The sequence below is a fragment of the Arachis ipaensis genome, chromosome B8 (genome assembly GCF_059453495.1).
Source record: "Arachis ipaensis isolate K30076 ecotype BB chromosome B8, ASM5945349v1, whole genome shotgun sequence".
Lineage (NCBI taxonomy): Eukaryota > Viridiplantae > Streptophyta > Magnoliopsida > Fabales > Fabaceae > Arachis > Arachis ipaensis.
The window spans coordinates 7,240,372-7,384,550 of NC_142443.1; the positions used below are offsets into that span (position 1 = coordinate 7,240,372).

General features: G+C 35.2%; 10 protein-coding genes across 10 annotated transcripts in view; 5 read left to right on the forward strand and 5 right to left on the reverse strand.

The window, feature by feature from the left end:
• Positions 1-10,041: 10,041 nt before the first annotated feature.
• On the forward strand, positions 10,042-13,383 carry HPL1 (hydroperoxide lyase 1). Its single transcript, XM_016315127.3, has 3 exons — positions 10,042-10,561; positions 12,115-12,496; positions 12,579-13,383. Exons 1-3 carry the CDS (start codon positions 10,145-10,147, stop codon positions 13,220-13,222), a joined length of 1,443 nt encoding a protein of 480 aa, XP_016170613.1. The 5' UTR covers positions 10,042-10,144; the 3' UTR covers positions 13,223-13,383.
• A 625-nt stretch (positions 13,384-14,008) lies between these two features.
• Positions 14,009-18,193, reverse strand: LOC107613226 (cellulose synthase-like protein B4). The gene is made up of 8 exons (XM_016315126.3): positions 17,522-18,193; positions 17,314-17,439; positions 16,607-16,723; positions 16,302-16,514; positions 16,031-16,169; positions 15,754-15,938; positions 14,888-15,241; positions 14,009-14,625 (listed from the first exon to the last, which is right to left on the reverse strand). Exons 1-8 carry the CDS (start codon positions 18,110-18,112, stop codon positions 14,098-14,100), a joined length of 2,253 nt encoding a protein of 750 aa, XP_016170612.1. The 5' UTR covers positions 18,113-18,193; the 3' UTR covers positions 14,009-14,097.
• An 11,425-nt stretch (positions 18,194-29,618) lies between these two features.
• Positions 29,619-30,622, forward strand: LOC107612102 (constitutive photomorphogenesis protein 10-like). Its single transcript, XM_088497339.1, has 4 exons — positions 29,619-29,871; positions 29,982-30,058; positions 30,186-30,336; positions 30,414-30,622. Exons 1-4 carry the CDS (start codon positions 29,670-29,672, stop codon positions 30,509-30,511), a joined length of 528 nt encoding a protein of 175 aa, XP_088353465.1. The 5' UTR covers positions 29,619-29,669; the 3' UTR covers positions 30,512-30,622.
• Positions 30,623-32,504: 1,882 nt separating this feature from the next.
• LOC148547097 (uncharacterized) lies at positions 32,505-34,319 on the forward strand. Its single transcript, XM_088496021.1, has one exon. It carries the CDS (start codon positions 32,505-32,507, stop codon positions 34,317-34,319), a length of 1,815 nt encoding a protein of 604 aa, XP_088352147.1.
• A 602-nt stretch (positions 34,320-34,921) lies between these two features.
• LOC110265643 (uncharacterized) lies at positions 34,922-35,933 on the forward strand. Its single transcript, XM_021108736.2, has 2 exons — positions 34,922-35,527; positions 35,613-35,933. Exons 1-2 carry the CDS (start codon positions 34,922-34,924, stop codon positions 35,931-35,933), a joined length of 927 nt encoding a protein of 308 aa, XP_020964395.2.
• Positions 35,934-37,527: 1,594 nt separating this feature from the next.
• On the reverse strand, positions 37,528-39,396 carry LOC107613280 (uncharacterized). Its single transcript, XM_016315208.3, has 3 exons — positions 39,070-39,396; positions 38,649-38,672; positions 37,528-38,142 (listed from the first exon to the last, which is right to left on the reverse strand). The coding sequence occupies exons 1-3, from the start codon at positions 39,266-39,268 to the stop codon at positions 37,790-37,792; spliced, it is 576 nt and encodes a 191-aa protein (XP_016170694.1). The 5' UTR covers positions 39,269-39,396; the 3' UTR covers positions 37,528-37,789.
• Positions 39,397-55,201: 15,805 nt separating this feature from the next.
• LOC107610362 (cellulose synthase-like protein B4) lies at positions 55,202-61,697 on the reverse strand. Its single transcript, XM_088497209.1, has 9 exons — positions 61,211-61,697; positions 60,776-61,106; positions 60,570-60,689; positions 59,062-59,178; positions 57,894-58,106; positions 57,678-57,804; positions 57,414-57,592; positions 56,456-56,806; positions 55,202-55,880 (listed from the first exon to the last, which is right to left on the reverse strand). The coding sequence occupies exons 1-9, from the start codon at positions 61,483-61,485 to the stop codon at positions 55,329-55,331; spliced, it is 2,265 nt and encodes a 754-aa protein (XP_088353335.1). The 5' UTR covers positions 61,486-61,697; the 3' UTR covers positions 55,202-55,328.
• Positions 61,698-66,051: 4,354 nt separating this feature from the next.
• Positions 66,052-69,494, reverse strand: LOC107613582 (cellulose synthase-like protein B4). Its single transcript, XM_016315651.3, has 9 exons — positions 69,128-69,494; positions 68,726-69,059; positions 68,502-68,627; positions 68,308-68,424; positions 68,003-68,215; positions 67,794-67,914; positions 67,512-67,699; positions 66,958-67,308; positions 66,052-66,744 (listed from the first exon to the last, which is right to left on the reverse strand). Exons 1-9 carry the CDS (start codon positions 69,388-69,390, stop codon positions 66,163-66,165), a joined length of 2,295 nt encoding a protein of 764 aa, XP_016171137.1. The 5' UTR covers positions 69,391-69,494; the 3' UTR covers positions 66,052-66,162.
• A 51,022-nt stretch (positions 69,495-120,516) lies between these two features.
• LOC148547098 (uncharacterized) lies at positions 120,517-121,791 on the reverse strand. Its single transcript, XM_088495296.1, has one exon. The coding sequence runs from the start codon at positions 121,789-121,791 to the stop codon at positions 120,517-120,519; it is 1,275 nt and encodes a 424-aa protein (XP_088351422.1).
• A 21,561-nt stretch (positions 121,792-143,352) lies between these two features.
• The window catches only part of LOC107613963 (WRKY transcription factor 6), a 2,278-nt gene continuing 1,451 nt past the window's right edge, over positions 143,353-144,179 (forward strand). Inside the window, exons 1-2 of the mRNA XM_016316165.3 lie at positions 143,353-143,745; positions 143,828-144,179. The exon at positions 143,828-144,179 is cut by the window's right edge and continues 152 nt beyond it. Of these exons, the coding sequence (XP_016171651.2) occupies positions 143,533-143,745; positions 143,828-144,179 (565 nt within the window). The 5' untranslated portion in view covers positions 143,353-143,532. The remainder of the gene's footprint in view (positions 143,746-143,827) is intronic.

Genomic DNA, 144,179 nt, shown 5'->3' on the forward strand with positions numbered 1-144,179 from the left:
ACCCCTTTCATTGGGTTAGGGAGCTCTGTTGTAATTTGATGGATCAATACTAGTTTTCATTATTCTTCTTCTATCTTTTCTCTTCGATTTTACTTGAAAGCTTTCGATCTTCATCCAATTGGGTAGTTATCTTGGAAAAGAAGCTATTCAAACTTGGATCTCTTCTGAACCTTGAAAGAGGAATGAAGAGATCATGCTAGAAATGCTTTCTCATGCTGGACCAAATTGGGTTTGGATGGATATGTGACTATAATCCTCTCAACACTTGATTTGGGAAATGCATGTGGTATAATCAGTGACCATACTTCATCTCTTCTCATGAGCAATTGACCAAGGAATTGGCTATTGATCAAGATTTGAGAGATTGAATTACAAGGAATTGTAATTCGATCACTTAAGATTGCCAAGGAGATCAATGAGTGCATTGATTGAGGAAGAGATGAAAATGAAATTGATCCGGAGAATGCAACATCTCCTGAGCCCAATGAACTCCCCATTTCTGATCTTACCCATTCTCTTTAATTTCTGTCATTTACTTTTATGAGCAATTACCCCATTCCCATTTAAGATTCTGCAATTTACTTTCCGTCATCTACATTCAGCTCTTTATTTCTAGCATTTACTTTTCTGTTATTTACTTTCCCGCCATTTAATTTTCTGCAATTCTCAACTCAAATTCTGATTCGCTCAACTAGAACATTCCTCTAATTAAAGTTTCTTGATCAATCAATCCCTGTGGGATTCAACCTCACTCTATTGTGAGTTTTTACTTGACGACAAATTCGGTACACTTGCCGAAGGAAATTTGTTATGAGACAAGTTTTCCGTGCATCAGTTAGTGGTTTTGCATGCGGTTTTAGTGGCGGTTTATGTTAGCGGTTTATCCTAGTGGAATTGCAAGTGGTTTATTTTAGAGGTTTTGCATGCGGTTTAGTTGGTGGTTTATGTTAGTGGTTTTTATTAGTGGTTTTTGTTAGTGGTTTTGTATGCGGTTTTGTTGATGGTTTATGTTGGCGGTTTATTTTGGTGGTATTGGAAGTGGTTTATTATGTGATTTTGTGTGCGGTTTATGATAGTGGTTTTGCATGTGGTTTTCGTAAGTGGATTTGTATGCGGTTTATGTTAGCGGTTTAAGCATGTGATTTTGTTGGCGGTTTAGGTTAGGAGTTTTTAGTAGTGGTTTTTGTTAGTACTTTTGTATGCGATTTTGTTGTTGATTTATTTTGGCGATTTATTTTGGTGGTATTGTAAGTGGTTTACTATGTGGTTTTGTAACCAGGCTCGCTCGCTCCAATATCATCGCCACTGTCATCAGCAATCATGTCCGACTCGACATCATCGTCCTCTGGATCATCCAACACTCCATCTCGAACCCCAGGCGGTGCAGCACACTGTAAAGAGGTCGGCAGAAATTCTCTTGTTCCGACCTCGTCGCCCACACTGCCGTTGAGATCAACAGCAAACGAAGGGGAGGCGACAGGCTGGACGGGTGGCTGGTACGCAGGGACGGAGGAAGAAGTAACGGCAGGTCTGGAGCTAGAACCGGCTACCGTGGCTAAAGTGGTGGTATTCCGGTTCGAACCCCCCGAGCTGGATACCACATCAACCAACTTTGCCAGCAGTTCTGGTGTCCTCACTTCTGGAAACTACCGGCGATAATGAAACATGACCTGCAAGTCTTCATCACTCCCAATCGTGAAACAATCATACTTCACGGTTTCCTGGAGCACCGTGATTGGAATGCGATAGAAAAACTTCTTAACCCGTTTCACACCTTCCAGACCAAGTTTCAGCAGTACAGAGCTAACAAGGTCATCATAGCTCGTTGTAGGCCTCACGATAACACAGAGAGGATCCTTATCAGTGAACTTCACACCGGAACGAGTTTTCCTCTTAATCGATCCTCTGTGGTGAATCATCACTATGAAACTCTCCTCACTAGCCATCTTACCCCCTCTAATGAGAGTAACTCACGTTTACACCATATATATACAGGTCTGGTCCTCACTAATTCGAACTAACTCGGTTCGAATTACATTGCATTGCGTGCATGAGGGTAATTCGAGTCTGCTTGGTTCGAATTACTTGAGGAAGCTTGCACCTAAGTAATTCGAACTCACCTAGTTCGAATTATGTATCATTTGTATCGAACTCACCTAGTTCAAATTAGTGTGAATTTCGTTCTTGTACAATTCGAGTTGAGTAGGTTCGAATTATGTAGAACTGTAATTCGAACTAGGTTGGCTCGAATTACATAGAGATGTCGTTTGGTTGATTGATGAAGCAATTTTCAACTTGGCTGATTCACGTAAATTATGGCTTCCCTTAGCTTATTTATGTTTTTTGCCCAAAAAATTACATTATTTTAAGTGTAAAATTATAAAAAAATAATTTATTTAGAATGAAAGTGTAAAATTATAAAAAAAAATTTATAAGTAATGTGATTAAGTAACGAAAGTTTCAGAATGAAAGTGTAAAATTTATTTATTTATAAAAAATTACATTATTTTAAGAGTAAAATTATAAAAAAATAGATTTATTTAGAATGAAAGTAACGTGATTAACTGTAATTTACTTATATATGATTAAAAAATAATTGAATATTATGTATAGTAAAAAATTGATATTATTGAAGGATAAAATTAAAATTTATTTCTATGTATCGTTTTTGTCCCCAACGTTTTCGTCCTATTTAAGTCCCTAACGTTTCAAAATCGTCTCAATTTTGTCCCACTGCCAATTCTGTTAACGGATCCGTAACGGCAGGATAACATTGAGTTAATTTTGAAACGATAGGGACTTAAATAGGACGATTGAAACGTTAAGGACAACTTTAGAACTTACCCCAAATGTTAGAAACAAAAACGATACTTGACTCTTCTAGAATTTAATCTTTAATATTTAGAGTTAGTCAAATATAATATTAATCAAAAATAAAAAAAATTTATTGGTCATATAACATTATTTATATTTAGCTGCTATATTGTCTTCTAACATAATAGTTGAGTCCATAATTATTTAAAAAAAAATAACAACTGTTACCTAGATTATTTCTTTATCAATAATAGGTTTACCATTGTAATTATTTTTTAGTGAGAGTACATAAAAAGTACATAGTATATAAGGTGTAATAACTCAACAAATATTTTCTAAGGGAATTTTTCATTCTCTCCAACAATGAGAAGAACTTATTTCTCTCCCTCTCTTAATCCCTTCTGGTTCATCAAACCATCAATATCACAGTTTAGGGCATGAGATTTTCTTCATGGTGCGGTGAGCGTAGAGAGCAATCAAGCTGTGAATCAAATTATTAAAAAAAAAAGTTGTGAATTGAGATCAATCAAATTTTGCCATTTTCTTTCTATCCCTAATTCTTCTTTCGACATTTTCTTTCCCCATTCTTACCTCTTCCTTCAAACTCATCCAATAGAGTTTGATGAGAGGCTATTTCGCAAGATTCTTTCTTGGTGAACATAGCTGTTCCGATCAACGAGTTGGAAGGAAGAAGATCTGAATCCCTATTACTCTATGATTCATTGATTTCTCAAAATGGCAAACATGGTAAACAGATCCTCCCATTGCAGAGGTCGTGGAGCTACATTGGCTTGCTCTCATTGCAACAAGCAAGGCCACACAGAAGATGTATGCTATGAGAAGCATGGGTACTCCTCCCATTTCTATCAATGGCAGCAACATAACACCACCATCAATCACGTGATCACTGAGGGGCATGATGATATACTCGGTGACAAACAATTCCAGCTCAATTGTCTCCAAGAGAACACTAGAATATCAAGATCTGGATTCACTCCAGAGTAAAGATTTGCCTTGTTAGAGTTGATCAAAGACAAAAGTGTGCAACAACAACCTCATAATGCAAATCAAATTTTGACTAATTCCATTCAAACTTTCACTCCAGGTAAAACCATTGCATTATATTTTAATGCGAGAATTATGAGCATTATCACTCCAAAATCTGCACTATGGGTTATTGATTCCGATGCAACATATTATGTGACTTTCTACTTAAAAGATTTTGCAAGTTTTCAAAATATTGATCCAATCAATGTGATATTGCCAAATGAGACCAAAACTGTTAGCACCATCATTGACACAATCACATTCTCTAAAAATTTTTTTCTCAAAAATATTTTATACATTCCTTCTTTTGATTTTAAACTGATATCTGTGTCAAAGTTAACCTCAAACTTACATTGTCAACTGTTAATCAATGATAAGTATTGTGAGATACAAGATAGATCCACATCAAAAATGATTGGCATTGCTGAGTGTATAGAAGGGTTATATACAATGAGTAGAGAACCAGAATTCTCTCACTTTCCCCCTCTTCCAACAAAGCAAGCTTCATTGGCGGCAACTACGACTACTACTCATCCCACCACACCTTCACACAGTGAGCACAACAACATTTGGCATCTTAGATTAGGACACATACCAAAAGACTTAGTTCATATGGATATCTGGGGTCCTATTTCTGTCCCTTCCAATGAAGGACATAGGTATTTTTTGACTGTGGTGGATGGCAAGAGCAAATTCACTTGGATTTTTTTTATGAAAACCAAATCTGAAGCATCACAATTGGTTATTAATTTTGTGAATTTTGTTAGAGTACAATTTGAAAAACAAGTTAAGTGTATAAGGACCGACAATGGGCTAGAGTTCACTGTAAAATCTTTTTTTGCATCAACTGAAATTTTACACCAAACTTCTTGTGTAGAAACACCAGAGCAAAACGGAATTGTAGAGAGAAAACACCAGCATATTTTAGGTGTTCCTAGAGCACTGCTATTTCAATCAGGAATTCCACATTGTTTTTGGCAATACGCAGTTGCTCACGCCATTCACCTAATTAATAGGCTGCCCAGCACTAACCTGGATAATGCTAGTCCTTATAAGCTTTTGTATGGTAACTTACCTGACCTTTCATATTTAAGAGTATTTGGTTCTCTTGCATATGCCTCCACATTAACAAATTCAAGAACAAAATTAGACCTAAGAGCCAGAAAAACAGCTTTTCTTTATTTTAAATTAGGAACAAAGGTTTTCGACTTATTAATTTAAAATCAAAGGAAATTTTCATATCCAGAAATGTAATTTTTTATGAAACTCATTTACCATTTTTACATTCCACTAGCACTGACATTTCTGTGGTACCCATTCGTACTCCACAATGCATTGATCTTTTTCAATATGATACAGTATCCACACATCATTTGCAATCACCCACACATACCACACTCATAAATTCAAATGAACATTTCTCAAGCTCAATGCACTCACCAATTTTCTCACACACCATTGCACCCATTACCACACCACACACTAACAATGCACCTGCATCACAACACTCTGACATCACACATGACTGCATTACTAGAAAGTCTGAAAGAGTCAAGAAACCGCCTGCTTATTTGAAGGACTATCATTGTATGACAACCCACACAGTTCACTCTAGCAACGTTGCCAACTCTAACTCTTTATATCCTATCTCACAACACTTGTCATATGATAAACTAACCCTAAAATATAAGTCACTTTCTCTAGCCATCACCTCAAATCAAGAACCTAGCACTTGTGAGAAAGTGGCTGCACATGAATGTTGGAGAAAGGCAATACAAGATGAATTGACAGCTCTAGATCAGAACAGAACTTGGTGTCTCACTGAACTCCCAAAAGACAAGAAGGCTGTGGGTTGCAAATGGGTTTTTCGGGTAAAATTCAATCTCGATGGCACCATAGAGAGGCACAAAGCGAGGCTAGTTGCAAAAGGATTCACTCAAGTGCAAGGAGTAGATTATGGTGATACTTTTAGTCCAGTTGTCAAAATGACTACCCTACGAGTAATGTTAGCATTAGCAGCGGCAAAGAAATGGCATTTGAAACAGCTAGACGTCAACACTGCCTTCCTTCATGGAGATTTGGACAAGGAAGTTTATATGAAGACACCACCCGGTTTGGCTGTGTTACAACCAGGTTTGGTTTGTAAATTGCAAAAATCTCTATATGGGCTTAAGCAAGCAAGCAGGCAATGGAACATTAAGCTCACTCAGACTCTTGTGGATGCTGGTTATAAGCAGTTTTTTGATGATCATTCACTCTTCATCAAGAAACAATCTGAAAGCTTCACTGCCATTCTAGTATATGTTGATGACTTGGTTTTAACCAGGAATGACATTAGTGAAATTAATTCCATCAAGCAAGATTTGGATGACAAATTCAAAATAAAGGATCTTGGTGATCTCAAATACTTCTTGGGAATGGAAGTAGCACGCTCTAACTCTGGAATTCACATTTATTAGCGGAAGTACACCATGGACCTTCTCAGAGATTTTGGTTATCTAGATTGCAAGCCTCTCTCTACTCCATTTGAGTATAGTCAGAAACTCTCAAAGGAATCAGGTACCATTTTAACAGACAACACTATTTACAGACAGCTCATCGGCCGACTCCTTTACCTCACAAATACTAGACCCGATATCTCTTATGCTGTGGGACGTTTGAGCCAATTTTTGGACTGTACAACCACTTCTCACCTACAGGCTGCTTTTCGTGTACTCCAATATTTAAAAGGCCGACCTGCAACTGGTCTCTTCTTCTCCTCTACTTCTAATCTACATCTAACGCATTAGCAGCGGCAAAGAAATGGCATTTGAAACAGCTAGACGTCAACACTGCCTTCCTTCATGGAGATTTGGACAAGGAAGTTTATATGAAGACACCACCCGGTTTGGCTGTGTTACAACCAGGTTTGGTTTGTAAATTGCAAAAATCTCTATATGGGCTTAAGCAAGCAAGCAGGCAATGGAACATTAAGCTCACTCAGACTCTTGTGGATGCTGGTTATAAGCAGTTTTTTGATGATCATTCACTCTTCATCAAGAAACAATCTGAAAGCTTCACTGCCATTCTAGTATATGTTGATGACTTGGTTTTAACCAGGAATGACATTAGTGAAATTAATTCCATCAAGCAAGATTTGGATGACAAATTCAAAATAAAGGATCTTGGTGATCTCAAATACTTCTTGGGAATGGAAGTAGCACGCTCTAACTCTGGAATTCACATTTATTAGCGGAAGTACACCATGGACCTTCTCAGAGATTTTGGTTATCTAGATTGCAAGCCTCTCTCTACTCCATTTGAGTATAGTCAGAAACTCTCAAAGGAATCAGGTACCATTTTAACAGACAACACTATTTACAGACAGCTCATCGGCCGACTCCTTTACCTCACAAATACTAGACCCGATATCTCTTATGCTGTGGGACGTTTGAGCCAATTTTTGGACTGTGCAACCACTTCTCACCTACAGGCTGCTTTTCGTGTACTCCAATATTTAAAAGGCCGACCTGCAACTGGTCTCTTCTTCTCCTCTACTTCTAATCTGCATCTAACTGGATTTGCATCTAACTGGATTTGCCGACGCTGACTGGGCTACCTGTGCCGATACTCGTCGCTCCGTTTCTGGTTATTGCTTCATGCTTGGGAACTCGCTCATTAGCTGGAAGAGTAAGAAGCAAACCACAGTTGCCAAGTCCTTTGCAGAAGCTGAATATAGGTCTCTTGCTGTTGCCACTTGTGAAGCTAGTTGGTTATCTTTCTTAATGGATTTCATTGGCTTGCCGCTTCAAAAGTCTATCACTCTATTCTGTGATAACCAGTCAGCCATTCATATTGCCAATAATCCCATCTTTCATGAAAGAACTAAACACATTGAAGTGGACTGCCACATTGTTCATGAAAAGTATTTGTCTGGTCTCATTCATCTTATGCCAGTTCGTTCCAAGGATCAACTTGCTGATTTTCTTACCAAAGTTCTGCCACCGGCTCCTTTTCTTGCTAATGTTTTCAAGCTAGGATTGTTAGATTTACACAATTCTAGCTTGCGGGAGAGTGTTACCTAGATTATTTCTTTATCAATAATAGGTTTACCATTGTAACTATTTTTTAGTGAGGGTACATAAAAAGTAGATAGTATATAAGGTGTAATAACTCAACAAATATTTTCTAAGGGAATTTTTCATTCTCTCCAACAATGAGAAGAACTTATTTCTCTCCCCCTCTTAATCCCTTCTGGTTCATCAAACCATCAACATCACAGCTTGAACAGTTTAAGGCATAAGATTTTCTTCAACAACCTAAAGTGTAGATTAATAGACTTAACTTAAAACCTTTTTCATTAGGAAAATTGAAGTAAAAACTTACTACGAAAAAAATGTCTATAATCATGGTAAAAAATTGTAATCATAGCTAGTGAAAAGGATGACCATAAATTTATGGTCACGATTTTTGACGTATGATTACGATTTTTTTACTGTGGTCTATTCTACTGTAGCCATAAATTTATGGACACAGATTTTTATCTATGGTTATGATTTTTATGGTAATGGTTGCAGTGATCAAATTCTAACACTTTAAGCCACGTTTTTTACCATGATCATAGATTACAACCTTATTTATGGTCACAATTTTTAACGTGATCATTACTTATCTATGGTCACCCTTCTTTAAGACCGTGACTATAATCTTATTTACGGTCAAGATTTTTATAATGACTACAACTTATCTAATAAAAATTTAAATTTTGTTATTTTATGTAATATTTTTTTACTTTTATCATTAAAACTTCATAAAGTAAACGCATTCTAATTAATTAAAATTAATTACTTTCAACAAGACAATATAGTATATTTTCTAAGAATAATCGACTATGAATGTGATGCCATGCATGTGATGTATCCAAATTTTCCTGGAAGAATATCTTCTGCTCAGAAAGGAAAAGACTAATAGTAAATACATTTACGTTAGCATAGTGCCACTTGCCAAGGGCATTTAACGTGTCTTTCCCACTTTTGCATGTTGACGGTTGACCCCATATAAACACATTGATCTAACTTCTAATTTCACCGTTCAAAAAATCACTTTTAGAAATTATTTTTTTATTTTTAATAATAATAAAAATAATTATTAATATATATATGTAATTAGATATTAGTTTTTTTTATATTTTATTTTAAAAATTTTAATAATAATTATATAATTATCAATAAAAAAATTTAATAACAGTAAAAAATATATAATTATCATTAAAATATATGATAATAAAACAAATATATAATTGTCTTTAAAATATAAGTTAAATAAGATATATAATAATTATTATATTTTTGTTATTAAAAATAATTTTTATTTTAGTGCTTATAAAGCACTTATTAATTTTAAATTTTTATTATGCATTGGATATGTAAAATACAAATATATATTTACATAAATTATATAAATATTTTATTAACAATAAAATTTAAATGAATTATTTTTAATTATAAAATATTTAAATATTTTATATTATATTAATTAATAATATGCATGTCGTGATTGTATTTAGATATATTTAAATGTATTTAAACAAAAAATTTGTTTTTTTACTGAAGAGTAAATTCCAAATTAATCTTGACTAAATTTCAAATTATACATTATTTTTGTTTTTAATAAATTTTTATTGTTTAAAAAGTTATTCTTTTTAAACGGTTTTCTAATTTCATCGTTGTTAATCAAAATTTTAATATATATATTAGATAAATAAATTTTTGATAAATTTATTATGAGATTATTAAATTTTTTAAAAATATCATTATAAAATAAATTAATTCTTTTTAAAATTATGAAAAAATCATGATGAATATAAAAATGTCTAAATTAAAATTATTTGAGAATTAATTTAAATATTTATTCTTTAATTTACTAAGACATTGCTAAAATGAACGATAATTATATTGAACGAATATATATTGGCATATTTAAAATATATTTTTAAAATGGACACGATAATATTGAGTTGCCCTTTACCGATATTTTTTTTTTTACTAAAGATGGGAGACTCGAACTCGCAAATTTGGAGACTATGCCCTTTACCGACATTGTTTCCCTCACCATCATCCATTTTATTTTTTGGTGATAATTTATATAATAAGATAACATAATTACATTGCAAATAAATACACAAAAGTATTTTTCAAAAACAATATATAACTTGTTAATATCTTGGTGGAAAGCTAATAGCTATCACACAAGTTCCATCGCCATATAAAACCCTCTCAATTTCCTTCTTATCCTTTTATATCCTATGTCATTTTCACCTCCACCACCACCACCATCACTGGCCACTCCGTCATCAGCGCCGCCGGTGGATCTCCCAGTACGGCAGATCCCGGGGAGCTACGGATGGCCGTTGGTGGGTTCAATATCCGACAGGCTCGACTACTTCTGGTTCCAGAAGCCCGAGAGCTTCTTCAGGAAAAGAATTGAAAAGCACAAGAGCACAGTTTTCCGTACCAACGTTCCTCCCTCGTTCCCATTCTTCTTGAACGTTAACCCTAATGTCATCGCCGTCGTTGACGTTAAGTCATTCTCCCACCTCTTCGACATGGATCTCGTCGAGAAAAAGGATATTCTTCTCGGAGACTTTGCCCCCAGCCTCGCCTACACGGGAAACATGAGAGTCGGCGTTTACCAAGACCCTTCCGAACCTCAACATGGCATGGTAAAGGGCTTCAACTTATTCTTATTAATAATATCATTATATGAATCAACTTAGGTGTTACAAGAAAAAAAAAAGTGAAGACATCGTCTTCCTGTAAACTTAATAGTTAAAAACCGTTAGATAATAATTTAGTCATGTCAACTTATCTAACAGTTCTCGATTAGTAATTTCAATATGTGAGTTTTTGCCTTAAAAAATTGCATGATTCTTGTTAATATGTATGTTGAAGTTTTGTTTGTTCTACACTGATTCTTTTGTTAAAGTTTATTAACGGCTCCATATTTATTTAGAATTTGAAATTAAAGAGAAAATAATATAAAATATCGGTTTTGTTAATGTGATATGCAGCGAAATTTGGTTTTAGTTTTGTACCTAATTGTGGTGTACTGGTGTGGCGTGTGTTGAAGAAAAGCAAAGAAGTTTGTAATAAGATGGAAACAAAATCGATATATACATGTTAAGTAGTTTTCAAGTTGATTATGATGCTACAGGATTGTGATGAGACAAACGTGCTGTTTAGAAAGAATAATGTTAAGGATAGAATAATTTAAAATTGTTTTATTTAATTTTATATTTATAATTTTATGTATATATAATATATTTAAATTGTATATTTAATATATTTAATATTATGTATTTATTTTAAAAATAATTAATGAATATAAAATAAAATAATTTAAATTAATTTCAGTTGATTTTTATTATCTTTTAAATATTTTCGATATATAAATGTGTCAAGTAATCACGTATTCAACATAATGAGATTAGTTTTCATAGAGGAACATGTTGATAATAAATCTAAAAAATAAAACAGAGTAATGTGTGTATTGAATAATGAATGAATTCGGGATGTGTATTAAATATTCAACTTTGATTTATGAATTATGAGCGAGCATTGGCTTTAAATGTGATAAATCTGTATATGAATTCCAACGTTTATAAATTAAAAATAACCATATCAAGAATGTTAAAAGATTATTAAAATTTATTAATTTTAATTATTAATATTTAAAATATAAAATAAAATATATTATTAAATTATTATTTTTATTTTTTAAAAATAAAAAAATTTAAATTTATAATTTTTACGTGAATATGAAAAAATTGTACTATTTAAATTATAATTCATTGATATTAAAAAAATTAAATTAATAATTAAATGATAATAAAAAAAGATAAATTATGATAAGCTTAGCATTTTTCTAACCATATATATGGAGTTGTGGACCAGCTATGCATGCTAATGTGGGGGACCATCCTAATTATTAGACATTAGCGATTGGTGATTGGTCCCAGGATTCGGATTCTTCATGCCTCCTTAACCTAACGAACGTCGTGAAGTGACTAACTAACATGATGCTTACACGTGGTACTATTTATCTTTTGTTCCCATTAGGTGAAGAGTGAAGACTCATTTGCATGTATATTTATTGTAAAATTAATAATTAAAAATACTAGATGATTTAATATGTTTTTGATAAACATTTACTAACTTAAACATTCAGTCCTTTCAACAATTTAATTTGAATGATTGAATAATCCAACTAGAACAGGTGAAGAATTTCACAATGGACATCCTTAAACGGAGCTCAGGAATATGGGCATCTGAACTAGTATCAAACCTAGACAAAATGTGTGACAACCTCGAATCCACACTCTCCAATTCCTCTTCCGCAAGCTACCTTTTCCCTTTACAGCAGTTCCTCTTCACCTTCCTCACCAAGACCCTCTCCGGAGCCGACCCCTCCGTTGACGCCAAGATCGCCGACGGCGGCTACCTCATGTTTGACCGCTGGCTGGCCCTTCAGCTCCTGCCCACAGTCCCCATAGGCATTCTCCAGCCGTTAGAGGAGATCTTCCTCCACTCATACGCATACCCTTTCTTCCTTGTCAGTGGTGACTACAACAACCTCTACAACTTCATCAAACAACATGGTACACACCATTATTATTCCTATCTTTGCATGTCATTTTCATAATTAATTGATATTTTTTCATGCAAATCAAACAAAACCAGGGAAGGAGGTTGTAAACAGAGGCAAGCTCGAGTTTGGGTTGACCGAAGAAGAAGCCATTCACAACCTTCTCTTCGTGCTTGGATTCAACGCATTCGGAGGCTTCTCCGTATTCCTCCCAAGCCTGATTGACGCCATAGCCACCGACACCACAGGCTTACAACGCAAACTGGCAAAGGAAGCAAGGGAAAATGGCGGGTCAACCCTCACCCTCAACTCGGTCAAAGACATGCCACTCATCAACTCCGTCGTCTACGAGGTGCTCCGCCTCAACCCACCGGTTCCCCTCCAGTACGCCCGCGCAAGAAAGGATTTCACACTGAGTTCACACGACTCGGCCTTCCGAGTCACCAAGGGCGAGTTACTCTGCGGCTACCAGAAACTTGTTATGCGGGACCCACTTGTGTTTCAAGAACCGGAGAGTTTTAAGCCGGACCGGTTCGCTAACGGTGGGGCCCAATTGTTGGACTACTTATTTTGGTCCAATGGGCCTCAGAGTGGGTCCGCCACTTCGTCCAATAAGCAGTGCGCTGGAAAAGACATTGTGCCCCTTACTGCTGCTTTGATTGTAGCCCACTTGTTTCGTAGGTATGATTCTATTGAGGGGAATTCTAGTTCCATCACTGCCCTTCAGAGGGCCAAATGAATTCCCTTTCCATGTGTTTTCTTTGAGGTGGATGTGTTTAATCCAAGTTAAGTATACATGCATACATATTATTAGAATAGGGAAATTGTAATTATAAGTAAACTACAGCAGTCGGCATCATTTAAATTTTTTCAATAAAATGTTTTTATTATTTTGAGATATTTTAGAATATTACTAAAGTTATGTGATGAGCATGCAATTAATCACATTCAATCTTGTTAGTAAAAGGAAAATAAATTTATAATAGATATGTTTGCATTATCCTTTGGGTGGACCAATATATATCCTTGTCTACTCCCTCACGAGTTGTCATTACCTCAGCTTCATTTCTAGAACAGCACAGGAATTTACCTACTTTTAGCTGTTCGTCCAATTTCTTTTATTTAATAATTTATAATATATTTTTAGTCTATATTTTTAAATATAAATAATTAACTGTTACCTAAAAATAATGAATTCTACTTATTTTTTAGTATTTCTCTTTACAAAAAATACTCCAGTGCAATGCATAACTCAATATTAATTTCAAACAATATTTATAATAGTGTTTGGACTTAAAAAAACATATTTATATCTTTGTTCTTTGTAGTTATATTTCATTCTTTTTATAATCAATTTATAACTCATATTTATTAGAAAAGTCAATTTACATTTATAATGATGAAGACCATCGTTATTTCATTTTATTCATTCGTTGTTAAGATTGAATTATTATCGACAGATCAAAATATAAAATCGAAATCTTACATAAAATTAGAGAAACAAATAAAAATATAAAATATAAAATAATGGCAAGATTTAAATCCTAAAATTGTAGGATTTAATCGTAATTATTAGAAATAATTGACTTCTCTAAATTGTAATGTTTGAAAAATTTAACTGCTTTGGCTTCTACACAATTGAACAAACAGGAAAGCCAGCAGAGTTGACTTGCATATTGTGGAGAATGGAATCCCATATTTTCCTCTCCCAAACAAGCCTTTCAAGAATGGCAAGTAACATAGAACCACATAGGCACTGCAAAACACTTCACCAAAACCATAATGTGTGTTGCTCCCTCTTCTGATTGAGAAGTTGATAACCAAAGCAGTGAGTTGAACAAGCAAAATAGTTATCCCTGGTAGAAAGATGGGAGACTCATTGAAGGTGAACCTTCCAGAATTCCCATCGTCACTACAAGAAGGTTCCTCTTTCTTTGTTATTTCGAAGACTGTGTCTGATATTCTCAGTTGCTTGAGTATTATAGCCAAGAATCCAAAAAAGCAGGAATTCATGGTTGTTATTCTTGCCATCCTCTGGTTGTTCCACCATGTCCGAATTGACAACCCGCTTAACACTTGCTCTAACAATGTAGATACGTTGTAGATCAATACCAGTGTAGCTGGTATCCATAAACCTGCTCCCTACATAACCATAATTGTGCATGAAATTAAAACATTGTCCAAATTCACAAATGCTACATGAACCACTAATTTGTGTGTAACTCTTGTACAGCTACTATAAATAGGTATATGTAAGGATAAATTTTGAAATATACTAGAATTAAATTATCTTACAATACATTTATTTGTATCAGTTGCACAAGAATTATATACAAATTAATATCACATGTATAAAACATTATTATTGTTAATACCAATTGTATGTAGTAAGTTTTGTGGTGACCTGATTTGGCAAGAAGGTGGAATTGGTGATGATACAATAGGCAGGTAGAAGAGCATAGCAGATTTCAGGGACAGATCTTAAGGCCCAAGTAGTGATCCAAATATATGCCAAACATTCTCTCAATTGTAGCTTACCAAAAACGGTCCCAAAGATAGGACAGTGCTTGCTTAGGAAAATTTCAAGCAAGCCAGAGGACCATCTCTTATGTTGGGCCATCTGGCCTATACTATCTTGAGGTGAGCATCCCCTAAATGCTATTGGATCTGTTGTGCAAAATTCAGATTTCCAACCTTTTGTGTGAAATCTCAGCCCAGTCAACACATCCTCTGATGTTGACCCATATATCCACCCCACCTAAATATTCTCAAAACATACATAAAACAACAACAAATTAGCGTTTTACCACAAATACCCAAGAAAATATAGGGAAAAAAAGGGAATCTGCTTCTAAATTTACATTAAAAATCAATGTATCTAAATAATCCATTGTTCAAATTTAAAAGGGTAGCTTTGATTCTTTTAAATGTGATTTTACTTATTTCATATATTATATAACAATTTTGTACTGTCACACTATTTAATAAGCTCTAGATATCTCATCCTGTATGATCCCAATATTGTATTAAAATATTCCCCAATTCTATAATGAAAAATGAAAAATTATAGCTGCTACATTTTTTGATATTACACATTCTTTTATGGTATAAAAAAATAATTTTTTTTATATTTTTTCTCATATTTTACGATCATTTTTAATATATAAATGAAATATGTAAGGCAAGGTGTTATAAAAACTGGATGTAAATAGTAAAAAAAAAAAAAAATTTGATGTTATATAATTTTTCATATCCTATTGGCATACTCACCTGTTTACCCCAGGCGGTGTTGTATTCATATTCACAACTAGAAACCTTGTTCACTTCCTCATGATCAAGGTGTATGGAATTATCATTGGAAATGAATGTCTTTTGCTCCAAAGCACTAGCAGCTGATTTGACGAACCCCTTTGAATTGCCAAATGTTTTTGTTTTTTCCTTTTCTGATAATATTCCTGCCAAAGAGAGCAAGATATTATGAAATTGAGAATTAGTTATACCATATAGTAATATAATTTTGAATATAGCTAATTTTAATTATTAGTACCATTGATGAAAACATGATCCTTGTTCCCATTTTGAATGTCAAGATCGGGAGATTTGCCGTAAATAACTTTTCTCCTGTGGAAACAATTTGTTCCTGCATATATGATCCCTTGTAGTCCTGCAAATCCACTTCCTATATACTGCATTTTTTTTTATAACAAGTGAACATTAATTTCTTAATACACCTTATTATTGCTTCTCATCATAGTTCATAGATAAGAAATGACTACGAATAATAAATTTCTTGTGTGATATGATAAGAAACGACTCACCAAAGGCAAAGCCACTTGCTGATTTCCAAAAGCGTCATCCTTTACTGCATCATAGAATCGCTGTGGACATTGAACGAATGCAACTTCTTTTTCACCCTTTGAGTCCAACAAAATGCAGAGTGCGTGTAGAACAACCTCAGGATTGTTCACATACATGTCACAATCCACATTCAGCATAAACGGAGCATTTGTCAACAATCCAGAGACTCTAGTCTGTTCATAATTTTAAATCAACAGACTCAATAATAAGTTTTCATTCATGTCATATTGGAGTTCTAATTATGAAGAATGATTAATTTAATTACCAACACATTCATAGCACCAGCTTTGTAATGATGTGGATGTTCTGGTCTCTTCTCTCTGGATATGTAGATCAAGTGGGGCACCCCATTTGAGACCCCTTCTCTGTTCTCCCATATCACCTATTAACAAAGTATTATTAACTAATTTAAGAACCAGCTTTAAGAAAATACAAAATAAATAATACATCATAAAATTGGTTACATTTCTAGGCTATAAATGGATGTAACATTGTAACTGATTATAGGTTGACATAATTATACATACCCTTAAGAAAAGTAGTCTTTATTCTATAGGTAAGAAAATTTTATTAGATTCTATTAATTATATTGTAAGTCTTTTTAGGCTTGTGAGATCTAATATAGTGTATTCAAGTGGTAAAAAACTGGCAAATAAATGAGATCTCACTTTCCCACTTTATTTCTTTGTCCGATTCAGCATTATGCGCATATTTTGGGATTCATCACTTCAGTCTTGCAACTTGCAAATTTTTTAATTCATGGGTAGGTTGGAATTATCTAAAATAGCATGTGTGATTATTATTATTACATAAAAAAGAGGACATGGTGGCATATTCGGTCAACTATAAAGACAAGAAATTATTATTAATTGCAACCATTATGATTTGTATGTAGTGCTAAATGTTAGAAACCAATAAATTCAGTAAAACAATTAAGAAAGAATTGAAACTTTGTATACACATTTTCTATACCTTAACTATGGTGGCATGATTTCTCTGCTGAGTTTCTGAGAAGTCTGCAAATTCTTCAACAAGCTCACATGGAACAGATTTTTTATCTGCATTTTGAATCTTCTGGCAAAGTAGCTCATACTCCTCCTGCATAAAAAAATAGTATTATATCATAACTATTTCAAGAAAATACTACATACTATTCATTCAAATCAATATATATTATTACCTTCATTTTCAACCTTTGTTGTTTAAATCCAGGGATGTCACTGTTATAGGCTTTTGAATCACCTGAGAAGTATCTAAACGGTGCTCTAACTTGCACATTGAACTTCTTGCAGAAAGGAACCCAAAGCTTTGCAAACTTTGAAGCCTCCACAAGAGCATAGAAGGTATGAGGAGAGCAACCGTCATCGGAGACATAGCAAGAAAGCTTGTTGGAAGGGTAATCAAGCGCCAACAGTGAGAGAACAGTGTTGACCGTTATGATTGGTGGTTCAAGAACTGGATCTGCCGTTGTAACAAACAGGTCGACAGGTGGAAGATGAGGAACCCGAAGGAAGAGGCGGTTGAGGTAGGTTCTTGTGTGTGAAGGAGTCCATTTGGTGGAAATGGTGGTGAGGAAAGTGAAGGTGAACCATGACTCGCAGAGGAGAGCAAGGAAGGAAGGGAGAGTGAAGAGGTTGTAAAGAGAGAAGAGACGGTAAGAAAGAAGCATCAGAAGGAGGAGAAGAGTGATGGAATCCATGAATTTTGAGAACTTGTGCTTCTCCCATATTTTCTCATAGAGAGGGAGAAGTGTGATCTTCGTGGTCGCCATTAGCAAAACTGTAACTGTAAGTCTGTAACTGTTTCTGTTTGTGTGTGCAGAGTCACACTTTTCGGAAATCAACGTGCCTTTATTTATAATGCCGCCCCGCCCTTGTGACTCAATTTATTCTGCATTTTGTATCAATTTTGTATTTAGTTTTGCATATGTTAAATTATTATTAATAAAAAAATATAAATTTTGTCAATAAAATACATAATAAATATATTAAAAATTTAAACTTCATAATTTTTTTTAGTTATATTGAATGCATATAAGGCTTTATAGTGTTTTTTGTTGTCTGTATGAGGCTTTATAGTTAACAAAATACATTTCCTTTTGAAGTTAAATTGTAGATGTGAAACAAAGACACTGGGGGCCACGCTTAGTAGACGAGGAGAGTGAAAATACGATTATATATAATTTTCAGTATACTTTATTTATGAGAGAGCCACCAACTGATTCAACTAATTAAGTTTAACTACTAATGTAATCGGATGAATAAGTTTGGTTGAACAAGTAACTGTCTATTGAACAAGCAACTGTCTAACTGCAAACTTGTTAGTTGTTATGTGGTGTGACTTGTGAGTTGTGAGGTCCTTTTTCTCCTAACCAGTTATAATTAGGGGTGTTCAAATCCAAACCGATCCAAATTAAATCGTCCATCTAATTCGATTCAAACCGAAAACCGATTAAAACCGCACTAATTTGGATTTGATTGGATTTTTTTTTGTAAATCGCTGGATTGGATCGGATTTCGGATCTACTTTTCATAACCGATCCAATCCAATTCAAATCGCACAATGTGCTATAATATTATTATTTTATTATTATATTTACAATTATACTTATAACATGTTCAATTTGTTATACATTTTTCTATTATTCATGTATTATTATTATTTAATAAATATTTTATGTTTAAAATGTTATTTATTTATTTATTTTAACTAACCTATAATTTTATTTCTATTGTTATGTTATGGTTGGCTTTTTAAGATATTGTTAAGACTTGTTATGTCATTGTTGATTATTTAAAATTTGATATTGAGACTTGTTATATGTATTTAATTTTTTTATTTAAAAAAACCGCAAATTCAAATCGATCCAAACCGCTTGTAATCGGATCGAATCGGATCGGATTTCCAAAAAAATTTCATCCAATTCAAACCGCACCGCACATAGATTAAGCGTTCGAATCAGATAACTTATTCCCTTAAAACCGAACCAAACCGCATCGCAAACACCCCTAGTTATAAACTTATAATCTCCTGTCTCTATTCTTCTTTGACTGGCTAGTTTCTCATTTCTCTACAAAAATCCTTCAATAGATTTATAATAACCAGATAACTACGGAGAAGCGAAAATGTAATTTATCTTATGTGTTAAATAGTTCGGACATAGTAGTGCCCTTTATCTATACAAATTTTTATATTCATGATTATTTTATGATAATATTATATTTCAATATAATTAATCTTGCGTGTGTGGATCTAGTCCATGCAAGTGATACAACTCGCGGTTTGAAAGACCCTAAAAATTTTAATATAATTAAAGATCTTGCTAATTGGGTATTCTCTTGGACGTTGGAAACATTGGTTAAGATTTTAAAATAAAAAATACATTAAAAATAAATATTTTAAATTTATTAATTAGTTGATCCTAATAATTAGTACATAAAATACTTAAAATATTAATTATTACGATGAGTAACCGGAGATTGTTGGGCTGGACTCACTGGGTTGGTCCGATCGTCTGAGGAAGGAAGCCTTCGAGCGGGTCTGCGTCTTGGGGGCCTCCGTCCGACTTGTGAGTATGAACGAATGGGGGTGGTACCTGCAAAGACACTCCGATGCCTAAGTCAGCAGGGGGTTAAGCAGGTTTAGAATATATATTGGAAGTTTCAGATACATGAGAGGTGTCAGTGTATTTATAGTGGTGAACCAATAACCACCGTTGAAGTAGTGCCACTTTTTAAGGGGAATAACCGTCCCTTTATCTTAGGGTGGTTGAGATATGGCTCTTGGAAGTGGTTAGAGAGATTCTAGGGGCAGTTATCCTCTTGAGGGAGGGTTTATCTACCAGCTGATCCTCGTACCGACTTCTTTAGAGTAAGTCGTGAAGATAGCCGACTTCGTGGCATCTGGTTTGTGCAGTGTGAGGCTCAACTCCTTTGGGTTGGGCCTTTTTACTTGGATCCTGGGCCTTAGCATTGGGCCAGGGTATGAACAGTGCCCCTACTCGAGCCCAATTTCTTTTAAGATTTTGGGTTCGAGTATTCTACCAGGGGATGTAGCCGACTTGGGAGGGAACCGACGTGTTTGTTTGGAACCGACGTGACTTTCGTGACTTTTGATTTTTCACAGTTACGTCTAATCAAACGTCGCGTCTGTTAGAGGTTCGCGTAGGTATTGATTACCTTGGTAACGGTGCACCCATTAATGACTGCCTCGTTTTTACCATTATGCCCCTAACGTGTTTATAAATACTTTCCCTCTCTTTCATTGTTTCGTTTCTGCGATTTTTCGAATTTCCTCTCCACCTGTTCGTGAAGCATTCTTGCGTTTGAAGGCTTTCATTTCCTCCAACCTTTTTCAGATAAATGTTAGATTTTTCTTCTTCTTCTTTTGCAACCTGCTTACTGTTTGCATGCTTTTATTTTGCGGATGGATAGGTTAATTCGTAGGTTTCTGTTTGATTCCGTACTTCCCCTTAGAGACCATGTTTTTTTATTTTCTTTTCTTTTTCCTTTGTAGGTTTTACCAAAACCCTTTTGAAAAGAAAGAAAATGTCTTCTGTTGAAAGTCTTGCTCAGTGGGTCGATGTTACGGTCCTGGGGGAGGAACCTTTGGTTGACACTGATTTTCTTACTGATCTTCGCACTCGCCACCGGCTCTGCACCTCTGATGAGGATGAGCCGAAGTATGAACTACTTGCCCCGGGTCCAAAAGACCGGGTCTGCTTTGGGAGGGCTTCGGAGGCAGCCCCTCATTTCTTTTTTATGTATGAGAGCATGCTTACCCGCCTGGGCGTTTTCCTTCCTTTTTCTGACTTTGAGATGGATGTTTTACGCCACTGCCGTGTTGCACCTACCCAGCTTCATCCTAATTCCTGGGGTTTTCTGAAAATTTATCAATTTGTCAGCCATGCTTTAGACTTTCCGACTTCCTTGAGGATTTTCTTTTTTCTCTTCCACATGACTAAGCCCTTCAGTGGGCAGAATAATAAACAACAATGGGTGTCCTTCCGAGCTATACAAGGTCGGAGGGTCTTCACCCTTTTTGACGAATCTTTTCATGACTTCAAAAATTATTTTTTCAAAGTGCAAGCTGTAGAGGGTCACCACCCCTTTTTCCTGGATGAGAATTCTTCCCCTCGCTTTCCTCTGTATTGGTTGGAGGCCTCCCCCTGTGAGAAATATGGTCTGGACGACCTGGATGAGATGGATGCAGCCATTGTGGGGTTCCTCCGAGAAGTATGGGGGAGGGCCCCATATCTGGATACTAAAAAATTTCTCCAAGGGTCTCCGACCTTTGTCCAAACACAATTAGGTAGCCTTTATTTGTTTTCTTGGATTTCCGATTTGTCTGACTGTCTTTTTCCGACTTGTCTGACCTCTTGGCTACTATTTGTTTTTACAGAGATGGCGAGGAGGAATTCGAATGAATCTTACCAGAGGGTCCAGGAGGCTAGGGCAAGGTCCCGGGCTAGGACTGGTGGTGCCAGGGCAGCTATCCCTCCCCCTCTTCCTCCTCGAAATTTGGGGACTCCTTCTGAACCTATTGTTATCTCTTCTTCTGCTCCTTCTCAGCCGTCCCCTCCCCCCGATCCTCCCCTGAGCCTGAAAGGAAGAAGCGCAAGGCTTTAGAGCCTAGTTCTTCTTTCGAGGGTGAAGCCAAGGTGGATGCCCCTGAATTTATCCGAAAGTACATCTATCCTCATGCCCGTATAGGCTTGGATGATGTTTCTATCCGGAACCACCTCACTATTCTGGCTCAGGAGAGTATCAGGGCGGCGGCGGTGTGCACCAAGTTTCTTGATATTTTCGAGAAGACTCCTCTTAGCTCTCTTGGTTCGTCCTCGAGGGCTAAAGAGTTGGAGGAGAGACTTCTTTTATATCAAGAACATGAGAAGAAGTTGAAGGAGGAGGTCGCCAAACTGGAGGAGGAGAGGAAGGATCTCCAGGAGAGGGAGAGCAAGTTGTAGGCCCAGTGCAACATGGAGGTCGGTTTAAGGCTGAAGGCGCAGGAGAGCTATTCAAGCCTTTTTGAGGACCTTGTGGTTGTGAAAAAAGATCTGCTGAATGCTCGGACTGCCTACACCGAGTTGGAGGACTCTATTGCCGAGGGATCTGAAGAGGCCTGGAGGATTTTTAAGGAGCAAGTCGGAGTCATTGCTCCTGGCTTGGATCTTTCTCCTTTAGATCCCGATAAGGTCGTCATTGATGGTGCTATAGTGACTCCTCCTGCTCCCCAAGTTGTTTCTGAGTCCGACTTGAAGACTCGGGGGCAGAGGATTATTGAGTCCCCTCCTCGCTCAAAGGATGCTCCGAGCTCTTCCAAGGTTCCTCCGACTTCCTCTCCGTCTCCTATGGATGCCTCTCTCCCTGGTCCTGACGCTGCTCCGACTATTCTTCCTGGTTCTGGTGGTGATCCGTCTACTCCTCTGAAAAAATAACTTTATTGGCTATATGGGGGTCCGGCCTGTGGGTCCCCCTTTTTTAAACTCTTTTATGTTTGTTTGTTGGTGGTGGTGGTGACTGAACAATTTTTTCTGGCCTTTTAAAGCCGTAAACAAAAAATATTTATAAATACCCTTTTTTGGATAAAGGTTTTAGTTTTTTAAAGAAATACCCTTTTTGGATAAGGGTTTTAAAGAAATACCCTTTTTGGATAAGGGTTTTTAGTTACCTTTTGCGTGTGCATGCTTTTCTGTTTGTAGTTTTTGAGAAACCCTCTTTTTTATCTTTTTAGTTTTGGAAAACTTTTTCCTGGCTGTCTGTCCTTTTGAGTTCCTCTTCGCTTTAAGGACAGCTTTTAAGATTTTTCCTAGGTTTTTCGATCTCTTTTTGATTATTCCTTATACTCAACTTTGTTTTATTGAGCTTCTATGACTTAGGTTATTTTTGCGACACGTTTTCTTTTTTACTCGGTTTTGTATTTCGACTTATAAGTCGGCATATCCCCGAGTTTCTCACGATCAACTTTTATAACCTCTTTACACCGACTTGTATATCGTCGTTTTATCCTGACGACCATCTAGGTCGGTTCATGGGATTTTCACGTTTTGTCGAGCTTAAGTCGGCGCGTTTCGTAGGAAAAAATAAACGAGAAGGAATTTATAAGAGATATTGTAAAAGATCTTTATTTATTGGGGAGGTACCTTACTGCTACTAAGGGCTTTTGACAGCCTATTTTCCCTTAGCCTCTACTATGATGCCTCGTTAAAAACCCTTCTCCAGAAAAAACCCTTTAACTTTCGGGAAAAAATCGTGAAGTTGGGAAAAGAGTACATCAGGGAGTAGAGTTCGCTTTTAACTGTAGTACATTTTCATATTACAAGCATGCCACGATCTTGGTAACTCGGCGCCGCTTAGGTCGGTCACTCTATAATAACCTTTTCCTAAGACCTCGCTGACTTTGTAGGGTCCTTTCCAGTTGGCAGCGAGTTTTCCTTCCTCCGACTTGTTGACTCCTATGTCGTTTCTGATTAAGACCAGATCGCTTAGTGCGAAACTTCTTTGAATGACTTTCTTGTTGTATCTGGTAGCCATCCTTTGCTTCAGCGCTGCTTCTCTTATCTGGGCTTGTTCTCGGACTTCGAGGAGCAATTCTAGCTCCTCTTTGTGCCCCTATATGTTTCCGATTTCATCATGGAGAATCACCCTTGGGCTTTGCTCGCTGATTTCTACTGGTATCATAGCTTCTATCCCATAGACAAGTCGGAAGGGCGTTTCTCCAGTGGCAGATTGGGGCGTTGTCCTGTAAGCCCATAACACTTGTGGGAGCTCCTCCGCCCAGGCTCCTTTTGCATCTTGTAGCCTTTTCTTTAATCCTGCTAGTATGACTTTGTTGGCTGCCTCGGCTTGTCCATTTGCTTGCGGGTGCTCCACCGAGGTGAACTGGTGTTTAATCTTCATACTGGCCACCAGACTTTTGAAGGTAGAGTCGGTGAACTGGGTTCCATTATCTGTAGTGATGGAATATGGTATCCCATATCTTGTGATGATATTCTTGTAGAGGAACCTCCGACTTCTTTGGGCTGTGATGGTAGCCAATGGCTCTACTTCTATCCACTTTGTGAAATAGTCTATTCCCACGATCAAGTATTTAACTTGTCCTGGCGCTTGGGAAAAGGGACCTAACAAATCCATTCCCCATTTTGCGAAGGGCCACGGAGAAGTTATATTGATGAGTTCCTCGGGGGGAGCCATGTGGAAGTTTGCATGCATTTGGCATGGTTGACATTTTTTCACAAATTCTGTGGCATCTTTCTGCAAGGTCGGCCAATAGAATCCAGCTCGGATTACTTTCCTGGCAAGCGACCTGGCTCCGAGATGATTTCCGCAAATCCCGCTGTGGACCTCCTCTAATACCTCGGTGGTTCTCGAGGTCGGTACGCACTTTAACAATGGTGTTGATATTCCTCTTCTATAGAGAATATTTTTCACCAGAGTGTAGTGTTGTGCTTCCCTCCGGATTCTCTTAGCCTCTTTTTCCTCTTTGGGGATGATGTCGAATTTCATGTATTCGACCAAGGGGTTCATCCATCCGAGGTTTAGTCCGGTTACCTCAAGGACCACTTGCGTTCCTCCGTTTTTACCACAGAGGGTTCTGGAGAGTTTCCTGGATCAGGCTTCTGTTATTCCCTCCTGGCTTGGTACTTGCTAACTTGGATAGGGCGTCTGCTCTGCTATTTAGATCCCGAGTTATATGTTTGATCTCGGTTTTCGCAAAGCGCCCAAGATGCTCCAGAGTTTTTTCCAAGTACCTCTTCATATTTGGATCTTTTGCCTGATACTCTCCACTTATCTGGGAGGCCACTACTTGGGAGTCGCTATATACCATCACTTTTGTAGCACCGACTTCTTCTGCCAGCTTTAACCCGGTAATTAGGGCTTCATATTCTGCCTGGTTATTTGAGGCTGGGAATTCAAATTTGAGGGAAACCTCTATTTGTGTTCCCCTTTCGTCCACTAATATTATGCCTGCACCGCTCCCTGTCTTATTTGAGGATCCATCTACATAGAGTTCCCATGTCGTTGGTTTTTCCTCTTGATCTCCTGCGTATTCTGCTACGAAGTCGGTAAGGCATTGGGCTTTAATTGCCGTCCGAGTTTCATACCTCAAGTTGAACTCGGAGAGCTCTATTGCCCATTGAACCATTCTCCCTGCAACATCCGTCTTTTGGAGGATTTGCTTCATGGGTTGGTTCGTGCGGACTCTTATTGTATGAGCTTGAAAGTAAGGTCGTAGCCTTCGTGAGGCTACCACTAAGGAGTAGGCAAACTTCTCTAGTTTGTGGTACCTTAGCTCGGGGCCTTGTAGAACTTTGCTGATGAAATACACTGGATGCTGACCGACCTCGTCTTCTCTTATTAGGGCTGACGCGACAGCCTTGTTTGCTACAGATAAGTATAGGACGAGGTCTTCTCCAACTATAGGTCGGGTCAGAATCGGGGGTTGACTCAAGAATCTTTTGAACTCCTGGAACGCCTCTTCGCATTCAGGAGTCCATTCGAACTGACATCCCTTTCTCAGTAAGGAGAACAATGGAAGGAATTTTAGTGCTGACCCTGCCAAGAATCTGGAGAGGGCTGCAAGTCGGCCGTTTAGCTGCTGGACCTCTCTTAAGCAAGTCGGGCTTTTCATTTCCAGGATGGCTCTACACTTATCGGGATTTGCTTCGATCCCCCTCTGTGTCAGCATGAACCCTAAAAATTTTCCAGCTTCCACCGCGAAGGTACACTTTGTGGGATTTAGTCTCATCCCGTGTGACCTTATGGTGTCAAATACTTGCGAGAGGTCTGAAAAGAGGTTGACTTCTTCCTTGATTTTTACTAGCATGTCATCGACGTAGACCTCCATTAAGCTTCCAAGGTGGGGAGCGAACACCTTATTCATCAGCCTCTGATATGTGGCCCCTGCATTTTTCAATCCAAATGGCATGACCACATAGCAAAATTTGGCTCTGGGTGTGATGAATGATGTCTTCTCCTGGTCTGGCTCGTACATCGGGATTTGGTTATACCCCGAGTAGGCATCCATGAACGATAAGTATTGATATCCCGAGCTGGAGTCTACTAGGGTATCGATACTTGGTAGTGGATAAGGGTCCTTGGGACATGCCTTATTTAAATCGGTATAGTCGACACACATTCTCCATTTGCCATTTTGTTTTTTGACTAGCACTACGTTAGCTAGCCATGTTGGGTATTTGACTTCTCTGATGAAGCCGGCTTCTAGGAGCGCTTGTACTTGTTCTTCTATTACTAGGGCTCGTTCTGGGCCGAGCTTGCGTCTTCTCTGTTGTACAGGTCGGGACCCTGGGTATACCGAGAGCTTGTGGGACATAAGCTCGGGGTCTATCCCGGGCATGTCGGAGGCTTTCCAGGCAAAGAGGTCGGAATTGTCTCTTAGGAGCTTAATCAACCCTTGCTTTAGGGCTTCCCCTAGGTTGGCTCCTATGTTGGTGTTTTTTCCTTCCTCTTTGCCGACCTGTATTTCCTCAGTTTTTCCTCCCGGCTGTGGACGCAGCTCTTCTCGGGCCCTTGCACCGCCGAGCTCTATGGTGTGGACTTCTCTGCTTTTTCCTCTCAGATTCAGGCTTTCATTGTAGCATTTCCTTGCCAATTTCTGATCTTCTCTCACCGTTGCTATTCCTGCTGAGGTTGGGAATTTCATGCAAAGGTGGGGAGTGGATACCACTGCTCTGAGTCGATTAAGGGTAGCTCTGCCAATTAAAGCATTATATGCTGACCCTACGTCGATGACTATGAAGTCTACACTCAGAGCCTTGGATTTTTCCCCCTTTACAAAAGTGGTGTGGAGGGGCAAAAATCCCAGTGGTTTTATCGGCGTGTCACCTAGTCCGTACAAGGTGTCGGGGTAGGCTCTTAATTCTTTCTCATCCAACCCTAGTTTGTCAAAAGCGGGCTTGAAAAGGATGTCCGCTGAGCTTCCTTGGTCTACTAGGGTTCTATGGAGATGGGCATTGGCTAGGATCATAGTAATTACCACTGGGTCATCGTGCCCAGGGATTATTCCTTACCCATCTTCTCTTGTGAATGAAATGGTGGGAAGGTCGGATGACTCTCCTCCGACCTGGTAGACTCGCTTGAGATGTCTTTTGTGAGAGGACTTGGTGAGTCCCCCTCCCGCGAATCCTCCTGAGATCATATGGATATGTCTCTCCGGGGTCTGCGGTGGTGGGTCTCTTCTATCCATATCGTCTCGCTTTCTCTTCCCATGACCGTCCGACCTTTCTATGAGATATCTGTCGAGCCGACCTTCTCTAGCCAGCTTTTCTATCACATTTTTATGGTCGTAACAGTCATTTGTCGAGTGACCATATATTTTATGGTACTCACAGTAGTCGCTGCGACTCCATCCTTTTTTATTTTTAATAGGTCTGGGAGGAGGCAGTCTTTCGGTATTGCAAATCTCTCTGTATACATCCACTATGGAAACCTTTAGAGGAGTATAAGAGTGATATTTTCTTGGTCTATCGAGACCGAGTTCTTCCTTCTTTTTGGGTTCCCTCTCCCTCTCTTTTGTTGAAGGGAGATGCCCAGGTCGCCAACTCGAATCTCTCAGCCTAGCATTCTCCTCCATGTTGATGTACTTTTCAGCTCTTTCCTGTACATCACTTAAGGAGGTGGGGTGTCTTTTTGATATGGACTGTGAGAAGGGACCTTCTCTAAGCCCATTGACTAACCCCATGATGACTGCCTCGGTGGGCAGGTCTTGGATTTCTAAACATGCTTTGTTGAACCTTTCCAATAGGCTCGTAAGGATTCTCCGACCTCCTGCTTTATCCCCAGGAGGCTTGGCGCATGTTTTACTTTGTCTTTCTGGATGAAGAACCTCATCAAGAACTTCCTTGAGAGGTCTTCAAAACTGGTGACCGACCTCGGGGGGAGGCTGTCGAACCACTTCATCGCCGCTTTCGACAAGGTTGTCGGGAAAGCTTTGCATCGCATAGCATCAGAAGCATCAGCCAGGTACATCCGACTTTTAAAGTTGCTTAAATGATGCTTCGGATTTGTGGTTCCGTCATAGAGGTCCATATCGGGGCTTTTAAAGTTTCTTGGAACTTTTGCCCTCATTATGTCCTCACTAAAAAGATCCTCCCCTCATGGGGGCGACTCTTCTCTATCGTCATGGGAGTTCCGACCTTTGAGGGAGGATTCTAACTTTAAGAGTTTCTTCTCTAACTCTTTTCGTCGATCCATCTCCTCTTTTAGGTGCTTTTCTATCTCCCTTTGTCGCTCCCGTTCTTGTTCTAGCTGTTCCAAGCGACTTTGGTGGACATGGACTAATCCATAAGTTCAGTTGCGTGGGACTGTCCGTCCTTCTCCGAATCGCGCCCTTCTTAGGAATTCACCTTTGGAGTTTTAACTCCGGAGGTACCCTCTCTGTGTTGATCGTTGGTTCCCTAGTGGAGGGTTAGGTCCACATCATTATTTCCGGTGTCCAGATTCTCTTGTTCAGAATCTGTCTCCACATGACCCTCCTCAGGGATCTGTCCGCCATCAATGGTTGATCTCTCGGGTCCCCGGCAACGGCGCCAATGTTACGATGGGTAACCGGAGATTGTTGGGCTGGACTCACTGGGTTGGCCCGATCGTCTGAGGAAGGAAGCCTTCGAGCGGGTCTGCGTCTTAGGGGCCTCCGTCCGACTTGTGAGTATGAACGAATGGGGGGTGGTACCTGCAAAGACACTCCGATGCCTAAGTCAGCAGGGGGTTAAGCAGGTTTAGAATATATATTGGAACTTCTAGATACCTGAGAGGTGTCAGTGTATTTATAGTGGTGAACCAATAACCACCGTTGAAGTAGTGCCACTTTTTAAGGGGAATAACCGTCCCTTTATCTTAGGGTGGTTGAGATATGGCTCTTGGAAGTGGTTAGAGAGATTTTAGGGGCAGTTATTCTCTTGAGGGAGTGTTTATCTGCCAGCTGATCCTCGTACCGACTTCTTTAGAGCAAGTCGTGAAGATAGCCGACTTCGTGGCATCTGGTTTGTGCAGTGTGAGGCTCAACTCCTTTGGGTTGGGCCTTTTTACTTGAATCCTGGGTCTTAGCATTAGGGTAGGGTATGAACATTAATGTTTCTAATAAAACCTTTTCTGTAATTATTTCTTAAAAATGACTTTTAAATAAGAATAAAAAAACTATACTATTTAAGTTATAGTTAGTTAGCAATACCAATTTACTTTTTTATCAAAATTAAATTTATAAATTCAATTTAATAAAAGCATGTTATCCAACCATATTTTGGTAATGCATACCGCCAAGAAGCTATTGAATCTGCAGAATGTGCAGCTGTGTGTGACTCTGACTGAGTGATGATGACATCAGCAAGAGGAGGAAGACCCTCTTCGAGTTCAGCACCAACCTATTCATGGGCGCCGACAACGTTTGTGTCAGCATCGGGCAAGAGGATACATAGGGAGATGGTGGAGCTCAACAACGACCCTCCTCCACACTGCTCTGCCGGCCCCAAGGACGATAACCTCTATCACGGGATCGCCACCATCATTGGCCCCCTGGTCTGCTCTGCTATGCTATGCTATTTCAATTCAATATCTTTCATTTCAATAACCATTCAAATCTTAAATCCATATCTGCTCCCTCTCTCTCTCTCTTTCACTTGTCTACAGGAACTGCATACCAAGGTGGCATATTTTTCCTTGACATCATATTTCTTTCTGATTATCCCTTCAACCCTCCCCAGGTACTCCTAATTGATTATCTTCACCATGTTTTGTTTGCTAGAATTAGATTACATAATCCCGTAAACTGATTTTATTCTGAGTAATTTAATATGTAAGTCCTGCCTTGAATTCTTTTAACTGTTTTAGGTAGTATTCAAAACTCGCATTTACCACTGCAATGTTGACACTGATGGCCATGTTAGTCTCGGAATGTTGAAGGATGGTTGGAGTCCAGCACTAACCATTACCAAAGTGCTAACTGCAATTAGATCACTTTTGACAAATAATCCTGACCCTTGTAAGTTCTTCCGCTCTCTTCTCAACCTCACAATGTGGAATGGATTCACTTAAGAGTTATGATGATGGTTGTTCCAGATAAAGCTGTTGTCCCTGGCATTGCTCACTTGTATTTAGAAAACAAAGCAAAACATGATATTGTTGCTGGAGAGTGGACTGCTCGATTTGCCAAGTGAATTGTTCAAGCCTTTTAACTCCTTCTTTTGTATCATGTTCTTTAATGATGTCTATATGTGAATACTAGTTCATACTTGTATCTCCTTCTCACTAGCTTCAGTAATAACATAAGCAAGATGATGTTATTCTCGAACTTAATCTATGTTTTCAATTTGTGATTAGCAATCAATCTACTACTTGTCAACCTCAATCATCATATGGAATGTTATGTATTCACATAGTGTCTAGTATATTGAGCCAACTCATACTATTGCACTGTTAGATTAGGTTTGGGACTTAAGACGGGATTTGTCATAATACTTAGTGTATCATAGTTGCTCAGTCCATTGGGCAAAAAGAAAAGTTAACAAGTAATGGATTTAGTTAAAGAGTTCCTTGATGATTAGTTAAGAGAATGAAAGTGGAAAGTTTTGGTTTTCTAATGCATTTAATGCATCAAAAACTTAAAAACTTTACATTTGGTTTATATTTTTTTATTTAATTTTTCTATTTTAGTATCTTTGAAGAGTTTCTTTAGAGTATTTGTTAGCATAATTGTTCCTTCAATGTATTTTCTTTTCACTGATTAGAATATTCATTTTTGAAAAACAAAAAAGTTATGGCAATTAAAATGCCTGTGCATTTTGAGAATTTTACAGCATGTCCCTTTCCTTCAGCCCCCAAATGACCACATCCTCAAGCCACCGCCACTATACAATCATCAGAGTTCTTGAATTTTTCTAAAAATTTTCAATCACCATTTGTGTTGAGAAGTCTACAAAATGGAATAGAATTTGTCCATAGATCGGGGGCCTTTAGCATCTCCATGAAATAACTTTTTCCATATTGGAAAGAACTCGCATATTCTTCAAGGAAGGAATATTTCTTTCTCCAAGTAAATTATAGCAATTAGATACTACTACAATATAAGAACAATTTTCTATGAAATGAGGAATTTTTTAAAAAGAAAACGGAAAGGAAAGAAAATTCTTCTCTCAATGGGAATAAAGTAACCCAAAAAAAAGGAAAAAGGTAGAAATTTCCACCTTTTTTTTTAGTATAGGGCTATGGGCCATGAAGTTGGGATCACGAGGTATATGAGGACAAATTACATTGCCCCCATTGCCGTATTTGATAAATGCAGTCTTGCAGACACAGGCATTGCTATGATTGACTACTTACTTGGCAAGGCATGTGGTATTCAGATTTGAGAACAACAAATTGTATTATCTTTTGTTGCATATATCAATTAGAGTTTTTTTTTTTTTTTTAAATTTCTTTTTATCTTTTATCTTGAGTAAGATACTAATAGCATCCATAAAAAATGGTTGTTTCTTTATAGAGTAAAGTATCATTTATGTCCCTAACGTTTGGGGTAAGTCTCAAACATATCCCTAACGTTTTAAACGTCCTATTTGTGTCCCAAACGTTTTTAAATGTAGTCAATGTTATCCTTCCGTCAAAATGAGAAACATTTCGCTAACGCCGTTACCTACGTGGATGCTGAGGTTGTAAGCCCAAAGCGTTAGGGAGACACGTCTGCCTCTTCGCGCCCATTATACCATTCACTGAAGGAAATACGAAACGTTGAAGAAACAGAGCACCTCAACGCTAGTGTGTTCCTTCTGGTTCTCCTCACCACACACGTCTGACACCTCTTCGAGGGTGATCGCAGGGAGGGGCTACAAGGTTGTTGGCGAGTTGCGGTTGCTTGTGTTGCATGAAAGATCGCACCTTTGGTCTGGCGACAGAGAGGTTTCCTTCGACCAGGTATGTACTAGGAAGAAATTTTGTTTCTTGGGTTTGTATGTAGTAGTTTGATGAAGAACAAAGGTCATATAGGAGATTGTTTACACGTTAGGGTTTATTTGAATTCATGTATTCCCAGAGAAATGTTCGCTGCGTACGTTAGTTAGGGCATGAAATGACTTGTTTTTGGTTTATCAATATGTGCTTATGAATTTACTAGTTTCACTTTGCTGATCTGATGTAACAGGGTCTGTAGTTTTTAGGATGAGTTATTTTAGTGTGACAGTTTACCACCATGGAAGCTTTGGTCTTGAAGGTGGGCTTTTGAAGTATTTGGGTGGGGAGACAACTGTGATAGACTACTGTAATGAAGATGAGTGGAGCCTGATTGAGGTTTATGACATAGTAAGCAGACAAGGGTATCTGAAAAAAGACATTGCAGCAATGTGGTACAAATCACTGAGAGGGAGTACAGAAGAAGGCTTAAGGATGCTGCGAACAGACAAAGATGCAATGGATATGGCTAATATTGGGGTTAGGGAGGATATGGTGGAGCTGTATGTAGTTCATAAACCTAGTGATATCCATGAAGAGGTTGAAGATGTAGACATCTTAGGGAGTACTGAAACTACCATGCAGGAGCAGGCTTGTGGCTCTAATGGGCCAGGCCCAATTGTAACCTTTGAGGCCCATTCAGCAAGACATGTGGAGACAAATTCTGGCCCAACTGTGGAGGAAGTGAATGTGGGTGAGAAAGATGGCAATGATGAATCAGATGAGGAAGAAGAGGGTAGTGATGGCAGCGAGGACGAGGACTATACTCCCAAGGGTGGTGTAGATGACAGTAGTGATTCATGGAGTTCTGATTCCAGAAATGGTTACTGCTCAGAAGATAGTGTAGCTGAGGTTGTGTTTGGGGACAGTGATGATGATAAGGAAGGGGCTGAGGGGTTAGTTGATGTTGACATCAGGGTAGGGGATACAAGAGAGGCTGGCACAACTGAAACCCAAACTGATGCAGCAAAAGAGAGCAGGGGTGACAATGACAGAGGTAAGGAGAAGGTTGCTGCAGGTTTAGGGGATGAGGAAGAAGGATATGAATCTGAAGATTTTCTTGATGTGCCTATTGTTGGTGATGATGAGGATGATAACAATGTTGCCAAGAGGTATCCTTTGCACAAGCAGCTAAAGGACATGAGTGAGTACAAGTGGGAGATTGGGACTCTATATGTATCAAGAGAGGAGTTTAAGGATTGTGCTACTGCCTATGCTGTTCATACTGGGAGGGGTTTGAGGTTTGATAAGGTTGATCTTCGGAGAGTGAAAGTCATTTGCGTAGAGGGTTGTAACTGGTTTGCATACTGTGGGAAGATGAAGAATGAGCAAACATGGCAACTAACCAGCTGCCACAACAAGCATAGCTGTTCTAGGGAGTTGAAAATTGGGATTATGCATGCAAAATGGTTGAGCAAGGTGTTTCTGAACAAAATTGCTGAGAATCCAAAGATAAAGCTGTCCACACTAATGAAGAAGGCATACAGTAAGTGGAATGTAGAGCTGACTAAGTCTAAAGCTGCCCGGGTTAAGCAGTTTGCTCTTGATGAGTTACAAGGAACGTACATAGAGCAGTATCGGAGGCTCTATGACTACTGTCATGAATTGCTGAGGTCTAACCCAGGTTCTACAGTGAAGTTGCAAGTGGAGAGACCACCAGAGTTTGCTTCAGAGAGACCAAAACCTGGTGTGGATTTAAGGCCTAAGTTTCAGAGACTCTATGTGTGCCTTGATGCATGCAAGAAGAGCTTCATGGCTTGCCGTCCAATAATTTGCCTGGACGGGTGCTTCATCAAGACACCATATGGAGGTCAGCTTCTCACTGCTATTGGCTGGGACCCGAACGACCAGATGCTGCCAATAGCCTATGCAGTGGTTGAAGCAGAGACGAAGGACACATGGACCTGGTTCCTTACCAATCTGTGTGATGACTTTGGCTATGACAAGATAAGGAGCTGCACCTTCATGTCTGACCAACAGAAGGTACTTGTTTCTAAACTTAGTTTTAAGGACCTACTTTATTGAACCTACTATTAGTTTTAGTTGTGTGTGCTGCTGTTTGAACTGTAGGGTTAAGGTTTTGTAGTGTATGCTGGTGTTTGAATTGTAGGGTTAAAATATTTGTAGTGTATGCTGGTGTTTGAATTGCATGAGGAAGTGTTTGTAGTGTATGCTTTAGGGTCTGAATTGTAATGAGTTACTGAATTACTGCATTAACTGATTTAATTATGCCTAACAAATAGATTAGCTGATCTAATTACTGCATTAACTAATACTTGTGGGTTTAGGGCTTAGTTCCAACCTTTGATGAGCTCATACCCGGAGTGGATCATAGATTTTGTGTTAGACATCTTTACAGCAATTTCAGAAAGAGATTCCCAGGGCTGCAACTAAAACTGATGATGTGGAATGCTGCAAAGGCTACTTATTTACAAGAGTGGGAGAGGAGAATGGCTGAAATACAAAGTCTAGATAATGGAGCCTACAACCACCTGATGGAGATACCGACAAAATATTGGTGCCGGCACAAGTTTGGGACTTGGTCTAAGTGTGACACCTTGGTAAACAATATGTGTGAGGTATTTAACTCTGTAATTGTGGATGCGAGAGAGAAACCAATAGTCAGCATGCTTGAAGACATCAGAGTATACATAATGAGGCGTTGGGCTGATAATAGGGATCGTATAATTGAATACCCAAGAGAAGTATTGCCCCGAATCAGGATTAAGGTTGAGAAACAGGCTGATGCAAGTGGTAAGTGGGTGAGCACGTATGCTGGTCGTGACAAGTATGAGGTTACAAGTATCCATGGAGGCAAAGAGAAGTTCGTTGTTGATTTGAAGAATCATGAGTGTTCGTGCAGGAAGTTTCAACTCTCTGGGATCCCCTGTGCTCATGCAATGACCTGCATCAGGAAGATGTGTTTCAACGTTGACAACTTTGTTGCGAACTGTTACAAGAAAGCAACCTATACTGAATGCTACCAGCATGTGATATATCCCTTGAATGGCCCCAACCTATGGGAGAAGACGCCCTTTGATGACGTTTTGCCACCCATATACAGGAAACCCATTGGGAGGCCTAAACTGAAACGTAACAAGGCTGCAGATGAGAACCCTACTAAGGGAGGAGTGTCTCGCGAAGGGCAGAATCAGAAGTGCTCCTATTGTTTTGCTAGAGGTCACAACAAACGGACCTGTCCAAAGAAGCGTAAAGTAGCTGCAACTGCATCGGTAAGCACTGTTAGTTATGGCTTCATTTTTTTAATTGCACTTATAGAATATGATATGAGATTCTGGTGTTGTGGCTGTTTTTTAGGCAAATAAAGTAGCTGGATCCACAAGAAGAGCTTCCAGATTCAAGTCTAGCACTACCACTAGCACTATCTCAAGCACTATCTCCAGCCAGGGCTCTAAGCAATCCCAAGCTGCTGCAAAGAAGACCACTGTCACAAGGCCAAAGAGAAAATCTTCTTCTAATCATGTCAGTTCACAACAGTCTCAGGCTACTTCAAAAAAGGCTAAGTTGACTCCATCCACCACAAGTCTGAGGGTGCTGCCAAGCCCATCGAAGCACATCAGCAAATCCCAACTGAAATTCATGGCTAGGACACCTCCCAAAGCATGGAAAAAGATGTGACGACTATAATGTCTGCTGTTTTATGTTTTAAGGCTACTTATTTATGAGTAAAGGAATTCTGTTTAGTATCTTTAGAGTGTATGGAAACTAGTTTTAAGACACTAGTATGTTATTGCAGACCATTACTATGGAGCAAAGTATGCTGCTCTTGTTTTGTTATTTTGCTTTCAATCTTTTGTGCTTGTATCCAATGACAGCTTTATGGTTAATCATTAAGTAATATGTTACAGAAATCCTTGTTCTCATCCTATTGACTAGCTTGATTTAAATATATTGCAAAACCCAAAACTTGATTTCATTCAACTCTTTCACTGAAACAACATTGAATCTGCACAAAACTAGCCTTTCTTCAACCAAAACTTACAAAAACATCATTGCATTACAATATCATTCAGTTCAACAAAATAGCAACTACTTCAACATCACTACTATTTCTAAGCCAACATACAGAACACAATTTAGCCATCTAACAATTTTCTCCTAAAACTCATTATAACCAGCAACATCATTCTAGTGACAGTCTCCCAAATTTGGTTCCTGTTGTTTTCTCAAACACCAGTATTAGTGCAACTGTCCATCCAACCAAAGCAACTCCCACTGCAACCATGAACCTGAACTCCACCATATCCAGTTTGCCCTTCAAATTTCTGACCTTCATTCTTAACCTAGAAACTTGTGACGGATCCTCCTCTGGTTCAGCCCATACGAAGTAGCCACATTCTTCACCAACCTATACAAAACAGGACACGGCCGATTCACTCCCATTGATGGTCAAAACACAAAACTCAACAACAAAAAAGGACATGGCTAAAGCTCACCCCGAAGTTAACGCAACCCCAGAACCTCCGCCCAGGATTTTCTGCCGTCGACGACGTTGCGAGCACAGGCCGTTCTCCACAGTAACATGTTGTCCTCCTTCGACGTGCTAGGTTTCTACTTCGTGTGGCTTGCTTGCTGCCTTGGGTCGCTTCAGATTGGCATGCTTCGTGCTCCATCTTCTCTCATGCAGCCGGAATCGCCCTTCAGAGGCGGCGCATGTGCAACGAGAATCAAGGATTTGGGGATTAGGGTTATGAAGAGGACCCTCTGCTTCTCTGCTTCACATTTATGTTTTTTTTTAATTGAATAACGGTCAGAAAACATGCACTGCCACCGTGTCACATAACGTCCACGTAAGCCACGGCGTTAGCGAAATGTTTCTCATTTTGACGGTAGGATAACATTGACTACATTTAGAAACGTTAGGGACACAAATAGGACGTTTAAAACGTTAGGGATAGGTTTGAGACTTACCCCAAACGTTGGGGACATAAATGATACTTTACTCTTCTTTATATCATTCTTACTTCATATTCATCAAAAGAAACACAATGCAATGTGTTAAATGACTATAAAAGGTTGTAGCCCTGTAGTCATTGAATGATTGAGAAGAAGGGGCAGGAAGAGACAGAAAAACAAAGAGAAATTAAATTTTCTCTCCTTTACCAATTTGGATGGAGAAAAAAAACAAGACTTTGAAGGTATTTCAATCTTTTGAACTCCTTCTTCTCACTTGACACTCCTTTAAACATAGAAAGAGACATAATGAAAGACCTTTGTTTGATTTGTAGGAGAAGTATGAAGGAAATTTCTTAAAAAGAATAATATGAGCTGTAGAAGTTTCCAGCTTTCAACACTCAAAACATGTATAATAAATTCCTAGTTAAAAATACAACAGCATTTGCATTTGCATTTGCATTGAGACTCTACACTTGTGGCTTCTCATGAATACCTTAACTTTCATATGTGACCTATTATGTTGATGATTTGCTATAATGAAACGAAACTAGAGGGCAACAATGGAGGCTAAATCATGTCTAAGCACTCTGTACTTTTGCTTTTGCTTGAGACTTTGAACTGGATTTGGTGACCCCTTCTTTCCACCCTTTCTGGCGAGCTCTCAGCTCCCACAACGCAGTTAGCTTCTTCTGCGCCACTAATGACGCCTCGGACCTTTCCCTGGCCTCCTCACACGTCTCCATCCCTGAATTGCACTTGTCTGATTCCTTCTGATACTGAGATGCAATCTTCTTGGCCTCAAGTAGGGCTATGTCGGCACGGTGCTGGTTTTCCAAGGCTTGAGTTTCCCGCAGCTTTAGTTCTTCCGACAGTAGCTCCACAAAGTTCTTTTCGGTGTCTCCATTCACCTCCGGGTTGTGCTTTGCACAATCTTGACAATTAATCAAGAAAAGAAACATCAGTTAGTAAAATGAGTTAAATCTAAAATCCAGTAATAGAAACAGTATTTTTGGGATCACACAGGTGCAGCTAAAATAAAAAGTTTACTCTTGAGAGCAATTTATGTAATCTTCAAAAGAGTCACATCTTATTAACAGCACGATGTAATCCAAACAAGTCTACATCCAAATTTGTTTAGTATTCATTTCTGTGAAGTGGACACTAAATCTAGATAGATGTAAAAAGAGTCTATATTGCATTCAACAGATCCTTCAATATCTAAACACAAGAAATCTGCCACCGATCATAGAAAGGGGAAACCACACAAAACTATCGGGGAAACAAGCTAGCTTAGTGCTCAAAGTGAAAGTAACTTCTACTTGAGCTTCTACCACCACACAATTGTGCATTACATGGAATCAGAGAGAGGTTATGATAATAACAATAAGCAGTGATGTAAATATGAAGTTGAAGTTCATTTAGGATAAAGAAACCAACCTCCAATTGAAGCGTTGCTAAGACCTGCACAAATAAAGACAAAAAAAACTGAAATAAGCATCTTTTTAGCTTAGATCAAGTGAAAGGAACCATTAAAAAAAAAAAAAAAAAACTATAATTGCTCCCACTGTATGCATTGCATATCACTGAATCCCGAACTAACACAAGTTCCTTATACTTTCTCAATAGTCATTGATTCCGAATACCAATTTTAATAACAATAAAATTAAAATAGAAATCTAAACGAAGATCTCATAAAAGTTCCTGTATTTAGATCCAAAGTAGAAACACAACACCTGATAAAAAACAGTTATAAACAGAGAAAACACAGGAAAAGAAAAAAAAAAAAGAGGAATTGATGGGAAAGTTGTGAACTTTGAGATGAGATCTAAGAACCCAGAAAGGGGGAAGAGAGAAGAACCTTGAGGAAGAGAAATAAGGGGTTGGGAAGAGCAATCGCAGACGCAAGGAGCACAAGAAGAAAGAGAAACAGAAGAAGAAGCAGCAATGGCTTCTCGGAGGTGCCAATAGAGAGGGGGACCCAAAATGTAGCCTCCAATGCAGAGCGCCACCACCGCCAAAGCTACCCTCACCGCCACACCATTCACACTCACACCCATCTGCTGCTTCTTCGCTCTTTCTTTCTTCACCGACTTCCACTACTTTTTTTTCAACTTCAATTCCAGTTTTGAAGCGAGTTTTTGACTAACACTGTTGCTGCCTTCCCCAATTTTCCAACTTCAGTTATAAATGCAACTTAGCATATATTAATTGAATTGCAACTAACTTTGAAAAACGATTCACAAATTCATTTTTTCCCCCTTTAATTTTTAGGATTTTTTTATTTATATAAATTACATTAGAAACAAAATCATCAAATTATCCTAAATAAATTCTTGTGATAATTTTATTTATTTATTTATTTATATCACCATATAATGGTATTTATATTCTAAAATATAAAAAAATTACTAACTGAATATATGAAAATATTCTTCACTTTTTAAAATATGAGATATTTAAGTTCTTATAAAAAAAATATTTATTCTAATATATTTTGAACGGAAAAATTTAAATGTCTTGTATTTTATAAAATATGAAATATTTTTGTGTTTTTAATTAGTCATAGATAGGAGTATACATTGGTCGAGTAAAGCCGGATTCGCTTTGACTCGAATCCGATCCGAAATAATGATCGGATCTATTTTTAAAATTTTTACTCGACTCTAGATCCGGTGAAATTACACTACTTTCGGATCTTAATAAATTTTATGTCAAAAAATTATGATGCACTTATTTATAATGAAGAAAAAAACATACTTGTTATCGAGAAGTTCATATCCATATTTGAATTTAAATTTGTTCATAAATTATAATTTAATGCTTCTTTGATTTATTTTTTAATTCAACAAGTGTGATTAAAAATAAAACAATGAGCTTATAATTTTTTTTTTATAAAACAGGGGCTCCAGGACCCAAAACAAAAACAAATTAAGCTCTTAGAATTCTAGCAAATAGGACTTTTCTTTTATTACTATCCAGCAGAGGGCAAAAAAAGAAGACGGAGTGGTAAAATGATAAACACCCATCGGGAGATTGTGGGCGTGCTTTGCTTGAGCATCTGCACTAAAGTTGGTCTCTCTGAAAATGTGGTTGACACTGAAATCTCCGAAGTTGGCTTGTAGATCTTTAATGGACCAAATAAGGGAGGTGCAACCATGGAAGTGGGGTTGAGCTATTCTGCAGCGGCTTTACTGCACAGGTAGAATCTGTCTCCATCCTTACCTTCTTGAAATCCATTTCAATAGCAATCTTGAAACTTAAGTATATGGCCTATAATTCTGCAGCTGTAATAGTGACTTTTCCACTATTCATCATAAATCATGCCACAACCATGCCGTTAGAATATCTAATTAGCTAACTACATGCACCCGAATTCCTTGCTTGAAGAATTGAGTTGTCAATATTGATCGTGTACCATCTTTCGTCTGGCGTTTTCATCCGATCAGAACAAAACTTATTAATATAACATAATATTAGAATTAATTTAAACATATATATATTTTTTAGTCTCTTTAAGATGCATATGGGGCGATGAAATCGGTTTCGTCTTGATTTGGACTCGATCTTAAATAATGACTAAGTCTATTTTTGAAACATTTATCTGATTCTAGACCAAATATAATCACACTAAATTAATTATTAAAATGTTCAAGACCGAATTATATACACTTTTAGTCAAAAAAATGTATGTGCCTTTGACTTAAAAGGTTAATTTTTTTTTAATTGATGTATATCACTGTATAACAGTATCTATATTTAATTTGTTCATATACCCCATAATCTAAAGTAATTAGTAAGTCTAATCTTTAACGCATTAAGGTGATAAGTCTCTACTCTAAGATTAGACTTACTAATGCATGTCTACTTTTAAGTTAATTATTTATTCTATATTAACTTTAAAATATAAATATCAATAAAAAATATTCTATTTAAATTTAAATAAAATATTAAAAAATTAAAAAAAATAATAATAGAAATTTAATTTTTGTATTTTAGTTCAAATTTCATAAAATTTATATTTTTATAAATTTATGAATATAAAACGGAACATTAAATAATTTTTAAAAATTTATTAAAAATTATTATTTGACTTATTATTATTAGCATCTAAAAAATTATTACCTAAATTTTTTATATAGAAAAATTAATATAAAGTATAACCCTCCATATAAGTTAAAATTTGAATTTTTTTAATATATAGTTATACAATATATAATGACCAATTATATTTATATATATATATAATTTAAGAAATAATTAAAATACTATATCAATTAAATTATTATTTAATTTGTAAAATTAAGTATAGAACTTATTGCTTTGATGACGTTACTTCTAACTTAAACTTAGATTTTTTCATAATATAAAATCATCAAAGTGTAAATTTTATACTTAATTTCACAATTAAATAATAATTTAATTGATATAGTACTTTAATTATTTTTCAAATTACATATTGTATAAATATAATTGGTCATTATATATTGTATAAATATCTGTTACTTCTGACTCTGAAAAAAATTCAAATTTTAATTTTTATGCCATTTTGGAGAGCTATACTTTATATTAATTTTTTTAATATTAAAAGTTCCGGTAATAATTTTTTAGATGCTAATGAATCAAATGATGATTTTTAATAAATTTTTAAAAATCGTTTTATAAAAATATAGATGTTCTAGAATTTGAACTAAAACACAAAAGTTGAATTTCTATTCTTATTTTTTTTTATTTTTCTGATATTTTATTTGAATCTAAACGAGATGTATTTCTTTATTGATATTTATGTTTTAACTTTAAAACATAAATATCAATAATATATATCAGTACTAAGTTGAATCAACTAAATTCGATTTACATACTGCAGAAGTAATAAATCAAATCAACTAGATTCGATTCGATTTACTATTGGATTCAATTTACAATAAAAAAACCTAAATCAAATTTAGTTGATTCAATTTACATAGATTTATTTTAGAACATGCATATAAACTAATTTACTTTAGAATATTAGTATAATTTTGGTCATCAAATAATTTGATTGTGTGAATTACCCTAAAAAATATGCAAATGTGTATCCCAAAAAGCTCGAATTTGGGTTCATTTGTTCAAGAATAACGGTAGCTTATCGGATATTAAATTCCATTATATTCCCTAATAAATCGTTGCATATGCTAAAGTGCTAAGGAGATCCTACTAAATTTCTATAGATTTATGGGATTAGGCATATTCATGCTAAATCTATATAGGATTGTGGATGTCAGTGAGTTAGGTTTTTCATACTAAATCATTATGAGAAAGAGAGTTTTAATAGTAGATCCTAATAGTCTAATACCCACTATCTTGTAGAGATTTAGTAACTTAATCAGTTAAAAATTTGACCTACTGAATAGTTGTCAATAACAGACTATTATGAACTTTGAAGTTTGAGTACAATAAGACAATTTGATTTCCAATTTAATTGATATAGATAAAAATCTCTAATTGAAAACAACAATATATAAATTTAAATTATATAATATTGATACCATTTTAAAAATTTTGGAATAAAAATAGAACGATTAAAATGTTAAAAATTAAAATAGAATTCATTCTAAATGTTGGAGACCAAAACAGTACTTTAATTTACCCTATAATCTATTATTCAAGAAACCGAATGTTTATCAAAATTAGATGTTATATAATTTTGATTATCGTAAATTCAAAAGTAAAAATAAAGAATAAAGTCACAATTAGATTTTTAAAAGTGTTGACTTCGAACTAATTATTTCTTGAAAAAAAATTAATTAAGTCCTCCACGCACGATAGCAAACGATGGATATGTATGTCTTTTCGTTAATAGATAGTGCGAAATAAAATGAAGTAGTCTATATATTTCGTTATCTACAAATGGTATATGAGTATAGAAACTGGTTCGTCCGAACACTAGGGAGGCCGAGCTTAAGCGCTTCCGAGTGAGTTGACACCGGGGTGAAAGAGCTTGGCGTCGGCCGGAAGTTCAAACACCGCGGCGGGAATACCTGCACAAGATACTCCGTCGCTCAAGTCAGTAGTGATTCACAGTAAGTGAGTTAAGAGAAAAGAGTGAGAGAATAAGAGAGTGATAGAACCTGAGACCTAGCCAAGCATATTAGCTAGGTTTTATAGGAGTTGTCATCCTCCCGTTAGTGGATAAGTCCTAGTTTATAGGTTGGTTGAGATATTCTGTTTTGGTGCTATAAACTAGTTGAGCACGTTTCCTATTTTCAGTTGAGTGATGCTGTTTTGGTCCTGATCACGTGCCGAGATTTGCGGACGATTGATACGGGACCGAGCTTTATGATGCACGTGTCTTTTTATTCGGACGGGTAAGGTTGGGCTTATCTGTTCTTGTTCCGAGCTTTTTTAATGTGACGCCAGCCCCCGATATTTACGCGCCGAGTATTTCGGGTGAATGACACGGGACCGAGCTTTATTGGCTCATATGCCGAGCTTTTGTATAACCGAGGATAAGGGTGACGTATCATAGCCCCCAAGCTTGCCTTGGTGTGGACAGGACTAAGGCGAGCTTTTAGTCAAGGAGTGCTGTAATCCTCGGTTTGCCGAATTTGTTTGTCGTATATGTCCCTCGTAGCCCCCAAGCTCGGCTTGGTTCTGCTTAAGAATGTGGAAGGTTTCTGGCCTCCTCGCGTTACGCGCCATTGTGACATGATTGATGTGAAACGTGCCCCGCATCCCCAGGCACCCCTGTCCGTTGGATTTCGTGGTCATTAAATGCCTCTCTTTTTTGACGACGAGGATTTAATGCGGGGGTTTTGTGTAACCGTTTAGGTTACTGGGCTTACTCTTTTATTACTTTTGCTTTTTGTAATTCCTATTTGCTGCTGTTTTCTGGAAAAAAGGAGTTTTGGTTTGGTTTCCTATCTGAGAATGTCTAGCAAAGGTCAGTGCTAAATTCACGTTTTCTTCTACCTTTTTGTGTTTTATTTTTCTTTCTTTGTCTGCAATGGAGGACTGTGATGTGGTTGATCCGTGTGGGTGGGTTGATTCCAGGGTGAGGGAATATGCATCTCAGTTTGATGATGAGGAGTCAGTAAAGTTATTGGGGTCGGATTTGTGGGTTAGAAAAGGTAGTAACATTAGGATAGAGTTGTTGCCGTGTGGTAAAGAGGACCGAGTCTGTGACCAGTTGAGGGATTGGTCTTTCTTTTATATGTATAGCTATTTGTTTACTGAATTGGGGGTCAAACTGCCTTTTACCGAATTTGAATGTGGGGTCTTATACTGGTTGAACTGCGCCCCTACCCAGCTGCACCCGAATTCTTGGGGTTTTGTGCGGGTTTTCGAGGTATTGATGGAGTTATTAGATTACCCCCCTTCTCTGAGGCTTTTCTTCTCGTTGTTTCAGGCTAAGGGGGGTGGGACGTGGGTTGTGGGTAAATCTTAGTAGTTATCCGCGTCGGGCTATCTTTGGTCTGTATAAATCTTCGTTTAAGGATTTTAAGTCAATGTTTGTTAAGGTGAGGAGTGTGCCCGAGGAGTTTCCCTTCTATTTGAATGAGCACTTGGTCGAAAAGTTTCCCTTGTCTTGGTGTCCCGAACCTTATCAGGTATTAGACGTAGATGATAGGCATCCAGATGATGATATTATGATGAGCTTCTTATTTAAATCATTGGGTCCGAAGGGGTTGTTATCGATTGCCGAGATGTTGAAATGGGATACTAATAGACAGGCTATTTATGATCACATAGGTAACTTAATTTGCCATGCTTCTGTCTTTCCTTTATAAGGTGCTCTTTCTGGTTTTTATTTGCTTGTCTTTGTTCTGCAGCCGAGAGGGCTCCTGCAATTACAACCGCGGGCCTGAAATCTTTCTTCAACCAGCGCAAGAAAGGTGAAAAGGAGGTGTCTTCGAATGCTGAAAAAGGTGTAGCTGCCTTGATTCATCATAGGCCGAAACATAAGAGGAAGAGGGGACAAGCCCAGGGCAGCCTTGCCGAGGTCTTGGAGGGTAAGGGGGAATCTTCTATGATTTTGGAGAAGGTTGAGTCTGCATACGAGTCGCAGAAAAGGCTTCACGGTTATGACGAGAATGAGCACGCTAGGTCTCTGTGGGCAAAGTTGTATCCTTTCAGTACTATGGCTGACGAACTGTGTTGCTTTCCGGACGATATGAAAATGATTGAGGAAGTCGGCCGAGCTGGTGTTAGTCGGTTTCTGCAGGTATAGTTTATTTTGTTTGCGGTTGTGGCTTTTTGTTGATGTCTCTTATTACATTATTTTATTTTCGTAGGTGATTGGTGCTCGGATTGTTGCCATTGGCCGAGCACAGGAGCTTGCCCTGGATCGGGAGCAGACTGAAGCTTCCCGTGTAGAAGAGCTGTCTGGGATCATTCAGGAAAAAGATCAGAAAATTGCTGAGCTTGCTGCTTCTATGGAGAAAAAGGAGTTGGAGTTGGCCGATGAGAAAAAACTTCAAAAGTCCTCGTCTGAAAAATTGAAGGTTGTGGAATCTGAGAACGATCAGCTCTCTGCTCGGGTCAAAGAGTTGGAAGGCGGAGTTTTTGAGGCTTTTGCCCAAGGGTTTGACCGTGCTGTCTCCCAGGTCAAGGTGGTGTATCCGGAAGCTGATCCTTCGAAACTTGATGTCATGAAAGTGGTTGTTAATGGTGAACTTGTCGAAGATGAAGGTGCCGGTGAGAGTGAGGGATCTAGCATAGGTGATAAGGCAGACTAGGCTTTTAGTATTTGATCTTGTTTATTTTGTATATTTGTAGCATGCTTGAAACTTGTGGCTGTTTTATCTTGAACTATGTTTTCGAATATTTGGCGATAACATTTTGGGTACCGAGTATGTAATTCGGTTGTGATACTTTTCTTTTCCGAGCATATAGTTCGGCTTAGTTATGACTTTGTAAAAACTGATATTTTGGATGAATTCATGGTTATTGTTGGTGACAGTTGCAACTGTTTCTTGATTGTTGGTAAAGAGGGCAGTAGCTCTAATACAAGGGTTATGGTAGAGTGATCTCTTGGGACTTGTTTAAATAATTTGATGTTTGTTGTATTCATACCGAGTATTATGCTCGGTATGCGTATTTAGAATTCCGAGTATGAAGCTCGGATTAGTTTGTTCATTGGAAACACTTTGACTTGTTTTTGTGATGGTGTTTTTCCGAGGAATAAGATCGGCTTGTGATGTTAGGGTTCCGAGGATTATGCTCGGATAATTTGAAGTGTTTACTAACTGAAATGTATGCTAATTGTCAAAATGAGAGCTGTTTTGGTTGTACATTAAGTTGTACGGGTACAATGATTTGTTGCGTCCGGCCTCATTAAAACCCTTTCCGAGTAAAACCCTTGCGTTTTGGGAAAAAACCTTCGGAGGGAAAAAGTGTACCATCATTCGCTATTATACAGGCTGTGTCATGACTGATATTCCCTTAGAGAGGAGACGTTCCATGTTCCTGGGAGTTGTTCTCCTCTAAGGTTTTCTAATTTGTAAGCCCCCTTTCCGAGGTTTTGGAGGACTCGGAAAGGTCCTTCCCAATTTGCCGCTAATTTGCCATGTGATGACGGTTTTCGAGCATCCTCTGTTTGTCTAAGTACAAGGTCTCCATTGTTGAAAGACCTGTGAACTACTCTTTTGTGGTGTCTTTGCTCTAGGTATCGTTTTCTGGCTCGCTGCTTTATGGCGGAGATGTCTCTGTTTTCTTCTACGAGGTCCAGTTCGGCTGACCGAGCTTGTTGATTGTTTGGTTGATTATAGAGCTTGGTCCTTAACGTTGGGACGCTGACCTCTACTGGAATGAGCGCTTCTGCGCCATATACCAATTTGAAGGGAGTTTCCCCTGTGGCAGATTGAATGTTGGTGTTGTAACTCCATAGAATTTTTGGAATGAGGTCGGCCCACTCCCCTTTAGCTTCGCCGAGCTTTTTCTTTAATCCCTGCAAGATAATTTTGTTAGCTGATTCAACTTGTCCGTTAGTCTGCGGGTGCTCTACTGAGCTGAAGTGATGTTTGATGTTAAAACTTGTCAGGAAGGTGGCGAGCTTATGGTCTGTAAATTGTCTTCCGTTATCCGAGATTATTTCTCTTGGGATACCGAATCTGCATATGATATTTTTCCATAGAAAAGATCGCACTTTTTCTGATGTTATGTGCGCTAGTGGTTGTGCTTCTATCCACTTAGAGAAATAATCAATTGACACTAAGAGGAACTTTACCTGGCCTGGCGCTTTCGGAAAGGGTCCGAGGATATCCAATCCCCACCTATCGAAAGGCCAGCTTACCTCTATGGTATGGAGCTCTTCAGCTGGGGTCTCTGAGAGGGTGGCATGCTTTTGACAATTATCACATGCTTTGACTTTTGTGATGCAGTCCCGTTTTATCGTCGGCCAATAGTATCCTGTTCGCAAGATCTTTGCTGCTAATGCTCGGCCGCCGATATGGTTGCCACAGACTCCTTCATGCGTTTCGGCCATAACCTCCTCGGCTTCCTCGTTGCTGATGCATTTGAGTAATGGTTGTGAGTGTCCTCGCCTGTATAGGGTGTTTCCGAGCACTGTATAGAAGCTTGCTCTTCTTCGGAAGAGCGGCAAGTTCGGCTCATCATTTGGAATGGTGCCTGTATTAATGTAATCGAAAAAAGGTGTTCGCCAATCTGGGACCTGTGTAATACTCAAAATTGTATCTTGCTCAAAACTTGGTTTGTCAAGTGTTAGCTGGGACAGTGCCGATGCGTTTTCGGCTTGCCGTGTTGTGGCTAACTTAGATAACACATCGGCCCTGGTGTTTTGTTCTCGGTTTACATGGATAATATCAAATTCTTTAAATTTTGAAATTAGATCCTTTGTTATGAGCCAATATTTCTCTAACAAAGGATCTTTTACCTGAAATTCGTCCTTTATTTGATGTACCACTAAGGAAGAGTCGCAGTAGGCTGTTATTCGAGGTATTTGTAGTTGTAGGGCGAGCTTTAGTCCAGCAAGTAGGGCCTCATATTCTGCCTGATTGTTGCTTGCGTTGAAGCGGAACTGTAGTGACTGCTCGGCCACCACCTTGTCTCCTTCTTTTAGTAGTATCCCTGCCCCACTGCCTTCTTTGTTTGACGCTCCATCCACATGTATGCTCCAACTGACCTCTGTATTATGTGTGTCATTAGTCATCTCCGATATAAAGTCGGCTAGCACCTGTGACTTCAGTGTTTTCCTTGATTCGTACTGGATGTCGAACTCAGAGAGCTCGACTGACCACTTTATCAATCTGCCGGCGAGCTCGAGTCTGGTTAATATCTGCCTTAGCGGTTAGTCCGTTCGTACTATGATTGTGTGGCTCTGAAAATAGTACCGCAGTCTTCTTGCTGTGGTGATTAGTGCTAGCGCCAGTTGTTCTATCTTCGGGTACCTTGTTTCTGTTGGTTGTAGTACCCTACTGATGAAGTATACTGGGCTTTGCTTTCTTCCTGTTTCTGTTACTAAAACCGAGCTTATAGCATGGTTAGATACTGATAGGTATAGATACAGTGGGTTACCTGTCTCTGGTCTTTGGAGGATTGGTGGTGATGTTAAGTGTTGTTTAAGTTCGGTAAAAGCATTTTCGCATTCGTCTGTCCAGTTGAACTTCCTGCCTTTAGAGAATGTCTGGAAAAAGTGATAAGATCGGTTTGCCACTGCAAGTAGAAAACGTGACAGGGCAGCTATTCGTCCTGCAAGTTGCTGGACTTCCTTTACCATTTTTGGGCTTGTCATGTTCAACACGGCCTTGCACTTTTCTGGGTTGGCCTCGATGCCTCGAGATGTTAACATGAATCCCAGGAACTTCCCTCCTTGTACTCCGAACGCACATTTGTCTGGATTGAGTCTCATATTATATGTTCGGAGTTGTCTGAAGATTTCTACTAGGTCGTCACAGTGTGACCCCTGCATAGGTGTTTTTGCTACCATGTCATTTACGTAGACCTCCATGTTGCGGCCTATCTGTTGTTGGAACACCTTGTCCATTAGCCTTTGATATGTCGCACCTGCATTCTTTAGGCCAAAGTGCATTACCTTGTAACAAAAATTTCCATATTCTGTTATAAAAGCTGTTTTGCTTTGGTCTTCTGGGTGCATTAGAATCTGGTTATAGCCAGAGTATGCATCCATAAAACTCAAAGCTTTGAAACCAGAGGCGTTATCAACTAATTTGTCAATGCAAGGCAGTGGATATGCATCTTTAGGGCAAGCTTTATTTAAGTTTGTAAAGTCGACACACATGCGCCATTTACCTGAGCTCTTCCTTACCATTACCACGTTGGACAACCATGTGGTGAAGCGAATCTCTCTAATGAAGCATGCATTGAGGAGCTTCTGGGTTTCTTCGAGTGCTGCTTGTTTTTTCTCTTCTCCGAGGTTCCTTTTCTTCTGTGCAACTGGTCGGATTGTTTTGTCGATTGCTAGCTTGTGGCAGATGACTTCTGGGTTGATTCCGGGCATGTCATCTGGTGTCCATGCAAAAAGGTCGGCGTTCTGGCACAGTATGTGAATGAGTCTTGCTCGGTCTGCCCCTTCTAATGCCTCTCCGACATATGTGCATTGTTTGTCGTCTGCTGTTAGTGTTATTTGTTGAAGATTGTCCATTGGCCGAGGTCTTTCGCCGAGGTCTTCTCTTGGGTCTAGATCGGCTAGTGTTGCTGAGTTGGCCGTCGTGTGGATTGCTTGAACCTGGGGCCGAGCTTCCTGTTCTGTTTGGACTAGTTTTAGGCCAGCGTTGTAACACTGCCGAGCTTCTTGATGGTCGGCATACACCGTAGCGATCTTGTTTTCCTGCACTGGAAACTTGACACACAGGTGTAATGTGGACACCACTGCCTTGAATATGTTCAGTGCGGGTCTCCCAAGTATAATATTATAAGGACTGTAACAGTTTACTATTAGATATTGAATATCAATTGATTTTGACATAGGGATCTCTCCCATTGTGGTTTTTAGCCATATGTGCCCCATGATGGGGACTCTCTCTCCGGAGAACCCAATTAGCTCTCCAGAGGATGGTTGTATCAATTTCTCTGATAATTTCATTTTTGTAAAAGTAGAGTAAAATAAAACGTCAGCACTACTACCTGGATCTAACAATGTTTTTCTTACCAACAGCTCTCCGACCTGGATGGAAATTACCACGGGGTCGTCAAGGTTAGGGCTTGCCGATTTGAAGTCTGTTTGGTTGAAGGATATTGTGACGTCTGGTTCTTTGTCCTTCCTTGGTTGTATGGTTCCTTCGATTTCCAGCATTGCTCTATAGCTTCGCTTTCTGGCCGAGCTTGTTCCTCCTCCGCCTGCGAATCCTCCCGATATGTGGTTGATGACTCCTCTTGGCGGATCAGGAGTCGTCCTCTCTTTTTTGTCGTCGGCCGTTGCTTGCTTATGCTCTACCCTGTCCGAGTTTCCTCCTCTGCCCTTTCGGGTCTCAATGTATTTGTCCAGGAGCCCTTGGCGTGCTAGTCTTTCCAGGAGGTCTTTTGCAACGATGCAGTCATCTGTGGTATGACCGAACTTCCGGTGGAAGGCACAATGCTTTGTCTTGTCCACGAATCGTTGGTCCTGGTAGTTCCCTGCTCGGGCTGGTGGCTTTATGATTTTGGCATTGAGGATTTCTCTGATGATGTTCTCTCTTCTGGTGTTGAATCTGGTGTATGTATTGTACTTTGATGCGGGCTTAGGAGGTTTCTTGGTGTCCCTGTTGCCTGGCGATCTGAAAGTCCTTTCCTCATCTCTCCGATGTGGTTGTTTGTCTGATTTCTGGGCTTCTCGGAGTTCTTCAATCTCCATTTGCCCAGCCGCCCTTTCTCGAAATTCCTCTAGCGTCTTTGGTTTTGTTATGGCAATGGTCTCCCGAAATTTGCCAGGCCTGAGGCCGGCCTTGAGAGCGTGGAGGTGAACGGCCGGGTCCAAGTCTTGGATCTCCATAGTGGCGTCAGCGAATCTGGTCATGTAGTCTTTCAGACTCTCGTGCTGACCTTGTTTGATGGTGCCGAGATAGTCCGACCCATGTACATAGATTCTTGATGCAGCGAAGTAATCAATGAATGATCTGGCGAGGTCTTCAAAGGAGGAAATCGAACCTGCAGAAAGTTTGGAAAACCAGAGTAACGCAGCACCATCTAGGTACGTGGGGAATGCTCGGCAGAGGACGGGCTCATTGTTAGGGCCGTTGAAAAACATCATTGATTGGAACTTCTTCACATGGGCCCGAGGGTCGCCGAACCCCTTGTATGGTTCTAGCGCGGTGGGCAGCGTGAAGTTTTTCGGCATCTGGTAGTTTGTGATCTCCTCGGAGAAAGGGTTGTCAAGGGTGAGCTTCTCCTTTGGCGGGACGATGTTTAAAGGGTCTGCCGCACTTTGAGCCGAGCCTTTGGAGTTCTCTCCATTGTTCTGTGTTGAGAGCTCGGCTATTCTTCGCACCTCCGCCTGGAGCTCAGCGATTTGAGCCAGGAGGTCGTCCTATGAGAGTTGTGGATTTTCCTTGTCAGCCATGTCCGAGGATCGGGAATCCTGCAAAATAAAGTAGAAGACTAGACGAAGGAAAAAATGGGGTTAGATGTACTCCGGGCCCCACGGTGGGCGCCAAGTGGTTCGTCCGAACACTAGGGAGGCCGAGCTTAAGCGCTTCCGAGTGGGTTGACACCGGGGTGAAAGAGCTTGGCGTCGGCCGGAAGTTCAAACACCGCGGCGGGAATACCTGCACAAGATACTCCGACGCTCAAGTCAGTAGTGATTCACAGTAAGTGAGTTAAGAGAAAAGAGTGAGAGAATAAGAGAGTGATAGAACCTGAGACCTAGCCAAGCATATTAGCTAGGTTTTATAGGAGTTGTCATCCGCCCGTTAGTGGATAAGTCCTAGTTTATAGGTTGGTTGAGATATTCTATTTTGGTGCTATAAACTAGTTGAGCACGTTTCCTATTTTCAGTTGAGTGATGCTGTTTTGGTCCTGATCACGTGCCGAGATTTGCGGACGGCTGATACGGGACCGAGCTTTATGATGCACGTGTCTTTTTATTCGGACGGGTAAGGTTGGGCTTATCTGTTCTTGTTCCGAGCTTGTTTAATGTGACGCCAGCCCCCGATATTTACGCGCCGAGTATTTCGGGTGAATGACACGGGACCGAGCTTTATTGGCTCATATGTCGAGCTTTTGTATAACCGAGGATAAGGGTGACGTATCAGAAACAATGTAATTTTTGACAGTGAAACGTTCATCATCTTTTGAGTTTTCATATAACTTTTATCAACTGGTCTTTGTTTACCACGAATTCTATCAAAACATGTGAAGTTTCACTTTAAAAGTTGTTATCTACGTGATGATCTTTCATATAAATAGACACGTCACACTAGTTATCAGTAAAGTTAAACACCAATGTTAAATTTTATGTGATGAATTGATAGAAAGACATGACGTCTATCGTTTACTATTGTGGAGGACCAAATTAATATTTTTTTCTTTAAAGATTAATTAGTCCAAAATTAATATCTTTAGAGACTCAATTGTCACTTTACTCAAAAATAAATTTTAGATATAATTTTCATATAGAATAAATTGATTTAAATCACATAATCAGGTCATATTAGCTTATAACCATAAAAAAAAGCATCTAGTGTCAAATATATTTAGTAAATCCTCTACACTACACTTCTAAATTCAAATATGGCTGATTCTTTGGTATAGAAGCGTGTCTTATTTCTACACATGTAGAAGTGCTTTGTGGTTATGAGAAGTTGACAGGTGTATGTCGAGAGAACAACTTCTGCTCCATTGCAATGTTGTGCAGAACGTGTACAGCCAGTAGCACATGGTGGAGTGTGCTAATTTTCGTTGGAGGTTAAGTGGGTTAGCAGTAATTAACAATGTAATAATAACAAACCTGGAGCTGGGCTGATTTTTGTTTTTTTAGTAAAATCCTTGTATTATAGTAAATACAAAAAGTATTTTGCTAGGTGGATTAGGCTCATGTAAGCTGGACCCAAAAGAATATTTTATTTTGTCACAGGCAGAGATACATTCCATAGAAGCAACACAAGATAGGCAGGTAGAGAATCAACAACTAGTAAAAAGAAGAGGTAGAACCATTACCTGGAGACCTCCTCCAGAGCCTTGGAAAGCAACAACGAAAACATGAGTCACTACAATGACAATCAGAGATAGCATAGGAAATCTTGTAATTGGGACAACAACGAAAATTATGGCGTGTTCTAGTCTAGAGCAGAAGCTTTAGCAATTAGGCATACCATTATTCTATCAAAAAACATGGAGATGAAGAAGGTGTTAATAGAATCAGATAATGTAATGTTAGTGCAGACGTTAAAATAAAAAAGCAGAATAGGTGAATTTGATCATATTTTATTGGATATTTTTGAACTCACAAGAGAAAGAAATCGATTGGTTTACAAGGTTGCATCATTGGAGGCTATGTGAGCGCTGGAGAGATCGTGGATCATCAGACCGCCTTCAGAGATAATTGAACATATGCACAAAGATACACGCTGCAAGTTGGAACAACATAATTGTAATGGAGGAGTATCGACGAACAGAAGTGTAGCGATGGCAGGGAAAGAGGGAAGACGGCAAAGCGCGGGATCGAAATATCAACACAACAATTTATAAAGCGCGGTATTAATGCAACCTCCGATGGAAGGCGGCAGTGGCAACTGATACCAGGTTGATGAAGGAGAAGATCATTCTGATGAGGAAGACGATGTTGAACTAGCGACCTTCGAGAACGACGATGGCTTTTGGCAAGACCGCAAGAGTTCTAGCATGGAAGGCAATATCGCAAGATGGGAGCGGACGCTTCGATGGGCACCCTGCTCGGTCCAGCGGTGACTCCAGAAAAAGTTCATTCTACACGATGGTGGTGTAGCGGGTGACAACAACATGCAATGTCTACGGCGGATGAAGGTCTACTGCACATGCACAGACTAGAGGAATTGAAGATGAAGCGTGAAAGGCGGGGTGGGTTCCAGGTTGGATAATATTGTGACCTATTACATTAATTGTGAAGGATGATGGAATTATCATGTGGTAGGATTTTAAGATTTAGGGTATAGGCATTTGATAATCCAATCTATGCAATATGGTCGATTGGCTGTTGTTTTGCCGCTGGCGGTTGCTTGGAAGAGTTAAGCATGATGTATTTGTGTTGCGTTATGCCGTTGGCAGAAAATAAGTTTGTTATGATAAGAGTATTATTATTAGATAACTACTCCAATGAAAATGTCAAAAACATCTTTTTATGATGATCTTGGTTTAAAAAATGTGATTTATTTGTTTTGTCACATTTTAAATAAAGATAATCCTTTTATAACATATGAAAATCAAGCCTTAAACTTTATCATCTAATGGTCAAAATAAAATATCTTTATATGAAAACAATTATAAAATTTTCGTTAGAGTATCCACTTTGTTATTTTGTATTTATAGGGTGAATGTAATGTAAGTACTTTGTGTTTGTATCTATTAGTTACATGAGCATAATTTGGTTGTTGTATGTGTTGTGTGTTTTACAGAATGAAAAATGTAATAGTTTAACAAGATTTATAGTCCATGTAAGTCCACTATTATTTTTATTACGGGATCCGTAATTAATGTTAACCTACAATACTAAACCATTTTCATTCTCATACCACGTGTCTCAATAGTGCTAACATTACTATTGTTCTTGCACCTATTATTTACGCTTCTCAGTTCTTGTCCCCTGCTTGCAGACACATAATATTACATCCAATCACCACACCACTTCTACCTTTGTAGAAATAACACTCTCTTCTACACCAAAAACACCGCCTTCAAATATACTACATAGGAGTGTTAGGAGGCCAGCACTTTTGTTAAATTATAGTCAGTACTTAACTATCAAAAGGATATTGAATGATTCTATATCATTAGATGCAATCTTACACCATTAAAAATATCATTAATGACTAAAAATCACAAAATCTACTGGCCTCCTAGACTTTCTTTATACTACAAACTAATAGTTGAAGTTAATAAGCATCCTTTATTTAACCAACAAGGGTGATCAAAACAAAGATACACAATGGTAATAATTAAGGTTAAGGACAACTTATATTTTACTCTTGAAGAAACTCCATAGAGCTGTGGAAGTCAAACAATAAACATTGAAAGGTGCACAAAGAGCAAAGCCAACCCCATTGACTTGCATATTGTGCTTAAGGGTATCCCATATTTTCCTTTCCTAAATAGCCCTTTCAAGAATGGCAAGTAAAACAGAACAACATAAATGCTGCAAATTAATTCTCCAAACCCTGAACCTTGTCCACCACTTCTAGCCTTTGGTTGCCATCCAAAAAAGTTGATAATCAAAGCTGTGAGTTGAAGAAGCAAGATGGTTGTGCCTGGCACAAATACCAACGACTTGTTGAAAATGAATCTACCACCAGCATTTACATTATTCTTATCTAAACCCTCATTAATTGGTAGTTCTTTCTTTGTCACTACAAATGCATAGTCATGTATCCTTAATTTTTTTAGTAGAATTGTCACAAATGAAAAAATCCATGGGTTCATTGCAGTTATTCTTGACATCCTCAGGTTGTTCCACCATGATCTCATTGACAATCCAGTTTTCAAGTACTCTAATAGAGTAGATATGTTGAATGCTACTAAAAGAGCAGCAGGAATCAGCACACCAAGGTCCTGCATGATCATCATTCATCATTTAAAACACAATTATTCAAGTATTGAAAAAACTGGGTAAGATATTTTAATTCCACATTATCCTAATAGATAATCTAGTAGTATTGTTTGACTAAACTATTATTTCTGATTATGAAATATTTGAGTACTAACAATTCTAGTCATTAGAGATGTAAGTTAACTTAATACTCATAAAAAATTAGATTAGTTCGACAAAATTAACTCAAATCATGGATATCAAATTAATTTATATCTTTTATAGGTAAAATTGTCGGCAATTAAATATTTCATAATAAAAAAAGAGTAAAGTATCGTTTTTGTCCCCAACGTTTAGGGTAAGTCCTGTTTGTGTCCCTAACGTTTAAATCGTTCTATTTGTATCCTTAACGTTTATAAAAGTGATTTAATATTAGGGACACAAATAGGATTTACCCCATTAATTTAAATGTTAGGGACACAAATAAGATTTATTCTAAACGTTGAGAATAAAAATGATACTTTACTCTAAAAAAAATGGTAGTTTACTCGTAATTAGGTAACATTAAAGAAAAATGGCGGAAGTAGTAGTGTATCACCTTAGGCAAGAAATAGGAGTTGGTAATGATGCAATAGGCAGGGAGGAGGGCATAGCATGTTTCAGGAACAGATCTTAAGGCCCAAGTAGTGACCCAAATATATGCCAAACACTGTCTGAATTGGAGCTTACCAAATATGGTTCCAAAAATAGGACAGTTTTTGCTAAAGAAAATTTCAAGAAGCCCTGAGCCCCATCTCTGATATTGGGCCATCTGGACTACACTATCTTGGGCCGTGCAGCCCATAAATGCTATTGGATCTGTCACACAGCTTTCAGATCTCCAACCTTTTGTGTGCATTGTCAGCCCAGTAAGTATATCCTCTGCTGATGATCCATACATCCATCCCACCTAATATAAAATTTAAAAAGTTTAAGGATTCTATTAATCTTTATAATTTTATTAAATTTTTAATTAGGTTTTTATATATATTTTTTAATTAGATTTATTGATTTTAATTTTATAATTAAGTCTTTTTATATAAAAAATATTATAATTAACAGAATATTTCTCTTAAAAATATCTAGTTAGGTTCTTAATAGTAAGTACCTTCAATTTACAAAAAAATATTTAGTTAACTCTAATATTTTTTATGCTAGAAAAAATTAATTACAAAATTAAAAACAGTGTAGGAATTTAATTAAAAAAATATAAAAACTTAATTAAAAATTTGATAAAACTACATAGACTAACAGAATAATTAAACTAATTTTAAAATATCATACAAAATTTTACTTAATTGTTTGATAAATTATTATAGAATTTAATTTTGATACACTCATCTAATTATATTTATTTTTTTAGATAACAAATATAAAAAATATTTATTTTTAATAATATAGTATCATGTAATTGAATCCACGTATTAAATTATTTTTACAGTGCATTAAAATTAAGTTATTTATTATGTTAACTTATGAAATACTATTTATGTTATGTTATGCTATGTTGCATATACCTTGTTGCCCCAATCAGTACCATGTTCATATCCAGAAGCAGCAACTTCCTTGGCTGCCTCAAGAGAGTTGCAAAGATTAGCATTTTGAGTAAATGTCTTCTTCCCTTCCAATGCTTGAGCAGCTGATTCCACAAACTCTTCCGAACTTCCAAATATTATGTCCTTTTTTGATGATTTTCCTGAAAATAGTGAATATTTATAACACAAGGCCTGTTTTTTAAAAAAAGAGAAAAAATATTTGTATATTTTGCTATACGGCTATACCAAGATCCTTGTTTCCATTTTGAATATGATGGTGAGGAGAAAGGCCATAAAGAACTTTTCTTCTATGAAAGCAATTGGTTCCTACATAGTAAATTCCTTGAATACCAGAGACTCCACCACCTATGTACTGCATGATCACAACAACAAAGGAAATTAAATAATATTTTCCTTTGCTTATTAGTGGTTGTTGTTGACATTATGTTTGATTTCACTAACCACAAATATTGTGACTAGTTGATTTCCGAAGGGATCATCCTTTAATCCATCATAGAACTGCTGAGGACATTGAACAAATGCAACTTCTTTATCTGAATTTGGATCCATCAAAACGCATAGGGCATGTTGTACAATCTCTGGATTGTTCACATGCATGTCACAGTCTACGTTCAGTATGTACGGAGCATTTGTCATCAATCCGGACACTCTTGTCTGCTCATCATACATACAAATTCAAATTAATTCAATGATTATGATTTATGAAGCATTTCATCCAGACTCCTTAATTAACCACTTGATTGAATACATTTGATATATGTTGTAAAAATAATTACAATAATAACTTTGTTAGGTATCCAACTAGAAAATAGCCAACTACAACTAATTAGTAAAAGAAATAGTCTATTAAGAAAAAAGAATTGAAATGGATTTTTTTTGGGGTTTTTTTTTTTTTGAAAATAATGTGAATTCAAATTATTACGAAAAATATCCAAAATCAAATAAAAAAAATTCAAAATCTAAAAACAATATTTAAAACCAAATAAAAACAAATCTACAAAATCATTATAAAACGAATATCCAAAACCTAATAAAAAAATATCCAAAACATAACAAAAAAAATAATAAAAAACCTAACAAAAAAAGATATTTAAAATTATTTAAAAAAAAATTAAAACCTGACAAAACGTTACATAAAAAAATATTAAAAAAAAAATCTCCAAAAACTAAGAAAAGAAATATCCAAAGCTATTAAAAAAAACATCTAAAACTTAAAAAAAATAACTATAAAAAACATAAGAAAAAGAAACATTTAAAATATATAAAAAAGACACATATGAAATCTAGAAAAAAGAATTATCCAAAATTAGTTAAAAGAATTATCCAAAACCTAGAAAAAGAAGAAGAGGAAGGGAAGAAAAAAGAAGACAAACGTGTGCGGCACAAATATTGGATGACGCTCAATTGGTTATATATATTTTCTCTTATGATAATAATTTAAAATTAATGTCTATAATTTTATATATATAATTTTTATAATTATACATTTATTACATCTAAAATTTTTAAATTATTTTAATAATAATTAAAAAAATATAAAATAAAATAATTTTAAACTATTTTAAATTGATTTCTTATTATCTCTAATGTCATGGAAGGCAGAACATACCAAGACATTCATAGCACCAGCCTTATAACGATGTGGATGATTAGGATTCTTCTCTCTTGATACATAGATTAAATGGGGCACCCCATCTGAAACACCTTCTTTGTTCTCCCATATTACCTAATGCCATCATCATCATGGTGAAAATACTATTTTAACATATATTATTGACCTAAATCTTAAATGCCTGAGAATGATTGTGTCCTTTTTTCTTCTTCTAATAATACAGTAGTAGCACCTATCAGTTAATAAATAGTTGAAGATGGGACACAATTAGTAACCTTATTTAACCAAGACAACAAAAAAGTAAAATAAAATTGACTTTTTTTTAGATACTGTCAGGCTGAGATAGTGGGAAAGCTTCACGTGTCGGTCAGTGTGGTGAGTCCACATTTAATAGCAGCTCCTTAGGAAGACCCCATGTTAAGTAAAAAACAAAATTGAATATCTTTCAAACATCTTTTCACATTAAAATAATTATATGAATAGTTAGATATGAATCCTTAGATGATTTAATTAAATATATTAAATTAAATATATCAAATTATTTAATAATTTACGATGTTATTTTATATAAAAATATCATTATGTAAATATTAAAAAAAAACACTCCATATAAAAAATAGAACTTTTTCTTTTTAATATTGTATTACTAGAAGTGAAATCCTTCATCATGAACCAAACTATGTGTTGAGCACAACTATGGCCATTTACAAAACGTCAGTGACGTTTTGTGTTTCTTCAATTAAAATAATATTTTTTATTACAAAACGTCAGCGACGTTTTGTTCTTTCATGATTAAAAAATTTTTTTTATCGCAAAACGTCAACGACGTTTTGTGTTACTACCACAACCGTGTAGAACACCAAAATGATCAAATATTTTTGTATTTCACATTAAAATTATTCATATATAAAAATTTTAGCCTAAAAAATACATGTTTTTGTCATTTCCTCCAAAATGAATATCTATAATTTCTTTTCTTGTTAGACATATTTTTCAAAATATCTATTTGATTTTTTTCCGGAAAAAATGTTATATTTATTACTTTTTATAGATATTTTTAATTTTATACACTTTTCAAGGGAAAAAAAATTCTTATATTGCCTTTATATTTTAGGAGTGGAATTGAAATTAAAAGATTGACATTGAATATTATATATACTTAATGAGTAGAGATTAAATTTTTATTTGGGATACAAAATTTTAATCCTTTAATATCTCTATAAAGTGAAGACACAGATTACTAAAATTTTTAGAAATAGAAATTAAAATTTTAATAATATTTTTTTAAATTATTCTCATTTAACTTTTTATATTACAAATCTACTTTTTAATCTCTGTCTCAATCTCCTTTTCAATCGCATTGTTATATATTCTTTAAATAATGTTAGAGAATTAACTTTTTTTTTAGTCAATATTAACTTTCTTTTTTAAAATGGGATAACTAATTAAAAATTAGTTTTTTTTATACTTTCTCATCCTTCTCATATAGCGAGTACTTCATGCACCTTGATTATGGTTGGATGGTTATTGAGCTGTGTCGTTGAGAATACGTGAAATTCTTGGTCGAGCATGATTGATTTCTTTGTCGCATTTTGAATTTTACTGCAAAGATGCTCATACCCATCCTGCATAAATTAAATTAAAGACTTCAAATTCATACATATATACATAAACTAACATCGATATGCATGTAATTGATAATAATAATCACCTTAATTGCCAACCATTCTTGCATGAATTCTGGACTATTGTTGGGTGCGGTGGCCTCATTATTATTAGAATCGAAGTATCTAAAGGGTGCTCTAGTTTTTACATTGTACTTCTTACAGAAAGGTACCCAAAGCTTTGCAAACTTTGAAGCCTCCACAAGAGCATACAAGTTAAGAGGGGAGCAACCATCATCGGAGACATAGCAAGAAAGCTTGTTGGAAGGGTAATCAAGTGCCAAAAGTGACAGAACAGTGTTCACTGTTATGATTGGTGGTTCAAGAACTGGATCTGCTGTTGTCACAAACAAGTCCACTGATGGAAGCTCAGCTACCCTTTACATAAAAAAAAAAATCACAATATATATAGTTAATAATAGATACATAGGTTCGGAATCAGAAATGTTAAGTGACCAACACTTTTTTTTTTTTTTTTTTACCGGGAGAAGAGACGGTGAGGGTAGGATTTGGTATATGAAGGGTTCCATTTGGTGGAGATGATGGTTAACCAAGTGAAAGTGAACCATGACTCGCACATGAAAGCAAGGAACCAAGGGTATGAGTGGTGGTTCATGTCATCATAGGAGAATACACGGTAGCAGAGTAGCAAAACAAGGAGGATCAGAATAATTGAATCCATTACCCTTGAAAGTGTGTATTTCACCCATATTTTTTCGTATAGAGGCTCAGTATTACTCTCTTCACTGATTCCCATTGTGATTTCTCTCTCACTCCCAGTAACCTTTTGTTGTAGTTATTTTATTAGTCAACGAGCTTCAGGGGAAGTCGGCATTTTAAAGGCGGAGAACACTTCCCCTGCTTGGCTGCCATTTCTTTTATTTTTTTTGAATATTCACATGATATTTTCGTACGAAAATAATATCGTGAACAGTTGGATAATTCAGTAAAATATATTCGATTAAATATTAAATTATCTAACTATTCATAATATTATTTTATGTAAAAATATCATTACGAGAGTATTTATATTTTTTAATTATTTATATCAATACATATTATGTATGATAATAATAATAATAATGATAATAATAATAATAATAATAATTGAATTTCCTTTATTCAACTCAACTGGACTCGCTTCCCTCGTGTAACAAAAGTTTTTGGACTATAACGTGTATTGTCCCAGCAATAAAAGGAAAGCCCTAGAGAGATAAATTCATTTGTTTTCTCTTCCAATGTGCTTGTGGTGGGAAGGCATATCTACGTATAATGAAAACAAAATTCAAGAAATATGAAAGGACGATATCAGGCATGAGAGGGCATCAATAGTGAAGTTGATCTCTCTGACCACGTGCAAATCTAGAGATACATATTTTTTTGACTGAAAATTTAAAACAATCCACTAGAAAAGGAAACGTAAGGCGATTCTTCTAAATACTCGTTTCAAACTGCTTTTAAAGTATTAGAAGCTCTATATGCTGTTAATGTGATTTTAAGGTCATTTTTGCCATAATATCTGTCACTGTATTTGCATCTCATAAGATTAAGCAAAAATCAACATGTCACTTTTAAATTATAATATCTTTGACTTTAAACACCAAAAGGTCTATATATCCAGCATTATCATGAGAATTGTTAACAAAAATGAAAGCCTCAAGAGAATCCATTTCGCAAATCACATTTCTTTGTCCCAAGTCTTAAGCTAAAAGAAATCCTCTCCAAATAGCAAACAATTCTCCTTGAAGAATATTGCAGCTCTCTATTGTTTCCAAACAGTGTCGTTGCCGATTTCCGTCTCAATCTCTGTTAATATAGGCAAAACCAATCCGATCCCCAGAACCAGAGTAATTAGCATCACAATTAATCTTAAAAGTACCCATTGAAGGAGAAACCCAAGAACAACTAATCATAGAAGAAATAGAAATTCGTTGTCATTCAAAGACATTATTCCGAACCTCCTTCTCGAAGGTTAAAGTCATACGAGCTACTTTAAAAGGAGGCCAAGGCTAGGGGTGGCAAGCGGGGAAGCTTGCCCCGCCCCACCAGAAGCCTACCCTTTGGCGGGCTGGCGGGCTAAGCCCGCCAAATCTCCTCTTTTTTTTTTACTATTAACTACTAAATAATATATATAATTTCACAATCATATTAATAAATTTATAATTTCTAAAGGCATAAAAAATTATATTTTTTATATTCATAAATATTAAAATCTTTGTAATTATAAATATCTAATAAACATAATTATAAACCAAGTTTTCATCCGAAACATAAGTATAAATATTCTCTTCAAAGCAAAATAAACATAATTTAAAACATAATTATAAATATTGTCTCAAAAGTAACATAAACATAATCCAAACCACTCAATTTTATCTTCATACTCTTGTAAGTTAGGTTGGGATTAGGTTGGAAAATGTTAGGTTTTGGCAAAAAAAATTGTAAAAATACTCCCTCACTAAAAAAACACTAAGCCCGGCGGAGAAGCCCGCCCCGCCCCGCCAAAGCCCGCCAAAACCTACGGTTTAAGCGGTGCGGGTTAGACGGATTTTTGCTATTTGGCGGTCCCAATTTTCCATCCCGACCCGCCTTTTTTGGCAGGTTACGCGAGCCAGCCCGGCGGGTTTAGACCCGTTTGCCACCCCTAGCCAAGGCTCATGATGGTTAAAAATCTCATTGTTCCTAGCTCTTCAAATTCACCATAAACCAAAAAAGAACCTAAAATGATGCTTTTTACTATGGGACAAGAACCAGTTCTTCAAATCCAGAGGATGATCGAAAATCTCTAAAATCTGCCAAATAAACGGAGTTTTTGGACAATCTCAAATACAGTGAAAAACTGTTTTCTGGCAAGTCAAACAACTGGGACAGTTATCTGTAGGTGAAAGGCCTCTCCTGAGACAAAAACCATCAGTAGGTAGTGCCTTTCACACACAAAGTCAAGTAAAAAATTTGATATTTTTCGGAACAAGTTGACACCAAAGCCAAAGCCATTTTTCTCTCTTCTCCCATCTAAATATCTTCTTGCAGAGCCATAAGGGCATTATAAACCTTAGCCGCCCATCGGACTAAGTCCAGCTTACTACTGAACCCGTTTGCACATCCTAATTGTAGGAGATAATGCTTTCATGCAAAACCTAGTGAAAAGGAGAACAGACCTTCTCAATATATCACTCCCTAACCGACCGTAGATCTAAAATCCGGAGATTCGAATCAGAAATGTGAATATAATCCATCTCATTACATAGCTGCCCTTCTTTCTCCATTTAGAGAACCAAAAATTTTGGTCTAAATTCCAATGCACCAATTAAAACCATCCTTCAAAATATCCTAAATTTTACATAGAATCCCCCAAACATAAGATCTATTATCTGTAGAACAGTTGAAAGTGTCACCCAGAGAAAAACGGTATTTAACTGCCAATAGCTGAACCCAAAGCTTGTGGGAATAATGAAAGAGTTTTTAAACTAACGTTCCAAGAAGAGCAATATTAGTACAAAATGGATCCCATATTTCCAGACCATCAAACTTCTTTGGAGTGACCAACACCTTTCAGCTAACAAGATTTAGCCCCTGACCATTGGCTTGATCTTTTCAAAGAAATTTTTTTTATCATAGATGCTATAGAATTTGTTATCCCTTTGAGAAAAAGAGAGATTTGCATGCGCTAAGTAGTAATAGCTGCCACAACCGAATTGATCAAACAGAGCCTTCCCGCCCTATTGAGTAACACCTTTTTCAGCTGGCTAGCCGTCCTCTAATCTTATTTAGAACTTCATTAAAAGATGCTCGCGTCAGCCGAGAATGACTAAGAGTAATCTCGAGGTATTTGGCCTAATTCTGAATGAAACGAATGGAGGATATCCCAGTAAAGATTTTTCTCTAGTTGCTGAAACATTACGAAAACACAACACTTTAGACTTCTCCATATTAATCTTTAGCCCATAAGCTTTATAGAAACTCTCCAAGTTGTCATTATATTTTGAACTTGTCGTTTCTCCGCTTTGCAGAAGAGAAGCAAATTATCGGCGAACATTAAATGTAAAATTCTCGGACGCCCTCTAGAAATAGCAACCGGCTTCCACCTCTCCATAAAAACTTGATGGTTAATCAAGCAGGATAGTCTCTCTATACACAACACAAAAAAATATAGGATCTCCTTGTCAAAGACCCCGTCTAGGAGTAGAACTGTCCAATTTATCGCCATTCCAAAGAACAGACAAAGAAGATGAAGTGACACAACTCATAATCAGGTTGACTGTAAGAATAGAAAAATTGAATTTCATGAGGGTCTGCTTTAGAAACCTCCAATCAACTCTGTCATATGCTTTTTCTAAATCAACCTTAAACGCTAGAGTTCCTTTCTTTGACTTAGTCCTTTTCATGAAATGAAGAACCTCTTGCGCTATAATAATATTGTTCGGTGCTCCCATTCTAGGAATAAACCTCCATTAGAAAGGACTAGCAATATTCCTGAGATGAAGACGGAGTCTATTGACTAGAACTTTAATGATGACCTTGTAAATCATATTACAGAGACTAATAAGTCTAAATTCCTTCATCGATGTTGGTGAATCCACCTTAAAAATTAGAACTAGCAAAATTTTCATCATCCTTAAATCAATAATATCTTCAAAAAAAATTTTCTAATTATATTCAAAATATTCGAACTAATAATCTTCCAATTTCTTAAAAAGATAAGCTTGGATAAAATCACTTTAAAATCTTTTTTCAGTGCTCATTTCACTTTCACATGTAGATTGTGGGGTCTTAAGAAAATAAATAAAAGTGTTTCTTATGCTTCTTAAAAATTTAGTGTGTAGCTGTAAAAAAAATTTAAATAATTAATATTTAATTTAAAAATATAAAAATTAATAAATTTTAAATATTTAAAATTTGTTATAAATCAAATTAAGAAATTTGGACTAAATTTGACGAATAAAAAAAATGACAGTATCGTTATAAAAAATATAGATAATTAACTAAAAGTACAACCAATCAAACAAATTTGAGTCAACTTTTTAAATTTTAAAAAATGTGCTTCAGTATTTAGTGTCCACATTTATCTCTTTTTTGCTCTTCCTCCTTTTTTTTTCTTCTTTTTGGGCAAATCTGTGCCACAGCACCACGTGTCCATCACTCGTGCACTGATAGTCACATATGGTCTTCGTCTTTTTTTTAAGATTTTGGATAATTCTTACTAGTTTTAAATGTTTATTTTTTTTTTAAATTTTAGATGCATTTTTTTAATATGTTTTAGATGTTTGTTTTTTTTATGTCTTTTTTTATTTTAGATTTTGAATAAATTTTTTTATAAGAAAGCGATGGTATTATTTGACTATTTTTGTAACATTTTTCTTGGTTCAGCAATAATTGATACAAGAATACAGGATATCATAGAATACATCAGAAGCTATAAGAAGTGTACTAATAATCAAGCAGCATTAATGGTATATCTAGAGAATTGCACAAAGGCAAATGAAAGAAGTGCTGATTTACACAATGTGGAAAATGGAATCCCATATTTCCCTCTTTTAAACAATCCTTTTAGATATGGCCAGAAACACACTACCAACAGCATGCTACACACCAATTCACCTGCCCCATTGCCACTCTCATCATCACCTGCTGCTTCTGGTTGCAACCCCATAAACTTTATCAACAATGCTGTCACTTGGACTATCAAAATTGTTGTTCCTGTCACAAAAACTGCTGAATCCTCAAAGGTGAACCTACCTGCATCTTCTTCTTTTTCTTCATCATTGTTATTATTATTACCACCAGAAGTCTTACTAGGATGTTCCTTCTGTGTTATTTCAAAGACTGTGTCGGATATCCCTAAGAGCTTCACCATGGCACTCAAGAAACCAATGAACCATGCGGTACTGGTTGTGATTATGGTCATTCTCTGGTTGTTCCACCATTCTCTTAATGACAACCCAATGGTAACGTACTCTATTAGGCTGTTCAAGTAGTATATCACAAATACTGCAACAGGAATCATTAACCCTTCACCCTGAAAAAAAAAAATTTGAAATATTGAATTAGAATAACCTCATATCAATTATAACACAAGTTGTATTACATGTAATTATCATTTTTCTTTATACATTGAGTACGAGAGAAATACTTGCATATTCCTAAAACATATTTAATGTGTCGCAATTAAGGCGCAAAATCTAAAATATTTGAGTAATAAATGAGATTTCCCTTAATAAAGGTTACATACCTTAGGCAAGAAATTGGTGTTGGTGATTAAGCAATAAGGAGGGAGTGCAGCATAGCAGACTAGATAGACAGAGCGCAAGCCCCAGTTGGTAAGCCAGCAATAAGACAGGCCCGCCCTGAATTGGAGCTTACCAAAGAGACAGCCCATAAGAGGAGAGTTCTTGCCAAAGAACACAACAGTGAGGCCCGAGGCCCATCTCTTTTGCTGTACTATTGTAGAGAGTAACCCTCCTGGAGCACATCCTGTGAATGGTGCCGGTTCTGGAGTGCATGATTCTGCTCTCCAACCTTTTTTCAAGATATTGATCCCTGTTGGCACATCCTCTGATATTGATCCATATAGCCACCCCATCTACACCACCAAAACATGCTTAAATTATATAAACAAAAACATGCTTGTTCATTTTATTGTATATGCAGTGTGTTAAAAATTTTATCCGTATATTAAAAATCAGATATTATATATTTGTATATAAATATATGTATTGTCTAAGTTATTATTAATTGGTGATTGATTTTTTTTGTACATGTAGCTTGAGTGATAGTGTATCCTACCTCACTGCCCCAGCTAGTGTCATGTTCATATTTACAATCAGAAACTTTAATTGCTTCCTTAATGAAATTGGAAGGACTTCTATCATCATTAGGAGAATATGAATTCCCTTCCAAAGCACTAGCTACTGATTTCACAAACTCATTTGAGCTTCCAAATTGTTTTATCAATACACTTTCTGCTAGTTTCTCTGCATGCACAAGAATCAAATTGATGAGGTTATGTTAATGTATTGAACAAGTGAATAATTTGATTTAGCACATGGGATGGTAATATAATACAACCTTTATTTCTACCAGTTTCAATTTCATGAGGGTAAAGACCGTACATAGCACTTCTTCTATGGAATGTGTTTGTTCCTGCATAGAAAGGTCCTTGGAGCCCTGCCATGCCCCTTATTATGTACTGTGCATTAAACAAACCATTTATATTATGAGCCTCTTTTCATTTAATTTCTTCCACAAATTAATGGATGGTTTTATTTATTTTATACCTCAAAGGCAGACACCCACTGATTTCCAAAAGGGTCATCTTTGATTCCATCATAAACCTTCTGGAAACACTGAACATAAGCTATTTCTTTTCCTTTATGAGGGTCCATCAAGATGCACATGGCGTGTTGAACAACCTTTGAATTGTTCACCATCATGTCACAGTCCACGTTCAACATAAATGGAGCATTGCTCATCAACCCGGACACTCTTGTCTGCGCAGGCACGCACACACGCACGCAAAATTAATGTTATTCCAGTGATTCAGGGAATTAATTGTAACAATGTGGGAATAAATTAAACTCACCAACACGTTCATAGCTCCTGCTTTGTATTCGTGTGGATGTTGTGGCCTTTTCTCTCTAGACACATAGATTAAGTGAGGCAACCCTTCACAAACTCCTTCCTTGTTCTCCAGTATAACCTGTCAATAATTGTACATATTAGAAAAAAGGATCATAGATAATAGGTTAACTAATAATATAGCATGTTTATATATACCTTAACTATGCTTGGATGATTTCTTCTGTCAGTGTTCAAGAAAGAAGCATATTCTCCATCAAGTGGGAATGGAATTGCCTTTGCGGTCACATCTTCAATTTTTCGGCTAAGCTTGTCATACATATCCTGCAAATTAAAATACACACAAAGAGACATATCATTTTTTTATTCAATATATATATGTTCTTATCTAATAATAGTATTGTATTGTAGTATTAGTATACCTGCATTTTTGAGCGTTCTTGTTTGAACTCATGTGAGTCTTGTTCAGTACTAATAAGGTTGGAATGACTAGTAGAGAAGAACCTGAAGGGTGCTGTAAGTTGGAGATTGTACTTCTTGCAAAAGGGTACCCAAAGCTTTGCAAATTTTGAGGCCTCAACAAGGGCATAGAAGGTAAGAGGGGAGCAACCATCATCGGAAACATAGCAAGCTAGCTTGTTGGAAGGGTAATCAAGCGCCAATAGTGATAGAACAGTGTTAGCTGTGATGATTGGTGGCTCAAGAACTGGATCTGCAGTTGCCACAAACAAGTCCACTGCTGGAAGCTCATCTTCCCTGAAACCACAACAAATTAAACTCAGCTCATACATAATAATAATCATGTGATGAAATTGGAAGCATACTGCTGATAGTGTTGAAGGAGACGGTGAAGGTGGGTAACGGTATATGCGGGGCTCCATTTGCAGTTGAGGATGACAATCCAAGTGAAAGTGAACCAAGACTCGCACAAGAAAGCAAGGAACCATGGCACGGTGAAGCTGTCAAGTAGAGAGAAGAAACGGTAGGTGAGGAGCAAGAGGAGGAGCAGTAACATCAAAGTGTCCATCACTCTCTGAAACCTGCGCTTTATATATATTTTCTCGTACAGAGGAAGATGACTCGCCATTATTATTGCTCAAAGACAGTTACTTACTTAGGTAATAGAAGAGTTTTATATGCATCACCACATCTCTCTTTGTCTCTTCTACAGTTTCTTTAGTATTAAAAGTGTATACGAAAAAAGGGTAAATATCAATTTTGTTTTTTTATATTGCTATCATGGGTATGTGTGGTTTGAATTTCCTGAAATTGTAGGCGAAAAAATCTACAAATGATGTCAGGGTCACATAGACTAAGTCCAAGCTAAGTGATAAGGGTGTTTAATTTCCACATTCCAAGGTAATAATCAAGCATACATACATGATACATGGTATTGTTAAAATTAGATAGTTTAAAATTGAAAACAACACTAATCATATCTGGATCTATATGGATTGGAAAAGTATAAATAGATAATAAAAATACTAAATAATGTTACGGAGTCACTTAGATAAAGATGTTAAAAACGTTTTTTTATAAAGATATTTTTTAATAATTAAAATTTAACACATATAATTGATTAAATCGTGTTATTTTTGTCAAAATTAGATTAGACAAATTGATTTGACCGAAAATAGTGAATCAAAATTTTGAATCGGTCTAAATTAATATTATTTTTTATAGAAAATGACTACAATATTCTGTTATAGAAAATGACTAAAATACTTCTATTATATATATTAATTTTGATCATTCTAAATTTTAGTTCTTAATTTTTCTATAGTAAGGTTAGGATTTAGAATTTTTAAAATTAATATATATATATATATATATATATATATAATAAGAGTATTTTAATTATTTTCTATAATAAAGATATTGTAGTCATTTTTTATAAAAAAATAATATTAATTTAGACCAGTTCAAAATTTGATTCACTATTTTTTCGGTCAAATTAATTTGTCTAGCCTAATTTTGACAAAAATAATATGATTTAATCGATTATATATGTTAAATTTTAATTACTGAAAAACATCTTAAATAAAGATATTTTAGGCATCTTTATCTAAATAGCTCCCATAATGTGAATAATAAATATATTGAATGTTCATTTTACTAAGTATGTGAATAGTTATTTTAATATTAAAATTTAAATAAATAATTTAAAAATATAATATATTTTAATTTAATTAATAATTATTTATTTTACTCAAAAAAATATTAATTACCTAACATATAACCCAATGTATTATATTCAAGTAGAAAAGTACGTGCGGTGAGTCCAGTGGCGTGGGAGAAAGACAAAAGATGGCTTAACTATTTTTATTATGGTTAATGTTAGGTAGACAAAAAAAAAAAAATAAGTAGAATTTGTATTATTTAATATTAATTAATTATCGTAACAATTAATGAATATTAAATAAGATAAGTTATGACTGTTTTTGGTTGATTTTTTTTTGTTACCAAATATTTTGGTTTTGTTATTATGAATTCCTTCTTTCCAGTCACATGCAGATTCATTCTTGATTCATCAACTTACGGCACCGTATTGTTACTTTCTATATGACAGTTTGTTTAACTAAAAGAAGTACATATTTGGCAACATTTTAGAACATGCATGTTTGTTAAAAAAATCATATAATATTTGGTAATTGTTAGAGTAAGTGTTTGTGTTTGACTCAAATTGTCTCAAATGGGACCACACTTCTGCGAGATTCGACTACTCTTTCAAGATTAATCATTCAAGTAGGAATTAATTAAACGCAACATACGTTGATGATTTAATGACCCTTTAATATTTCTCTTTTCAATAATATAGCAATGGCGGTTCAAAAGATATGGGATGAAAATATCTTGGTTATAATTGACGGGTGCTTGATTAATTGGATGGATATTCATGGAAATGATGGAATCATGGTTGGATTCCTCGTGCTACTTACATTGGTTGCCTAGTTTGTTTTGTTGGATATGCACTACTATATTTACTATATTTACACCAGTGCATCGCGCCAAGCTGAATTAATTGTATTATATGATATAAATTTAAAAGTATTATATTATTTATAAATTAAATTATTTATTTGTTTACTGACATATTTTAAAAGATAGTATTTTATAGCTTAATTTTAAGATTTTCTTTAGTTGTTAATTAAAAAAATAAAAGAATAATTGAAAATAAAAATACAAAAAATATAACATAAAATTATAAATTAATTTTATTAATTATGCATGATATATTAAAAATTTACATAATAAAAAGATATTATTATGTTAAAATTTTGAATGTGATTAAAAATATTTTGCACAATTCATTCAGAGAATATATAAGATAGAATAATAGTAATAAGAGTATTACTTAATGTTATAAAATAACTAAATAAATAATGAAGAGGTAACAAGAATAAAAATATAAAGAGAGAGAAAGAAGTATTGCAACATGAAAGAAAGAGAAAATTGTCTTTTGCTTGTGTGTATTTTTATTGAGAGGCTTGAGTCTCTATTTATAGGTGTACATGATGACATTTTTCAAACTATAATAAATAGAGTCATCCTTGATAAACTAAGCTACTTTGGAAATGGGCATCCACATATGATCTTATCACAACACTCCCCCTTTGATGCCCATTTAGGATTATTGTCTCGTTAAAACCTTACTAAAGAAAAATTCAGTGGTGAAGGAAAAAGAGTACAATATCCTTTAGTGATGGGGACTGCCTCATTAAAAACCTTGTCAAGAAAAACCCAATGGGAAAAAAACCTGACCAAGGAAAAAAGAGTACAGTCTCCCCCTCTTGCCGACATTATTTCATATCTCGAAATCGGCGCATCCCAATCTGATGTACCAATCTTTCAAAAGAAGATTTTGGGAGTGACTTTGTGAATAAATCTGCCAGATTATCACTTGAGCGAATTTGTTGAACATCAATTGTTCCTTGATTTTGAAGATCATGAGTGAAGAAGAATTTGGGAGAAATATGCTTTGTTCTATCACCTTTGATATATCCGCCTTTAAGTTAAGCAATACATGCTGTATTATCTTCAAACAGGACAGTTGGAGCTATCTTCTGATCAATCAGTCCGCATGATGACAGAATATATTGGAGCACACTCCTCAGCCAAAAACACTCGCGACTAGCTTCATGTATTGCTAGTATTTCAGCATGATTAGAGGATGTTGCAGCAATCGCCTGTTTCGTGGACCTCCATGATATAGCTGTACCACCATATGTGAACAGGTATCCTGTTTGAGATCTCCCTTTATGTGGATCAGACAAGTATCCATCATCTGCATAGCCAACTAATTGTGACTTGGATCCATAGGGATAAAATAATCCCATATCAACCATTCCATGAAGATATCGAAAGATTTGTTTAATTCCACTCCAATGTCTTCTGGTTGGAGAGGAACTATATCTTGCTAGTAAATTCACAGCAAATGATATATCGGGTCGCGTATTATTAGCAAGATACATTAGCGCTCCAATGGCACTAAGATATGGTACTTCAGGACCAAGGATATCTTCATTTTCTTCTTTAGGACGGAATTGATCCTTTTCCACATCCAAAGATCTTACAATCATTGGGGTACTTAATGGATGTGACTTATCCATATAAAATCTTTTCAAGATCTTTTCTGTGTATGTTGTTTGATGAATAAAGATCCAATTTTTTGTATGCTCGATCTGCAGGCCGAGACAAAATTTAGTCTTTCCAAGATCTTTCATCTCAAACTCTTCCTTTAGAGTTTTTATAATTGTTGGAATCTCTTCAGGAGTTCCAATGATATTTAAATTATCAACATACACAGCAATAATAATGAATCCAGATGCAGTTTTCTTTATGAAAACACAAGGGCATATATCATCATTATTAAATCTATTTTTGGTCAAATACCCAGTAAGACGATTATACCACATTCGTCCAGATTGCTTTAGACCATATAAAGATCTTTGCAATTTAATTAAGTATAATCCTTGTGAATATTCATTGGATGGTTTAGATATCTTTAATCCTTTAGGGACTTTCATATAGATATCACGATCTAATGAGCCGTATAAATAGGCTGTTACCACATCCATTAAATGCATATGTAGTTTATGATATGCAGATAAACTGACCAAATAACGCAATGTTATCGCATCCACTACAGGGGAATACGTTTCTTCATAATCTATATCGGGCCTTTGTGAAAAACCTTGTGCCACAAGTCGGGCTTTATAGTGCACAACTTCATTTTTCTCATTTCGCTTTCTCACAAATACCCACCGGTATCCAACAGGTTTTACATCTTCTGGTGTACGGACTACAGGTCCGAAAACTTCACGTTTTGCAAGTGAGTCTAATTCAGTCTTCATGGCTTCTTTCCATTTTGGCCAATCATTCATTTGTCGACATTCTTCGACTGATCTTGGCTCAAGATCCTTACTTTCATGCATGATATTTAATGCCACATTATATGTAAATATTTCATTGACAATTGTCTTATTTCGGTCCCATTTCTCTCCTGTAAAGACATAATTTATCGAGATCTCATCATTTTCATAATTTTCAGGTACCTGAACGTCTTCTGGCATTATATCAGAATTTTGGACAACTGCAGGTGTCTTTACTATGTCTTTTTCAACAGGAATATTTACCTCTTTTCTCTTTCGAGGATTTTTATCTTTGGAACCGACAGGCCTGCCACGCTTCTGGCGTGAATTTGCTTCAGTGGCTATTTGTCCTACTGAGACATCAATTCGAATTGGGACATTTTTCGCCCTACCACGCTTCTGGCGTGAATTTGCTTCAGTGGCTACTTGTCCTACTGGGACATCAATTCGAATTGGGGCATTTTCCGCTGGTATATAAGATTTGGTTATCCTCTTTGTATCGGAAAATGCATTAGGCAATTAATTTGCTATTCTTTGCAAAATGTATAATCTTTTGAACTTCTAGTTCACATTGCCCTGATCGAGGATCTAAATGCATCAACGATGATGCATTCCAATTAAGTTCCTTTTCAGGAAGCTTATTCTCTCCCCCTAATGTTGAAAATTTTGATTCATCAAAATGACAATCCGCAAACCGGGCTTTAAATACATCTCCAGTTAGTATCTCAAGATACCTCACTATAGAGGGAGAATCATATCCAACATATATTCCCAATTTTCTTTGGGGTCCCATTTTGGTGCGATTAGGTGGTACAATAGGAACATATATCGCACACCCAAATATTCTTAAATGGAAAATATTTGGCTGCTGACCAAAAGCTAATTGCATAGGAGAGAACTTATGGTGACTTGTTGGCCTCAAACGAATAAGTGTTGCGGTATGTAAAATAGCATGCCCCAAATCGAAGTTGGGAGATTTATTCTCATAAGTAAGGGTCTAGCAATCAATTGGAGGCGTTTAATAAGTGATTTTGCTAACCCATTTTGTGTGTGAACATAAGATACTGGATGTTCAACACTTATTCCATTAGCCATACAATAAGCATCAAATGCTTGGGAAGTAAATTCACCAGCATTATCAAGACGAATTACTTTGATTGGATTTTCTGGAAATTGTGCTTTTAATCGAATAATTTGAGCCAGTAATCTCGCAAACGCCAGGTTGCGAGAAGATAATAAGCACACATGTGACCATCTCAAAGATGCGTCTATCAGGACCATAAAATATCTAAAAGATCCACATGGTGGATGAATAGGTCCACATATATCACCTTGAATCCTTTCAAGGAATTCAGGGGACTCAAATCCAATCTTTACTGGTGATGGCCTTAAAATTAACTTCCCTTGAGAACATGCAGCACAACAAAATTCACTAGATTTAAGAATCTTCTGGTTCTTTAGTGAATGTCCATGAGAGTTTTCAATAATTCTTCTCATCATGGTTGTTCCCAGATGACCCAATCTATCATGCCAAGTTATGAATTCATTTGGGCTAGTAAACTTCTGGTTTACAATGGCATGTGATTCAATTGCACTAATCTTGGTATAATACAATCCAGATGAAAGTGAGGGTAACTTTTCTAATATAACCTTTTTATTTAAATCATGAGTTGTAATACATAAATACTCATGATTTCCCTCATTCATTGTCTCAATATGATATTCATTTCGACGAATATCTTTGAAACTCAATAAGTTTCTCAGGGACTTGGTAGATAATAGTGTATTATTTATTATAAATTTTGTTCCTCCAAGAAACAAAATTATAGCTCTTCCGGAGCCTTCTATCACATTGCCCGAGCCAATAATAGTATTAACATACTCTTCTTTTGGCACAAGATGGGTAAAATATATAGTACTTTTGAGAATAGTGTACAAACTTGCACTATCCGCAAGGCAAATATCTTCAGAATATGTCCTTGCCATTTTTCTTCAAAGACAAATGATAATAATAAAATGAGTAGAAGTACATGTACAGTAAAATTATTCACATGAATACTTAACAAACACATACACATATTAAACTATTCCATCATTGATCAAATAGCCAATATTTCCTTCAGAATTCTTAAAGAAATTAGATACATCATAATGAGTGGTGAAATTTTCATCATTTGAAACAAAATTTGTTTCCTTTCCTTTGTCATCCTTTTTCAAGGATGCTTGATAAAAATCAACTAGGTGCCTTGGGATACGACAGGTACGTGACCAATGGCCCTTTCCACCACAACGGAAAGACTTATCCTCTATTGATTTATTTTATCCAATATTTCTTTCTTTATCCCACTTCTGGTGAGATCCTTTGTGAACATAATTCCTTTTCCTTCCATAATTTTTCTCGCTACCAAAGCTTTGCCATTTACCTCTTCTGGGGTTAGAATTTGCCACATTTGCTTCAGGAAATTGGGCAGCGCCAGCTGGGCGCGCTTCATGATTTCTTAAGAGTAACTCATTGTTGCGCTCAGCAACAAGAAGGCAAAAAATTTGCTCAAAATATTTTTAAATCCTTTTTCTCGATACTGCTGCTGCAGGAGCACATTCGAGGCATGGAAGGTTGAGAAAGTTTTCTCTAACATATCGGGCTTAAGGAAGTATCACATGATTGTACCTTTTTTTCAAGGTCTTTCCACAGATCTGCAAGATCTTTTAATGTGGGATATTTATTTTTCAATCATTTGTCAAGATGACGATGAAGGAAAATCATGGCCTTGACTTTTATCCTTTTGGGATGTATTATTTTCAACCTCAATGGTATCTTCAAGATCCATTGAATCAAGATGGATTTTAGCATATAGTATCCATGATAAATAATTGTTTCCAAATATATCAAAAGCATTATATTCAAGATGAAAGAGTTTCGACATAATAAAAATTTGTTACCTGAAGTCTTCCTAAAATTTCGTTAGAGCTTCGTGCTGATAACGTGTTATAAAATAACTAAATAAATAATGAAGAGATAACAAGAATAAAAATATAAAGAGAGAGAAAGAAGTATTGCAACATGAAAGAGAGAGAAAATTGTCTTTTGCTTGTGTGTATTTTTATTCAGAGGCTTGAGCCTCTATTTATAGGTGTACATGATGACATTTTTTAAACTATAATAAATAGAGTCATCCTTGATAAACCAAGCTACTTTGAAAATGGGCATCCACATATGATCTTATCACAACACTTAACATATTTAAGTAGATTAAATAGTATATACTTTAGTATTTATAACTAAAAGATTATTATTATATATTATAGTTTTTATGTAGATGTTAATTGTATATAATTATTATATTTTATAATTAATTGAGTAATAATATATATTAAATTTAATTGATTAGTATAATTAAAATTTTATATCAATTTTATGTAGAAATTAATTATTTTTTACATTGCAAAATTGTTATCTATATAAAATTGCTGACATGACATCATTATTATATATATATATATTATAAGAAATTGCTGACATGACATCATTATTATATTATAATATATATATATATATATATATATATATATATATATAATAATGATATATATATATATATATATATATATATATATATATATATATATATATATATATATATTATAAGTTTATCTTACGATGAGTTTGTATCAACTTTTATATGATATAAATAGGGTTAATAGTCAAATTGGTCTCTGAAAGATTGCATGATCGTTATTTTTGTCCCCGAAATTTTTTTTAATCAAATTAGTCCTCGAAAGATTTGACATCAATCACGTTTGTCCTTCCGTTTATGGGCTCACAGATTCCGTTAACGACAGTACACGTGGACCGTTAAGTGACAGGTGTGTTAACAGCTGTGTACCCAATTGAAAGCTGATAAGATATGTTCACCTTATTATGTCAAAATAGTCCATATCCCTATTTTATAAACCTTAATCTCCAAATTGAACGAAAACATTAATCCATCTTGAGGAGTGGTGTTGCAGTGGTGCAAAGACATCACCCATGTTTAGAAGCCAAGATGCGGAGTGTCGGTGGAGGATGAAGTGGTGGGTTATCACCGCGATCGCTGAGTAGCTTCAGCTCTAGCTAGCTCCTCCATGCGAAAAAGGAGGATGAACATGGATAGAACCTGTTTTTGTGGGCTGAAAACTGTGATCAAGAAATCTGAAACACCAGAAAATCCAGAAAAGTTGTTTCACACTTGTCCAATATATCAGGTGAGTTTAAATTGGTATGAACCATAGTTTCTTGAACCCCCTTTCACCATCAATGTGAGATTCAATTTTTTCACTTGACATGTGCAGAAAGGTAGCCACTGTAACTACTTTAGTTGGGTGGATGATAATGAATATGAAGTTTTTGAAGTTGCAAATGATGGGACAGAAGCGGAGTTTGAAGTTGAAAGTGATTATGAACATTGGAAAGTAAAACTAGGTTGGAGAATGGGTAGTTTGGAAGCTGAAGTCAGAGTAGTTAAGATGTTGCTTATTTTCATGTTTGTCCTAATAATAATAATGCTTATGTTAGTGGTTGGAGCACTTTGTGTCAAATCAATGGGAAAGTAAAAAACTTGTAAAAGCATTAGTGATATTGTTATTTTGTTGGATCTTGTTAAGAGTATAGGTGAAATGTAATAAATGAGGTTGAACATTTTTGAATATCCATTAACAATCATGCAACCTGCATATTTTGATATTAGCTTAATAAATTTTTACACAATTTTTAAAATAAGTAAATAAAAATAAACACTTAATCACTCATAAGATAAATTAAGTCCAATCATATGTATTAAAATCAAAGCATTTGCATGTCCATATAAGCATGCTAACGTAGTCTTCACAATAATACCAAACCTATTAATCAGTCTTCATAATATCAAGCATAAGTTACCTAATTTTGGGCTATACTAAAATATGAATAAGGTTGTACAAAATACTTCAATATGTCTATAATGCATAAAGATTCTAATCCTTAGCTCTTTATAAAATATATAATTCAGCCCTTAATACACAACACAACTCAAACATCTTTGTCTTTCTTCCTTGGGTGTTTGAATCCGAGAGTTGGCACAAAAGTCATTAAGCTAGCAAGTTTCTTCGCAGTAGCAGAACTGATGCCCTTGATTGTTTCAGCTAAAACTGGAATTGTTGCAGCCGCAGCCGGTTGTGGTGAGGTTGGGGTTGTTGCTTTTCCTTTTTTAACATGAAGCTTTGGAGGCCGTGATGTTACTTTGTCCTGCATTTTATCATCATGAAGAATAAAGTCAATTCACTAATCATATTCACATTATGAAACATTATAATTTATAATAAAATATAGATTACAAATAAAGTATCATACTTGAGCATTAGCATCAGCAGGGGCAGCAACTACTGCAAGTTGAAGTTGCATAAGCCTTGCTTGTTCAGCAGCTTCCTCTTGTTTCTTCACTTTGCACGTTCTTCTGTTGTACCCAACTTCACCACAATACAGGCACCATATTGGGTTATACTTTCTTTTCATCCGTGTTTTTGAGTCAACAGGTTGCTCATCTTTATCCTTTCTCCTGTTTATTGTGGGCCTACCCAGCTTGATCTTAACTGGAGGCAGAACCGGTGCTGGTGACCCTATTTTTTTCCATAGATCTTGCCCCTTTATTAGATTCACATTGAAACATTATGTTCTTTTATACGTGTCCATCGTTAACCATTCATGGCAATATTCCTCAGGCCTCTTGTCATTTTTGTCTTGAATTGCAGCGATGGCATGCATGAAGGGATACCTTTGCATAATAGGACAAAAGCACAACAACATAAAAATATTCTTTTAGCACAAATTTATATATTTAAAAGAATTCACTAAAGAAACATAATTTACAAACAGTAAAGAAACAAGCTTAACAACATAGTTTCATTCCTAATTCATTCATAATCTTTATATGTTTAAAAGAATTCACTAAAGAAATAGTACTACATATTTCGTTCATAATATTTTAGGATCTTAAACTTTTATCTAGTCAATATGATAAAAATCTTAATCAAACTAATTGAAACCAAAATACACAATGAGCCATTCATCATTCAAATGGTATCAAAATGAAATCTATGAACTAGTTAACTATTCCGCAAAACAAAAATATATCATTCTACAAAAATATATGACTAGTTAAAAGATAACAACGAATTCAATGGACATATACTATAAAGAGACTCAAAAGTTCACTATTAAAATCCAGTATCATATAATATTGCATTCAATAGTAAATTGATCTTTAAATGATGAAGTAAAACCTAAGACAAATTACAGACTTCCAATCTCGACGGGACAGAGTGCATCAACAATATAATATAACAACATTAAATTATGCACAAATTCACGATAATATAATATAACAAGATTAACTCACAAGCTTAACAACATAATATAACAACCTAAACTCACAAGTTATACCAACATTCTTTATACCTGTCAGCTGTCAGAATCTACAAGTGCAAGTGCGACTTCCCAAATTCACCACCATGTTCATTGGTAAGCCTTGCACCTCATACAACACCTCCTTCTCATCACCCGACCATTGAGGAAACCAATTTTTGGACAGCTTTGTCATTGCCTCTAACCAGATTTGTAGAACTGGAGTAAGAATTCCCTAATAGTGCAATAACTTTCGCCTGTTCTCAATCATGCTCTTCATAATGATCCTCCTAACCTCTTCAGCCAGTGTCAAGATGGGCTTTGCCCTGTCATGCTTTATCTTTGCGTTGAATGACTCACACGTGTTGTTGCATATTGTGTCCATCTTTGGCTCCTCTCTGAAGTATGCCTTTGTCCATGCTTCTTTTGGCCATTTATCAAAGTATGCCCAAGCAGGCTCACTAATCTTTTTTACTTTGTTCATGTTTCTTTCAAATTCTGACACAATTCTTGATCTAGCACATTTTCACACCATATCCTTCAATTTCATGCTGTCCCATTGCTTCAAAAAATTTCTTCACAGATGCCAAACTCAGAATCTGTGGTGAGCATTTGGCATAATTTCTTTTACAGCTGGAATTAGCCCCTGTATAAACATCAAAACTCGAAAAGATAATGAGTTAAATAGTCCTCAAATGATCATCATTAAATCAAATTAGTCCTTAAAATGTTATTCATTTTCATGCTAACAACTTTGAGTTGAAACCTCAACTCATCACACTTGTCCAAAATAATTGTTCATATGGAGGGGGTGCCCAAGAAGACCCAAACCAACATCTCACTACATTCTTGAGGATTTGTGACACTGTAAAGTCCAATGGTGTACACCCTGACACCTACAAACTACTTTTGTTTCCTTTTTCTCTCAAAGATAAGGCAGCAAAATGGTTGGAAGCATTTCCCAAGAAAAGCTTGACCACTTGGGATGATTTTGTGAACAAGTTTCTAGCAAGATTCTACCTTCCACAGAGAGTCAATTGATTGAGAGCTGAGGTGCAAACCTTCAGACAGCAAAATGGTGAAACCCTTTATGAGGCCTGGGAGAGGTTTAAAGATTTGACAAGGAGATGCCCACCGGATATGTTCAATGAGTGGGTGCAATTGCACATCTTCTATGAGGGACTGCTGTATCAGTCAAAGCAGGCAGTAGATCATTCTTCAGGTGGCTCACTCAACAAGAAGAAGACCATTGAAGAAGCCATAGATGTTATAGAGACTGTGGCTGAGAATGAGTACTTCTATGCTTCAGATAGAACTCAAAAGAGAGGAGTGATGTAGCTCAATTCTATGGATGCTCTATTAGCCCAAAACAAAGTGATCACTGCACAACTAGCAGCCTTAACCAAGAAGGTGGAGAAGAATCAAGTCTCAACCATTCAAGTCCAAGCCCCTCCACAAGAAGAAGATGCACCAGAAGTTGAATGTGAATGGGAGCAAGCTAACTATGTGAACAATCCATCTAGACCACCATATGATCCCAATGCCAAGACATACAACCCTGGTTTTGGGTGGAGAAACCAACAAAGCTACAACCAAGACCATAAACCATACCAATCCAACCAATACAACAACCCCAACCATCAATCAAGCAACAACAGACCCTATCACAACTCACAAAACACAACCTACCACAACTCACAAAATACATCATATCACTCCACTCAGCAACCACACAACAACCACCATCAAGATACATCAACCTCAACCATGTAACCATGTGAAACCAGCAGCAATTTTTCAAAATTGGAGGCTGCCAAAGCACAATTGTCAGCACAACTGACGGAAACTATTTCCACTATTCTGGAGAGACAACTATAGGCTGAAAGAAAGATAGATACAAACCAAGAGGAGTTCAGATCCAACATAAGAAATCAAGGGGCAGCAATTTCAAAATTGGAAGCACAAGTTGGGAGCTTGTCTAAATAAATACCCATGCCCACACATACATTTCCCAATGATACCATGGCTAACCCAAGGGGGAAATGCAAGAACATCACACTAAGAAGTGAAAAAGTTGTAGAAGAAGCATCCCCAAGTCAAAGCAACCAAGAAAAAGAGGCTGCAAAAGAACCTGAAACCAAGAAAGAAGAAGAGACCCCTGCACCATCCTCATCAAAGCAAGTCTTGAAGCCTTATGTGCCACAAGCACCCTATCCACAAAGGCTGAGGAAGGATGGGAAAGATAGCCAGTTCTCTAGATTCCTAGAAATCTTCAAGAAGCTCCAGATCAACATACCTTTTGCTGAGGCATTAGAACAAATGCCACTCTATGCCAAATTTTTAAAAGAGCTCATGACAAGAAAGAGGAACTGGGGTGAAAAAGAAACCATAATGCTAACTGATGAGTGCAGTACCATCATACAAAAGAAGCTTCCTCAAAAGATAAAAGATCCTGGGAGTTTTCAAATTTTTTGCATCATAGGTGATATCAACATTGAAAAAGCATTGTGCGATCTGGGGGCCAGCATCAACCTCATGTCCTTGGAAATGATGAAAAGGATGAGGATTGAGGAGGCCAAACCAACTAGAATGGCACTCCAATTGGCTGACAGGATCTTCAAATTCCCCCATGGTGTAGTGAAAGATTTGTTGGTAAAAGTGGGAGAGTTCATCTTCCCAGCTGACTTTGTTGTGCTTGACATGGAGGAAGAAGCCAACACATCAATCATCCTAGGAAGGCCATTCCTAGCTACAGCTGGAGCCATAAGTGATGTTAAGAAAGGGGAGCTAGTCTTGAGATTACATGAAGAGAAAATAGTCTTCAATGTCTTCAAGGCAATGAGCTACACTAAGAAATTCATTGGAGAATGTATGATGGTAGATACAATTGAAGATCTCGTTCAAGGGGTTCTAGAGGAAGAGCAATGTAAAGTAATCAAAGAGCAAGATCAACAAGCTTCATGTGGTGAGCTACCACTAGATACTATGGAAGAACCAATTATGCTGGACAAGACAAGTAAAATGGAAGTGGAGGCACCAAAATTGGAACTAAAAGCTCTGCCCCCAAGCTTGAAATATGCTTACTTGGGTGACAACAACACATATCCAGTGATCATCAATTCAAGTTTGAATGAACAACAAGAAGAGGAGCTAATCCAAGTGCTAAAATAACACAAGGATGCTATAGGGTGGACACTTGCAGATCTAAAGGGAATCAGTCCTTCAATGTGCATGCACAAAATCCTACTTGAAGAAGGTGCAAAGCCCTCAAGACAGTAGCAGAGAAGGTTAAACCCAACAATGAATGAAGTAGTGCAAAAGGAGGTGCTGAAATTGTGGCAAGCAGGGGTGATCTACCCAATCTCAGACAGCCCCTAGGTAAGCCCTGTGCAAGTAGTCCCCAAGAAAGGAGGGATCACTGTTGTACCAAATGAGAAGAATGAATTGATACCAACAAGAACAGTGACTGGCTGGCGCATGTGCATTGATTATAGGAAGCTTAATGAAGCTACCAGGAAGGATCACTTCCCCCTACCTTTCATAGACCAGATGCTAGAAAGACTTGCGGGACATGAATATTATTGCTTCTTGGATGGTTATTCTGGTTACAACCAAATAGTTGTAGACCCCAAAGACCAGGAGAAAACCTCATTTAATTGTCCCTATGGTGTCTTTGCTTATAGAAGAATGCCCTTTGAATTGTGCAATGCACCTGCAACATTCCAAAGGTGCATGCTTTCCATATTTTCAGACATGATTGAAAGATTTATTGAGGTGTCTATGGATGATTTTTCTGTATTTGGTGATTCATATTCTAAATGCTTACACCACTTGGCCTTGGTGCTAAAGAGATGCCAAGAAACCAACCTCATTTTAAATTGGGAGAAGTGCCACTTTATGGTTACAGAGGGGTGGGTTCTTGGTCATAAGATCTCAAAAAGAGGCATAGAGGTGGATAAGGCTAAGGTGGAGATGATTGAAAAGTTACCCCCACCTTGCAATGTCAAAGCAATTAGAAGCTTTCTAGGACATGCTGGCTTTTATAGAAGGTTCATTAGAGATTTTTCAAATATTGCCAAACCTTTAAGTAACTTGCTTGTCTCTAATATACCTTTTATCTTTGATGGAGAATGCATGCTAGCCTTTGATGAGCTTAAAAATAGACTTTCTTCTGCACCTATCATAGCACCACCCTACTGGGATTTACCTTTTGAGTTGATATGTGATGCATCAGATTTTGCTGTTGGTGCTATTTTAGGACAGAGAAGAGATAAGTTGGTGCATGTTATTTACTATGCTAGCAAAATCCTCAATGAGAATCAAAGGAATTACACCACTACAGAGAAGAAACTTCTTGCTATAGTCTTTGTATTTGATAAATTTAGATCATATCTTATTGGCTCTAAAGTTACTGTTTTTACTGATCATGCAGCCATCAAATATTTGCTGACCAAGCAAGAATCCAAGCCTAGGTTGATAAGATAGGTCTTGCTACTTCAAGAGTTTAACATAGAGATAAAAGATAGAAGTGGAGCAGAGAACAAAGTGGCTGACCACCTATCAAGAATCCCACATGGAGAGGATGAAGCACAATAATTTGAAGTGAATGAAAGCTTTCCTGATGAGCAGTTGATGATGATTCAAGAAAGCCTTTGGTTTGCTGGTATAGCCAACTTCAAGGCTATTGGAGAGATGCCCACCAACATCAACAAGTACATGAGGAGAAAGCTACTCAATGATGCTAAACACTACATCTGAGATGAGCCCTACTTGTTTAAAAAAAGTGTTGATGGAATCTTGAGGAGGTGTATTTCACAAGAGGAAGGGCAAGAAGTGTTGTGGCAATGCCATGAATCCACATATGGAGGCCATTTTAGTGGAGAAAGAACTGCAGCCAAGGTGCTGCAAAGTGGGTTCTTTTGGCCAACAATATTCAAAGATGCAAAGGAGTTGGTGTCAAGGTGCAATGAATGTCAAAGGGCTAGCAATCTATCCAAGAAGAATGAGATGCCACAGAAGTTTATAATGGAATTGGAATTGTTTGACGTGTGGAGAATTGATTTTATGGGACCATTCCTATCCTCCTACTCAAAAAATTATATATTGGTGGCTGTAGATTATGTGTCAAAGTGGGTAGAAGCCATAGCCACAGCAACAAATGATAACAAGGTTGTGATAAGCTTCTTGAGAAAAAATATCTTCAGCCGATTTGGAGTTCCTAGAGCCCTTATTAGTGATGGAGGGACACACTTCTGCAATAAGCAACTTGAGACACTCCTACTCAAGTATGGAGTCAAGCACAAAGTGGCAACCCCATACCATCCACAGACCAACGGGGAAGCTGAGATCTCAAATAGAGAACTCAAAAGAATCCTTGAAAGGACTGTTGATAATTCAAGAAAGGAATGGTCTAAAAAGCTGGATGATGCATTATGGGCCTATAGGACAGCTTTCAAGATACCTATTGGGATGTCTCCATACCAACTGGTGTTTGGAAGGGCTTGTCACTTACCAGTGGAGCTTGAATATAGAGCATTTTGGGCTCTAAAGATGTTGAACTTTGATGATCAAGCTGCTGGAGAAAGGAGGCTAATGCAACTCAATGAGCTGGAGGAATTCAGAAATCAAGCTTATGAGAATGCCAAGATTTACAAGGAAAATACAAAGAAGTGGCATGATCATAAGATAGCAAGAAGAGAGTTTGTAGAAGGTCAAAAGGTTCTGCTATACAACTCTAGGCTCAAGTTCTTCCCAGGGAAATTAAAGTCAAGGTGGTCTGGACCCTTCACCATCCTTAAGGTATCCCCCTATGGTCATGTAGAGCTCATGGAGGACAAAACACAGAGAACTTTCACTGTAAATGGCCATAGACTCAAGCATTACTTGGGAGACTCATTGGATGAGCAGAGAGTGAGCTACAATCTCAACTAAAGAAGGAGGAACGTCAAGCTAGTGACGATAAAGAAGCGCTAGTTGGGAGGCACCCCAACACTCTGTATCCTTTTTAAATCTTGCTTTCTAAAAAGTAGTTTATGACTGTTAAGTTAGGTAGTTTAATTTCAGTCTCTTAGTTGATAGTTGTTTAGTTTATTCTCTTTTATTTTCTGGGAGTGCAAGGTTGCATAATCACTTAATTGAAGTTGGTTGAATGGGCTGAGAACTAGCTAAAGAGCTAAGTTTGGTGTGGCCACTAACCCACTTAATTTAGGCTTACAACCATCTGAATAAATTAATTTTGAAGGTAAGCCCAGAGATTAAGTTTGGTGTGGCCACCACCATATGAAGTTCACATAGCAAGCCCAACATGATTCAAGTTTGAAAGCATTTAATAAATTGGTGTGTGCATAAAAGGGGTGGTTTTGATGTGTACGAAAGGATTGGAAGAGAAGGAATGCAAAACAAGTAAATTTATTCCACCCTTAACACATTAAAACCCAATGATGAAACCAATTTATTAGATGCAATAAGATTAAGTTTGGTGTCCCAAGGGACACTCATCAATTGCAATTTAATTGACTCATAATATAGGGAATATGAAGGATTCTTTTGTCATTACTGATGGAATTTTCAGTTTTCAATTTCAAAAGAGGTGGGACCCACATGATTGATAGCTCATCAAGCAAGGATTCAAAGTGTACTTGCACTTTGGAACTCAACATCTGAAGAAAGTAAAGAGGCAAGGATTGGCGCCTCACCCCACACTAGGCGCCACTCCCAAGTGGGAAAACAATTAATTGTTTTTACTTCCCACCTTCCCCACCCTCCAGACTACTCTTTCTCTTATAAAAGTCACTCACCCCTTCACTTCCCTCCACACTTCAAACCCAACTTCACACCCAAACCTCTACACTTGCTCTTCTTTTTGTTCCCTTACTTCTTCTTTTCTTCTACTTGATTAGGGACAATCAAGTCCTAAGTTTGGTGTTGTGGAGCAAACCCTTGCTTTGCTCTCTGTTCCTTACCTCTTCTTCAATTTTCTTCAACCCTTCAAACCTCTTTTCTCACCCCAATGGCACCACCAAGAGCCTCATCATCAAAGAAGTGAAAGACCAAGGAACCAACTTCAGGATCCTTAAGCTACAATGAATACAAGTTTCTCTCATCATTCAACTAAAACCAGTTTTATGGTTGGGTGAGTGAGAGGAAAATCATCCCGGAGGTTGGCTTTCAACTAGGGAGGAATGAGCACCCTAAGATCAACAGGGAAATCAACAGCAGAGGATGGGTACTCTTGTGCAACCTGATGAGTCTAATTCACACCCCATTCAAAATTGGTGAATTAGTTCTTTTGGCAAGCGCACCAAAATTATCATCAAGTAATAACCCACAGTGGAGTGGGATCGTATCCACAGAGATTGGCAAATTCGAGCAGTTTTAATCAATTGATGAATTAGTCAAGCAGATCAATAGGATTGTAAAGTGCAAAATTGTAAATGACATAAATGTAAATGACTATAATGTAAAGAAAAGCAATGAAGTGCAGGAATATAAATGGCAGAATGTAAAGTGCAGAATCATAAATGACTTGAATGTAAGTGGGAATGGGAAATTGCTGAATGTAAAAATAAGCTGTAAAGAAATGGATAGATAAGAATGGGGAAATTTATTGAGATTGGGAGATATTGTCTCTTTGGATTAAATCTAGCTTATATCCTCTTCAATCATGCAACTCATTGACCTCTTGGCAATCATGATTGATTGAGCCCCAATTCCTTGGTGACTCAATCTCTCAGATCTTGATCAATAGCCAATTCCTTGGTCTAATTGCTCATGAAGAGAGATATGCTTGGTTCCTGATTATACCACACACCATTGTAGGTCCAAGTAGAGGGAGGATTATATGTCACATATCCAAACACCAAAACCCAGATTCTACTCTAGTGTGAGAAGGGATTTCAAGCATGGTTTCATGCTTCCTTTCCCAAGGTTCCCATGAAACCCAATTGCATTCAATCTCTTTCCCAAGATAATTGAATACTAAGCATTAAGAACGAAATTCCTTCTAGCAAATCAAAGAGAAGATGAAGAGAAGAAGAATTTCACTATTATCAATCCATCAAGTACAACAGAGCTCCCTCTCTCAATGAGAGGGAAGTTAGCTACTCATAGCTCAAAAAGTACTTAAAAGTGAAGTGTAAAAGTGGATCTAAAACTGACTGCTTAACCCCTTCTTTAGTACTCCTTGGGGGTATTTATACTACTCCTAGTAAAAATAAAAGAATTACAAAAGTGAAAAAAGAAAAATTACATTTTGGAGGGAAAAGAAAACACTCAATAAGCGTGACTTCTCAGCTGGCGTGTGGCTGGCGCTTTTCTGGCGTGTCACGTGCCCTTCATTTTCAGCTTGGCGTGCCACGCTCAATCCTTCAAGTGGCACGCTCGTCCCTCTAACAACCTTGGTGTGCCACGCCTTCGAACTCAAGTGGCACGCCATAGTGGAATTCTTGTGTTGGCGTGCCAAGCCTTCGAACTCAAGTGGCACGCCCCTTGCCTTTCTCACTTCTCTTTGCCTCTGGAAACTTGAAGTGGCGTGCCACGCCCCTTTTGTGAGTGAGTGGTTCCTCTGTTTAGCGTGCCATGATGCGTGAGCATCTTTCCTATCTTTTCCTAGTGAATTTGCATCTAATTTGTTGAGTTTAATTAAGAATTAATTATATTTTAGCCACTATGGATGCTATTTTGAGTTTTGTGCAATACTATTTATTTTAGGTAGCATTTGACGGAATTTGATGGAGTTTCTGCAGAGAAAGGGAAGAAGCCAAGGAGATGACCAGCGAGTACCGACGCGGACGCATGGCTCACGCGACCGCGCGGAATAGAGGAAATCGCAATGACGCGATCGCGTGGACTGGAATCTGCACAAATGACGCGAACGCGTGGACGACGCGGACGCGTCACATGCGCCACGTGCAGAAAATGTAGAAAAACGCTGGGGGCGATTTCTGGGCTGTTTTAACTCAATTTTCAGCCCAGAAAACACAGATTAGAAGCTGCAGAATGGACAGAACAAGTGGTCCCCACTCATCAACTGAAGATCTGTTAATTAATTCAATTTTAAATTCAAATCTTAAATTAGGAAAAGATATTATTTTAATTTTTAGTTTTAGATATTAGATTTTAAATTTATTAGGATTAGTTATAAAAGGAAGAAGCTTTCCTTCCTTGAGAGAGGTCCAGAGGGAGATTCCACCTCATCCCATCACGGGAACATTCTTACCTGAATCCTTATTTTCTCTTTTCCATGAGCAACTAAACCTCCACTGTTAAGGTTAGGAGCTCTGTCTATTGTATGGATTGATAATATTATTTTTCTATTTTAATTCATGTTTTGATTTATATTTCAATAATTGTTTTCGTTCTTTATTTTATGAATTTGGGTGGAACGGAAGTATGACCCATGTTCTATTTGAGTTCTTGTAAAACTTGGAAAAGCTCTTTACTTGAACAATAGCTTGAAAACATTTTATCCTGAATTTCTAATTGTTTGTATTTAACGGGATACGTGACATATAATCCCTTTATCTTTGAATAATTAGGATTCTTGTGGCATATAAACTAGGATTCGATCATCACCCTCTAATTGGAATTAATTGACCAAGGAATTGGCAGTTGATGAATTTTAAAGGAGACTAGGAAGGTCTAAGGAATTAGGGTCTAGTCATAAATAGTTTGCCATGAATTAAATCTTGCATAATTAAAATAGTTAATAAGAAAAGTCAATCCAGAAAATAGATAACTCTGAAGCCTTAACTGCCTTCTCCATATATTATTTTCAACTTAATTACTTGCCCTTCTTCAATATTTTTTATATTGTTTAATCTCTTTTATACTGCATCTCAATACCAATTTTTGTTTGTCTAACTAAGCCTATCAAACACTATTGTTGCTTAGTCCATCAATCCTCGTGGGATCGACCCTTACTCACGTAAGGTATTACTTGGTACGACCCGGTGCACTTGCCGGTTAGTAAGTGTGGTTGTAAAAATACCGCACCAAGTTTTTGGCGCCGTTGCCGGGGATTGATTGTGATTAACAACTATTAGTTGTTTGATTGTTTAGATTAGGCGTTTTAATTTTAAATTTTATTTAAGTATTGTTTTATTATTTTTTTTAAAAAAAAAAAAAGAAAAACTTCTATCTTTTCGTTTCCCACCCCCTGTCTCCCGTTTTAATTTTTTTTTCCTTTTTTCTTTTTCGTTCAACTTTTAAAATTTTTAAAAGGAGCGTTTGCCTTTTTTTTTATATACTTTCCTTTTTTTATTTTTAATTTCTTTTATTTTCATTCTGTTCTTTTCATTATTATTATATTGTTTTTTTTTCTTTTTATATTTTATTAGCTTTATTTTATTTCTATTTTTAATTAAAAAAATAAATAAATAATTAAATAAATAATTTTATAAATAAATAATACTAATAATTTTTTTTAATTTCTAAAATTAAGTTTGGTGTTTCCTAATTAGTGTTATTTTAATTTTTAGAATTTTGTTCTTTCTTCTTTGCTTTCCTGTTTACCACATGGTGCGTTTAATTCTGTTTGGTGTGTTGTGCTAAGGAAAAATAATGGAGAGAGATCACATGGGTTACTACTCACACCCAAGTAGTGATTCATATTATGGTGAATGGTGTAAGACCCAGAATCTTTGAAAAGTCTTATTATGATCAAGTCTCAAATCATATAGTTATTTATAGCCTTAATTTCGGAAATCATTTTATTAAAGATAATTAAGGCAAGTTGTGATTTATTGAATTTGAGACAAGTTATGATTTATTATCCAATTTTACAACTATTGGATTATTTTCTATATTCAAATTATAAAGTTGGTAGTTGCGAAATAATAAGGATTTCTATATGATTTGGATTAAATAAGTAATATTTTAAATATTAATACTGCTATTTTGGAAAATGAAGAAATTGAGTATATTATTTCTAATTATTTGGTTGGGACATTTTATTGAAAATAATTTATGAAATTGATGAGCAAATAGTATTTTTATACATTATTATTAATGGATTAGAATTTATTTCTAATTACTATAATATCCCTATTTTTATTTGAAATTACCAAAATGCCCCTAACCCTAATTTTGAAAGAGAAACCCTAACCCTAAAAACCCTACCCGGTTCCCCTGACCCGGTACACCTAGAGTACCTAATGCAGCAGCAGCAGCTGCAAGCTGCTTGAAAGAAAGAAAGAAACAGGAGTAGGGAACGAATTGAGAGGGAAGGAAGAAGGAAGGTTCGCCGGCGTGGAGAGGGAAGGGAGCTCACAGTGCCGCCGTCGCCCTCACCGCGTCGCGCCGCCGCGGCAGTCCACGCGTCCTTGTCACCGTCGCGAGCCTCCTTGCCGTCGCCACCATGAAGCCGCCGATCTAGTCCGAGTAAGAGAGAGATCCGAGAGGGGAGGAGGCCAACGCAGCCGCCGAGCCCGTCACTGTGCCGATTCGTCGCGCGAGGAGCTCGTGCCGTCGCCGATCATCCTTGCGCAGCATCAGAGGCAGAACCGCGACCTGAAGAGAGCGCGAGCCATAACCACCGATGGAGAAGGAGGAGCGAGCGCGGAGAAGGTGAAGTCGCCGCTGTCGCCGGCACCTCCATCCCGCGTCACCGCCGAACGCGCCGTGACCTCTGCCGTCGCCAGTCTGGTTTGCTCTGCCGTCGTGCCGTTGAGGAGAAGGCCGTCCAGTCACACCGAACAGGAGAGACAGAGAGATCTGAGGCTGAGCTGGGGGTTCAACCACCATGCCCAGCCGTGCTTGCGTCGCCGGCGCCGCCTCGGTTGGAATTGTCGCCGTCAGAAAAGGGTCCAGGCCGCCGCTAATGGAGCTAGCCGGAACTGTTCCAAGGTTTTGCCGCTTATTTAGATCCTGCTCTGTTTTGGTTAGTGGCGTTATCATTGTTCTGGCCGCCGGAAAACCTTGCTGCCGTCGCCGGAAAAGTATGCCGGTAAGGGTTTCAAACTTGGTTTTCATTTCTTGTGAGATTATGGGAGTCTTATTGTCGCGGCATGTTGGTTTCAGTCACCGTCGCCGGAGTTGGGTCGCCGCAGCCGCTGAAGGCGGCTACCGGGGCTACCGCCCAACCGGTTCAGAGTCCGTTGCTGTTCGGTTCAGCCGTTCTTTCTTAGTTTCAGTAAGTATTCCGGTTTCGAGAGCTCTGCGTTAGTGTTCTGTTCTGTGTAATAAAGTAATCGTAATGTTAATGGTTTTAGGAGCTAGAATCCGGTTTGCTTGTGCCGTTTGGGGCTGTTTCTGCTTTTGAGAGAGCGGGCAGAGCCGAGATTTTGATTTGCCGGTGATTTCGGGTCGAGATAAAAGGAGTTGGTTAACGAGTTGGGTTGTGGTTCCAATGTTGTGAGGTAGGGGCGCTTTCCGAAAACTATAGTTTATTATTGGAATTATTACATATGGGTACTGATGTGAGATATTGTGTATTTGGTGATTGTATCTGCCTTATGTATTATTTGATTGACTCGAATGACTATGGATGTTGGTTTGGCTGAATTGTTATGTGGCTTGTGAAATGTAATGTTTGAAGTTAATTCTTTAAAGATTTGAAATGAGTTTAATCCGTTGAAGATTGGTTTGAATCGAGTCAATTATTTTGATGATGTGAAAGATAGAATACTCTTGAAATTCAGCCTGGGTTGCTTTAATTGATTTGGTTTTGATAAATGATTTGTTACTGAACCGATTCTTTAAAGATTTGGAAATGAGTTAAATCGGTTGATATTGAGTTGATTTTTAAATGGTTTTCTTGAGATATGCCACTGAGGCAACTGTTGGATTTAGCTTGCTGTTGAATTGATTTCTGGTTTGAGCTGTTGAAAAGGAATGAGAAAACGGTTTAGTTGGGACCCGAACCGGGTGGCAAAAGTCCAAGTTTTAGGGGAGGTGCTGCCGAAATTTCTATAAAATCTAAATCTTGTTTGAAAGGTTATTTAAAAGATTTGGATTTGAGAAATTGTATTATTTGATTTATTAAGAGGATAATTATGCTTTCCAGCTTAATTTATTTGATGAACTTTATACGTTGAGTTCGGTTTATTTAGAACTGAACTATGTTTGCCGTTTGAATCACTGAAGGAAAGAATGATGCTATAATATTGATTTCAATATAAAAAGGAGTTTTTAGTGATTTTAAAGGAACCTAGATTTTTGATTGAGTAATCAAGTTTGAGGCATTTTAGAAGAGTTGGAAAAATGGGTTCCAAAAAGAAATCTGAAAGCGGTTTGATTCAATTGAACTGGTCCCGTTTCAAATGAGTTGATTTTTGGACCGGGTTGGAACTTGTGATTTTGTATGGTTCAGTTTCATAATAAATTCAGTTTTATTTACTTGAACCGAGAATCTATAATTTTAAGAGTTTCAATGACTTTTAAAGAATTGATGTAAGATGACCTTCCCTAAAGACTTGGGACTCTGGCAAGAAACTTTTGTTATAAAATCCCATTATTGGATGGGTGATTTTGAATGTTCCCAAAAAGAATCTTTAACTTTCCATGGTTTTGGAAGTTTTGGAAAGAGAATGCCGAGAGTGGCTTTATTTTAAAAAGGGAACTCACTTTGAGTAAATTTGGCTTATGAGCCTGAGATGATTTGAGAAATGAGATCTTTAAAGCCAAGGCTGAAAAGAGTTGAAACTCGATTTCAAAGTGAAATGAATTGAGGAAATGATTTATGGCTTAAATGCCGACTTTATGAATTTAATGATGTTGAATGGTGGAAGTGCTGTTTTGTTGTGAGCCGGAATGGCTGTGTATGTTTATACATATTGATTGGTTCTGGATTGAACCGTGAGCCGGAATGGCTGTGTATGATATGAATATTGGCTGGTTCTAGAATGAACCGTGAGCCGGATGGCTGAGATGGATGTTGATCCATGGATGAGATTGATTGCATGTTTATGCTGAATCATTGATAAATGTGAATGTTGCACTTCCACTATCTGAGATACGAGTTTCCCTGGGTAGTAGCAGTGGCTAGCCACCACGTGCTCCAGGTTGAGACTTGATACTCTGTTGACCCTATGTCGTAAGTGTGGCCGGGCACTGTGAAAGCCCCGGAGGAGCTCGCCCCCATAAATATTCACCAGTGATGGTGATGGATAAATATTCACCAGTGAGGGTGATGGATATGGATCATGATTATGATCAAGTTTATGATGAGTATAACTCGAGTTGGGGATGCACGACAGAGGGACAGTCCAATGGTTAGCTACCAGGACTTGTCGGGTTGGCTCTATAACCGACAGATGATATCATCAGCCACTAGGGACAGGCATGCATCATATGCATTTGTGTGACATTGGTTGGGTGTGCATATTATACTTGGTTTGCCTATGTGATTAATTGCTAACTGTTCTACTTGTAATAACTGTTTGTTTGTGCTTGAACTTCCTATCTGTGTTTGCATCTGGGACTCTGTTGGATTGTGGTGATTGGTTGTTGGTTGGATTGTTTGGGCCTAGGGCCGCGGTTGGAATGAAATGAACTGATGGTTGATTTCAGTTTTGTGTTTCTGGTTTGGAATGAAATATGAAAGGCTATTTTGTTTCAGCATAGATAAACCGTTTTGAAAGACTTTTGAGTTTTTGAGAATTGAACGGTTCCTCTTTTAGAAAGGATTCCCGACTTTACTTTTATTGGAAACTGTTGTTTTTGAAAAGAGGCAAAAGACGGTTATTAATCACTGATGCGGTTACCTTCAAGTATCCTATTACAGTAATTCCTAAAAACCCTCTACTGAGAACCCTTTCGAGGATGATGTTCTCACCCCCCTACATTTTTCCCCTTTCAGGATATGGCGCAGAAGTTACGAAGAGCTTATTTAATTGTTGCTGTGATGCTCTGTATTGTTTTAGTTATGGTTTATTGTACCCTCGCCTTTATCTTGATATAATCTGTAAGAGGGATAGGAATTGTATTGATTATTACTTGTAATATTATTTATATATATAATTATGTATATATATATATATGGATGTACTCTTTATGAGTTTTGTAAGTTGTATGGTATTTATGGATGTATGTCATCGGATGAAAGTATTTTTGGGAGCAGTATTGCGGTTTAAAGTTTCAAACAGGCTCATATTTTAGTATTAAATAATATAAAAGTCGTCGTAATGTCCGAACTATCAGAGTCGCGCAGCCGGAAGTGTGAGCTTTGGTAGTTAGGGTGTTACAAATGGAGGAACGACTCAAATTTTGGTTGGCAAAGTCAAAACCAAAGAAACTTCAATGCTCCATGTTCCAACTATCTAGAGCCACAATCTCCATATTCATATCAAGAGCCACCATCAGATATAGAGGCTCCTCATAAGAATGGTGTTATGGAAGTTGAAACTCTTAATGCTATTCTTGCTCAGAACAAGCTTATGTCTCAGCAATTAAATCTACTTACTCAACAGATGGGTGGCATGCAAGTTTCAGCTATCAACACCCAAAATCCTCTTCAAGAGGTCAATTACATGGGGAGTGCTCCTAGAAATCCCAATAATGATCCCTATTCTAAGACCTACAATCAGAGATGGAGAAATCACCCAAATTTTGGGTGGAAAGAGCAACCTCAGAGGCCACAAAATTTTAATCATAGTTCTCAGGGTGGTTTTCAACAGAATAATTTTAACAACCCCCATTTTCAGTCATCTCAGCAAGCAACTTCTCAGCCCCAACAAAACGATGATTTGGAAGAAATCTTGGCAAGTTTTAGACAGGAAATCAGAGCATCAATCAAGAACTTGGAGATTCAGATGGGTCAATTAGCCACAAAAATTAATGAAATTGATCAGAGCACCACAAATAGCCTTCCTGGTAACGCAATTCCAAACCCAAGAGAGGAAGGCAAGGCTATCACCTTGATAAGTGGACAAGTGGCAAGTATGGAAGCACAAGTTAATGAGGAGCCAGTTGAAAAAGATTGCAAGGTTATTCAATTGAGAAGTGGTAAAGTAGCTGGCTCTGAGACCAAGGTCAATGAAGAGTTAGTTGAAAAAGAAAGCTACCAAGAGGAAGATGTTGAAATTGAGGAAGCTTGCAAGGAGGTGGTAGAATTCAAAGTAGAACACAAGGGAGTAGAGCTTGCAAGACCTCTTCCAAAGCCATCACCATCCAATACAACATTCAAGTGGGTAAAATTCATATCCTTAATCCTTACTTTCCCACCTGAATATGGGCTACTGGAGACGGATGGTCAACTTAGAGCTCTCTGTGATATTAAGAGTAAGTGGAAGATGGTTAGAGGTAAGAGTTGTCAAGCAAGGTTTAATATGGTTGCATGCTCCAAATTGAAGTGCAAGGATTGGTGTAGAGCTAATTTGAATGGTCTAGAAGGTTGTTTGGATGTCTCTGTGAGAATTCAGATCAATTGCCACCCGGTGGAAACAATGGTGATACACAAGAAGACAGGTGTAAAAGCAAGGTTTGGGACCCTGGAATTCATTCTCACAATCAACACTCATGGGACCTTGTCACTTGCTTCAACTTGCTCAAAGGCGTTGTGCGCCTAGTTTGGGACCCCGGTAGCCATTGGAATTACAAACATTGGTGGAGATTCCTGGATCAGTACAAGCACAAGCTACCATGACAAGAAGCTCACAACATGTCCAACTTAAGGACTTTAACTAAAAGTGCTTGGTGGGAGACAACCCACCGTGGTATGATCGTTCTTTTTCATTCTTAGTTGTTTTTCGTAGTAGTAGTTTTTACTAAGTTGATTTTTATTAAGTTCTTACTAATTTTCTGATCATGCAGCTATTTTACCATAGGAACCGAACACCTCAGGCTAAAAAAAAAAAAGAGAGAGAGGCACACGACGCGATCGCATCATTGACGCGAACGCGTCAATCATGTGTGCGTGAAAAATAAATTTGAACAGAGAGTTGCGCAGGAGTAGCGCAAGAATGATGCCTCTAGCACAAACAAGTCCACGCGGACGCATGGCTCACGCGACCGCGTTATCCATGATTTTTGCCACTTCACGCGACCGCGTGACCCGAAAAATCGATGTAGAAGGTGTTTGGACAGAGAGTTAAGCTGGCTTGAGGTAAGAAGTGTGCTAAAAGCACAAATTTGGACACGCGGACGCGTGCCCGACGTGTTCGCGTCAATTGCATAAATGGCCATCCACACGTCCGCGTCGCTCACGCGAACGCGTCGTATGAAGATTTGGTTCCCAAGCCATGCGAACAGAAAGTCACGCGGGCGTGCGGCTGGCTTCGCGCGAATTGCGCAAAACCCAGGGCACGCGATCGCGTGCCTGACGCTGACGCGTCATTAAGGAAGTTCCGCGACGTACGCGATCGCGTGCTGCCCGTGAACGCGTCGCTTGCGCCGCCCAGTTTTCTTTCTCTCTCTCTCTCTCTCTCTCTCTCCCAATCCTAATTCTCTCTTATTCTCTTATCCTTTTATTTTTTTTCATCTTACTTTTTGTCTCTTCTATTTTCAGTTCTTATTTGCTTGAGGACAAGCAAACCTTTAAGTTTGGTGTTGACGCTTCGCTTATAGGTTTTCTAGTACAAAAGGGAGGCGAATCATCTTCGCGAAGGAGCACAACCTGAAGAATAAAGCGACTACTAGGATAATTAAGGTGGTTGAGTTCCTTTCATTTTTTTATTCCTCCCCTCTTTTTCTATGTTATGTTCCGGTTTCCTATTATTTTGCTTTGTTTGTTGCATGATCCTTTATTAGTTAGAATCCTAGGACTAGTTTAGTTTTCCTATTGCTTTAATTCTGAAAAGATGTCTCATGTATTACTCACTGAGCTTAAATAAAAAAATATATAGGAGTGATATATTGCATGAGAAAGTGGGTCTATATTGAATAATAGTCTTATTTACTTAAATGTGGTGGTATTTTCTGTGATTCTGAATGTATGACATGAACATTGCATATTTTTTGATAGTGAAGTTTATGAATGTTAAAATTGTTGGCTCTTGAAAGAATGATGACAAAGAGAAATGTTATTGATAATCTGAAAAATCATAAAATTGATTCTTGAAGCAAGAAAAAGTAGTGAAAAACACAAAGCTTGCGAAAAAAAATAAAGCAAGCAGAAAAAAAAAGAGCAAGCAGAAAAAGCCAATAACCCTTTAAAACTAAAAGGCAAAGGGTAAAAAGGATCCAAGACTTTGAGCATTAATGGATAGGAGGGCCCTAAGGAATAGAATCCTGGCCTAAGTGGCTAAATCAAGCTGTCCCTAACCATGTGCTTGTGGCGTGAAGGTGTCAAGTGAAAAGCTTGAGACTGAGCGGTTAAAGTCGTGGTCCAAAGCAAAAAGAGTGTGCTTAAGAACTCTGGGCACCTCTAACTGGGGACTCTAGCAAAGCTGAGTCACAATCTGAAAAGGTTCACCCAGCTATGTGTCTGTGGCATTGATGTATCCGATGGTAATACTGGAAAACAAAATGCTTAGGGTCACAGCCAAGACTCATAAAGTAGCTGTGTTCAAGAATCAACATACTGAACTAGGAGAGTCAATAACACTATCTGAATTCTGAATTCCTATGGATGCCAATCATTCTGAACTTCAAAGGATAAAGTGAGATGCCAAAACTGTTCAGGATTGCAGTTGTAAACCCCACTATAAGAGAAGACATGGGCTTAATCGAACTCTCATTCTCATGCAAATTCACATCCTAAGCTTATATTAGTTTTTGGTTGCTTCAGGACAAGCAACAGTTTAAGTTTGGTGTTGTGATGCGTGAGCATCTTTCCTATCTTTTCCTAGTGAATTTGCATCTAATTTGTTGAGTTTAATTAAGAATTAATTATATTTTAGCCACTATGGATGCTATTTTGAGTTTTGTGCAATACTATTTATTTTAGGTAGCATTTGGCAGAATTTGATGGAGTTTCTGCAGAGAAAGAGAAGAAGCCAAGGAGATGACCAGCGAGTACCAACGCGGACGCATGGCTCACGCGACCGCGCGGAATAGAGGAAATCGCAATGACGCGATCGCGTGGACTGGAATCTGCACAAATGACGCGAACGCGTGGACGACGCGGACGCGTCACATGCGCCACGTGCAGAAAATGTAGAAAAACGCTGGGGGCGATTTCTGGGCTGTTTTAACTCAATTTTCAGCCCAGAAAACACAGATTAGAAGCTGCAGAATGGACAGAACAAGTGGTCCCCACTCATCAACTGAAGATCTGTTAATTAATTCAATTTTAAATTCAAATCTTAAATTAGAAAAAGATATTATTTTAATTTTTAGTTTTAGATATTAGATTTTAAATTTATTAGGATTAGTTATAAAAGGAAGAAGCTTTCCTTCCTTGAGAGAGGTCCGGAGGGAGATTCCACCTCATCCCATCAGGGGAACATTCTTACCTGAATCCTTATTTTCTCTTTTGCATGAGCAACTAAACCTCCACTGTTAAGGTTAGGAGCTCTGTCTATTGTATGGATTGATAATATTATTTTTCTATTTTAATTCATGTTTTGATTTATATTTCAATAATTGTTTTCGTTCTTTATTTTATGAATTTGGGTGGAACGGAAGTATGACCCATGTTCTATTTGAGTTCTTGTAAAACTTGGAAAAGCTCTTTACTTGAACAATAGCTTGAAAACATTTTATCCTGAATTTCTAATTGTTTGTATTTAACGGGATACGTGACATATAATCCCTTTATCTTTGAATAATTAGGATTCTTGTGGCATATAAACTAGGATTCGATCATCACCCTCTAATTGGAATTAATTGACCAAGGAATTGGCAGTTGATGAATTTTAAAGGAGACTAGGAAGGTCTAAGGAATTAGGGTCTAGTCATAAATAGTTTGCCATGAATTAAATCTTGCATAATTAAAATAGTTAATAAGAAAAGTCAATCCAGAAAATAGATAACTCTGAAGCCTTAACTGCTTTCTCCATATATTATTCCCAACTTAATTACTTGCCCTTCTTCAATATTTTTTATATTGTTTAATCTCTTTTATACTGCATCTCAATACCAATTTTTGTTTGTCTAACTAAGCCTATCAAACACTATTGTTGCTTAGTCCATCAATCCTCGTGGGATCGACCCTTACTCACGTAAGGTATTACTTGATACGACCCGGTGCACTTGCCGGTTAGTAAGTGTGGTTGTAAAAATACCGTACCATGCCACGCCACAAACTCAAGTGGCACGTCCCAATGCTTCTTTGCTCTCTGAATGACACTGGCATGCCACGCCTGGTTGCTCAAGTGGCACGCCTAAATGAAGAATGGTGAGTGGCGTGCCACGCCTTCGATACCAAGTGGCACGCCCCATGTAATTGGCCTCCTTCATCCTCTCTGGAAACGTATACCAGCGTGCCACACCTAAAGGCTGGCGTGCCACACCCATGATCTTGTCTTGGTTCCAGTAGTTGGTGTGCCACGCCTCAGCCTTCAAGTGGCACGCCATAGTGACATGCTTGGGTTGGCGTGCCACGCCTTCGATACCAAGTGGCACGCCCAGTCCTTGCTTTTGCTCTCTCTGTGCATTGGCGTACCACGCCTGGTTGCTCAAGTGGCACGCCTAAGTGAGGTTGCGAGGTTGGCGTGCCACGCCTTCGACTTCAAGTGGCACGCTCAGTCTTCAATTTCCTTCAGCTCCTTCTCTGGATTATTGTACCAGCGTGCCACGCCATGCTGCTCAAGTGGCACGCCCATGGATGTGTGAACTCTTCAAGCTTGACGTGCCACGCCTGGGTTCTCAAGTGGCACGCCCAAGTGACTTCTTGGAGCTGGCGTGCCACGCCTTCGATACCAAGTGGCACGCCATAGTGGAGGTTCTTCTTGGAATGGTGAGTTGGCATGCCACGCCCCTTTGCTCAAGTGGCACGCCCCTTTTGTGTCCTCCATTTGGCTCTCTGAAATTTTGTATTAGCGTGCCACGCCCAGTCTCTGGCGTGCCACGCCCACATGCATGCTTGGACTTCTTCTCTGGACTTTAGTACTGGCGTGCCATGCCAGTGCATTTTTGTGGCGTTTGCTTCAAGTGGCACGCCAGTTTCACACGCCCAGCTTTTTGTTTGTCTTCTACCCATTTTTTTGATATATTCTTTTCTTAAGCAAAAAAAAAGTAAAATCATATAAATAATTGTTCATTACTATTAGTATTTGTATGTATTGTGTTCCTTTTTACTACTTTTCTTCATTTGTTTTTCCAAAGTCGAATCCATGTGTTTTGGTACAAATTAAAGAATATGCGATATAGACTTTAGTCATGGTTGATGGATGGAAGACCCGCATACTGCGCTTTTAGCTATCACATCACCAGTGGTAACTTGTGAACAAGTTTAACTCTACAATCATTCATTCATTCATTCATTCATTCATGTCACTCTCTTTCTTTCTCTCCACCAACTAAATGCATAACACTCTTAATTTCCCCTGCCAGCAGCCTCTTAAGTAGAGTGCTATATATATTTACAGCAGCCTCCTAAGTAGACCAATCCATCTTAAATTCATTGTTATAGTCAATTATCCTTTTTTGTGAATTTACTTGCATATTTCATTCACTTGTCTTATATAAACAATGGACTAACTGGTAAAAGTTGGCATTCATATTGTTTAGAAGAAAATTGAGAATCAAGGAAAGCATCTTTGTTCAGTAGTATATGGGTCGCTGCCACCAGAAACTCGAACAAGGTAGGTGTGGACTCTTACCTAAGTTTTAATTTCCCTGTTGCCTTTCACTTGTTTCATGGAAATCTGATATTTGAATTTAAAGTTTTACTCTCTCTTTCCATACAAAAATTTATGCTATTTGTTTCCTTATTTCAAAAACTTCACGTGTGTCAATAATTGACAATAGATATCATGCTAACCAAAATCAGTTGTGGTCCAGTGTTATTTATAATGGATTGTATTTGGATGCCAACCCTTAAGGGTTTTCTGAGTTGAAATTTTAATTAGGACTTCAGGCAAGCATGTTCAATGATGCAACAAGTGAGTTTGATGTTCTAGTGGCCAGTAATGCCATCGGAATGGGTCTTAATTTAAACATATCTAGGATCATATTTTCAACGTTGAAGAAGTTTGATGATTTTGAATTTTGGGACTTGACTGTACCTGAAATAAAACAGAGTGCAGGTAACACAATATTCAACTAAGTAGATAGACACCTTTTTGAGAAAAAGAAAAAAAAATAAAGTCAAGAATTGTATTTTATGTTATTTTATTAGAAATTAATCAAATTATATTTTTATATTCTATTCAAATTTGGAGACTTGGATATCTGAATCTTATTTTATTCCAGGGTTTTTGCATGCATATTATTGTAGGGAGAGCTGGTAGATATAGGTCAAATTTTTCTGTTGGAGAAGTAACATGCATAGATGCAGAGGATCTACCCTTGCTTCATTCATCTTTAAACTCCCCATCACCTACTTTAAAGGTAACTTGACTTTGATCACCCTATATGTATGTGTTCCTAGACCAAAAAAGTTAACGAAGAAGAAAAAATGAACAAGAAGGCTCACTTTAAGTATGAATCACTTTATGTCAAGCCTTTTGTTGATAACTTGATATAAATAAATTTCTTTCTTTCAAGACTTCTATTTTGATGATTTATGTTTTAACGCTTAATCTGATGTAGTGTGCTGGATTACTTCCTACTTCACACTTTTGCTATTTTTTGTTTTATTTATAGGAAAACCATGTTGAAGGGGAAAACGAACTTAATTAAGGTCACAAATTTTGAAGAGCAAATGTTAGCTAGTAAAAGTCATGAACGTGTAGACATGATGACGATAAACCTACTTGTTACTTAGCTATTTCAACTCTCTTTTGTTATTGTATTTTTCGCAAAATTAGATGATATAGTTCGAGGTTGTTATGACTTAGGCTAGTAGTATGATATTTTTAAAAACGATGATGATAATTAGAAGTAGTTACGACTTAAACTAGTATTATGGTATTTTGTAATGATGATATAATGTGATTGTGGATCTTATGTAATACTTTATAAATCAAATTTGATGGTAAATGTTCAATTAGTTTTCTTTAGTAATTTGATTCAAATAGTTAAGGTTATTTATTGATATTAAATTAAAAAAAAGTTGGAACTGATTTCATTCATGAGAAAACTATTGTAAATAAAAAATTATATATAATACAAAAAATCGTTGTCAAAAGTCACAAAAAGTAATGGTGTTAAAACCGTTGTCAAAGATGACTACGAAATTGTAATGGTATTAAAACCGTTGCCAAAAAAGACACCGACAGTAACGCTTTAAAACTGTTGGCTTTGTGAATAATAAAATGACAACAGTTTAAAACCGTTGCCTATTTAGTTATGGTTTTAAAACGTTACATCATGAATGAGAACGGTTCTAAACCGTTGCCTATTCAGTAACGATTTTAAACCGTTCTTTAAAGATTTCTTTCAAAATCGTTGTCTATGCCAATAACTATGGCAACGGTTTTTTTTGTTACCGTTGTCTTAGGTAAAAAACCGTTGCCTATGAGCATTGGCAACGGCCGCATATACCACAGGTCAAAAACCGTTGCCAAAGCGTTGCCTAAGGTTTTAGGAACGGTTTTTCGATCTATGGCAACGGTTTTTGACCGTTGCGAAAACCCTTATTTGTTGTAGTAGCACTCCTAAGAACTTACTCATCCAAGCAGATCCTTGCACAGAATCACCACAGACACATGCCTTAAGGTTCAAACTCTTGGTGCCTAGCTTTATTTGCTGCTCTTTTCTTTTCATTTTCTTTTTCTCTTTTCTGGATCTTATTAATTTATTTAAGTCCCATAGAATGCACTTCAAGCTCATAATTCAAGAGATATCTTAGTCTTGTACCTTATTGATGATCCAACTTAGCTAGCAAATGCCACCACAACACTAGGACTTAATTCTGCAACATTAGATTTCACTCTTGTTTTTCACAACAATTTCTCATAATTTCTTTTATTGAGCTCAAGGAAACATCATACAATTCAAGCAGAAAAAAAGTGAAGCAGGCACTTAGACTAGCAGCCCAAATTTGACAATATGAAAAGACAAACAGAATGTAAAGATTCATGAAAACAGGATAATCATACTTCCAATTAAAGCACTACAAACCAAAAATAGTTAAGTAACAATACAACCTCTTGGTGTCTTCTTGTTTCTTCCTTGTCATCATCATCCATAGCTTTTGCATCCTTCTTTATCTCCTTGGATGATGGTGCATAGTTCTTCCAAGAGATTGATTGAATTCCTACAAAGTTATTGGAAGTTGCTTGTTCCCCAAGCACTTGAGAAATAGTTAGCATGCATGTATACTCGTGATTTTCTGAACTCAAGTTGGTGTGTGAACACCAAACTTAGTTCCTTGCCTAATGCAGTAGATTGAATACATGCAAAAAATCTCATATGCTTTTATTAAGAAAATAATTATAAACTAGAAAAACAAACTATGAACTAGAAACTAAACACATGTTAAGTAATTTCTCCCTAAAAATCTTTTCGAAAATCAAAATGGTCCTCACCTTTTGCATGTCTGAGATAAATGCCCAACCATTCTGTGTGTCACTGAGGTCATTTTGGAGAAGTTCCAAGAACCAACTCCAATTGTCTTTGTTCTCAATTTCTACAATTGCATAAGCAATCACATAAACGTTATTATTAGCATCCTGCCCACATGCAGTCAAAATCTGTCCATGTAAATTCTTCAAAAAATGCCCCATCCAAAATTTTGATCCACTTTTGTCATTCTTAAACTTTCCACCATGATGAAAAATAAATGTCATTGGATGATTTTTCATCTACAAATTAAAAATAACAATAATGAATCATGAGAGTGCACTCTGTTTTTCATTATTTTTATTTTTTTTGTACAATTTATTTATGTTTTAGCAACAAAATTTCAATCACTACTTTAATCTAAAATGAACACCATTTCACCAAATTCTACCTTTTATATGAACTAAACAAAACAAACATTTTCATCTATCCACACACATTGCATTTAGCCATATCAAAATAGAGCATCTAGATTTTTCCAACATACAAAACGTCGTTTGAACTATTGCAAAACCCTAACAGCAACTTCCCCCAGCACAAAAATCCTAACCCGAAATCAACCAACATTCAAAATCAACGAATATGATACCACACATTCATACAAAAAAATAGAGAAGGAACTCACCACGCAAGAGAACTTACCTCTCACCGAAGACGGCGCCTACCACCGCAAAAGACTGGTGGCCTTCAGATCGCGACGAAGAGGAGCGATTGCAATGCGAACGGCGTCGTTGATTATTGCTTTCATGGCTGATCAGAGCAGCTTCTTCTTCTCACTCTGTTTCGGTGACTCTTCGTTAGTTTTGGGTGAAAGGAGAAAAGTATAAGTGAAAGTGAAAGGGAGAAGGGGAATGGGAGAGTTACTTCAATAATAGGGATTCTTGCAATACAACGTCATTTTGGACTTACTTAGGTGTCACTTAACGGTCTACGTGTACTGTTGTTAACGGAATCTGTGAGCCCATAAACGGAAGGACAAACGTGATTGATGTCAAATCTTTTAAGAACTAATTTGATTAAAAAAAAATTTTGAAGACAAAAATGATGATCGTACAATCTTTCAAGAACCAATTTGACCATTAACCCGATATAAATAGATGATATATATTTTATCATCTTTCTTTTGGTAGAAGTGTAATAATTCTTTTAATTTATTAGTGGCCATTTTAATTTAATATTGGAGTTTCATAGAATAATATTTTTTTAATAGTGTTTATTATCTTATATATATATATCATTTTAACTATGTTTTGGTTTTCTTCAAGGAGTGAAGTTCAGGTTTAGTGATCACACACACACGCACACACATACATATATATATATATATATATATATATATATATATATATATATATATATATATATATATATATATATATATATATATATATATATATATATATATATATATATGGTACTCCAGTTTTGCTTTTCTTTCCATTAACACATAATCTACCTTTAGGTTTTATGTTTATATATAACGATAATTATTTTGATTAGAGACGAAAAATAATTTTTCATACATTTTACTTAAATTTTTTGTTATAGATATGTATTTTATATTTAATATATTTATTTATATAAATAACTAATTTAATAATTAATTTATAGTATACTAGCGGCTCAATAGACACTTTTAATTATTTTTCTATTTTTTAAAAAATTAATTTATTTATTTGTTAATATCATTCTTTAAATTTATTAAATAAATATTTTTTTATTATTTTAATATTGACGTGCGTGATCTTATTTATATTATTTTTTTACAATAAAATTACTATAAAAACTTTTAAAATATTAAATTATAAAAGCACATAATAAAGAGGTAAAAACAACAAAGTTCAAAAAATAATGATAATAGTATTATCCTGATTTAAAAAGAGTATATATAAACCAAAATACATGTTAGTTATTTACAAAAGATAATTTTACTTAAATGTCATAGATATTTATAGTTGGCTTCATTTTTTTTAAGTGGTATGCAAAAATATAGATTTGGATCCGAAGAGACCTTCATTTCTCCATAAATAGTGAAAAAAATAAAAGATATGAAAATACTTATTTTTTTATTTGTAAATATCAAACTATAAGAATAATTAATAAACAAAATAGGAGAATATAAAAATGGTGTACCTGAAAAAATTATTTGTATTCATCATGCATCTCCTTATCAATAACTTCTTGAATCTTGAAAAACGGTCACATTTATTGATCATAAAAATTATACAAACGATTCAAGATTATTCAATTAAATTGATTCTTTATTATAGGGATGAATTCAATTAAAACAGGTAGAATTGAAATATCTTATTTTACACTGAATTTTCTGAAAAGAAAAAAAAATGACATTAATCTTTGTTTATGTATGACAAAATATAAATTAAACGACATTACATCTGATTTATTAGGAATTTATATTTAATAACAGTTACCTGCAATGATATTGTTTGTCACCAAAATGAGTTAGTTGTGCTATTCTGTATTTTAAATTTTCAATAACAGTTATAAAAAAATTATGTGTAACCTCTTCTTCAATTCTTTACTCTATTAATTTATTATGAGCTTATAACAGAAATAAAAAAAATAGTAAATAAAAAATAATAAAAAAAATAATTATTATGATAAAAATCAAAGTTGTCAATGGAATAATTATTATGATTCACAACTTTGATTTCTATCCTAATAATTATTTTTCTACTATTTTTTATTTACTATTTTTTTTATTTCTGTCATAAGCTCATAATAATTATTTTTTTATTCTAATAATAATTGTTCCATACAAAGAAGTTCATTCTAAATTAGAAATAGAAGTAAAAAATTGAAAAAAAAAAAAGAAATAAATTAAAAGGTAAATTAATAGAGTAAAAAATTGAAGAAGATGTTACACATAATTTTTCTATAACTGTTATTGAAAATCTGAAATAAAGAATAGCGCAACTAGCTCATTTTGGTGACAAACAATATCATTGCAGTTAAGTATTAAATATAAATTCCTAATAAATTAGATGTAATGTCATTTAATTTACATTTTGTCATACATAAACAAAGATTAATGTCAATTTTTTTGTCTTTTCAGAAAATTAAATGCAAAATAAGATATAACTCAAGAAGTTATTGATAAGGAGATGTATGATGAATACAAAAAATTTTTTTAGGCACACCATTTTTATATTCTCCTATTTTATTTATTAATTATTCTTATAGTTTGATATTTAAAAATAAAAAAAATAAGTATTCTCATATCTTTTGTTTTTTCACTATTTATAGAGAAATGAAGGCCTCTTCGAATCCAAATCCATATTTTGGCATACCGCTTAAAAAAAAATAAAGGCAACTATGAATATCCATGACATTTAAGCAAAATTATCTTTTGTAAATAACTAACATGTATTTTAGTTTATATATACTCTTTTTAAATCAAGATAATACTATTATCATTATTTTTTGAACTATATTTTTTTTATCTCTTTATTGTGTGCTTTTATAATTTAATATTTTAAAAGTTTTTTATAGTAATTTTATTATAAAAAAAATAATATAAATAAGATCACATCAATATTAAAATAATAAAAAAATATTTATTTAATAAATTTAAAAAGTGAATAATATATTAATAAAAAAATAAATTAATTTCTTAAAAAAATAGAAAAGTGACTGATAGTGCCTGTTGAACCGCTAGTAATAATTAATTTAAATAGAGTACCTTAAGTAAAATATTAATTGGATTATGTTCACATTTCTGATTCGAATCTCTGGATACAGGATATTTGGTCGGTTGGTAGGTGGCATTTGGATACTCTTTATTCTCCTTTATCTCAAAATCTAAAAAGTAATATTCTCTCTTACAATCCAGATGTGCAAGCAGGTCCGGAAGTGGGTTAGTATTGGTTTGGGTCTACTGCCAAAGTCTATGACTCACGGAATGGTTACTTGTGGTTGTGTAAGAAGCTTTTTGGTTGGGAGGAGTGGGAGAATTGGCTTTGGCGTCAGCTTGTTCCGGAAAAGCACAAGTTTTTGGCTTGGTTGTGTCTTAAGGAGGCTCTTCCTACTGCAAGTTTTCGCTTTAGAAGAGGGATGTCGTCATCGAATAAGTGTGCAAGATGTCTTTCTAACCAGGAATCAGTTTTTTATTGTATTCGGGATTGCCCAGAAGCTCAGCTTGTATGGCATATGTTGGATATTTCTTGTCATTTTTTGGATTTGAAGAACTGGTTCTTATATCATAGCAGAGAGCATCCGTTTAAGTTCTTTTAGGGACTTTGGTGGATATGGCGAGTAAGGAATAATGACATCTTTAATCCTCATGAAACTTAGCCTCCGAAAAAAGTGATTTGTCTGGCATTAACTTCAGAAAATGAGTTTAGGAATATTTTTAAATTACCACGTATGTCCTTTCTCTCTACTCTAAATGGTTTTTGGAATCCCCCATCCATTGATAATTTCAAGATTAATTGTGATGCTAGTTATCTTGATTCGGGTGATAGTGTTAATTTTGCTTGTGTTATTAGAGATTGTAATGGGAGTTAGCAAATGAGGTGTTTGGGAACGATTGAGAGTAATAATATTCTTCAAGGGAAATTGTTGGCTATTTGGAGAGGATATCTCTTAGTTTGGGATGTGGGTCAACGAGATGTTATTTGTGAGATGGATTGTGTGGAAGCATTTAAGCTTGTTACTAATCACCAAGATAGTTTTGGGTTTATTGATCCATTAGTGCTTAAAATAAGAGATATCATGCATTGGAATTGGCGTGTTAACTTTCGTTTGATTATGAGAGATGCAAACAAGATACTATGATAAAGATGACGATGAAGTTACAACTTTCTCATGTAGAGCTTCCTTTACATTGGAAGGAGTTTAAGAGTAGTCTTAAAAGGGTTGTCCCTCTATTTAAGCAAATCATTTGTTTTGTTTTTCTTTGTTTAGTTTATTTCGGTCACCAAAAAAAATTTCAATAATTCTAAGCATGTATCCATTTCTGTTTGTGATATCTTAAAAAAAGATAAATTAGATTAAAAATAAATAAAATAAAAATTTTTTATCTGTATTCAATAATACTAATAAGAGATGAGACGAGGAGAGAGAAAATAATAAGAAGTGAAAGATAATGGGTGAAAATTATGTCAAAGTGGTGAAGTACTGGAGAAATTAATAAAAAAGATAATACTAAAAAAAAAATTTGAAAGCCAAATCTATGTTGCCATTATATATTGTTATAGATATACAAAATATGGTTAAATAAGATAAAATAATCTCTGGTATATATCGATCGGCCAGCAATATAATAAAAACCTTGTATGCAGTAATGCACTAAGATTACCAATGTCCTAAAATATATGCTTCCTCGAAGATTAAGAAGATCATCGACCGAAGCCGGCTTTTAGAATAAAATCCAAACATACATATACCTAAAAAATGGTAATCATTGTTCCATCTTTCTCTACTTCTCCTATATATATTGTGAGACTCACGCACCATCTAAAACCACAACTCAAAATAATTAAGGGATATATAATAATTGAAGAGAAGAAGAATGGCTAAATCTACAAGCATCAGCATTGCTCTGATTTTCTCACTTCTTGTCGTTACAGTTTTCACTGCTGAAAGTCGAGCAGCACCCACTGGTAATAATCTCCGACTTTTTGTTAGTTGTTGCGGATTGACAATGACAAAACAATAAATTTAAGAGTGTTAATTGCAGCTTGTTAAATATAGATAAAAATTTAATTTTATTATAAACAAGTGGAATTAATTTTTTTTATTATAAAAATTTAATTTTAATACACTAAAATAATTTTATACTTCAATTTAAATATTTAATATTATATGAGTAACAGTAATTATCTTTTATACTGATTATGTGAGAATAGTCATCAAATAAATAAATATAATTGAATGATTATGTATCAAAATTAAATTCTTAATATAATTTTAAACATTGTTAATAAATTAAGTTTAAGAGATAAAATAAGATCAGTAATGCTAAGGAGAAAATAATATAAATTTATTTTATTTAAAAAAAATATTTTTACATAATAAATAAAAAATTTTTTTATAAGATATTTAAATATAATTTTTTTTTTAAAATCTCTTAAAAAAAATTCAAATTAAAAAAAAAACTCAATCAAACTTGCCTAAATATAAAATCAAGTAATTTAGGCTAGACATATATAAAAATACGAAAATGCTATACCAAAATCAGCCATTAAAATTAGTTATCAATATATTTATGTATAAATACATATATAATTTAGGGCAAATGGCATAAATAAGCTAGCTTGCATGAGATTTTACATGATTAAACCAAACGAAAAAATAAGACATAGATCAACCAAAAGCATGTCTTTATATAATTCGAATCAACCCCATTCGAACTAAGAAACTTAGTAATTCGAATCAACCCTGTTCGAATTAGTGAGAGTGTTTGTAGTCTTAGTAATTCGAATCATACTGATTCTAACCATGCATGGAGAAGCCCAAATTCGAATTACATAGTGAAAAATTATGATTAGAATCAGTAGGTGGCAGAGACAGAGGCGGAGTGAAAATTTTTCACTATGTAATTTGAATTTGGGCTTCTCCATGCATGGTTAGAATCAGTATGATTCGAATTACTAAGACTGCAAACATCCTCACTAATTCGAACAGGGTTGATTCGAATTACTAAACTTCTTAGTTCGAATGTGGTTGATTCGATTATATAGAGACATGCTTTTGGTTGATACATGTCTCATTTTTTCGTTTGGCTTAATCATGTAAAATCTCATGGAAGCTAGCTTATTTCTGCCATTTACTTTATAATTTGATTTATTTTTAATGTATTTTATATTTTAACATATATTTTATAATGATAGTGGCTAATTTTAGTTTACAAATAACATAATCGATAAAAATATTAGCAGTTGCAGGTCCCGTGTGCAGCAGCTTTCATGGAGTGGAAACAGGGGAGACGTGCGACACCATCGCTTCAAGATTTGAAATGAGCACAGCTGATTTCCTTCAACTCAATCCCAACATCAACTGTAGCACTATGTTTGTGGGTCAATGGGTGTGCGTGGCTGGTCACACGCTTTGACTTGTTCCGTGTCAGCTCAGTTGAATAAATGTACAATAAGGAGAGATTGAATTACAAATTTATTATTTTCTCTCCACTTAGAACTGTTTGACTATCTATCACACAAGCTTCAAGTGGCGGTACTATGAATTATCAAGTCAATGCAAAAACAATTTCACTTGTCTTTGTTAATGTACAATTAAAAATGATTCCAAATAATTATTAAAATAAGATATGGCCTAATAATTGTTACGATGAAGCTGAGAATGTAGATTGTAGAGATGAGAACATAGAGAGAAGATCAGATGAGTTTAGCATTGGAACATAGATTGCTTAATTCTCAATCAATCTTACACCAACTTTCACGTGCTGCTTATATACAACATGCATCAACTAACTTAACAGACTAACTGTTTTCTAACTAACTTTGCCAGCTGGAATTTCTAATGCTCTCAATAACTAATCAAACTTTAGCTTCTAAAGTCCATCTACTCAAGTTACATTTAGAGTGCTTTGTTTTCATTTCCAAAAACGAGAAAAATAAAATAGGTAAGTTGTTAAAAGAATTTGCAATAGACTTACAAGTTAAAAAATAAACTATTAAGCAAGTTCTAAAAAATTGAAACTCTAGAGGTATTTCACTCTATCAGGATCTACTATTATAATTTTTAGGAACTTGTTCGATATTTGCTTCATATAGTAATTTACTTATGATATCCCTTGATTGACTGCTGATAATTTTGCTGTTCATTCCAAGTTCCATAACTTGATTTACGCATTTTAAATAAATAATCAAGGGTTAGTGTTGTGTATATATGAACTATTCAACCAGTTGGCAAATATGGGAGAAATTTTATATTATGATATCTTCAATTAGTTCGGCTAATTAAGGGGAAATGGCTTTCAGGCATTTTATATTATGATATTATGTTCGTACACATTGCCAGGGAGGAAATTAGTGTGAAATATAAATTTGTAAACTAAGAATATCTTAGGAAAAACAAAATCATAGAATGCTGTCAACAGCTTTTTCACTTGCCTCAGTTTTACCTTTGCATGCAAGTTGTGAAATATAAAATCCCCTCCCATTGTTTTGATAAGAGCTAACATTGACATGCTGCTTGTGCATTTCATTTCAAAATGCCTCTGAAACTGACAATTTTTTCTATAGTATGTGTAGACTAGCCACATTTCATGAATGTGCATTTTGGTTATTAAGCTGCTGCTAGAGCTTCATCATCATGAATGGGGAAAGGAAAGGGAGAGAGCCAATTGGTGTTGTTTTGACGTAAAATTCTTAAATTTAATCAAATGACATGTTATTTGACATTGTGCTATGACCTCAGGCTGCCATGGCGTTGGAGGAGAAGCCGAGGACATCCGGAGTTACACACGAGGTAGTGAGGTACACCGTACACATATATCCCGGCAGTGTGTTGTTATGGGATATCCAAAGTCCCACATCACGTAGTATGGAATGCTTGATGTTATATATAAGAAGAGTAGTTCTTTACTTCTTCTTTAAGAGTTACTTTTGGTTTTTCATTTTCCTTAGATAGTTAATGATGGTTTTGGAACCTTAGTTGTTGATTAAGGTGAATATCAAATACCGATAGCCGGATGAAGATGAAGTTGTAGTTCAGTTGCCCATATGCTATATTCCATTTCTAATTAGGACGGTTAAAATGGGCTAAATTCATCTGACCTATTTATTCGTTTAAACAGATTGTCTTTGTCCCTAAAATTAAATCCGTTTAAGTTTTTGGTTAAACGGACTAGCCTGCAGGCTAAACAAGCGGCCATTTATTTTTTCTTTACAATTTTTTTTAAAAGTAGCCCTTTTAGCCAATTTTTCTATCGATCCAACTTGAAGATCCGATCCATCAACTAAAAAAAAACTATTTGTTTAAGATTTTTAACCTAAAAATGATATTTTTTGTCAAAATATTTTTAAAAAATAAAATAAAAAAATAAAAAGGTTAATCCGTTTAACCCATCAGACTGACCATAAAACGGTACTGAGAATTTTATAGTCCCCAAATAAAACAAATTAAAATAAGTCAGATCATTTAATTCACAGGCTTAAAAGGGCCGGGCTTAAATGGGCTGTTTGACAGCCCTATATCTAATAAGGCTGCTTGTTCCTCTTTGGATGTTCCTTCAGTTTTGGATATAACTTTGAAGAAATTTGACTATGGAATGATTTTAAGAAGTTATTGTTTTTTACCCTTCATTTGGTGTAGCGATATGTTTTTGACTTGGGTGCCATTGTTCCTTGATGTTGTCATTATCTTGCCCATGTTTTCTCTTTGACTTTGTGCATACTAGAATCCTGGAACTGCAAATATAGTTCAAGTGAAGATTGAACTGAAGCCTTGGCTGTATCTTAGAATGGGGTCCAGATGCTTGGAAGGAACATACCAGAAACATTTTGATTTTGTAGACTTTTATGGTTGCATATATCTCTACAAAGATTATGATGACATCCATACAACACACACATATACTTGTCTTTATCCTTTGTCTTCAATTCTTGAACTTTATCCCTTTGTGAACCTAAGATGAGTAAGTTTCTTGTCTTGTTCTACAAAACTGTCACACAATTCCAAGAATATTAACTTATATTAAACTGATGGCTAACTAAACTATTAGAGCTGGTTTGTTGGTTAGAAATTTGAGTATTTTACTTGACGAGTGTACCATATTCTTAATCATTCTTAAATTTATTTTCATTTTTATTTTTATTTTAAAAATATTCCTGTTTATTATCATAGGACAGATATTGTTCTTGGTGTTGACTGAATGGTCCAAATTAAAGCAGCTCAGCAAGACAGCAATATCCCTCTTTATACTAATCCATTTCTTGGGTAATCACTATCGATTGGAAAATTTATGAAACCGTGTAACAAAACTTGTTGAATGTTGACCCCAAAAAAAAAAGGAAAAAAAAAAAAAGGAAAGAAAGCTACTTTGCAAATAGCAAAGAATCAACCACAATGGCATTGGAATTCAAATTCCACTCTCTTTTTGAAAAACATAGGATGCCAGAATTTCGACCTAAGTTTGCTATGTAATAATCAAGGTCAAAATGATGTTAAACATTGTTAGGGTGTGGCATTGGTGGGTATGATGGTTCCATGTATGCAATATGCATAGGCAATGCCGTGGTATGTACTATGGATTTGAAGACCGTGATAAGTGGAAAAAGCTCTGAGAAAATTTAAACAGAGCAAAGACTTAAATTGAAGCCATGAACTCATTCAAACAATTGGACCACAACTTTCCAAAATGAATTATTTTTTTATTATTTATTTCTAGGTCTGAAAAATGACTCAACCTTAAACGTTCTTTGTTAAGTATGAAATATTGCACACTTTATTAATTCATTAAATTTAAATTCTTTATTTATTATATTTTATTTAAATGGTTGGATTAAAAAAGGTAACTTGTTAATCAGGTTAACCATTTTTTTTTATAAATTTTAGATTTTTTTTTTAAATTTTAGATATTAGACTAAAGTTCAAAACAAAAAATATATAAATATTAAAAGTAATATGTTTGTACAAAAAAAAAGCAGTTGGGCTTTAAAGTTAAAATAAATAATGCATAAAATTAGAGAGAATTTAGAGCATGAGCCCTCCATAAAAAATTATAGTGGAGTTAAGGAGAGACTCTGAAACATCAAATTAGATTTCTTAGCAATCGTTTCAATTTGGGAGAGAATGGCGAAAGGTACCTAACGAATGGGGTGTCTCTTTGTCGCCGGCGAGGTCTAATGAAGTATATTGGCCATGGACGTCGTCATCTAAGAATTAGTGTGACTATGACGTCTTTATGGAGACAGGGTTCTTCTCTAGGATCGATTTTGCACTTGGAGTTAGTCGGCCAGCAGTGGCGACGGAGAGGCGTTTCCCTTTTCGATGGCAGCGATTTCTCGGGCTTGAAAGGTCATTCATGGTAAAAGTAGAAGGGAGTGAGTTTAAGAGCCTCCAAATCTGTTACCGCCAGAACAATCGTAGGAGTGTTGCCAGCCAACAATAAAAATGTTTGAAGACATCAGATAGACAATAATAGAGTAATAGAGGAATTTAGTTTTTTTTTTTTGTCTGTGCCAACTTGTTCGTTTAGCTAATAATAATAATAATAATAATAATAAATAAATAAATAAATTTAATTTACCTGATAATCTTTGATAACAGATTAATTTTTAAGAAGTGCTGCACTCTTTATTTTATCTAAAATATACTAGCTTTTATCCTAAAAAAGTAAAAAATATAAGGGATTAATAGTCAAATTTGTCATTGAAAGATCACCCATTATTCAAATTAGTTCTCAAATGTTTTTTTAGTCATATTAGTCCTTGAAAGATAAAACGTAAGTTAAATTGGTCCTTCCGCTAGTTAGATGATGACGTGTCACGTTAAGTGCCACGTGTCACCAGATGATTAGTTGACGTGTCAGGTCAATGACACCTAGCACGCCACGTGTCACTTGACATATAAAAAAGTTATTTATAATGAAAATAGTCTCTGAAAGTCCAAACGTAAATCATTTTCATCCCTAAAATTTTAAAAATTAATCAAATTAGTCCTTATATAACTTTTTATATTTTTTTATAATATTAAATTTAAAAATTTTTTTATAGTACAAATTTTAATATATTTTTAGACCTTAATAAATAAAATTCTCTTTACATAAAATAATAATTTATAAAATTATTTTGTCATTTGTATTTTAAAATTTTATATTTTTAAATTGTAAGTTTTTTTTATAGTGAAATTTTGTTATTTAAACGAGTTTATCAAATTATTGTTGATTATATATTTAAAAATTTAATATTTTAAATCTCACTAAATAATATAATAGTTATTTTAAAATTTAAATCTTTTAAATTTTTTAAAATTATAATTTATATTATTATTTAATTTATATGATAGAACTCAATAATTTAAAAATCGATTTATGGGATCACTTGTTGAATAAAAGATTAAAATATTTAAAATAACTACTATATTTATTTAGTGAAATCCAAAATATTAAAACTTTTAGTATATACTAGTTATATACTAGTTATTAAGATTCAACAATAATTTGAGTTCTATCATATAAATATTTTATATTAAAATTCAATAAGTGATTCGACAAATCGGTTTTTTAATTATTGAATTCTACCATATAAATTAAATAATAATAAAAATTATAATTTTCAAAATTTAAAATATTTAAATTTTAAAATAACAACTATATTATTTAGTGAGATTTAAAATATTAAATTTTTAAATATATAATCAACAATAATTGATAAATTCGTTTAAATAAAAACATTTCACTATAAAAAAATTATAATTTAAAAAAGTAAAATTTTAAAATACAAATGACAAAATAACTTTATAATAATTTAATTATTTTATTATTTTATATAAAGAAAATTTTATTTATTAAGGTCTAAAAATAATATTAAAATTAGTACTATTAAAAAATATTTTAAATTTAATATTATGAAGAAAAAATTAAAAAATTTATATATAAGGATTAATTTGATTATTTTTTAAAATTTTAAAGATGAAAATGACTTACATCTGAACTTTTAAGAAATATTTTGATTATAAATAACTTTTACATGTCAAATGACACATGACGTGTTAGGTGTCACTGACCAATCATCTAATGACACGTGTCACTTAACATGACACGTCATAATCTAACTAACAAAATAATCAATTTGATTTACGTTTTATCTTTCAAAGACTAATATGACTAAAAAATTATTTAAAAACTAATTTAAAGAATGAATGATCTTTCAATGATAAATTTGACTATTAACCTATAAAATATAAGATATCAATTTATGTTTTAGATGTGTGTCTCACCATTGATGTGTTCCTCTTACACACGCACACATGTAAATATCCCAATATGCATATTTATTTTACTTTAGTTATTTTTGTATTAATTAAAAATTTAAAAATAAAAAGTAATTTCAATTTTTTTATTAAAATATCTTATTTAATAATTAAGTTATAATGTAGACATTACAATATTTATTGAGTTTTTTTTTTGTGAACAACCAAGAGAAAAAACAAAAGAGCAGAAAAGAAAAAGAAAAGAAATCAGGTTCTTAACAGCAAGAGAGGACAAACCACCTTTGGCGGCTGGTGCCAAAGGTGAACCTCATCAGCTCCGCTACCTCCAGATCCCATCTTTGCCAACCGATCTGCCACGATATTAGCTTCTCTCGGGATAAGCTCAAAACGAATATCCCAATCCCTTCTTAACTTCAAGTCAAAGATCAGTTGTATCACTTCTTTTTCAAGATGCCAGAGTGGAACTTGCCAACTAGTCACTAGCTCAAAAGCTGATGCGCAATCTGTCTCACAGACAACAAGCTTAAGACCCGCCTCCCAAGCCCAAGCCAAACCTTTCCATATACTCCACAACTCCATCTTGATGACACTAGATCCAAAGGAATTTCCTAAGCATCCCATTACCCATTGACTGGAGCTATCGCGAATTACCCATCCAAAACAAGCACAATCATCTCCTAAGTTCACACTCCCATCACAATTTAACTTCCAAGCACCAGGTTTTGGCGGAGACCAAGACAGAAATTTTAATCCCTGGATGCAACATACTCGATTCTGAGTTGTATATTCAAAATCCACCATGCACCTGCGAGCCTTGTATGCAATTGACCCAGCAGATCCAAAAATTCCCTGAAAATTACCCATATTTCTGTCTTGCCAAATTGACCATATTATAGCTGCAAATTTGGAACAACCTTCATTGAGGAGGCCATGCTTGAACCAATCATGCACCTCGTGAGAGCCAAAGAAACACACATCAGAAAAACCTAGAAAAACCCAAACTGATCGCACCACTTCACAATCCCGAAAACAATGAAGAATTGTCTCCGGAAGTTGATTGCAACGTGTACATAAGGATGAGGAGGAGAGATGTCGCCGAAAACGCAGATATTGAGTTGGTACAGCATCATGAAGGCAAAGCCACACTAGGAGCCTCAACTTTTCAGGGACCCGCGCCTTCCAAAGCCAAAGCCAATTGATATTCCTATCCCAATTCAACTTATTCTGAATTAACCATAAATATCCTTGTTTAGCAGAGTAAAGAGTGTGCTCCCAACTCCAATCCAAATCACGACCAGAAACCGAAATATGTACTAAACTAAGAATGTCTTCCCTTAAGTCCATAGGAATAAAAGAGTAAATCCTCTCCAAATGCCAAACTCCATCACGGTAAACATCTTCAATGGTCAAAGCAGCCTCACAAATATCAAGAAATTCAACCCTCGCTCCTACTGGCCCAGAGTGCAACCAAGAGTCAAACCAGAAATTCTTAGAAAGAGCTCCCACTTTCCAAACAAACCCTTCCTTTAATACGGAAGCTGTGTGCACAATAGACTTCCATATATACGATGAAGAACCCATTGCTTTAACTGCAAATATGTTTCTATTCTGGAGGTATTTTTGAAGCATAATCTTGACCCACAGTTTCTCTTGATTCATCAAAATTTGCCAAACTAGCTTTCCTAATAAAGAAAAATTGACCAACCGCGACTCCCGCAAAGCAAGACCTCCAAACTTTTTCGGAGTCGTCAAAACTCTCCAAGATGCTAAATGAAGACCACGGTGATTATGACTACTACACCAAATAAAACTTCTAGTAAACTTATCAATGTTAGAGCACACACCTGATGGAAAAAGGCTTACTTGCATCCTATAAATAGGTATAGAAGATAAAACTGATTTAGCAAGGCAAATCCGACCAGCTTTATTAAGGAAGCGACCTTTCCAAGATGCTAGCCTATTAGTAAGCTTATCAACCACATCATTAAAATCAGCTTTAGTAACTCTGCCATGCTTGAGGGGGACACCAAGGTATTTTCCCAGAGAATTAGCAAATCGGATAGAAGAAATACCAGTGAAGAGATCCTTACGTTGTCTAGAAACATTCATAGAACAGATAGCACGAGATTTGTCAAAATTCACCTTCATACCAGATGCTCTGCAAAAGGTGGCCATAGTGTCCAAAACATGAAGCACTTGAGATTTCTTCGCTTTGCAAAAAAGGATAAGGTCGTCTGCAAAAAGGAGATGGGAGATTACAGGACCTCCCCTAGACACAGTCACTGGTTTCCATCTACCAACCTCCACTTGCCTAGCAATGAGGCAACTCAACCTCTCCATACAAATAACAAATAAATAAGGAGACATCGGGTCTCCTTGCCTCAAACCCCTCTTTGGCTGAAAACCATCCAACCGGTTACCATTCTACATTAGAGAAAGGGAGGAAGACTTTACACATTTCATAATAAGAGAAACAATAGTACCTGAAAAGCCAAACATTAGGAGAGATTGCTCCAAAAACTCCCAGCTCACCCTGTCATAAGCCTTTTCTAGGTCAATTTTAAAAGCAAGAATACCTTTCTTTGATTTGGTTTTCTTCATAAAATGGAGAACTTCCTGGGCTACAATAATATTGTCTTGGGCACCCCTTCCAGGAATAAACCCTCCCTGCAGAGGACCAATGATATCTTGTAGAAAAGGTCGTAACCTCTCCACAACCACCTTAGTTATAATCTTGTAGATGACATTACAGAGGCTGATAGGACGAAACTCTTTCATGCGAGACGGGTTATCAACTTTAGGAATCAGCACCACCAAAGTGTCAAACAGAGCACTATCCAGATCAAACCCAGCGAAAGCCTTCTTAACAAGTTCCCATACCTCTGTACCAACCACTTCCCAATATTCCTTGAAGAAAAAAGCCTGAAAACCATCGGCACCTGGGGCCTTAAAAGAGTTCATGCCCATAACCACCTTCCTAACCTCTTCTTTAGAAACATTTCTTGTGAGACTTTCAATAGCCTCACGAGATAAAGAAGGTAATTCCTGATCCCCCAATCACATCAAGTTCTACCTGTTCCACATTACAAAAAAGATCTCTATAAAATCCAATTGCACATTCTTCGAGTTCTTGCGGATCAGTACTCCATCTTCCATCCTCCAAAAACAACCCCTGAACCTTGTTACGCTTCCTCCGCATAATGGTTTGCATATGAAAGAACTTAGTATTTCTATCTCCAAATCTGACCCAGTGCTCTCGGGATTTTTGATACCAAAACAACTTCTCTTGCATAAGCAGATTACTATATTCAGCCTGTAACTCCCTTTCTTTCTGTATGAGGGATAAAGCATCAACTCTCTCCATTCGCTGTTGGATACTGGTCACACGCCTCTCCAATTCCCTCTTTCTTTTAAAAATATTCCCAAAGACGTCTCGGTTAAAGGCCAAAGCATCATCTCTGACCTGAGAAAGGCAACGAATAGGATTGGGTCTACCCTTGTCCCAAGCACCCCTGACCACCGACAAAAAACTTAGGTGATAAGACCAAGCTACTTGAAAACGGAAAGGTTTTACCCCGACTCTTCTATCATTACCTTGACATCGTATCATAATGGGACAGTGGTCAGAATGCATCCTCGCCAAATTCTCCACATAGCTTTCCGGAAAACGAAAACACCAAGCATCAGTAGCCACAGCCCTATCCAGCCTCTTCGAGATGAACCGATTACCCTGCATATGTCTGAACCAAGTGTACAAAGATCCATGGGCTCCCAAATCAATCAAACCACACTCATCTAGAAGAGCTCCAAACCGCTCTACCCTTCGAGAGACAAAGTTCCCACCTTTAACCTCAGATGAAAGAAGGATCTCATTAAAATCCCCAATAGCTAATAAAGGACCTGAATAATTTCTAGAAAAATCTGTCAAAACCCTCCAAGCTTCTTCCCTTTTGCTAGGAACGGGACTTACATAAATTGCTGCACAGACCCAAGAAAAACCGCCATTCGAAAACTCAACACACACCACTTGCGAACTCGCTGCCACGACATTGCAAGATACTCCGGGCCATGCAGAGAGCACCCAAATACCTCCACTATGCCCCTGAGCTTCTTCAATATGAATAGGAATATAACCTAATCTGTTCCAAAAGACAGCCATCTTTTGGAAAGCACAATGAGTCTCTAAAATGATAAAAACGTACGGATGAAAATTCTTTACCAATTGTTTCAGATGCACCCGAGCCAGCTTATTTCCAGCTCCTCTCACATTCCAAGCTATAATGTTTGCACAATCCATATTAATATTACTTGGAGTGAGACCCACACCTCAGATTATTTGAGGGTAGTGAGCGGGGTCTCCACTGTAACCACACTGTGCCCATTCTCAATCGGAGAATTCTGAAGAGAATTAGGCCTTAATCTCTTTAAATTACTTTTGAATGGCGTTTTAGAAGTCCCCGCGCCTTGCGAATAAGCCCCTGCCCGTTCTGAACCAGGTCCTTGCTTGCCACCCGTCACACCTTGAGCAGAGGTAAAACCTAACGAAGCTAATTTAAAGTTCCTCGCTTGTTTTAGCACTTGATTGTCCTTACTTATGTGTAAAGCTGATTCAACCACATTGATGCCTTTCATAGCAGGTTTTCCTTTAGCAACATAATTAGAAGATTTATCCACATAAACTTTTTTGGACTTATCCTGGTCATGCCTACCCAAAAAGACCTTCTTGCCCTTTGCCTTTCTTTCCACTTTGGTCCACGTTGTATCCCCTGCATGTGTCCCTTCCATTACATGCACTTCCTTATCCTTATTCTTCTCTATCCCAATTGTAGTACTACCAAAAACAAAAGGCTTCTCAATATTAGAAGAAAATGGCACCTGATCTATCTTCTCATGATCTTGTTCCTTGTCTTCATTCACCCCTGTTTTATCAATGTTCGCTGAAATTGAACTAATCAATTTACAGTCCACACCAACATGCCCATAACAACCACACGTATTGCAGACCAACTCAAGGCTTTCATATTCAACATCCAAAACCCTCCCATCCATCTCAACACTACGAGTAATGGGAACGCCTAAATCAATCTCCACACAAGCCCTCGCATACTTCCCTCTTGCTGCCATCTTAGTTGCTACATCGACTTTCACTGGCTTTCCCACCGCAGCGACGATCCTCAACATAGCCTTCTCATGGTAGTAACGAATCCCTAAGCCGTAAAAGCGTACCCATACCATGGTGGATCCAAAAACCTCCTCCTCTGAATAGAACTCAGGTGACCATGGTTTTACAGCAAGATAGAACCCAGATATCATCCAAGGACCACCAAGTAATACCCTCTCCCGATCTTCGAAAGCATCAAACTTCACCAGAAAATAACCATTTCCTACATCCAGAACTTGAAACCCACCCTTCAATCTCCACACCATACCCAGCTTATGCACCATTGCCGTGTAACTTATATGCTTGCCCAAGACTTTGACGACGATCGCTTCCTTATATGGTACAGATAACGCCGCTAGCCCTTCTTTTGAGAAGATGACCCGAGGAGGATGCGAATCCCCGTGGTTCTCTTTGATCACCTTGGCTAGCCTCTCTCCATCTAAAGCCTCATTCCAAAGCATAGGAGACGGAGACTTCTGTCCAGTCACCATGTCGCGGAAGGAAACCTTTTGAAAGCCATGTTCTTCCTTAGAAACCCTAGTACCCTCCTCCTTCTCACCAGATACAAACCCCCCGACGCTCTCTCCCTTAGTTCTACCGCCGGCATTACTGGTTATGTCACCCTCTTCGTGAATCCCCCGCTCACTCCGTCACTCATACCTAAACCCTAGTCTCGGTTATAACAAACTATATTTATTGAGTTTAACATCATATAGGGGTAATAATAAAAAAATCTTGATAAATATTATATTAAAATATAAAAATATATGAGAGAGATGCCAAACTAAAATACCAAACCTATATATAACCATTTTTTTGAATTACGTAGTAATTGTTAACATTTTTTTTTTGAAATAATATTGTTATTATTAAACTACTCTTTTAATTTACCTATAATAACAATAAAAAAATTTTACACCAATCTATAAATTTCAGCTTATATATTTAGACTTTTATAATTTTTTCAATTAAAAAATATATAGTTAATGAGTTATAACTCAAATGACATAGTCTCTCCATACTCACTTAAGAAGTTACAGGTTCGAGTCTCTCTATCTTTAGTTAAAAAAAAAATCAAGAAATACATAACACAATCTTCTTTATCTTTACAAAGTATTAGATAATTAATTATGGTGTCACAAATCACATTAAATCAAATTTGTCTTAATTCGTTTTTTACACACAATTTTTTTTTATTATTTATTTACCAAATATCTCCCAAATTACTGTTACTTGTTCAATTTTCACCCTTTACTTCTTTATGATGTTCTTTATCTATCTCATTTCAATTTTAATATTATCTCCATTTCAAAAAAATTTTGCACTCTACAGGCCAACAATTTGAGAACAGTTGATTTTGGCAAAATGAAAGAGGAATTATATGTCTTTGAATCCAATTTCAGTAAAAATCCATTCACTACTCATTTCTTAAATTTCATCCGATTTTCACCCATTACACCTTTAAATATATGGTATTTTCATTTAAGAAATCTTTTTGGACAAAGACTCAATCATTTACATAAATATTTTTCTTTTATTTTTATGCATCATGATGAGGCTTGTGACATTTGCCATCTTTCTAAGCAAAAGAAATTTTCATTTTCTTAAAATTTTAACAAATTAATGTAAGTTTTGATTTACTACATTTTGATATTTGGGATTTGTTTCAACAAAATTCTATTCATAATTATAAATATTTTTTTATTATTGTTAATGATTTGAGTCGCTTTATATAAGTTATTTTATTAAAATCAAAAGGAGAATTTCAAAATCATGTAAAGAATTTTATTACTTTAATTAAATACAATTCAATTCTAAAGTTAAAGTTATCCATGTTGATAATGGACCAGAATTCATTTTACATTAAGGGTATTATTCATCAACGTAATTATATTGAAACTCCTCAACAAAATGAAAAGATAGAACACAAGTATCAACATATTTTAAATATAGCTCGTCTTCTTATATTTCAATTTAATTTACAATCATCTTTTACACAATCTTCTTTATCTTTACGTAGTATTGGATCATTGATTCTGGTGTTACAAATCACATTACATTAAATTTGTCTTAATTCATTTCTTACACACAAATTTTTTCTATTATTGTTTATTTACCAAATGTCTCCCAAAGTATTATTACTTGTTCAATTTTCATCCTCCTTACTTCTTTATGATGTTCTTTATCTATCTCATTTCAATTTTAATATTATCTCCATCTCAAAAAATTTTTGCACTCTACAGGCCAATAATTTGAGGACAGTTGATTTTGACAAAATGAAAGAGAAATTATATGTTCTTGAATCCAATTTCGATAAAAATCCATTCACTACCCATTTCATAAATTTTATCCGATTTTCACCCATTACGCCTTTAAATGTATGGTATTTTCATTTAAAAAATCTTTCTGGACAAAAACTCAATCATTTATATAAATATTTTTCTTTTATTTCTATGCATCATGATGAGGTTTGTGACATTTATCATCTTTTTAAGCAAAAGAAACTTTCATTTTCTTAAAGTTTTATCAAACTAATGTAAATTTTGATTTATTACATTTTGATATTTGGAGTTTGTTTCGACAAAATTCTATTCATAATTATAAATATTTTTTTATTATTGTTGATGATTTTAGTCCCTTTACATAAGTTATTTTATTAAAATCAAAAGGAGCATTCCAAAATCATGTAAAGAATTTTATTACTTTAGTTAAACACAATTCAATTCTAAAGTTAAAGTTGTCCATGCCAATAATGGACCAGAATTCATTTTACATTATTTTTATGCTTCAAAGGGCATTATTTATCAACGTAATTGTGTTGAAACTCCTCAACAAAATGAGAGGGTAGAACACAAGTATCAACATATTTTAAATATAGCTCGTATTCTTATATTTCAATCTAATTTACAATTATCTTTTTGGTCTTATGCCGTTAAACATGCTGTTTATTTGCTTAATAAAGTTCCATCATCTGTAATTAATTTTAAAATACTATTTGAGATTTTATTTAATCATCTATCAAATTATCATAACCTTAAAGTTTTTAGATGTTTATATTTATTTCTATCCTAATGGGCTAATGGCAAATAGATCAAAATTTGATCCAAAGGCCAAAAAAGCTGTGTTTATTAGTTTTTAATATGGTATTAAATAATATATTATGTTTTATAAGATAAAAGAATTGAGATTTTTAGAAATGTGATTTTTTATGAATTGATTTTGTTCTTAGTCATAAAAAATGTCAAATTCCATACATTCAACCTAACATTGTCAGTCACGCTTTTTTTTTTAAAACAAGATTCAGTTAGTCTTCTAGTTGGACCCTCACTCATACTTATTAACCCACTTTCATATAATTTTTTCTTTTCTCCAACAACCTCTCATTCTTCCTCACTCTCGTATCCTAGCCAACTTAAACCCACCACCGAATCTATTTCAAGTCATATATCTTCTCCTCCTTTCGCAATAGACACTAGTCCACCATCACCTCTTCATTCATCCCACGTCACCTTTCTCATCACTTGAGCAACTCCGTCCTCGTCATTCCGACCGACTCACCGACTTTTAGCATATCTCTCTGATTACTTGTGTAATTTCTCTCTCATCTCCACAAATCTCTCTCGTTTAGAGTGTTGATATCTTCTATCTTCAGTTATATCTTTTTCTTCTCTTTTATCTTCTCATCATAAGTTTCTTTTATCTTTGTTAAATTCACTAGTGCTCAAATTTATATCCTTCTAATATATATTGATGACATTGTTCTCACTCGTAATTCTACTTCTGAACTTGCTGCCATTAAGTCTATTTTGTACCAACACTTTTGAATTAAAGATTTTGGCCATTAAAATATTTTTTGGGTATTGAAGTTGCTCAATTAGCAAAGAAAATTTGCTTATCTCAGAGAAAATACTATCTTGATCTTTTGGAAGATTCTGGTTTATTAGGTACTAAATCTGCCTCTGTTCTAATGGATAGTGCCACAAGACTATATCAAGACAATAGTCCTTTGCTATCTGACCCTTTTGTTTATTGTTGTTTGATTGGGTGTCTTGTCTATGTCACCACTATCCGACCAGATATAATGTATGCCACTCAACAATTAAGTCAATTTATGTCATCTCCTACTGACTCTCATCTTCAAATGGGCAAGTGTGGATTATGATATTTGAAAGTTAGCCTGGCAAAGGACTTTTTATTCCCAAGAGAATAAATTCAGCTTCTCGACGTTAGTGACTCTGATTATGCCGAATGTCCTCACACTCAGCGATTTTTAACAGGCTGTTGTTTCTTCTTGGGTAGCTCTTTAATCTCTTGAAAAACCAAGAAACAAACCACCATTGCCCGCTCATCCACTGAAACTGAATAACGTGCACTTGTCAACATAACTTGTGAACTTCAATGGATACTAAATGTGTTATAATTTTTACACATTTCTCCTATCCGGCCACCAATTTTATATTTTGATAATCCCCTCCATATTGCTGTTAATCCGATTTTTTATTAACAGACAAAACATTTAAAGGTTAATTATCACTTAATTCGATAGAAATTCCAAATTGGAGTGATGAAACCTCTTTCTATTTCCTCTCTTGAGCAGCTAGCTAATATTTTTACCAAATCTTTGCTTCTTCAATTCTGCCATCTTAATCACATCTTTTATCCTCCAAATAGGAGCATATTAAATGACTTTTATCCTTCGGGCGGGACGTATTTAGTTTTATTTTTATAATTTTTTCAACATCACACAATTTTCTTTATTTTTGTGTACTCTTTACATATTTTTTTTAATTTTATTCTGTTAATTACGGAGACAAACACTGCTATATTATACTTGCATCGAAATCTTATTAAATCAAATCGTATCCATAAACAAACATTACCTTTTAATATCACATATTATCATATCATATCATAATAGAAAGAAAACTCTAAAGTACTATTACTATACTATTTAAAAATTTTATGAATTAATGTTGCGTCAACGCGCGTGTAAAATAAACATGATTATTTTTTATCATATTATTATGCCATGTCAAATATAAAAATAATATCGGTTCTATTAAAAAATTAATTAATAGTAAAGCCAATTTCAGCTAATTAATTAAAAAATACATCTGTTAAAAAAATATTACTATTCTAATTTTTTGATTTTTAAAATAAAAAATAAAAAAATTTGACTTAATTGACTTATATTATAATTTACTCCCTTATCTTTTTAAATAATATTTTTGAATAATAAGCCTCCAAAAGCATGCGGTTTCATTTACGCGTTTGTACTACTAAACCATCCATGATTCAAACTGCAAAGAATGAGGAAGAATAAATGAAGAGTTTGTAGTTAGGTAGAAATTTGTAGAACACTACTTTAATAAATAATTATACATGAAATAAAATAGCTTGAATGCTTGTGTGTAGGTATCATTACATATAGTATGCCACAATAAACAATATTCACTTGGACAATATAATATAGTCATCTTCTTTTTCATTAAGTATAATATCAAAAGTTCTGACAAATTATAATTTAAATGACATAATTTTTTTATATTTATCTAAAAATTATGGGTTTGAGTTTTATTATTAACTTTAGAAGAAAAAAATATAACCCCAAAAGTCATCTTTAAAAAGAAAAAAAAAAAAACGTTCTCTTCTCTCACGCAATTTCTTTCAATCTATTCCGAATTTAACACAGAAGACTTCTATTAGTTAGAGAATTTGAGCATGAGTTTTTATTTATATGCATATAAGTCTTAGAATTATAGACTTCCCCATTAATTTAATATTGATCTTTTCAAATTATATAACTAAAAACGTATAAGAAACAGTAAATAATTATGTAATTAGCATTTTGGCAATGAGAATTGTTGACCATAAGACCTAACATAAATAATTATGTAGTTGTTTGAGTTGTTTAGATTGTTTAAATATCATATTCCACATTAAATTTTTAGGAGATGCAGCAGATTTTATGTCAACCTAATTTTTAATAAGTAGGTAGAATTTTATAACAAAGCTTGTTTATTTTCAACGAAAATTCTTAAGAATTACACGGCACGTGAACTCTGACCATAATTCATTCATGACATTTTGGTATACAATATTAATGTCAGCCCTCTGTACCGCTTTAATTTCATCAATTATCTAACAAGTTGTATTTCGGCAACCTGAATAATATATATATTTCATTGAAAATGTATAATAATTTACTCTTATTTTATATTTTTAGAGTATATATTTAAATAGGATTTTAAGAAAATTTGAATTAGATGTTTTTGTCTCTAAAAAAATTATTACATTAAAATTTTGAATTTTATAAATATAAGATATATAAATTTTTGATTTAATCAAATTTATTATTTTTATTTGGACAAATAAATTTTCAAAAATATAATAGAAAAATTTATGTCTTATTTTTATAAAGTTTGAAAATTCTTGATGGCCTAGAAAAGGAGATTGAATTTATGGTCTTTTCTTAATCTTGAATAATAAGTCCTCAAATTAGAAAATGAAACTTTGCTTTTGTTTAGACTACAAGATTGATTATATAGGAGACAATTTTATTTTGTCTCATAAATCGTAAAAAACAAAATCAGAGTAACGAAGAAGATGACTCAACCATATATCCTCGTTCAGCTGCCTTATGCAATGCAACCTACATCAAGTGTTGTGGTGGATTTTTCACTATCTTTTTAAGTATTACATACACCAATTTTTAAGGATTCAATCTAATCCTATCAGGAACAAACCAAGCTTCAACATAAGCTTAACTTGGCTAGGTTACTTTCTAAACTCTCAACACGCTAAGTGCTCACCCAACCTAGGAAGGAATATATCTCAGATACAAGATACAAAACGAAAATACAATCAAAAGAAACATGACATAAATTTTGGCTTTTCTCTCTAAGTACCCCTATTTACCTTTTTTCTCAATGACTTTTTCTCATAGTTATTAAAACCAGACCGGACCAGTCGATTCGACCGGTAAACCGAACCCAATACCGATCTAGTCCAAGCTTAAGACCGTTTAAGGTAGAGAACCGGTACAAACCGGTCAAACTCGGTGTGAAACGGTGAAAACCAGTCAAATCCGACGAAAATCGGACCGGTCCGAGCTGCTCGGTCAAAGTTGAAGGTGAATCTACCATGGACTAGCGATCTGCAACTCCACCGTGCTCTATGTGCTCCAGGCCCTCAAGCGCTGCCAAAGTGTCAAGGCTTGTGATGATTTTTGAAAAAAATTTCAAAATGCTTCACATGGGGAATGAATTCTCTCCATTGTTAAAAAAATTGAGAGTGTAAAGTATGATCTCTAACCCTTCATTGTTCTCTCTCTCATTTATTCTTGGTCCCACTTATAAAATTAATGATGGAAAGATCACACTTTACTCCCTCAATTGTTAAAAAAAATTAAGAAGAACCATTTCCCTTCAAATGGGGTCCGAACCCCTTGCTCCAGGATACAACAAACATGCTTGTACCACTAAACTGCAATGATTCTCATTAATTTATATACAAATTATAATACATATAGCAATCTTTCTTTTCACTTATATTCAATTTATTTTAATTTTAAAGTCACTCATTTTTAAATCAATTATATTTTATTTAACTATAAATTTCATTAAATATATACAAATTAAAAAGATAAACAAAAAAAATTTTTAATTAATCACAATTTTTTTTATGATTATATGTGAAGGTTGTAGTAGGTTTAGAGAAGGGGGGTTGAATCTATGCCTTTCTTTTATGTTACTGAAATGACCCTTTTAAATAAACTTTTAATTCTGATTCTGTTTGAACTCAACAGCGGCAAATTTATGAGACAATTTATTTTTGTCTCATGAATATCAGAAAACAGAACACAACAGAGAAGAGAGAAGCTAACACCAGCATGTATCCTGGTTCGGTTGCCTTGTGCTATGCAACCTACGTCCAGTCTCCTCCACAATAATGGAGAAATTTTCACTATAGTTAGAAGCATTACATACACCAATTCATAGGATTGTCCCAATCCTTTCACACTCAAGTTCTAACCTAACTTGACATTGGCTATACTAATACCTAACTCTTCACTCTTAGTGCTAACTCAACTAAGAAAGGGATACCTCACAGGTACAAGATACAAGACACAGACATACCTAAAGAAATTTGAAAATAACTCTAGGCTTTTCTCTCAAGTGTATCTCTCAACCTTTTTTCACTCATTGGCTTTTACTTGAGCTCTCTCAATATGCCTTTTCACTCAAGAAATTACAGAAAGATAAATATAGAAAAGTAAATTACAATCTGTAAAACATGAAGGAGATTGACTTCATCAACAGCCTCTTTGCTATGTGATAAACCAGTTAATTATGTCTCTGATTTAGTTCTTCATTTTTGGCGGAATGCTTCTTTGAAAGAGAGCACTGTCCAAGTAGAAGAACTTTTTTAGAGAGCTTCTTCACAGAACAAAACCACAATACACTGGGTTATCTCTCCTTGCTTCTGAATGAGCAAAAATCCTCTTTTATCTCCTTGCATGTTGCTGGGTTCTTCTTCCTAGGTCAACTTCTTGAGCACTGTGCTTCACCAACCCACAAACTCACTTTTTCTTATTAATCCTCATATTAGAAACTTTGCTTCTGACCTTCTCTTGTTGACCGAAAGGCATAAAATAGCAATCTCAAAAATCTTCCAATGGTAAACTGGATCTGAGCCATTGAAAAGCTACTTGGTCCCTAAGAATCACTTGTGACCGTAGATACACAGCAGGTTGAAACAGAAATCAACTTTTCCTTGTGTGCCATTTTCGGACTTGCAGAGAGATGGAAAGAAGAGAAGAAAGCAGTTTGCATGTAATAGAAAATGGGTTACCTTTAACCTTTACCTAAGCTTGATTTGGTTTGATATGGTCGATTTGACCTCAAATTTTCTTGCCTAACCTTCTCTTTCTTTCCTCTTCTTTGAATAGCTTAGGAACTAAGCACTTTCTCTTACTTGTGTGATTTGACTGAGACAGAGAAAAAGAACGTTGCTTTGGAAGTAAGATGGAGGAATTTGCTGAAATCAAATCGGAGTTGGATCGGGTTCTACTCAAGTTCACCCCGTTGGTTCCTTACCTTTGCTTCTTGAAGAGTTTTGCTTGAGATAGATGACTTGAGCTTGGTTTATTTTCACTTATCATTCAGCCACCAGCAAATTTCTTTTGTTTAACATTGGGCTGCTACATCACTTATTTTTGGCCTGTATTAATTTACCAAAATAATCAAAACTAATTGGGTAATTAGCCCAATAATCAAATGTTTGTCATCATTAATTATATTAGTTAATTTCTTAACTCAAAAATATGATATCTATTAATATTATTTTTTCAATATATTATTTTATTTTTTATCCTCATATGAAGTTGATAGTTGAAAATCGCTAAATGATATTTAGTTAAACTTGTCAAATCATCTAACGGTTCTTAAATATCAACTTCACAGGAAAACAATTGTATGTGAATTTTCACCTATAATAATATAATAATAAAATAAATATAAATTAATTAATAAAATATTAAAATTTAAAAATGATAATTATTTTTATAAAAACAAAAATAAAAATACTACTAATAAAGAAAAATAATTAAATTTTATATAATTATTTAATTATACCGAGTTAACCGGTTCGACCGGTGATTAGGGGTGTCCGCGGATCGGATCGGATCGGATATGGCCGAAAATTTTATTCGATCCGCACAATTTTCATCAGATCGGATCGGATATAATATCCGCACTATTTTAGTGCCGGATCCGATCCGCACATTTGCGGATCGGATCGGATCGGATATCGGATATATCCGCATTATTAAACCTTCTCTTTTTAATCATATTTCTATGTAAAAAAATTCGATAAAAATATTTCTTTCATACTTTTAAACTTATTTATTTCTAAAATATTTTTAATCAAACTCTCTTTAAATAACAAAAATAAAATAATAAAATATATGAATAATAATTACTAACTAAAACATACAAACAAGTAAATATAATACCAAACATATATATATTTATTTATTTTTTAATTATTATAGTGCGGATCTGCGGATCGGATACGCGGATGTAGAGCTGATATCCGCGATCCGATCCGCAAAGGGTGCGGATCGGATCCGATCCGATCCGATCAATTTGCGGATCGGATCGTATCCGCAATTTTCGGATCGGATGCGGATATTTACCGCGGATCTGCGGATACGATCCGATCCATGGACACCCCTACCGGTGATCCACCGGTTGAACTAGTGACCCAGTGACCCAGTAACTTTACCGGTTCGGTTCTGACAACTATACTTTTTTCTTAATGCCTCACTTATATGCCTTATACCACTGAATAGAAACAAAGAAAAATACAACATACAATCAGAATATTCAACAATAAACTATGAAGGAGATGATCTTTAACAGCTCTAAAGCTACAAGATGAACCAGATTCAACACTCTCAAGTATAGTTCTCCATCTTAGTGGAATGTTTCTTTAATTTGATGTAGAAATACTGTCCAAAATGTTGAGCAAGAACAGTACGTAAGCTCTCACATTCAGATCTTGGTTCACTCTCCTTTCTAGCAAACTGAAGTTGATTTTTCTTTTTGTATTGAGTTATGTTTCCACAGCTAGGGTTTACTTCCCAAAGTCAGCTCCTTAAATCTCGAACCAGCTGAAGTCTCCTTTTCTTTTTCTTTCATCAAATCAGAAAATCAGGAATTAGATATCAAAGTTAATCACAACAGCAGAGAAATGAGCAGCAGCAATTTGCTTCCTTAATGAATTTGTCAAATCCAAACCCTTAATCTTATGCTTTGACTCTAAATTTTATTATCAACCATTGATTTACAGTAGAATAAGATAGCCACCCCTTTTTTTATGTTATCCGAAATAGTTGTACAAAAAAAAGAAAAACTCAACAAGTAATTGACTTGCATCTTAATAAAAACTTCATACCTTTATCCTCTGATTTTACTTAATTTGTTTATGTTGATTTTGATTTGACATAACCTCTTTGATTAGCTTTCCTTTCTTCTGCTTTGGCGTTTAATAAGAGAGTGAAGCACCTTTTTCTTGTTTCAAGGCTTTGCCGGAATTGTGCATCAACAGAAACATATTACCTTTTGTTTTTCATGATGCTAATGATTATAGACTTATTCTCATTTAGCAATCTTGGATGCACTTAGTTTTTCTAATTGGGCTGTTTGTCTTCTTTGTTTGGTTTCACAATGAAATATGGACTTACAACACTAAGTACAAAGATTAGACGTAATTGAATTTTTAATACAATTAAAAGCAATGTTTGTCATCATCATTAATTTTATTTTTTTAAACTCAATAAAATTCAAAAATCATTCTTTTAGGGATGAAAACATCCCATGCAAAATTTCTTAGAAGCTATTTTATTTTTATTACAAATGTATGTTAAGTAGTAGTTAAACTTAACTTGAAATGCATGATAAACAAGAGTACAACCAAAATAGGTTTGATAAGTTTCAAACTTTGAACTTGGTATATAACAATTGAATACATGCAATTTTTTTTTTAAAGATATCATTCCATTGTAGAGAAAGGTTTCAATTAAGGAGGTGTTAGCTAGCCAGCAAAAAAGTGGGGAGGTCCTTGTGGTTTTTGACTAGAAAGTAGCCAGAACTAAATTTAATTAATGAAACACCTTTCCTTCTAACACCTGCAACTTCCCATGCAAAAATCATATCAATTGATATATATTATAATAATTAGGGATTAGGGAAGTTCTATGGTGGCATTGGTTTTGGTGGCTAAGAGTGGCATAAATTTGACCAACAAATAAAATATTGACACATAACAAAAAAATTAAATCTAAAACTAAAATGATTCTCTCTTTCTTATAATTTCTTATAATTACTTTTTATCAAAATAATTTCTTATAATTTTTTGTAATTATAAAAATAATTTAAAAAAATATTAAAATAATTTTTGAATTATATTTTTACTTATTATTTTTATCTTTAAAAAATAATTTCTTATAATTATTTTTACTAAAATGATTTTTTTATAATTATTTTTATTTTATTATTATTATTTTTAATAATTTCTAAAAATAATACCAAAATTATTTTTTAATTATTTTTCTTATTATTTTTTATCAAAATAAATTTTTTTATAATTATTTTTTCTTTTTATAATTTTGAAAAACTAAAACTAAAATAATATTCTTTCTCTTATAATTTTTTATGATTATTTTTAAACTAACACCAAGAGAAAAAATATCATTTTGGTGTTAGTTTTTCGAAATTACAAAAAAAAATCATTATAAAAAATTATTTTTTAGAAATAAAAATAATTAAAAAATAAAATAATTATAAAAAATTATTTTAGTAAAAATAATTATAAAAATTATTTTTTAAAAATAAAAAAATAATAAAATAATAATTATAAATATAATTATAAAATTATTTTGGTGTTATTTTTTTGAAACTATTTTTTATAATTATGAAAATAATTATAAGAAATTATTTTGATAAAAATAATCATAAAAAATTACAAGAAAGAGAATCATTTTTATTTTAAATTTAATTTTCTTGCTATATATCAATATTTTACTTGTTGATCAAACTTATGCCATCTTTAACTACCAAAACCAATGCCACCATAAAACTTCCATAATAATTATTAGAATAGAGAGAAGTTAAAATACTTGTGGAAGAAAGGCCAACAAGAAACCTTTGTGTGCTTTTTTGACCGAAGCTTCAAAGAATGCGGCCCACCCTACTTTCTAACAAAATCTTAAAACTAATTCACATCATTTGTTATGGTAGCATGGATGCATCTTTGGGGTTGAGCTTTGACCACTCAATGTTTACTTTATCTTCTTGAACTAATGATTTTTTTTCTTTTTGGCTCTTCTTTTAAAATAAAAAAATAATGAAAAAGAATAAGACATAAGAGGGATAACAAATAATCAACTTCCACCTAGGAGACTAGCTATAGAAGACAATGTTTCATCCATAAAAGTATTTGATAAAAGAAAAAGATGCTATACAAGACAATTTTGAGGTGGGTGTGTTATCATTTGTTCTCTTCTTTGTCCTTTGTACACACCATCATTTCATATGCATTAAGAGCATTATTTTCTATTGTGATGCTAGTTAGCTATAGGAAACCACTCTCTCTTGTTGCTTGCCTTGTTAATTTAACCTCATAACTTTATATGCTTCATTAGATCCTTTTATATGCATGAAATTCACCTTTTTTTTCCCGAAAGGGAATAATCATTTTAACTTAAAAAATAAATGACTTCATTCTAATTTCTAAATAACAAATTGGTAATTATTAAAAATTTGCTAAATTTTTTTTATGAATTCTCATAACAAAATTGCATTCTAGTAAATTTATTTCAAAAGTAGTAGACTCCACACAAATGAAGGAATATATATATATATAAAATGAAGCTTGTCAGATGTTGAATACCATTTATGTGCTCATCTGCATTTCATACTTGAACATTATTCATCAGTATCTCATGTTTTGATCTTGAAGGGCTTTGTTAAAACTAAAAAAAAATCTCATGTTAGTTGTATCTATTTAGAAGCGCAAATTAAATAACCAATATTAAAAAAAAATGTTATTATCTATCTGCTTAAAAATATTTTTTTATAAGAAATGCACTCTATTATTTTTTTCTAATTTGATTGATAATTAATTTTTGTGCATACATAATATACTTATAATTATACATTTTAATTTTTAAAAAATAACCGGTTATATAAATAATTTTTTTACTCATGATCATTGTTATATATATATGTATAGAGCTTAAGAGTTTATGATTTTAATAAAAGATATTTGTCTACTTTTTATAGATAAGTTAAAGATTTTTAATCACCTAGAAAAAGAGATTGAATCTAAAATTTTTTTGAAGTGAATTACTAAAATAGATTTAAAATTGATATTAAAATTATTATATAGGAGACAATTTTGTCTCATAATAATGATAGTAGAGACAAAATAAAGAAAAAAAATTTAAACCACCATGTATTTTAATTTAGTCACTTAGTATAATTTAATTTACCTCTAGTCTCCACTATAACAATAGTAAAATTTTTATTATAATTTTAGAAAAATTACATTCATCGATTTTCGATAATTCTTTTTAATCCTATTAAGTAACACATCAAATTTTTAACCAAATCTGCCACTAAGCTAACTTAGTTTAGATTTGTTCACTAAGTACTCTCTTAATTTAACAAGAAAAACTTTTCATGCTTATGACACATCAAAAATTATATCAAAAAAATTTGACATAATCAATTATTTTTTTCTAAGTGTATCTCTCTTTACCTTTTCTCTCGTTGACTTTTACAAATTTTTCATAGATTAGCTTTTTTTCCTGAAAAAAAATTAACTAAAAAATCATGATATCCAGGGTAAACAATAATGAAGAAGAAGAAATATAGCAATATTGTTTTAGGAAAAACTAGATGTGTACTTTCACTCTTCAACCTCAAAGCTTGGATGAATGCCTCTTTTGTAAAGGTACATTGCTTCAAAAAATTGAAGGTTTGCTTGGGACGGTTATATTTTTCTCCCAAAAATGAGTATTATAGTAGGGATAATGGTATTGCAAAAACAACAGCAAATCAATTTTGCAAATGACGACTCAGGTGTGTTTGTAAAACACGTTAGAGAGGATAAAATTGCGTTTAAGTGCTTTGAACGCTGTTCTTTGATATTTGGCAACTTTTTTTTCTTTGAACGCCAACGTGATTTTGTATCACAAAAGCTCGTTCCCTAGAAGTAAAAAATTATAACTTCTGCTTTTACTCAACGTACGTTTAGATTTGTTGCTAGTTGTTATTGATTTTTTACATAATTTTTCTAAATAAAAAATAGTGAGAGTATTAAAACAATTATTCTAATTTTTGTGCACTGTTTACTTTTTTATTTTTTATAAAATGTATTATTGTTCTTATTAAAAATGATAAATTAAATAAAAAATTAATTATAAATAATAATAAAAATATAACTAGTAAAATATTAGAATCTAAAATAATAATAAAAATAAAATTATTAAGAGTACTTAAAAAAAGTACTAAAATATATTATTTTATATATTATTTTTAATTTAATAAATAAATATTAATTTTTATTATAAAAATATTTAAAAAATTGTCAATTTTTATATGTTATTTTTAATTTTATAAATAAATATTAATTTTTATTATAATAATAAAAAATTATAATATACTAAAATAGAATACTATAAAAAAATACTATATAAAAAATATTAAAAAATATAAAAAAGGTTAAATATATTTAAAAAATAATATTATAATTTAATATTATATTTTTTTAGTAATTAATTAATTATTTATTTATTTAGAATTAATTTTAACTAATATTATTCAAATAATATTTATTTTGTCAAAATCAATTTTAGTAAAAATTGCCAAACATAAATATATTGACACAAACTCACTTCTACCCAAAATCAATTTTACAAAATCACTTTCATTTAAACTCTAATTTATCCAACGTAAATCCAAACACACACTCAGATTATGGTTGCATAGAGCACTACTTGAAGTCCTTGCTGATGTTTTTGGAGCTAAAGTTATTTTTATTGTATTAAGTGAGTCAGCAATTTTAATCTTACTTTTGACTCTAAATTTTAATCTTTTTCTTCTATCACAGTTTAATAAAAAAAAAGTTTTGGTGCCAAAAAAGAAAAATAACCACTTTTTCGATTTTTATTCTTTATACGAATTGAATTAGTGCGGCAACTCAATATATCAATAATGATAGTTCTTCTTTATTCTTGTTTGGTATGTTGGAAGCTAAACGTTGTTGTTAACCCAAACAAAGATTAATCTGTACAAATAATACCAATAATAAACTATGTTTTTGCCATTAAAATATCAACACAAAGCTACACAATAATAAATTAATAATACACTCATCAAATTACAATTTCAACTTTTAAACTTAATTAAATAATATTTGTTATCATAAAAAATTAAAAAAAATAATAATATTAAAAAGATAAAACATAATCAGCCCAAATAATGCAAAATTATCTTATTTAATATTTATTTATTGTATGAAGCATTAGATAAAACTAAAAATAATAAATTTTGATAATTTTTTATCAAAATATTTTTTACAATAAAATTCTACATCCAAGTCATAACCCTAACTAAGTCTAACTAAGTATTTTAAATTTACACGTGCTTTTTCGTTATCTTTCTCTTTTGTTATCGTCATCACCAATAACACCACCACCCCCATCCTCCTTTTTTTTTCTCATTTGAACTTCTTCTTCTTCCTTTTTCTTCTCCTCTTCTATCATCGTCATCATCATGATCGTCATCGTTATCGTTATCGTTATCGTTATCATCATCATCTTCTTATACATATTGTCGTTATCGTTATCGTCGTTATTATTATTGTTATCATTGAATTTTTGCCATGTTAATGATGTTGTCTGATCCAAAATTAATTTTTGATGTGTTTTTGTTTATGATTCAATCTTGTTTGTGTGATTGTTTTCGAATTGAGTTAATTGTGTCGCATTTGTGACTGAACATAACACAAAGAAAAAAGACCTAAGAAAAAGAGTAGTACTCCTCTCTAATAATAATGTCTAAATTATTAGGAGGCAGTAACCACTCTAGATACACCTGCTTGTTTAAAACAGCGGTCTTAGCCATTAAATCAGCCGTTTTGTTTGTTGTTCGCTGGATGAGCACTAAAGTAGCTGTCCAATTCCGCTGGAGCATCTCTTTAATTTTGTCAAGCAGACCAGAGTCATTCCTAATCATGCTGGTTGTGCCTCGCGAAACAAGAAGAAACGCATCAAGATTATCAGTTTCACATATGACCTCTTTGCACTCGCGATCCCAAGCCATAACAAGCCCTCTCCAAATAGCATGAAGCTCACAACAGAGAACACTAGAAAGAGGTATACTAGCAGAACAACCTTTTATCCAAATTCTCATGCTGTCTCTAATAATACATCCAAAGCCAGCTAATTGCTCATTTTCAAAAACGCTTGCATCGCAGTTCACTTTACAGACATTCATTGGAAGTGGTTCCCAGTTATATTTCAAAGAAGAAGGAATAATATATTTTTGGTTGATAACAACATTAGAGAAATCTCGAGCAGCATGTTTAACTAAGTGAACAATTTTCTCCTTACTCCATGGATCATCTTGGTGGAAGATGTCATTGTTTCTATCCCTCCAAATTCACCAAAAGGCCGCTGCAAAGAGAAACTCATTTTTGTTGAGGTTAGAATGAATACAAGACACAAATTCCAAACTAGAGTCCTCAGCGGTCATTCCCAAATTTAAGCTAATCCAAATCTGACGAGCTTTTTGGCAAGTCCTAAAGCAGTGGTTAATATCCTCTAGAGCAAGATAACATCTCTGACAAAAATCAGAAGTAGAAATACCTCTTTGAAACCGGTAACTAGCTGTGGAAACTCCGTTGTTGAGGCAAAGCCAGAGCAGACACTTTATCTTCTCTGGTATTCTCAAGCGCCAAAGCCAAAGCCAATTTTCATTATCATTCCAGCCAAATTTCTTCTTCAATAGCCATTCATACCCGCTTTTAGTCGAGTAGGTGAGAGTATTTGAGTTTGTCCAAAACCAAGCTGTTTTATCTCCTGCCTGCTTGATAGGATCAAAGAGCATCAAATCAAGTTTAACTTCTTCCGAAATCATTGTGCAAAGAATATCCCACCGCCAATGCCCATGGTGCCAGACATCTTCTAACTTCAAGTGAGAATCAGAAATATGCACAAAAGGAACCAAAGGAGCTAGCGTTCCACATGATATAATTTCGGTTCATTTCTGAGTTAATTGTATCGCAATCATTATATATATAATTTCGGTTCATTTTTGAGTGAATTAAGGTGAATTTGGACTCGTTGTCCTACACAATTCAAAATGCTTTCTCCTCATCTTCTACTGCTTCTTCTTCTTCTTTTTTTTTTCATCTTTTTCTTCTTCATCTTCACCTTCTTATTTTATTTTCTCAAAATTCTTTTTTATTTACTCTCTTGAGAGGAATAAAACCAAGAAAAAGAGAATAAAATATCAAACAAAAAAGAAGAAGAAACATATTAATGACGTTGTCTGATCCAAATTTGATTTTAAATGTGTTTATGTTCATGATTTAGTCTTGTTTGTGTGCTTATTTTCGAACTGAGTTTATCTGTCGCAATCATGATGTAATATCAGTTCATTTCTAGGTTAATGGTGTCGCAATTGTTATGTAATTTCAGTTCATTTTTGAGTTAATTGTGTCGCAATCCATTATGTAATTTTGGTTCATTTCTGAGTTAATTGTATCGCAATCATTATATAATTTTGGTTCGTTTCTGAGTGACTTAAGATGCATTTGGACTCGTTGTCCTGCACAATTCAAAACTCTTTCTCCTCTTCCTCCTCATCTTCTACTGCTTCTTCTTCTTCTTTTTCATCTTTTTCTTCTTCATATTCTCCTTCTTATTTCATTTTCTCAAAATTTTTCTTAATTTATTCAAATTTAATTAACACAATTTCTGAGTTTATGTGTTAAATTTGAGTTTAGCTCTTAGACAAGGTTTTAGAAAACCAGTAAAACTAAACAAAAAATATATATAACAAGAAATATCGAATACAATGAATATTTTTCAAGTATTCTACAAAGGTAGAGAAAAAAATATTTCATCAACCTTCATAACCCAAGAAAATGAACCAAATAATTTTAATATGAATTATGAATTTAATATAAAATACCATGAATATACTCATTTTCTCTAAAAGGTCTTTTTTAAAAATCTTTTCTTCTGTTGTATCTAAATTCTCCTTAGTTGAACTTGAAATTCACATGTAAAAATGTCTAAGTTTATGTTGAAAATTTTTTATTATTAACATCCATTGCTTCTCAAACCTGCAAATTCTTTACCATTGTTCTTTGCTTCTCTTTCTTTCTGAGTTAATTGTGTCGCAATCATTATGTAATTTTAGTTCATTTCCGAGTTAATTGTGTCGCAATCAATTATGTAATTTTGGTTCATTTTTGGATTAATATTGTTGCAATTATTATATAATTTCGGTTCATTTCTAAGTGAATTAAGGTGCATTTGAACTCGTTGTCCTGCACAATTCAAAAGTCTTTTTCCTCACCTTCTACTGCAATAACAGCAGCAACAAAAGAATGATGATAAGAAGAAGAAGAAGACGATGACGATAACGTAGCGCGTGAATGTTAATGACTTGGTTGAAAGAATGATGTATGCGTGTGTAATCACGCTTTTTTAATGAGAATATTTTTTGTTGGTGTTAAATCTACTTAATTGGACTTAGATGACAATATTATTTGAATGGGTAACAAATCTGTATTTTTTAATTACTAAACATTTCATTTCTTCCTAAACTCAACATAATGCATGACCTACCATTTATTACTTCAATTTTTAACCCCTAAGCTTTTATGAGTGATGAAGTGATAAGAACAAACTCTACTCGTTCTGTTTGCAATAAAAACACACACCTTAAATATGCTGAAATTATGTAGTTACTGTTTTGACTTTTTCATGTGTTTGTTATAATTTGTTAGAAATAATACTAAATTAGCTGGACATGTATAATGGAAAACTTGGAAATGAGGTGAAAAACCGGAAAATATGAAGAAAATTAAATGAATACAAAGGACAAAAGTACTTTGGTACATGAATTACAAGTGAAACATTAAAGATCCGTATTGTATGAGGGTTTAATTCATAATTATTACTAGGTCAAGTTAGTTGTACTTCGTATCAGAACCCAACTATTCTATACGTGTTTGAGTCTCAGTCTCCTATACGGCTATACCTAATTAGTCTTCAAAATCGTTGACTAACGTACCCTATTTTCACTAGGGTTTTAATTAACTAATTACCTTCGATTTTTTTTTTAACAATGCGCTTAGAAAAATATATTTAAACTAGTTTTTCTAATTATTAATGAAAAAAATCTTTTCTTATTAATATTCAGTATTTAGTCATCATCTTTGTAAAAGCTGTTTATGACCAAAATTATACCTATATTTCAATGGTTACTTCATAGTTGAGTTTGAGATGTCCAATGATTAAGAACTGAACTATAATCAAGAACCATAAACCACGAGAAAAATAAAATCAGTGACAAAAAAACTTTAATAATGGGGCAAAAATATTGTGTATGTACTAATCAGTATTACATAATTAAGAGGGCTTAATATACAACTAGACTACACTAAAATACCCCATTGTAAGTTTATTGTTAGCACCCACATTCTCCAACCTAGGTAGGATCGTGATAAAACCAATATAGGATTAAAAAAATGGTAAATACAATTTTAAAAGTCTTAGATTCGAATTTTACTAATGAAAACAATTTTCATCGGAAGACTTCTATCTTTCATGAAATCTTATTAATTGAACTTCTAATGAGATTTTATAAATCATGCTTAAATTTAGTAATTTAGTAATATATTATGAATAGTTTATTACTAAAATAAAAATATCTTCATCTAAAAACAATAATTAAAATATTAACTCGTAATATATTAAATAATTTAATTAAACATATTAAATTATCTAATAATTATCTATTCATCTAATCAGTAAAAGAGTGGTATGCACTAAAAATAGAAAAGGAATAAGAAAAAGAGATTGAAAAGGAGGAAAAGATAGTTATAAAAAGTGAAAAGCTAAGAGAAGTGTTGAGTCTCAAGTCTGAATTACCCTGTTTTGTTGCCGAGTCCAAATGCATCATTTACTATGACTTCACTCTCTCTCTTCTTATATTCTTCCATTTCCCATTGAACTTCAATTCATGGCTGTGGACTCTCCATTGATTCAGATCCATTCACCGCAACCACCTTATGGATAACACCACTCTCACCACCACCACCACCGCCACCGCCACCAATTCACTTAAGCCCTTCCAAGTCAACCTCACCTGCTCCCTCCACCACCATGACAAGAGACCTCTCATTGATGAACACGACTTCTTCTCTGCCTCTGCCTCTGCCCCTCCTCCTCATCACCGCCACCACAACACCATGAATTCTGATATCTTGGATTCCAAAGTAAACGTAAGTATCATGCATACGAATACCGTGTCTTTACTTCTGAATTACGCATCCGAACCTTCTCAATTTTCATTCATTCTTTCAGACTGGTCTGAATCTTCTTACTACCAACACGAGCAGCGATCAATCCGTTGTCGACGATGACATCTCACCGAATTCACACCAGAAAAGACCCGTCCCTGATCAGACGGTTGTTATTCTGGCGGAGCTGGAGCGAACGAAGGCGGAGAATCAACGGTTGAGAGAGAGGCTTGATCGTGTAACCGCGGAATACAAGGCCCTGCAGATGCAAGTGGTGGCTTTGATGCAACAACACAAGCCAGAGGAGGAGGAGGAGAAGAAGCAAGACGCAGCTCCAAGACAGTTCATGGATCTTGGATTGGCCACTAACGGTGCTGAGACGGGGGAGGAGGCTTCGCTTTCTTCGTCGGAGAGGT

Excerpts from the sequence above, each read along its gene's own strand:
- LOC148547098 (XM_088495296.1), bottom strand. The coding sequence starts at position 121,791 with ATGGATTGTGCAAACATTATAGCTTGGAATGTGAGAGGAGCTGGAAAT.
- LOC107613280 (XM_016315208.3), bottom strand. The coding sequence starts at position 39,268 with ATGGGTGTGAGTGTGAATGGTGTGGCGGTGAGGGTAGCTTTGGCGGTG. Across the intron at positions 38,673-39,069 it reads CCTTATTTCTCTTCCTCAAG|GTCTTAGCAACGCTTCAATT; the intron begins GTTCTTCTCTCT and ends TTATTTGTGCAG. Across the intron at positions 38,143-38,648 it reads TAGCAACGCTTCAATTGGAG|ATTGTGCAAAGCACAACCCG; the intron begins GTTGGTTTCTTT and ends TTAATTGTCAAG.
- HPL1 (XM_016315127.3), top strand. The coding sequence starts at position 10,145 with ATGTCATTTTCACCTCCACCACCACCACCATCACTGGCCACTCCGTCA. Across the intron at positions 10,562-12,114 it reads CCGAACCTCAACATGGCATG|GTGAAGAATTTCACAATGGA; the intron begins GTAAAGGGCTTC and ends CAACTAGAACAG. Across the intron at positions 12,497-12,578 it reads CAACTTCATCAAACAACATG|GGAAGGAGGTTGTAAACAGA; the intron begins GTACACACCATT and ends AAACAAAACCAG.
- LOC110265643 (XM_021108736.2), top strand. The coding sequence starts at position 34,922 with ATGCTTGAAGACATCAGAGTATACATAATGAGGCGTTGGGCTGATAAT. Across the intron at positions 35,528-35,612 it reads AAGTAGCTGCAACTGCATCG|GCAAATAAAGTAGCTGGATC; the intron begins GTAAGCACTGTT and ends GCTGTTTTTTAG.
- LOC107613582 (XM_016315651.3), bottom strand. The coding sequence starts at position 69,390 with ATGGCGAGTCATCTTCCTCTGTACGAGAAAATATATATAAAGCGCAGG. Across the intron at positions 67,309-67,511 it reads ACACTAGCTGGGGCAGTGAG|ATGGGGTGGCTATATGGATC; the intron begins GTAGGATACACT and ends TTGGTGGTGTAG. Across the intron at positions 66,745-66,957 it reads ACACCAATTTCTTGCCTAAG|GGTGAAGGGTTAATGATTCC; the intron begins GTATGTAACCTT and ends TTTTTTTTTCAG.
- LOC148547097 (XM_088496021.1), top strand. The coding sequence starts at position 32,505 with ATGAGTTATTTTAGTGTGACAGTTTACCACCATGGAAGCTTTGGTCTT.
- LOC107610362 (XM_088497209.1), bottom strand. The coding sequence starts at position 61,485 with ATGGGAATCAGTGAAGAGAGTAATACTGAGCCTCTATACGAAAAAATA. Across the intron at positions 61,107-61,210 it reads CCTCACCGTCTCTTCTCCCG|GGTAGCTGAGCTTCCATCAG; the intron begins GTAAAAAAAAAA and ends TTTTATGTAAAG. Across the intron at positions 55,881-56,455 it reads ACTCCTATTTCTTGCCTAAG|GACCTTGGTGTGCTGATTCC; the intron begins GTGATACACTAC and ends ATGATCATGCAG.
- LOC107613226 (XM_016315126.3), bottom strand. The coding sequence starts at position 18,112 with ATGGCGACCACGAAGATCACACTTCTCCCTCTCTATGAGAAAATATGG. Across the intron at positions 15,939-16,030 it reads GGATCATGTTTTCATCAATG|GAATATTATCAGAAAAGGAA; the intron begins GTACTAATAATT and ends TCTCTTTGGCAG. Across the intron at positions 14,626-14,887 it reads CCACCTTCTTGCCAAATCAG|GGAGCAGGTTTATGGATACC; the intron begins GTCACCACAAAA and ends ATGGTTATGTAG.
- LOC107612102 (XM_088497339.1), top strand. The coding sequence starts at position 29,670 with ATGATGACATCAGCAAGAGGAGGAAGACCCTCTTCGAGTTCAGCACCA. Across the intron at positions 29,872-29,981 it reads CGCCACCATCATTGGCCCCC|CAGGAACTGCATACCAAGGT; the intron begins TGGTCTGCTCTG and ends TTCACTTGTCTA. Across the intron at positions 30,059-30,185 it reads ATCCCTTCAACCCTCCCCAG|GTAGTATTCAAAACTCGCAT; the intron begins GTACTCCTAATT and ends TAACTGTTTTAG.